We start from the raw sequence: 142,571 nt of genomic DNA, 5'->3' as shown, positions 1-142,571 counted from the left end.
ACCAACTGCTTGTGTACAGGGACAAGTCAATCAGACTCATAACATGGTCCAAGAGATGTGATCACAACAATCCCATTTAACCTACTTCCAGTACAATTATACAGCTAAACTTATTTCTAAAGTAGAGTTGGTTTTACCATTACAACATTTAAGTAAGAATATACCTTCTGTGAATCAATTTTGCAATTTGAAAAGTGCATTTATGAATCCAGATCATATGCATGCGCATTTGGCGGCTTGGCTTAATACAAATGAGACAAAATATTATTTGTGATATGGATGAACTCACCCTTTGCCATCTTCGATGTTGAGGACGTTGAACTCCGTGGTGTGCGGTACGAAGCGAATGCAGGACACATCCGATATCATCTTGAAGGCAGAGAGGATGTTATCCTTTCGGTCGGCTGTTGCGCGAGAGAAAAAAAAAAGTTATATTCTCTGCACTCTTATTGGTCAGAGACATTGAAGCAACAAAAACCCACCCAGCGCATCACTGATGGTGTACGGCATGATGGCGTCCGACCACACAGTCTGTACAGCGTTCCTGTCCTCCTGGAACTTAAGACGGACATCACTACTAGTTTCACACAACTCGGGTTTTAGTGCATTAATGCGAATTTTAAAAAAAAGTGCATTTCCCCTCATGCTGGAGATATTCCTAAATTCTCCATCTTACCAGAGTCAACATATCTCCCTCTTCGACATTTTGATTGTCTTCAAGTTCTACGACACAATGAAAAAAGTCACTGTTGAAAACAGTCGTTTCTAGAAGTAAATGTATTGTCGTTTATAGAAGTACATATATTTAACATATCAAGTCTACCTTCTGCACTGGTCTGCTGTTGCTCAAGCATTGAAGTCACCGTACCTGCAGAAATCGGAGAATTTTAAATCACATCCTTTATAAAATAAATATAACTTCAAGAAAATGTATATAAATGGCACCGACCTGCCTGAGGACCAGTCCCATTCTGGGTGTGATTTACAGAGACCATGTCAACTGAATGAAAAATATATATAATTCTGGTCATTTAAATCATTTTGTAATACATTTTGGCATGTAGGTTACATTGTGAGTAAAACATACAAGACTTGGCTGGCATCGTCACATTAAGCAGAGAAGTTACATTATCTGTTGAAAGAAAGTCAAATATGTATATATTAGTGTAGTAAATAAATGAATAAAGACCTCATCAGTCTAGCAAACACACACCTGTGGCCTCCTGGGTTGGATGAACAGGCACACCACCAACAGCTGCAAGGAGAGGAATTGATAATGATTATCAGATCATCACAGCTAAGCACAATACAGAGTTTGAAGGCTTCAGTTCTTACCAGTGACCATGCAGATGAAAACCAGAAACCACATAGTGAAGCAGGACCTCAACAAAGACAGGAGCAGTGCTCACTAAACGCCTCGGCCAAACCTTTATCTGGAGGAGACGTGATCCAGCGGGCTTGCTGAGCAGGTGTGATCACTTCACACTGATTATGAGACAGGTGTTTGTCGTTATACTCTTTCTTTCTGTTGTTGTGCTTCTATTCTCAGCTGAAGTCTTAATAGTTCGGTGTGCAACGTTAAACCGTCCATTAAAATAGGGCTTCATTTCGTTTCTCAAGGAGGTTTCAGTGCATGTGATGGGGGACAAAGTCCATCCATCCAGTTGTGTGAAAACTTGGATATTCAATTCAATTCAGTTTATTTCATATAGCCCAATATCACAAATTACGAATTTGCCTCATGGGGCTTTACAATCTGTACACATACGACATCCCTGTCCCAGGACCTCACAACAAAAACTCCCAAGAAATAGAAAAAAAACTTTTACAGGGAAAAAAGGGAAGAAACCTTCAGGAGAGCAACAGAGGAGGATCCCTCTCCAGGATGGACAGAAGCAATATACAGGACTGTCTCAGAAAATTAGAATATTGTGATGAAGTTCTTTATTTTCTGTAATGCAATTCAAAAAACAAAAATGTCATGCATTCTGGATACATTACAAATCAACTGAAATATTGCAAGCCTTTTATTCTTTTAATATTGCTGATTATGGCTTACAGCTTAAGAAAACTCAAATATCCTATCTCTAAATATTAGAATATCATGAAAAAGTATACTAGTAGGGTATTAAACAAATCACTTGAATTGTCTAATTAACTCGAAACACCTGCAAGGGTTTCCTGAGCCTTGACAAACACTCAGCTGTTATAAATCTTTTTTTTTACTTGGTCTGAGGAAATATTAAAATTTTATGAGATAGGATTTTAGAGTTTTCTTAAGCTGTAAGCCATAATCAGCAATATTAAAAGAATAAAAGGCTTGCAATATTTCAGTTGATTTGTAATGAATCCAGAATGCATGACATTTTTGTTTTTTTAATTGCATTACAGAAAATAAAGAACTTTATCACAATATTCTAATTTTCTGAGACAGTCCTGTATGTCATGTGCACAGAAGGAATCATTACAGAGTTACAACACATTCAATGAATATGACATAATTTATGAATAGTTCGGAGTCGACATGGACCACGATCCCGAAAAAATTAGAGGGGGTGGGGGGGGGGATATGAGCCCTCCTCAGTCTAAAGTAGACCGATGAAGGTAAAGCTTCCGCCACATCTGATTCAGCATCTTACAATTACACACTTTTGTAAACATTTATTGTTTTTAAATTTGGAATCCTCTTCAACTCTCATACCTACTTGACTTCGAAATTAACTTAAACAAATTGTTAATATCAATTGTCATAAACATAAATACATGACCAGTGTTTCAGAGCAGTGGGCTTCCTCCAGCCACTCTGGAGAAACTCAAACTTTGGAAGACTTTCTTTGGCATACTAGAACTGTGGAAGCCACATTTAGCTTTAAATAAATTGTGTAATAGTGTAATAATAATAAATACTTTTATTGCATTATTCTAATAATATGAACGTTTTTCACAGAATATTTAAACTATTTCCCGACTTCCCACCCAGAGAACACAGGTATAAAAATCATGTCTGAAACGCATATCACCTAATTAATTCCAAAGGTTTATACATTTATAAAAAAATATTCCACAAAAGAGGTGGGAAGAGGGGAAAAAATACCCGAGATAAACAGTAAATAATAAAAGTTGATCTTTAGGAGAATACATATTTAAAAACCAACAGAATTTTTAAGAGCACAACTGCATTATTTTCTATAAGATATTATTTTTTACTATCACCTGGCCTAAAATGTAGTGTTTTCCTTATCATAAATAAAGCCACTGTAAAGAGGCTGCAGAAAATGTTGCTCAAACTACCCAACTTTCAGTTGTCAATGAAATTGGAGAAAGAAACTGTATTGACATTTAAATAAGGATGGAGGCTCTTTCTTGAAGAATTAGGGTCTTATTTAATTTTAGTAATCATAAAACAAACTTAATTTCCCTATTAAACATCCATAAATCAAAAACTAGACAACTTGAACACCATGTTCACAAGTTTGCACCGACGAAGACGTCTTCATCTCCCGAGATGGAGCCGCTTCTCTCCAACGGGTGTGGCCCGGTGACTTCTGCAGAGCAGAAGACCAAAACAGTCACGTTCTTCAATGGCGACATCAAACAAATTCTGGAAGATGGCAAAGTGGTGAGCTGTGTGCCTTTGTTCCTTTCACACACGTTTACAGATGCTGTTCTATTTCCTCCATGGTTTTATTTTGTCTTTTGACCTGATCACCAAAGATGTGAAATGTCACGGGAAGATTAGTATAAACCCAATTGCACGACTCAGGAGACAGAACTGCAAATAATGATCTTTACTCAGAGTTCTGGCAGGAATAAAACAGGCAGAAATAGATTAACACAATATGGAACGATGGAGGGCTTGGTCGGAAAACACAAGACAATCTGGCAGAGGACAAGTGCAAGTGAAGTGACCCAAGGAGTGAGGGACTAATGAGGGAATGGGTTGCAGGTGAGACGGGCATTAGGGCCAGGGAGTGAATGTAATTAGGGACTGACTAGGTGGGAGTGATCATAGGCAGGTGAGAGCACAGATGAAGGGAGTTGGACTGACGAGGTGGGAAGCAGAATCTGGAATGACATGATAGTTAGTGAAACAGGTAGACAGAACGAAAACAACTAATTAAAAGGAAGGCATGGAGCTAAACCGTTGAAGAATCACCCCTCATGGGACGGCTCCTGACGTCCCAAAACAAATCGCCATGCCGGGTGGGCGGAGGGGATTTGGAGGAGGACGAATACTCCTCAGACATCTCCCCCCTCTTCTCTTTGGTGGGTGAGTTGTCCTCATCAGAAGCTGACTCCTCTCCGATGAGAAGACAGCGAACAAAGTCTGGCTTGGTAACCCCTGTGGGCACAGAGCCCTTGGAGGGCTGATCAGGGTGGCTGCGGTGAAACTCTCATGAGAGGGGGATCCGGGATATGTCGGGCCGGGACCCAGCATCTCTCCTCTGGGCCAGAGCCCTCCCAGTCAACCAAGTACTGTAGCCCTCTCCCACGAAGGCGAGAACGAAGCAGGCGGCGAACCACGTAGGTAAGACTGAATCTGAATGGTCTCATGGTGTCATGGTGTTTACCTCGATGAACAGCGGTGGCCACTCATCCCCCCTCTCGGATCCGGACCAAATGATAGGCGTTACACAGGTCTAGCTTGGTAAAGATGGTAGCCCCAAGCAGCAACTCAAAGGCAGAAGAGATGAGTGGGAGTGGGTAGTGTTCTTGGTGGTAATGTCATTGAGGCCCCTGTAGTCAATGTAAGGCCTAAGTGACGGATGATCCCAGCAGCTAGAGAGGAACTGATGTACGCCTCCATGGCCTCTCTCTCAGGTGCAGATAAGGAATACAGGCGGCCACTGGGTGGGATGGTGCCTGGTTGCAGGTTAATCGCCCAGTCGTAGGGCCGATGTGGCGGCAGAGATGAGGCCTTGACATTACTGAATACCTCCCGATAGTCATGGTATTCCGTAGGCACTCCTGACAGGTCCAATCTAGAGCTGGGGCAAACTGACTGCTGAGGTGCAGCAGCCTGTTTCAGGCAGATCAGGTGACAAGATGCACTCCAACCCAGGATGGCTCCTGTGGCCCAGTCAATGTGGGGGTTGTGGCGGCGGAGCCAGGGGTGCCCCAGGATTACTGGATGCTGGGGTGACCGCAGGATAAGAAACTGAATGGTCTCATGGTCTTTACCAGACAGGAGCATACAAACTGGCATTGTCTGGTGGGTCACTGTCCCCGGAAGGTGCCAGAGCGTTGGCCGGAACAGGACATGGCAACGGTACCTGCTCGATACCCAGCCGACGAACTACGACCTCGTCAATGAAGCTGTCGTCAGCACCAGAGTCAATTAATGTAGCGAGGGTCTTTAACCCATTCGCGAGCAGCAGCTGAGCGTTCTTTGGTTGGGACAGAGTCTTGTGGTTCGTCTCAGCAGTACCTCCCCTGCTACTGGTGAGCCACGCCTTTTATTGGAGACCAGGATATGAAGTGACCAGCCTGGCCACAGTACAGGCAAAGACCTCCCCGGCAACAATGCTCCCGCTCCTCCCGGGTGAGAATAGAGGGCCCTACTTCCATGGGTTCAACCTCCCCTTGTTGAGGGCCGGGGGTGATACTGGTAGCTGCTGGAGAAGCTTGACGCCGAGTGAAAACGCGTCGCTCCTGTCGCCTTGTCTGGATGCGTCTGTCCCCCTGGCGCAGTTCCGCCAGACCCCCACTTTGATCTGGACCCCTGGAGACCGCCCCCAACACCCTGCGAAGCTTCGCAGAAAACTGCAGGAACTAAGAGCAGGCTGGTGTCCGCCCCAGTCGCGCTCTGCCAGTCAAGTAGTTTATGGTGAAGGCTACCTTTGCCTCCTAGTTAGTGAGAAGACCAAAGGTCACAGAAAAGCGGTGAGCTGTGTGGCGGCCTTGGTTCCCTTTATGGTTGTATTTCGGTGCTGTATTTACCCGATAACAGATGTGTAGATTTTCTCCATTTGGATCAATCAGATGTATTACTAGCTCCTCCTACTGTCAGCCATCTGACAGGTTTATGTACAAGTGGGACAATGGTTGTTAGAAGCATTGCACGCTATCTGTCCATGTCCCTGAATGCATCATTTATCTATTCCGGTTGCCAAGCTTAGCAGCGAGCATGACTGTTTCCTCTCCCGTTTCGTCTTGCTCAGTGTGTCACATGTTTAGTGATTCCCCTGCCTCCTTTAGTGATAAGGATACATGTAACAAGTGTAGTTCATTTGCTAGGTTGGAGGCAGTTCTAAGTGGGTTAGATGCACGGCTCCGCACCATCGAAGCTCAGACAGCTACGCTAGTTAGCCCCGCCTCCCTCACTGGTGCGAAGCTAAGACGTAGCTTCTGCTAGCTGTTCCCGCAGTCGCTGCAGCCGGATCGCTGGATAACTGTTCGCAAGAGTAGACAGGATCTCGCTGTGCACCAGCCTCGGCCACTTCATGTTTCTAACCGGTTCTCCCCACTCAGCGACACACCCGCTGAGGAACACACTCTGGTTATCGCAGCTCCATAGTCAGGAACGTGAAGTTAGCGCCACGGTCCACAGTCGTGTGCCTCCCGGGGGCCAGAGTGGGCGACATCGAGGCCAGTTTAAAGCTGCTGGCTAAGGATAAGCGTAGATACAGTAAGATTGTAATACACGCCGGTTGCAATGACTCCCGACTACGCCGGTTGGAGGTCACTAAAATCAATGTGGAATCTGTGTGTGCTTATGCCAAGACCATGTCGGACAATATCGCTTTATATCTGATCCCCTCCCCAATTTAATGAATGATAAAATGTACAGCCGGATGTCATCATTCAACCGCTGGCTGTCGAGGTGGTGCCCAGCGGACGATGTGGGCTACGTAGATAACTGGAAGACTTTCTGGGAGAAACCTCATCTCATGAAGAAAGACTGTATTCATCACACTTTGGATGGAGCGGGTCTCATTTCTGCAAACATGACCAAGTTGATCAATGGACAGCCATATCTGTGACAACGCAGGGTTCATGTCAGAAAGCAGAAACAGAGTAGCCCCATGACCCTGTCACTCCTGTCACTCAGTGTCCCCCCATAGCACATCCCTCCCCGTCTCACCCAGTCCCCCCAGAGCTCCATAGAGACTGTGTCTGTCCCACGGCCACTTGAATTTAAATTAATTATATAAAAAATAAGCAAAAGAGGAGTCATCCAAAATAACCTCAGAAAAGTTAACACCACTAATTCAGCAGTGCAACACAACAGGAGAATTAAATGTGGACTCCTAAATATTAGATCTCTGTCATCTAAAGCTGTATTAGTAAATGATTTAATATCAGATAATCACATTGATTTATCTTGTGTTACTGAAACCTGGCTGAGTCATGAAGAATATGTCAGCCTAAATGAATCGACTCCACCAAGTCATATTAATACTCACATTCCTCGAGGCACCGGCCGAGCAGGTGGAGTAGCAGCCATCTTTGACTCGAGCCTATTAATAAATCCTAAACCTAAATTAAACTACAACTCATTTGAAAGCCTTGTTCTTAGTCTTTCACATCCAACCTGGAAAACATTACAAACAATTCTATGTGTGATACTGTACCGCCAGCAGGTCCATATTCAGAGTTTAAATCAGAATTTTCAGAGTTTATATCAAGTTTAGTTCTTAAAACTGATAAAGTTATTATTGTAGAAGATTTTAATATTCATGTGGATGTTGATAATGATTGCCTTAGTGGTGGATTCATCTCATTGTTGGACTCGATCGGCTTCTGTCAGAGAGTACAGAAACCCACTGACTGCTTTGGCCATACCCTTGATCTTGTTCTTACATATGGCGTTGACATTGAGCATTTGAAGGTCTTCCCACAAAATATCCTGTTCTGTCAGACCACACCCACATAGCAAACTGACTCTCCCCAAATCCGCCGTAGACTCCGGGAAGGCTCCGCAAAACGGGTCCGGATCGGCGGCTAAATGCACACCGCGCCGGATCCGGAACAGATGCGCGCTGCGTAATATTGGCGGATACGGGGCGGATCCGCCCCGTATCCGCCAATATTACGCAGATATTCATAAAATATTGACCCTTCCATAAAGCGGCTCATTTGGCCCAGATCAAGCTAACAAATATGCATCAATGCAACAACAACAAAATACAAACGTAAATAATGTCAAACAGTTTTTTATTTGAAAGGACAAAATTATATACACACACATTTAAAAAAGATATATTTTAAGTCTGTTCAGTGTGGGGGACGTCTACAGTAGCACGCCTCCTGGAGCTACCCCGGTCTGCTGCCAGGTTGAACCACCGAATGGCGTGCTTAAGAACCTGGTCGTCAGTGGACGCATGTGTTGAGTGATTCTTTCTGACAGCATCTGTAATCACACAAGCAGATACAAAATCACATGAATACTCAGTGCAACATAAATCAGACATGCAGTCTAAAATCTAGTGGCTGTCTGGCACTTAAAGTGTGCTATGCTAAATATAGTCAAGTCAAGTCAAGTCTTTTATTGTCAGATACACAGAATGACACAGGGTCAGACTGGGCACTGAAATTCTTAGGACAAGGCACCACACAACAACTATCAATAGCCGAACATAATATAACATGACATACACACTGTACAAGAACTCTGAACATAATACTAACATGTAATACACATAATAACTAAACTACAGACAAATGGGAGTAGCAGGTAGTGAAAGCAGGTAGTGCAATAGAAAGTGTAAGTGTAAGTACAAGGCTGAAAGTGACAGTGTATGTAAAGTGACGAGTGTAAAGTGTCGATCGTGTGTCAGTGTCCATTTAGCAGCCTGATGGCTCTCGGGAAGAAACTGTTCTCCAGTCTCTGTGTGCGAGACCGGATACTACGGTACCGCCTTCCAGAAGGCAGCGGGGTGAACAGGCTGAAGGCTGGATGATGGCAGTCCTTTAGGATCCTGCCAGTCTTCCTGAGGCATCGTGTACGGTATGTGTCCTGCAGGGCTGGGAGCTCCCTACCGATGATGAACTCTGCAGTCCTGACCACACTACATAGGGCCTTGCGGTCCTTGGCTGTGCAGCTCCCATACCACACTGTGATGCACCCAGTCAGGATGCTTTCTATTGTGCATCTGTAGAAATTGGTGAGGATGACTGAATCCATGCCAAACTTCTTCAGTCTCCTCAGGAAGAAGAGGCGCTTCCGGGCCGCTTTGACCACCTTGTCTGTGTGAGCAGACCAGGTGAGGTCGTTGCTGATGTTGACCCCGAGGAACCTGAAGCAGCTGACCATCTCCACTCCATAGAGCTAATATATCATATAACTATTATGTAAAGGTATAGTTGAGTAACATTCACCTAAATAGAGAATAAAGTTGCAATTCAAACATTTTATTTAGAAACATGGTTATTCGTAAGTTTGAACACAAAGACCTCCGGTGAAATCAAATTGTTTTCATTATATATGAGTTACTTACGAGGAGCAAAGTCTTGGACGTCATTAGATTGAAAGATTTTTCCATTAATCCTTTCCAATTTATGGACTTGCCAACATCATCAGTGAACATGCGTAGGATGTTCCACGTTGCACGTTTTACATCATGTCCTCCGATTGCTCCCAGGAGGAAATCTAAAATGGATAGAAAAGTACTATTAATATTTGATATTGTTTTAAAAACATTACCATCAAACAGGGTATTATCTAGTGTTAATGACATACAATAGATTTTAATGAGATTCTTAACCTGATTCTTGTGCCTTGTAGGTCATTTTGACCGAAATCAATATTACACCCTCCCCGCCTTAGGATTAATTTGACCCCATTCAATGTTTAATGTCGGTGTTCTTCGGTAGTCAACAAACAAACATAAAGTGCCTCACACTTAAACTTGGAAAACAATATTAATTCAAATAATTTTCTGGAGGTTTTAATTGCTGGCGTCAAATTGAACCCAAAGGGTAAAATATGTTAGTAAATATAAAGGTAACAGGAGGGTGAAACATTGAATCGGGTCAAAATGACCCAAAGGCGGGGAGGGTGTAATATTGATTCGGGTCAAAATGACCCTAAGGCAACACAAGGGTTAAAAAAACAACAACTCACCACTCTCCTTCATTATAGCGTTGGCTGGATCTTTGAGCTGTTGCTCGTAAAAAAGGGAAAAAGGTAACGATTAAGAGATTTTACATCAAATATGGAAACATCAAGTGTTATACAACTCCATTAATCCAATCGTAATGATCATATTCACTTGGATTCAATGTGACAGTGTGTATTGCATGTCTCGTATCCAATTTACCATCGTTAACATTGTAAAAAGTGAAATGATTAAAAAGGTTCAATTTGAATCCCATAGCCGTTTGAGTTGTTGCTCACCACAGCAGGCAATGGCGTCTGAACCACACCTCGCCCCTCGCCAGGTTGGTGTGTACCTGGCTTGTTCGCTGTCCTGCTGGTGATGAAGTCCGTGGTGGAGGAAGGGCAATAGTTGGAAGAGGGGCAAATATTATTTGTCATACTATAACATTGAATGACAGACACTTTATTTTATTAAGGTAAAAGAGTTCTAAAGAATAAAATGTATACACATTTACTCACACAGGCATTGGATTTCTCCTTTTAGGAATTGCCTCCTCTTCTGAATGGAGATCGGATGTGTCACAGGACATACTTTTTTAACCATCGCCTTGCCACCAAGTAATCATCTAAAAATTAAGTCAAAACACAATGAAAAAGTACAGAATTATGACCAGAACAATGTGATTAAAATGTTGTTTTCCCCCCCATATGTAACATAAGGTAAATTATTTTTTATATTTGTTTAATCTGCTAATTATTAGAATATTAATATAATTAGCATACCACATGATCTAATTATTCTTACATCATGTGTCTGCCAGTCAGGTTGAGGTTCTTCGGCACCTCGGACAGCCTTGTCCACCCTTTCGTCCCTCGGGTAATTTGGCCAAACGCAGAAACTACCACCGTACCAGCTTTGTGGCACGACTGCTACTGTAAAAAAATGTGTGCTTACCTGAATTGTAGAGATCGATCCTGATGAACACTTCTGTAAAACTGAGGATGACATTGCAAATTGTAAATTAAGTGTTGAGAATTCAATACATGGCGAATTAAATAAAAACAGGTTTGTGCTGGCCATCTTTATTAGCTCATGAGCAGCCTCCTCGTTTTAGCTCATGAGCTAGCACTCCTCGTTATTAGCTTGCGAGCTAGCGCCTCATTATTAGCTCATGAGCTAGCGCCTCGTTATTAGCTCATGAGCTAGCACTCGTTATTAGCTTGTGAGCTAGCGCTTCGTTATTAGCTCGCGAGCTAACGCTAGCTCCTCGTTATTGCCCAGCTTCCATCGCGCACCCTTGTATACTTAAGCTCCAACCTTGGGTGCGCTGAATTTTCAGTGGTTATAACTACTTGCTGCAGAAGATATAGCTAACCCTAACCGAGATAGTTCGAAAACTAGCCATAATTCGACAGTAGCAACACAATTCAACACTTACCTAAGTAGTACGTCTGGCGCGAAGAGCTGCAGGTTTGAAAATACCAGTTTGGAAAGTCGAGGCGCAGAAGTAGGAGGAGCACGATTTGGAACATCCGCCTGGGGCAAAGTTAACACCGCTGCGTGATCCAGATGCTGTTTGATCCGGATCCGGATGCGGGCGGATCCGGATCACATGAGCAAACCGAGTGCGACAGTAGGGCGGATCTAGCGACCTGAGGGCGGATCCGCCCCGGAATCGGCTGCTATCTGGGCAACCTCATAACTTTTGAGTTTATACTACCGGAGTATACACCGTTAGTCAAAAGTTTCTACACTAGACAGAAGTGCTTCCTTCTGCATTTGATTCAATACCACGTCTCAATATAACGGAGGACTCCTGGTCTAACTTGATTGATAATAATAATAATAATAATAATAATAATTTATTTAATATAGCGCTTCTCTAGACACTCGAAGTATTGTTGATAGTGCCACAGTCTCACTGAGAATGACACTGGACTCGATAGCCCCTCTGAAGAAGAAGATAGTGAGGCAGAGGAGGTTTGCTCCCTCATATAACCCTCAGACCTGAAAACTAAAGCAAAGATCACGAAGCTTGAAAGAATTGCACGGTGGCTCAGTGGTTAGCACTGTCGCCTCACAGCAAGAAGGCCCTGGGTTCGAATCCCGGTCGTTCCAGGTCCTTTCTGTGTGGAGTTTGCATGTTCTCCTCGTGTCTGCATGGGTTTACTCCGGGTACTCCGGTTAACCCCCACCATCATAAAGACATGCACCTGCAGCCTCACCCCGGTCGTATGGATGTGAATGAATGTTGGTGGTGGTCGGAGGGGCCGTAGGCGCTGATTGGCTGCCACGCTTCCATCAGTCTGCCCCAGGGCACCTGTGGCTACTGATGAAGCTTACCACCACTGGTATGACTACTGGACTCTGAAAGCGACTTCGTGTGACTTGAGAATTATTATTATATGGCATTATATTTCAACTAATCTGGAAGAATCCCGCTTAGTTTGGCGAGATAGTCTTAAAATATATAAGAAGGCCCTCCGTAATGCCAGAGCAGCCTCTTACGCATCAGTAATAGAGAAGAAAAAAAAGAACCCCAGGTTTCTCTTCAGCACTGTAGCCAGGCTGACAGTCACAGCTCTGTGGAGCTGTGCATTCCTATAGACCTCAGTGGTAATGACTTTATGAACTTCTTTAATGAAAAGATTCTATTAGAGGCAAGATTAATTATCTCTTGCCCTTAACCAGTGCCAATCTGTCCTCAAGTGGAATGGCCTTGGAAACCGTTGTATGCTTTGGTGTATATTTGGATGGCTTTTCTCCCATCAACCTTGACCAACTTTCAACGGTTTCTACTTCTAAACCGTCTACCTGTCTCTTGGACCCCATCCCGACGAGGCTGCTTAAAGACGTTCCGTCTTTAATTGGCAGCTCTCTATTAGATATTATTAATGTGTCTTTGCTAACAGGCCATGTACCACATTTCTTCAAAATAGCTGCAATTAAACCTCTCCTGAAGAAACCACCTCTGGATCCAGAGGTGTTGGCCAACTTCAGACCGATCTCTAACGTCCCCTTCCTCTCCAAGATCCTTGAGAAAGTGGTCGCAAATCAGTTATGTGATTTTCTACATCATAATAGTATAGAGGAGTTTGTCAGGATTTAGAAAACGCCATAGCACCGAGACAGCACTGGTGAAAATGACCTAATGGCATAAGATGAAGGACTCATCTCTGTACTCTTCTTGTTAGACCTTAGTGCTGCATTTGACACTTGACCATGACATCCTCTACAGAGACGTGATCAGTCGATTGGCATTTCAGGCACCGCACTAAGTTAGTTTAAATCCTATTTATCAGATCGATCAGTTTGTATTTGTAAACAATGAAGCCTCGATGACCACCAATGTTAGTCACGGAGTTCCTCAAGGTTCTGTGTTTGGACCAATTTTATTTACCTTATATATGCTTCCTTTGGGCAATATTATCAGGAAACTCCAAAAACTTTCATTTTTATGCAAATGTTACAAATTATATCTATCGATCAAAGCAGAGGAGTCCAACCAGCTCACTAAAATTCAAGCATGTCTTAAAGACATACAAACATGGATGACCTGCAACGTATTGATGTTAAACTTTGACAAAATTGAAGTAATTTTACTCGGCCCTGAGCACATCAGAGATCAATTATCTGGTGATGTGGTTCCTGTAGATGGCATTGCCCTGGCTTTAGCTCAGTGGCTTTAGCTCAGTTTGGGTGGCTTTAGCTCAGTGGGGTAAGAGGGCCGTCCTGCAACCGCAGGGTTGTGGGTTCGATCCCCGCTCTCCCCATTAGTTGCAAGTCGAAGTGTCCTTGAGCAAGGCACTGAACCCCCAGTTGCTTCCCGGGCGCTTCATCGCAGCCCACTGCTCCTTAATAACTAAGGATGGGTTAAATGCAGAGAACTAATTTCCCCTTGGGGATTAATAAAAGTGTATATTCTATCCAACACCACTAAAGAATCTCGGCGTTATCTTGGTTCGGGACTTGTCCTTTCACTCCCACGTGAAGCAAATCTCAAGGACTGCATTCTTTCATCTACATTATTTCAAAAATCAGGCAGATCTTCTCAAAAAGATGCAGAAAAATTGGTTCACGCGTTCGTTACTTCTAGACTGGATTACTGCAACTCCTTATTATCAGGCTGCTTTTCTAAGTCTCTTAGATCCCTCCAGTAGATCCAGAATGCTGCAACTTGTGTACTCGCTAAAACTAAGAAAAGAGATCACATTACTCCTGTACTAGCTTCTCTCCACTGGCTCCCTGTAAAATCAAGAATCACATTTAAAATTATTCTCCTCACCTACAAAGCCTTGATTGGGGATGCTCCATCATATCTTGAGGAGCTTGTAGTACCATATTGCCCCACTAGAGAGCTGCGCTCACTAAATGCGGGGTGAATTGTAGTTCCTAGAGTCTTAAGAAGTAGGATGGGAGCCAGAGCCTTCAGTTATCAAGCGCCTCTTGTTTGGAACCAGCTTCCACTTTCAGTCCAGGAGGCAGACAGTCACCTCATTTAAGAGTGGACTTAAGACTTTCCTCTTTGACAAAGCTTATAGTTAGGGCCAAATCAGGTTCACCTGGTCCAACCCTTTGATATGCTGCTATAGGCCAATACACTGCTGGGGGATGTTTTAGGATACACCGAGCACCTCACTCCTGTTTTCTCTCTACTTATTGATGAATTTTCATCTCTATTGCACATAACTAACTTTATGCCCTCTTTAAGTGATACTTTCTGCAGCCCTCGGGTCTACAGTCAGAGCTGAGACTCTCAAAGCTGCTTCTACATGCTCGGTTGAGCCGAGGAAAAAAGGAACATCTAACCAGATGACCCGAGGGGTCCAGATCATTTGTAATGTACAAATGTAAACAAATGCAAATTAATTTAGGCCCGAGACCATTTAGTAATTTTATAGGAGCGTCCAGAACCATCAGGTCTAGTGTGATGCAGTTAGTTCAGCAGCTACAGGTGGCTAGAAACAACAAACGAGGTAGATTATTTGCATTTTATTAAATCTCACAATGCAGGTCAGTAAATGAAGCTCATTGGGGTTACATCCGATCATCTGGAAGAAATAAAGTACTTTTAGCATTAACAGCATGAGAAAAAAATTACACACAAGTCCTAAAAGGAAGAGAATCTCTTGTATTGTTGGGACACTCCCGTCTACCATGACCGACACTATACAGAGCTATGAGTCGACAGTGGAGTGAAGAACTTACCACAGTGGTAGAGTTTGTTCAGTCTCTTGATGTCCAGATCGCTGAGATGTGTTCGCTGACCCATGTCCGACCCACTCTGCTTGGGCACCACAGTCTGACTCCCATCTTGACTGAAGAAATACCTGCAATAAAACCAACTTGCTGTTAAACATAGCCAAAGCAACTTGATCTATAATAATTATCCAAAAAGAATACAAGCCAAAAACATGATTATTGTATGTAGATGCCATGCATCATTAGAAGGGTCCAACTAAATGAGGCAATGACTTACGGCCCATAGTGCATGATGGAGTTGATGTCATACGGCAGGTTCTGAGTGTTTCCCTGTTGCACCTTGAAGTTTGATTCTTTCCCTTTAAAGCAGAAATGACCAATTCATTTAGTCTTGTTCAGTCACAATCATACAGTAGCTTTGTCCGAAGGTTTCATACCAATCTTCTACATTTCAATGCACATTTTCATAGTCTAAAGAACTGATTGTGAAGCCTTTAATAAAAATAAAGTGGATAAAATGCACACCCAGACAAATTACAAATTTGAGGACGCGTCCCACCTGGCACGATGCTCTCCCACTGCACCATGATGTGCTCGTCCCGGTCTTCGCGGGTGTGTTCGTGGTGCAGACCCAGAGCGTGAATGAGCTCATGGCAGAGGTTCCCCACTCTACACTTGCTGCTGTAATACAGCGGCTGTTCTCCTCCTTGACAACCGACGAAGGAGGCGCAGCTGGAGAGAGACAGAAGCCGGCGGGGCGAGAGACGAGTTACAGTACCACCAAAAAGCCTTCTTCAGGCGAGCACCACTATTGACATTAAACATCATCTTCTCACCAGCCATACGCCTCAATGTTTGTAGGATGTGATCTACCTGCTAATGTCCACTTCAACATAAGGGAGGAGAGTTTAATCTATGAAGTTCAGCAGCATCTTCCCATGAATAGTGTCCTCATTAGACACATTACAGTTAGTGGAACTATACTAGCATTCACTACTGAAGACCAACTGCTTGTGTACAGGGACAAGTCAATCAGACTCATAACATGGTCCAAGAGATGTGATCACACCAATTCCATTTAACCTACTTGCAGTACAATTATATTTCCAATTAAAAAAATACAGCTAAACTTATTTTTAAAGCAGAGTTGCTTTTACCATGACAACATGTAAGTGATGATATTCCCTCTGTGAATCAATTTTGCAATTTGAAAAGTGCATTTATGAATCCAGATCATTTTAAAAAGGGCATATGCATGCGCGTTTGGCAGCTTGGCTTAATACAATTGACAAAATATTCTTTGCGATATGGATGAACTCACCCTTTGCCATCTTCGATGTTGAGGACGTTGAACTCCGTGGTGTGCAGTACGAAGCGAATGCAGGAGACATCCGATATCATCTTGAAGGCAGCGAGGATGTTTTCCTTTCGGTCGGCTGTTGCGCGAGAGAAAAAAAAGTTATATTCTCTGCACTCTCATTGGTCAGATACGTTGAAGCAACAAAAACCCACCCAGCGCATCACTGATGGTGTACGGCATGATGGCGTCCGACCACACACTCTGTACAGCGTTCCTGTCCTCCTGGAACTTAAGATGGACATCACGACTAGTGTCACACAACTCGGGTTTTAGTGCATTAATGCGAATTTTAAAAAAAAGTGCATTTCCCCTCATGCTGGAGATATTCCTAAATTCTCCATCTTACCAGAGTCAACATATCTCCCTCTTCGACATTTTGATTGTCTTCAAGTTCTACGACACAATGAAAAACGTCACTGTTGAAAACAGTCGTTTCTAGAAGTAACTGTATTGTCGTTTGTAGAAGTAAATATATTTAACATATCAAGTCTACCTTCTGCACTGGTCTGCTGTTGCTCAAGCATTGAAGTCGCCGTACCTGCAGAAATCAGAGAATTTTAAATGACATCCTTTATAAAATAAATATAACTTCAAGAAAATGTATATAAATGTCACCGACCTGCCTGAGGACCAGTCCCATTCTGGGTGTGATTTACAGAGCCCATGTCAACTGAATGAAAAAATATATATAATCTGGTCATTTAAATCATTTTGTAATACATTTTGGCATGTAGGTTACATTGAGAGTAAAACATACAAAACTTGGCTGGCATCGTCACATTAAGCAGAGAAGTTACATTATCTGTTGAAAGAAAGTCAAATATTTATATATTAGTGTAGTAAATAAATGAATAAAGACCACATCAGTCTAGCAAACACACACCTGTGGCCTCCTGGGTTGGATGAACAGGCACACCACCAACAGCTGCAAGGAGAGGAATTGATAATGATTATCAGATCATCACAGCTAAGCACAATACAGAGTTTGAAGGCTTCAGTTCTTACCAGTGACCAAGCAGATGACAACCAGAAACCACATAGTGAAGCAGGACCTCAACAAAGACAGGAGCAGTGCACACTAAACGCCTCGGCCGAACCTTTATCTGGAGGAGACGTGATCCAGCGGGCTTGCTGAGCAGGTGTGATCACTTCACACTGATTATGAGACAGGTGTTTGTCGTGATACTCTTTCTTTCTGTTGTTGTGCTTATATTCTCAGCTGTTCAGGATTGATTCACAATTGGGCTAAAAACCGAAGTCAGTCCTGAAGTCTCAATAGTTCGGTGTGCAACGTTAATCCGTCCATTAAAACGTGGCTTCATCTCATTTTTCGAGGAGGTTGCTATATTGGTCCGTGTTACAGGCTGTTATATTGGTAAATTAACAGGCATTTTAGAGATGTGTTTGGCTCTCTGAAGCAGTTCCTGTCCAGCTAAAGACAGTACACAACATTTCACTCCTCACACATCCTGATTTCATTCAATTAAATTCTGTTTATTTTGGCTGCACTATCCCCAAGTTTTGATTGGCAACTTTGTTTGACATCTATTTCCTCTCAACCCATTATTATAAAATAAAAATATACTTTGACAGGTCTTGTGGAGCTGTTTTACTATGTTTTATGTTTTTTTTTAAATTAACGAATGTAAAGAAGGGCATTGGAAAAGAAAACATGTCCAGAGTCAAGAATGAATAAAGGATTAAACTCAGAGCAACTTAGAATTTAACTGAGAAGAAAACAGCTAAACATCCCAAACTGTTCTCCAGCTCGCCTTGAATAAGTGAAGCCGAGTGAGAGTTGTTGTAGTGGCCTATCATGGCCACAAGAGGGCGTCATGCGACACCTGAAGGCGCCATTCAGATGATTGTGTATTTCTGCCCCCGGTTGGTACAAGTTGGTAGGAAGCAGAATATTTCTCCCAAACTGAGGACTGACTCATGCACTCTACTAATTAAATTATAACTGAATGATATTGTTGTGTCGATGGTTACATAATTTTGCATTCAGGCAATACACACATAACTGGAAACGCAGCATACCTCTTCCCTTAAATGGGAAACACCTGAATTGACGCTTGGTCTCGTCATCAATAATGCTGCATTCAGGTGCCATGTTTTATAATAGAAAATGCCTCATCTTTAGATGGTGTAGTATAATTACATATAATTTATAACTATTTAAAGTGCCCATGTGATGGCCCCCAGATTATATGACTTAATGTCTTGCTCTTACTTGAAATAACATTTACTAATATATCAGAATTTTATACTATAAAGAGAAACAAAGTTATACTTGCGGTCCCTGAATCGCAGTGGCGGGCTGTGCATTTTCTACATCGGCCTATAATGCCGTCTAATGTAAGATATTAGTTCACCAGTGTTCCGGTGCGGGGCTTTTATTGCGAAGGAGGAGACAGAAAGAGAGGAGTTGTGGATTGTGAGTCGTATTCACATGACACTGCAACAAGTGAAATAAAATGTTACATGAAGCGCAAAACCTACAAGTACACGACTGCAGAGTGCAGATACACAAATACGCGCATGGCGGGATGCTGCGTCATTAATGGACAATGCTTGTAGTCCACACCACCGTAATAATCACAATGACAAGAACACAATTACAAGAACCAGTCACTTATATATAACAAAACAATCAGACAGAACTGTGGCACTAAAATGCCTCACACTCAATAGAATCAGAAATAACCATGGAGGGTTATAATTAGTGTTGTCACGAGATGTGCCGAGGCTTCGAAGCGTGTGTCGAGTAATGGAGGGGGCGTTTCCTCGAAGCGCGTATCGAGGCTTGCTTCATCTCTTTGTGTTTTTGCTCTCCTACAGACCAGGCTCCAAGAACCTCAAACCAGACGCCTTGTCCCGTCAGTTCCAGCCGGAGAGCTCCCCTCTTCATCCTGAAGGTATCCTCCATCCGGAGTGTGTTGTCGGTGCAGTAATCTGGGAGGTGGAGGACAGGGTAAAACGCTCCAACGCCGAACATCCTGCTCCCTTTGCTTGTCCGGTTAACCGGTTGTTTGTTCCTGCTCACCTCCGCCCGCAGGTGCTCCAGTGGGGTCACTCTTCTCGCCTTGCTTGCCATCCCGGGATCCGACGCACACTAGCAATGCTCAAGCAACGCTTGTGGTGGCCGTCCATGGAGGAGGACACCAAGGGATTTGTTGGTGCTTGCCAAGTCTGCGCTCAGCACAAGACCTCCCGCAAGGCTGCCTCTGGTCTCCTCCACCCTCTACCACTTCCGCATCGCCCATGGTCCCATATCGCATTGGATTTTGTAACCGGCCTACCCACCTCCAGTGGTAACACAGTTATTCTGACAGTCATTGATCGATTCTCCAAATCTGCCCGGCTTATCCCACTGACAAAATTGCCTACCGCCAAGGAAATGGGCGAGATTCTGTTACAGGAGGTGTTTCGTGTCCACGGTCTGCCCATAGATGTGGTCTCCGACCGTGGCCCACAATTCACCTCTCGCTTTTGGGCCGAGTTTTGCAGGCTACTGGGGGCCACAGTCAGCTTGTCGTCTGGGTACCATCCGCAATCTAATGGACAGGCGGAGCGCATGAACCAGGAGATGGAGACAGCGTTACGATGCCTCTCCTCCCGCAACCCGCAATCCTGGTCCAAGGAACTTCTGTGGGTCGAGTATGCCCACAACACCCTTCCCAGCTCAGCCACAGGGCTCTCGCCCTTCCAGTGTGCCCGTGGATATCAGCCCCCACTCTTCCCGGAGCAGGAACTCGAGGCCAGTGTTCCTTCTGTCCAGGCGTTTATCCAGCGGTGCCGACGCACTTGGAGGCAGGCCCGCTCCACGCTGATGCGCACTTCCGAGCGCTACAAACGGTCGGCCAACAGACGTCGCCTCCCTGCACCTCAGTATGCTCCAGGACAACGGGTCTGGCTGTCTACATGGGACCTTCCCCTCAGAGTGGAGTCCAAGAAACTGGCTCCTCGTTTCGTGGGCCCGTTTCCGGTGTCGCGGGTCATTAATCCTGCAGCCATCCGGCTGCGTCTACCACCAGCCATGAGAGTTCACCCCACCTTCCACGTCTCCAGGGTTAAACCTGTCGAGGAAAGCCCGCTTCACCCCGCCCCCAGACCCCCACCACCCCCCCAGCTCCTCGACGGGGATCCTATCTACACGGTCCGTCGCCTGCTCAAATCTCTGCGACGGGGTAGGGGACTTCAATACCTCGTGGATTGGGAGGGCTATGGGCTGGAGGAACGACAATGGGTCCCCACTCGCGACATTCTGGACCCCTCCCTGATCACTGCCTTCCACCGTGCTCATCCGGACCAGCCCAGTGGGACGTCAAGGGCCGTCCCTAGAAGGGGAGGTTCTGTCACAAATTCCCCACCTTCCTAGTTAAATTCATCCTGCTTACACGTTTAATTAACTCTCCTGTCATTCCAGATCCTGTCATCCTCACCTGATTGTCCCTCATTCCCTTCACCTGGTCCTCACGTCCTTCTCACCTGCAGCCCATCCCCTCGTTAGTCCCTCATTCCCTTCACCTGGTCCTCACGCCCTTCTCACCTGCAGCCCATCCCCTCATTAGTCCCTCACTATTTAGCTCCCTCACTTCCACTTGTCCTCTGCCAGATTGTCTTGTGTGTCAGCGCCAAACCTTCCAGCGTTATTAGAGTTTATTCCTGACCTGTCTGTTACGACCCTGTTTGCCTGTTAACCCGACTCAAGATTTTGCCTGCCCCTTTTTTGGATTTGTTGCCCTGTTGGACTGACTACCTGGTTTTGACCCTGCCTGAAACATACAGTAAACTGCCTCCTCCTGCATTCCTGTGTTTGTCGTGCTTTTGGGTTCCAGTACCTGTAACCCTTACACACTTAGTGTTAGTTAGTTTCCTTGAGACGCAGGGATGAAAGGAGGGAGTGATCTTCTTCCACAGGGATGCTGAATGATAATGAGTAATAATTAAAATGTTGTACAATGTTTGTTTACATAGAGGGTCAAAATAAAAGGGCTATTACATGGTTGTTTATACTATTGGATAAGTATAAAAGGAGGGATTGTTAAGTTGTAATAGTTTATTTTGATAACATCTGCAGAGGTCTTATGTTTTAAATTAATACATAGAGAAAGATATATTAGGGAGAATATTGTTATTAATGTATTATGAAGCATAGGGGTAATGTTTACTCTATGCAAATGTAAATGGCAAGAATTAATGTATGTTGCATGAGAGTGACTGTATGTTAGTATTATAGATTGACGAAGCCTGTTTTCCATCATCTGCGAAGTGCCCAGTTTCAGAATACTCTACAGCGTATTGCATCTATTCCGGTTGCCAAGCTTAGCAGCGAGCATGACTGTTTCCTCTCCCGTTCCCTCTTGCTCAGTGTGTCACATGTACAGGACTGTCTCAGAAAATTAGAATATTGTGATAAAGTTCTTTATTTTCTGTAATGCAATTAAAAAAACAAAAATGTCATGCATTCTGGATTCATTACAAATCAACTGAAATATTGCAAGCCTTTTATTCTTTTAATATTGCTGATTATGGCTTACAGCTTAAGAAAACTCTAAAATCCTATCTCATAAAATTTTAATATTTCCTCAGACCAAGTAAAAAAAAAGATTTATAACAGCTGAGTGTTTGTCAAGGCTCAGGAAACCCTTGCAGGTGTTTCGAGTTAATTAGACAATTCAAGTGATTTGTTTAATACCCTACTAGTATACTTTTTCATGATATTCTAATATTTAGAGATAGGATATTTGAGTTTTCTTAAGCTGTAAACCATAATCAGCAATAAATCAGAATAAAAGGCTTGCAATATTTCAGTTGATTTGTAATGAATCCAGAATGCATGACATTTTTGTTTTTTTAATTGCATTACAGAAAATAAAGAACTTCATCACAATATTCTAATTTTCTGAGACAGTCCTGTATAGTGATTCCCCTGCCTCCTTTAGTGATAAGGATACATGTAACAAGTGTAGTTCATTTGCTAGGTTGGAGGCAGTTCTAAGTGGGTTAGATGCACGGCTCCGCACCATCGAAGCTCAGACAGCTACGCTAGTTAGCCCCGCCCTCTCCCCTCACTGGTGCGAAGCTCATAGACGTAGCTTCTGCTAGCTGTTCCCCGGCAGTCGCCGCGCAGCCGGATCGCTGGATAACTGTTCGCAAGAGTAGACAGGATCTCGCTGTGCACCAGCCTCGGCCGCTTCACGTTTCTAACCGGTTCTCCCCACTCAGCGACACACCCGCTGAGGAACACACTCTGGTTATCGGGAGCTCCATAGTCAGGAACGTGAAGTTAGCGAAGATTGCGAAGGCAATGACTCCCGACTACGCCGGTTGGAGGTCACTAAAATCAATGTGGAATCTGTGTGTGCTTATGCCAAGACCATGTCGGACAATATCGCTTTCTCTGGTCCCCTCCCCAATTTAATGAATGACGAAATGTACAGCCGGATGTCATCATTCAACCGCTGGCTGTCGAGGTGGTGCCCAGCGGACAATGTGGGCTACGTAGATAACTGGAAGACTTTCTGGGAGAAAGCTCATCTCATGAAGAGAGACTGTATTCATCACACTTTGGATGGAGCGGGTCTCATTTCTGCAAACATGACCAAGTTGATCAACGGACTGCCATATCTGTGACAACGCAGGGTTCATGTCAGAAAGCAGAAACAGAGTAGCCCCATGACCCTGTCACTCCTGTCACCCAGTGTCCCCCCATAGCACATCCCTCCCCGTCTCACCCAGTCCCCCCAGAGCTCCATAGAGACTGTGTCTGTCCCACGGCCACTTGAACTTAAATTAATTATATAAAAAATAAGCAAAAGAGGAGTCATCCAAAATAACCTCATAAAAGTTACCACGAATTCAGCAGTGCAACACAACAGGAGAATTAAATGTGGACTCCTAAATATTAGATCTCTTTCATCTAAAGCTGTATTAGTAAATGATTTAATATCAGATAATCACATTGATTTATCTTGTCTGACTGAAACCTGGCTGAGTCATGAAGAATATGTCAGCCTAAATGAATCGACTCCAAGTCATATTAATACTCACATTCCTCGAGGCGTTCAACTAATCTGGAAGAATCCCGCTTAGATTGGCGAGATAGTCTTAAAATATATAAGAAGGCCCTCCGTAATGCCAGAGCAGCCTATTACTCATCAGTAATAGAGAAACATAAAACAACCCCAGGTTTCTCTTCAGCACTGTAGCCAGGCTGACAGAGAGTCACAGCTCTGTGGAGCCGAGTATTCCTATAGACCTCAGTGGTAATGACTTTATGAACTTCTTTAATGAAAAGATTGTAACTATTAGGGACAAGATTAATAATCTCTTGCCCTTAACCAGTGCCAATCTGTCCTCAAGTGGAATGGCCTTGGAAACCGCTGTATGCCCTGGTGTATATTTGGAGGGCTTTTCTCCCATCAACCTTGACCAACTTTCTTCACCGGTTTCTACTTCTAAACCGTCTACGTCTCTTGGACTCCATCCCGACAAGACTGCTTAAAGACGTTCTGTCTTTAATTGGCAGCTCTATTAGATATTGTGTCTTTGCTAACAGGCCTTGTACCACATTCCTTCAAAGTAGCTGTCATTAAACCTCTCCTGAAGAAGCCCACTCTGGATGCAGAGGTGTTGGCAATCTACAGACCGATCTCTAGCCTCCCCTTCCTCTCCAAGATCCTTGAGAAAGTGGTCGAAAACCAGTTGTGTGATTTTCTACATCATAAGTTTATTTGATGAGTTTGTCAGGATTTAGAAAACACAGCACTGAGACGGCACTGGTGAAAATTACAAATGACCTAATGGCATCAGATGAAGGACTCATCTCTGTACTGGTCTTGTTAGACCTTAGTGCTGCGTTCGACACTATTGACCATAACATCCTATTAGAGAGACTGGAGCAGTCGATTGGCATTTCAGGCACCGCACGAAGTTAGTTTAAATCCTATTTATCAGATCGATCCGTTTGTATTTGTAAACGATGACGCCTCGATGCCCACCAGCGTTAGTCACGGAGTTCCACAAGGTTCTGTGCTTGGGCCAATTTTATTTACCTTATATATATATATGCTTCCTTTGGGCAATATTATCAGGAAACACTCCATAAACTTTCATTGTTATGCAGATGATACTCAATTATATCTATTGATCAAACCAGCTCACTAAAATTCAAGCGTGTCTTAAAGACATAAAAAACATGGATGACCTGCAACTTATTGATGTTAAACTTTGACAAAACTGAAGTAATTTTACTCGGCCCTGAGCACCTCAGAGATCAATTATCTGGTGATGTGGTTTCTGTAGATGGCATTGCCCTGGCATCCAACACCACTGTAAAGAAGCGTGGCGTTATCTTGGATCGGAACTTGTCCTTTATCTTAAAAAGTACGATGGGAGCCAGAGCCTTCAGTTATCAAGCTCCTCTTTTTTGGAACCAGCTTCCACCTTCAGTCTGGGAGGCAGACACAGTCACCTCATTTAAGAGTGGACTCAAGACTTTCCTCTTTGACAGAGCGTAGTTAGGGCCGAATCAGGTTTGCCCTGGTCCGGCCCCTTGATATGCTGCTATAGGCCAATAGGCTGCTGGGGGACATTTTAGGATACACTGAGCACCTCACTCCTCTACTTATGGATGAATTTGCATCTCTATTGCACATTACAAACTTTGCTTTCTCCCTGAACTATTTTGACTTCAGTCCGATGGACCCTATGAGATGTCATAGATCCTGCCTGATGGATCATGGAATATTCCTACTACCAACTATTCATAGATTGTGTTAGTGCTTTATTTGTAAATGTTGAGAATATTTATACAATACAGCCCTGACATCACATGTAGGTATATTATTGCCAAAAACTAAATGTACAATAAACTTTTGCGACATGTTACATTTTGTGTAACAGTAAAATAGTTGAAGGACAAAGCATTTAAATTAATTGTAAACTGTAGGTAATGTTTTATGCCCTCTTTAAGTGACACATTCTGCAGCCCTTAGGTCTACAGTCAGAGCTGAGACTCTCAAAGCTGCTTCTACATGCTCGGTTGAGCCGAGAAAAAAAGTAACATCTCCCCAGATGACCCGAGGGGTCCTGATAATGTGTAACGTACAAATGTAAACAAACGCAATTTAATTTAGGCCCGAGACCATTTAGTAATTTTATAGGAGCGTCCAGAACCATCAGGTCTAGTGTGATGCAGTTAGTTCAGCAGCTACAGGTGGCGAGAAACAACAAGGCAGATTTCATGCATTTTATTAAATCTCACAATGCAGGTCAGTAAATTAAGCTCATTGGGGTTACATCCGATCATCTGGAAGAAATAAAGTACTTTTAGCATTAACAGCATGAGAAACAAAAAGAAAAATACAAGTCCTAAAAGGAAGAGAATCTCTTGTATTGTTGGGACACTCCCGTCTGCCATGACCGACACTAAACAGAGCTATGAGATGACAGTGGAGTGAAGAACTTACCACAGTGATAGAGTTTGTTTAGTCTCTTGATATCCAGATCGCTGAGGTGTGTTCGCTGACCCATGTCCGCCCCACTCTGCTTGGGCACCACAGTCTGACTCCCATCTTGACTGAAGAAATACCTGCAATAAAACCAACTTGCTGTTAAACATAGCCAAAGCAACTTGATCTATAATAATTATCCAAAAAGAATAAAAGCCAAAAACATGATTATTGTATGTAGATGACATGCATCATTAGAAGGGTCCAACTAAATGAGGCAATGACTTACGGCCCATAGTGCATTATGGAGTTGATGTCATACGGCAGGTTCAGAGTGTCGCCTGTTGCACCTTGAAGTTTGATTCTTTCCCTTTAAAGCAGAAATGACCAATTCATTTAGTCTTGTTCAGTCACAATCATACAGTAGCTTTGTCCAAAGGTTTCATACCAATCTTCTACATTTCAATGCACATTTTCATAGTCTAAAGAACTGATTGTGAAGCCTTTAATAAAAATAAACTGGATAAAATGCACACCCAGACAATTTACAAATTTGAGGACGCGTCCCACCTGGCACGATGTTCTCCCACTGCACCGTGATGTGCTCGTCCCGGTCCTCACGGGTGTGTTCGTGGTGCAGACCCAGAGCGTGAATGAGCTCATGGCAGAGGTTCCCCACTCTACACTTGCTGCTGTAATACAGCGGCTGGTCTCCTCCTTGACAACCGACGAAGGAGGCGCAGCTGGAGAGAGACAGAAGCCGGCGGGGCGAGAGACGAGTTACAGTACCAACAAAAAGCCTTCTTCAGGCGAGCACCACTATTGACATTAAACATCATCTTCTCACCAGCCATACGCCTCAATGTTTGTAGGATGTGATCTACCTGATAATGTCCACTTCAACATAAGGGAGGAGAGTTTAATCTATGAAGTTCAACAGCATCTTCCCATGAATTAGTGTCCTCATTAGACACATTACAGTTAGTGGAACTATACTAGCATTCACTACTGAAGACCAACTGCTTGTGTACAGGGACAAGTCAATCAGACTCATAACATGGTCCAAGAGATGTGATCACACCAATTCCATTTAACCTACTTGCAGTACAATTATATTTCCAATTTAAAAAATACAGCTAAACTTATTTTTAAAGCAGAGTTGCTTTTACCATGACAACATGTAAGTGATGATATTCCCTCTGTGAATCAATTTTGCAATTTGAAAAGTGCATTTATGAATCTAGATCATTTAAAAAAGGGCATATGCATGCGCATTTGGCAGCTTGGCTAAATACAATTGACAAAATATTCTTTGCGATATGGATGAACTCACCCTTTGCCATCTTCGATGTTGAGGACGTTGAACTCCGTGGTGTGCGGTACGAAGCGAATGCAGGAGACATCCGATATCATCTTGAAGGCAGCGAGGATGTTATCCTTTCGGTCGGCTGTTGCGCGAGAGAAAAAAAAGTTATATTCTCTGCACTCTCATTGGTCAGATACGTTGAAGCAACAAAAACCCACCCAGCGCATCACTGATGGTGTACGGCATGATGGCGTCCGACCACACAGTCTGTACAGCGTTCCTGTCCTCCTGGAACTTAAGACGGACATCACTACTAGTGTCACACAACTCCGGTTTTAGTGCGTTAATGAGAATAAAATCTCAAGTGCATTTCCCCTAATGCTGTTGATATTCCTAAAGTCTCCATCTTACCAGAGTCAACATATCTCCCTCTTCGACATTTTGATTGTCTTCAAGTTCTACGACACAATGAAAAAAGTCCCTGTTGAAAACAGTCGTTTCTAGAAGTAAATGTGTTGTCGTTTGTAGAAGTACATATATTTAACATATCAAGTCTACCTTCTGCACTGGTCTGCTGTTGCTCAAGCATTGAAGTCACCGTACCTGCAGAAATCAGAGAATTTTAAATCGCATCCTTTATAAAATAAATATAACTTAAAGAAAATGTATATAAATGGCACCGACCTGCCTGAGGACCAGTCCCATTCTGGGTGTGATTTACAGAGACCATGTCAACTGAATGAAAAAAATATATAATTCTGGTCATTTAAATCATTTTGTAATTAATGTTGGCATGTAGGTTACATTGTGAGTAAAACATACAAGACTTGGCTGGCATCGTCACATTAAGCAGAGAAGTTACATTATCTGTTGAAAGAAAGTCAAACATTTGTATATTAAGTGTACTAAATAAATGAATAAAGTGCACATCAGTCTAGCGAACACACACCTGTGGCCTCCTGGGTTGGATGAACAGGCACACCACCAACAGCTGCAAGGAGAGAGCATATGATAATGATTATCAGATCATCACAATACAGAGTTTGAAGGCTTCAGTTTCTTACCAGTGACCATGCAGATGAAAACCAGAAACCACATAGTGAAGCAGGACCTCAACAAAGACAGGAGCAGTGCTCACTAAACACCTCGGCCAAACCTTTATCTGGAGGAGACGTGATCAGCGGGCTTGCTGAGCAGGTGTGATCACTTCACACTGATTATGAGACAGGTGTTTGTCGTTATACTCTTTCTTTCTGTTGTTGTGCTTCTATTCTCAGCTGAAGTCTTGATAGTTCGGTGTGCAACGTTAAACCGTCCATTAAAATAGGGCTTCATCTCGTTTCTCAAGGAGGTTTCAGTGGATGTGATGGGGGACAAAGTCCATCCATCCAGTTGTGTGAAAACTTGGATATTCAATTCAATTCAGTTTATTTCATATAGCCCAATATCAAAAATTACGAATTTGCCTCATTGGGCTTTACAATCTGTACACATACGACATCCCTGTCCCAGGACCTCACAACAAAAACTCCCAAGAAATAGAAAAAAAACTTTTACAGGGAAAAAAGGGAAGAAACCTTCAGGAGAGCAACAGAGGAGGATCCCTCTCCAGGATGGACAGAAGCAATATATGTCATGTGCACAGAAGGAATCATTCCAGAGTTACAACACATTCAATGAATATGACAGAATTTATGAATAGTTCGGAGTCGACATGGACCACGATCCCGAAAAAAATAGAGGGGGGGGGGGGATATGAGCCCTCCTCAGTCTAAAGTAGACAGATGAAGGTAAAGCTTCCGCCACCTCTGATTCAGCATCTTACAATTACACACATTTGTAAACATTTATTGTTTTTAAATTTGTATTCCTCTTCAACTCTCATACCTACTTGACTTCGTAATTAACTTAAACAAATTGTTATTATCAATTGTCATAAACATAAATACATGACCAATGTTTCAGAGCAGTGGGCTCCCTCCAGCCACTCTGGAGAAACTCAAACTTTGGAAGACTTTCTTTGGCATACTAGAACTGTGGAAGCCACATTTAGCTTTAAATACATTGTGTAATAGTGTAATAATAATAAATACTTTTATAGCATTATTCTAATAATATGAGCGTTTTTCACAGAATATTTAAACTATTTCCCGACTTCTCACCCAGAGAACACAGGTATAAAAATCATGTCTGAAATGCATATCACCTAATTAATTCCAGAGGTTTATACATTTATAAAAAAATATTCCACAAAAGAGGTGGGAAGAGGGGGAAAAATACCCGAGATAACAGTAAATAATAAAAGTTGATATATAGGAGAATACATATTTAAAAACCAACAGAATTTTTAAGAGCACAACTGTATTATTTTCTATGAGATATTATTTTTTATTATCACCTGGCCTAACATGTAGTGTTTTCCTTATCATAAATAATGCTACTGTAAAGAGGCTGCAGAAAATGTTGCTCAAACTACCCAACTTTCAGTTGTCAATGAAATTGGAGAAAGAAACTGTATTGACATTTAAATAAGGATGGAGGCTCTTTCATTAGGAAATAGGGTCATATTTAATTTTAGAAATCATAAAACAAACTTAATTTCCCTATTAAAGATCCATAAATCAAAAACTAGACAACTTGAACACCATGTTCACAAGTTTGCACTGACGAAGCAGTCTTTATCTCCCGAGATGGAGCCTCTTCTCTCCAACGGGTGTGGCCCGGTGACTTTGACTGACGGTAAACGCAAAGTAACTTCTGCAGAGCAGAAGACCAAAACATCACGTTCTTCGATGGCAACATCAAACAAATTCTGGAAGATGGCAAAGTGGTGAGCTGTGTGCCGGCCTTTGTTCCTTTCACACACGTTTACAGACATTGTACTATTTCCTCCATGGTTTTATTTTGTCTTTTGACCTGATCACTCAAAGATGTGAATTGTCACGGGAAGATTAGTATCAGTGGCGTCCCTAGGCTAAAACATCCGGGGCTAAAGCCCTAAAGCTAAAGCTCCGGATGTTTTCTAATTAGTCCCGAATGTTAATTTTAAAAAAAAAGAAGGAAAAAAAAGATTTGGCACACAAGTGGTTAACACCTCCAGGTCGCACGTGACGTCATTCACCCAAAACAGCGGAGTCAGGCTGGCAGCAGGCGCACGTAACAGCACGCTGCTGTCTGAGAGTGTATCTATGTCTAAAAATTTCGCTGCTTCACTCATCTGCTTCACTCTTCTGGGCTAAGCCCCAGATGTATCAAAATCCTAGAGATGCCCCTGATTAGTATGAACCCAATACGATGAACGGTAAACGCAAAGTAACTTCTGCAGAGCAGAAGACCAAAACATCACGTTCTTCAATGGCGACATCAAACAAATTCTGGAAGATGGCAAAGTGGTGAGCTGTGTGCCGGCCTTTGTTCCTTTCACACACGTTTACAGACATTGTACTATTTCCTCCATGGTTTTATTTTGTCTTTTGACCTGATCACTCAAAGATGTGAATTATCACGGGAAGATTAGTATGAACCCAATAGCACGACTCAGGAGACAGAACTGCAAATAATGATCTTTACTTGTATTTCGGTGCTGTATTTACCCGATAACAGATGTGTAGATTTTCTACATTTGGATCAATCAGATGTATTACTAGCTCCTCCTACTGTCAGCCATCTGACAGGTTTATGTACAAGTGGGACAATGGTTGTTAGAAGCATTGCACGCTATCTGTCCATGTCCCTGAATGCATCATCTCTCTCTTCCGGTAAGCGTATTGCATCTATTCCAGTTGTCAAGCTTAGCAGCGAGCATGACTGTTTCCTCTCCCGTTCCCTCTTGCTCAGTGTGTCACATGTATAGTGATTCCCCTGCCTCCTTTAGTGATAAGGATACATGTAACAAGTGTAGTTCATTTGCTAGGTTGGAGGCAGTTCTAAGTGGGTTAGATGCACGGCTCCGCACCATCGAAGCTCAGACAGCTACGCTAGTTAGCCCCGCCCTCTCCCCTCACTGGTGCGAAGCTAATAGACGTAGCTTCTGCTAGCTGTTCCCCGGCAGTCGCTGCGCAGCCGGATCGCTGGATAAATGTTCGCAAGAGTAGACAGGATCTCGCTGTGCACCAGCCTCGGCCGCTTCACGTTTCTAACCGGTTCTCCCCACTCAGCGACACACCCGCTGAGGAACACACTCTGGTTATCGGGAGCTCCATAGTCAGGAACGTGAAGTTAGCGAAGCCACGGTCCACAGTCGTGTGCCTCCCGGGGGCCAGAGTGGGCGACATCGAGGCCAGTTTAAAGCTGCTGGCTAAGGATAAGCGTAGATACAGTAAGATTGTAATACACGCCGGTTGGAGGTCACTAAAATCAATGTGGAATCTGTGTGTGCTTATGCCAAGACCATGTCGGACAACATCGCTTTATCTGATCCCCTCCCCAATTTAATCAATGATGAAATGTACAGCCGGATGTCATCATTCAACCGCTGGCTGTCGAGGTGGTGCCCAGCGGACAATGTGGGCTACATAGATAACTGGAAGACTTTCTGGGAGAAACCTCATCTCATGAAGAGAGAGGCATTCATCCCACTTTGGATGGAGCGGGTCTCATTTCTGCAAACATGACCAAGTTGATCAACGGACTGCCATATCTGTGACAACGCAGGGTTCATGTCAGAAAGCAGAAACAGAGTAGCCCCATGACCCTGACCGTGTTTACATGCATTCGAATAACTGGCTTAGTCGGACTGAAATCGAATTATCCATTTCATGTAAACACCTTTGTTCGACTATGTGCGGTCCGACTACGATCCGATTAACACCCCTGGATAACTCGATCTGATCCGGTTGATAATTCGACTATCGCGGCATGTAACGGTGAATTGGATTAGGAACTGGACTTTGCGTCTTTGCGCATGCTTGAGATCCCGCCCTCCTCCCCTCCCTCCCATGTCGTGACCCGAAGTCGAAAGAGTCGAAAGAGACGATAATGTCACTATTAACATCATGCAAGAATAGTAGAGGGATGTAGCTTCGCCTTGCTCTCTGTTCGCCATCTTTCTCGAAATGTTGATGTTGTTGTTGTTGGTTGTTGTTGGTAGTGGTGAAGAGGTCAAGCGGAAATGGCTGTATCACCACGAGTTGTAATGAAAACAGCGCCACCTATCGTATCGGATATGACATGCTTTCGGCCAATGATTCGAATTACTCACTGCCATGTATATTGGGATAATAGCAGATCCCCCAAAAGAGAGCATAGTCCGACTAAAGATTCGAATTATACCATCATGTAAACGCACTGCCTGTCACCCCTGTCACCCAGTGCCCCCCCCCCCTCCCATAGCACATTCCTCCCCCGCCCCCTCTCACCCGTTCCCCCCAGAGGTCCATAGAGACTGTGTCGGTCCCACGGCCACTTGAACTTAAATTGATTATATCAAAAATAAGCAGAAGAGGAGTCATCCAAAATAACCTTATAAAAGTTAACACCACTAATTCAGCGGTGCAACACAACAGGAGAATTCAATGTGGACTCCTAAATATTAGATCTCTGTCATCTAAAGCTGTATTAGTACATGATTTAATATCAGATAATCACATTGATTTATGTTGTCTTACTGAGACCTGGCTGAGCCATGAAGAATATGTCAGCCTAAATCAATCGACTCCTCCAAGTCATATTAATACTCACCAGCCGCGGAGGTGGAGTAGCAGCCATCTTTGACTCGAGCCTATTAATAAATCCTAAACCTAAATTAAACTACAACTCATTTGAAAGCCTTGTTCTTAGTCTTTCACATCCAACCTGGAAAACATTACAGACAATTCTATTTGTGATACTGTACCGGCCAGCAGGTCCATATTCAGAGTTTAAATCTGAATTCTCAGAGTTTATATCAAGTTTAGTTCTTAAAACTGATTAAGTTATTATTGTAGGAGATTTTAATATTCATGTGGATGTTGATAATGATTGCCTTAGTGGTGCATTCATCTCATTGTTGGACTCGATCGGCTTCTGTCAGAGAGTACAGAAACCCACTCACTGCTTTGGCCATACCCTTGATCTTGTTCTTACATATGGCATTTGAAGGTCTTCCCACAGAATATCCTGTTCTGTCAGACCACAACCTCATAACTTTTGTGTTTATACTACCGGAGTGTACACCGTTAGTCAAAAGTTTCTCCACCAGATGTCTAACTGACAGTGCTGTAGCTAAATTTAAAGAAGTGATTCCTTAATATTCTCTTGCCCTTAACCAGTGCCAATCTGTCCTCAAGTGGAATGGCCTTGGAAACCGCTGTATGCCCTGGTGTATATTTGGATGGCTTTTCTCCCATCAACCGTTACCAATTATCTTCAACGATTTCTACTTCTAACACGTCTACCTGTCTCTTGGACCCCATCCCGACGAGGCTGCTGAAAGACGTTTTGCCTTTAATTGGCAGCTCTCTATTAGATATTATTAATGTGTCTTTGTTAACAGGCCACGTACCACATTCCTTCAAAGTAGCTGTTATTAAACCTCTCCTGAAGAAGCCCACTCTGGATCCAGAGGTGTTGGCTAACTACAGACCGATCTCTAACCTCCCTTTCCTCTCCAAGATCCTTGAGAATGTGGTCGCAAATCAGTTGTGCGACTTTCTACATCATAATAGTTTATTTGAGAAATTTCAATCAGGATTTAGAAAACACCACAGCAACGAGACAGCACTGGTGAAAATTACAAATGACCTCTTAATGGCAGCAGATAAAGGACTCCTCTCTGTCCTGGTCTTGTTAGACCTTAGTGCTGCATTCGACACCATTGACCATGACATCCTATGACAGAGACTGGAGCAGTCGATTGGCATTTCAGGCACGGCACTAATTTGGTTTAAGTCCTATTTATCAGATCGATCTCAATTTGTATTTGTAAACGATGAAGCCTCGATAACTACCAATGTTAATCACGGAGTTCCACAAGGTTCTGTGCTTGGACCAATTTAATTTACCTTATACATGCTTCCTTTGGGCAATATTATCAGGAAACACTCCATAAACTTTCATTGTTATGCAGATGATACTCAACTATATCTATCGATAAAACCAGAGGAGAGCAACCAACTCGGTAAAATTCAAGCATGTCTTAAAGACATTAAAACATGGATGACCTGCAACGTCTTGATGTTAAACTCAGACAAAACCGAAGTAATTTTAATCGGCCCTGAGCACCTCAGAGATCAATTATCTGGTGATGTGGTTTCTGTAGACGGCATTGCCCTGGCATCCAACACCACTGTAAAGAATCTTGGCGTTATCTTTGATCGGGTCTTGTCCTTTAACTCCCACGTAAAGCAAATCTCAAGGACTGCATTCTTTCATCTACGTAATATTGCAAAAATTAGGCACATCTTGTCTCAAAAAGATGCAGAAAAATTGGTTCACATGTTCGTTACTTCGAGACTAGATTACTGCAACTCCTTATTATCAGGCTGCTCTAATAAATCTCTTAGGTCCCTCCAGTTGATCCAGAATGCTGCAGCTCGTATTCTCACTAAAACTAAGAAAAGGGATCACATCACTCCTGCACTAGCTGCTCTGCACTGGCTCCCAGTAAAATCAAGAATCACTTTTAAAATTCTTCTCTTAACGTACAAAGCCTTTATTGGTGATGCACCATCATATCTCAAGGAGCTTGTAGTACCATATTGCCCCACTCGAGAGCTACGCTCACTAAATGCGGGACTACTTGTAGTTCCTAGAGTTTTAAAAAGTAGAATGGGAGCCAGAGCCTTTAGTTATCAAGCTCCTCTTCTATGGAACCAGCTTCCACCTTCAGTCCGGGAGGCAGACACAGTCACCTCGTTTAAGAGTCGACTTAAGACTTTCCTCTTTGACAGAGCTTATAGTTAGGGCTGAATCAGGTTCACCTGGTCCAGCCCCTTGATATGCTGCTATAGGCTTATAGCTGCCGGGGGACGTTTTAGGATGCACTGAGCACCTATCTCCTCTTTTTTCTCTCCTTAGGGATGAACAAATAAACAAATTGAATTGAATTGCATTTGATTCAATACGTCTCAATATAACGGAGGACTCCTGGTCTAACTTGATTGATCATCTTGTTGATAGTGCCACAGGCTCACTGAGTGACACTGGACTCGATAGCCCCTCTGAAGAAGAAGACAGTGAGGCAGAGGAGGTTTCTCCCTGGTATAACCCTCAGACCCGCAAACTAAAGCAAACATCATGAAAGCTTGAAAGCATATGGCATTCAACTAATCTGGAAGAATCCCACTTAGTTTGGCGAGATAGTCTTAAAATATATAAGAAGGCCCTCCGTAATGCCAGAGCAGCCTATTACTCATCAGTTAGAGAAAAATAAGAACAACCCCAGGTTTCTCTTTAGCACTGTAGCCAGGCTGACAGTCACAGCTCTGTGGAGCCGAGTATTCCTATAGACCTCAGTGGTAATGACTTTATGAACTTCTTTAATGAAGAGATTCTAACTATTAGAGGCAAGATTAATAATCTCTTGCCCTTAACCAGTGCCGATCTGTCCTCAAGTGGAGTGGCCTTGGAAACCGCTGTATGCCCTGGTGTATATTTGGATGGCTTTTCTCCCATCAACCTTGACCAACTTTCTTCACCGGTTTCTACTTCTAAACCGTCTACGTCTCTTGGACTCCATCCCGACAAGACTGCTTAAAGACATTCTGTCTTTAATTGGCAGCTCTATTAGATTTTAATGTGTCTTTGCTAACAGGCCTTGTACCACATTCCTTCAAAGTAGCTGTCATTAAACCTCTCCTGAAGAAGCCCACTCTGGATCCAGAGGTGTTGGCAATCTACAGACCGATCTCTAGCCTCCCCTTCCTCTCCAACATCCTTGAGAAAGTGGTCAAAAACCAGTCTTGTGATTTTCTACATCATAAGTTTATTTGAGGAGTTTGTCAGGATTTAGAAAAGACCACAGCACCGAGACAACACTGGTGAAAATTACAAATGACATCAGATGAAGGACTCATCTCTGTACTGGTCTTGTTAGACCTTAGTGCTGCGTTTTACTCGGCCCTGAGCACCTCAGAGATCAATTATCTGGTGATGTGGTTTCTGTAGATGGCATTGCCCTGGCATCCAACACCAATGTAAAGAAGCTCGGCGTTATCTTGGATCGGGACTTGTCCTTTATCTTAAAAAGTAGGATGGGAGCCAGAGCCTTCAGTTATCAAGCTCCTCTTTTTTGGAACCAGCTTCCACCTTCAGTCCGGGAGGCAGACAGTCACCTCATTTAAGTAGACTCAAGACTTTCCTCTTTGACAGAGCTTAGTTAGGGCCGAATCAGGTTTGCCCTGGTCCAGCCCCTTGATATGCTGCTATAGGCCAATAGGCTGCTGGGGGACATTTTAGGATACACTGAGCACCTCACACCTCTTTTCTCTACTTATGGATGAATTTGCATCTCTATTGCACATTACAAACTTTGCTTTCTCCCTGGAGTAATTTTGACTTCAGTCCGATGGACCCTATGAGACGTCATAGATCCTGCCTGATGGATCATCGAGGTCTGGATCGTGGAATATGCCGACTACCAACTATTCATAGATTGTGTTGTTAGTGCTTTATTTGTAAATGTTGAGAATATTTATACAATACAGCCCTGACCGAGACCATTTAGTAATTTTATAGGAGCGTCCAGAACCATCAGGTCTAGTGTGATGCAGTTAGTTCAGCAGCTACAGGTGGTGAGAAACAACAAGGCAGATTTTATGCATTTTATTAAATCTCACAATGCAGGTCAGTAAATGAAGCTCATTGGGGTTACATCCGATCATCTGGAAGAAAAAAAAAAAAAGTACTTTTAGCATTAACAGCATGAGAAAAAAAATATATATACAAGTCCTAAAAGGAAGAGAATCGCTTGTATTGTTGGCACACTCCCGTCTGCCATGACAGACACTAAACATAGTTATGAGACGACAGTGGAGTGAAGAACTTACCACAGTGATAGAGTTTGTTCAGTCTCTTGATGTCCAGATCGCTGAGGTGTGTTCGCTGACCCATGTCCGCCCCACTCTGCTTGGGCACCACAGTCTGACTCCCATCTTGACTGAAGAAATACCTGCAATAAAAACAACTTGCTGTTAAACATAGCCAAAGCAAACAGATTTATAATAATTATCCAAAAAGTCAAAAACATGATTATTGTATAGATGACATGCATCATTAGAAGGGTCCAACTAAATGAGGCAATGACTTACGGCCCATAGTGCATTATGGAGTTGATGTCATACGGCAGGTTCTGAGTGTTTCCCTGTTGCACCTTGAAGTTTGATTCTTTCCCTTTAAAGCAGAAATGACCAATTCATTTAGTCTTGTGCAGTCACAATCATACAGTAGCTTTGTCCAAAAGTTTCATACCAATCTTCTACATTTCAATGCACATTTTGTAAATGTACATTTTCATAGTCTAAAGAATTGATTGCGATGCCTTTAATAAAAATAAACTGGATAAAATGCACACCCAGTCAAATTACAAATTTGAGGACGCGTCCCACCTGGCACGATGCTCTCCCACTGCACCGTGATGTGCTCGTCCCGGTCCTCGCGGGTGTGTTCGTGGTGCAGACCCAGAGCGTGAATGAGCTCATGGCAGAGGTTCCCCACTCTACACTTGCTGCTGTAATACAGCGGCTGTTCTCCTCCTTGACAACCGACGAAGGAGGCGCAGCTGGAGAGAGACAGAAGCCGGCAGGGCGAGAGACGAGTTACAGTACCACCAAAAAGCCTTCTTCAGGCGAGCACCACTATTGACATTAAACATCTTCTCACCAAGCCATACACCTCAATGTTTGTAGGATGTGATCTACCTGCTAATGTCCACTTCAACATAAGGGAGGAGAGTTTAATCTATAAAGTTCAGCAGCATCTTCCCATGAATAGTGTCCTCATTAGACACAGTACAGTTAGTGGAACTATACTAGCATTTACTACTGAAGACCAACTGCTTGTGTATAGGGACAAGTCAATCAGACTCATAACATGGTCCAAGAGATGTGATCACAACAATCCCATTTAACCTACTTGCAGTACAATTATATTTCTAATTAAAAAAATACAGCTAAACTTATTTCCTAAAGCAGAGTTGGTTTTACCATTACAACATTTAAGTGATGATATTCCTTCTGTGATTCAATTTTGCAATTTGAAAAGGGCATTTAAGAATCCAGATCATTTTAAAAAGGGCATATGCATGCGCGTTAGACGGCTTGGCTTAATACAAATGAGACAAAATATTCTTTGCGATATGGATGAACTCACCCTTTGCCATCTTCGATGTTGAGGACGTTGAACTCCGCGGTGTGCGGTACGAAGCGAATGCAGGACACATCCGATATCATCTTGAAGGCAGCGAGGATGTTATCCTTTCGGTCGGCTGTTGCGAGAGAAGAAAAAAAAAAGTTATTCTCTGCGCTCTTATTGGTCAGAGACATTGAAGCAACAAAAACCCACCCAGCGCATCACTGATGGTGTACGGCATGATGGCGTCCGACCACACAGTCTGTACAGCGTTCCTGTCCTCCTGGAACTTAAGACGGACATCACTACTAGTTTCACACAACTCGGGTTTTAGTGCATTAATGCGAATTTAAAAAAAAAAGTGCTATTCCCCTCATGCTGGAGATATTCCTAAATTCTCCATCTTACCAGAGTCAACATATCTCCCTCTTCGACATTTTGATTGTCTTCAAGTTCTACGACACAATGAAAAACATCACTGTTAAAAACAGTCGTTTCTAGAAGTAAATGTATTGTCGTTTATAGAAGTAAATATATTTAACATATCAAGTCTACCTTCTGCACTGGTCTGCTGTTGCTCAAGCATTGAAGTCGCCGTACCTGCAGAAATCAGAGAATTTAAAATCACATCCTTTATAAAATAAATATAACTTAAAGAACATGTATATAAATGGCACCGACCTGCCTCAGGACCAGTCCCATTCTGGGTGTGATTTACAGAGACCATGCCAACTGAATGAAAAAAATATATAATTCTGGTCATTTAAATCATTTTGTAATACATTTTATCATGTAGGTTACATTGTAAGTAAAACATACAAGACTTGGCTGGCATCATCACATTAAGCAGAGAAGTTACATTATCTGTTGAAAGAAAGTCAAATATTTATATATTAGTGTAGTAAATAAATGAATAAAGACCACATCAGTCTAGCAAACACACACCTGTGGCCTCCTGGGTTGGATGAACAGGCACACCACCAACGGCTGCAAGGAGAGGAATTGATAATGATTATCAGATCATCACAGCTAAGCACAATACAGAGTTTGAAGGCTTCAGTTCTTACCAGTGACCAAGCAGATGAAAACCAGAAACCACATAGTGAAGCAGGACCTCAACAAAGACAGGAGCAGTGCTCACTAAACGCCTCGGCCGAACCTTTATCTGAAGGAGACGTGATCCAGCGGGCTTGCTGAGCAGGTGTGATCACTTCACACTGATTATGAGACAGGTGTTTGGCGTTATACTCTTTCTTTCTGTTGTTGTGCTTCTATTCTCAGCTGTTCAGGATTGATTCACAATTGGGCTAAAAACCAAAGTCAGTCCTGAAGTCTCAATAGTTCGGTGTGCAACGTTAATCCGTCCATTAAAACGTGGCTTCATCTCATTTTTCGAGGAGGTTGCTATATTGGTCCGTGTTACAGGCTGTTATATTGGTAAATTAACAGGCATTTTAGAGATGTGTTTAGCTCTCTGAAGCAGTTCCTGTCCAGCTAAAGACAGTACACAACATTTCACTCCTCACACATCCTGATTTCATTCAATTAAATTCTGTTTATTTTGGCTGCACTATCCCCAAGTTTTGATTGGCAACTTTGTTTGACATCTATTTCCTCTCAACCCATTATTATAAAATAAATATATACTTTGACAGGTCTTGTGGAGCTGTTTTACTATGTTTTATGTTTTTTTATTATTAACGAATGTAAAGAAGGGCATTGGAAAAGAAAACATGTCCAGAGTCAAGAATGAATAAAGGATTAAACTCAGAGCAACTCAGAATTTAACTGAGAAGAAAACAGCTAAACATCCAAAACTGTTCTCCAGCTCGCCTTGAATAAGTGAAGCCGAGTGAGAGTTGTTGTAGTGGCCTATCATGGCCACAAGAGGGCGTCATGCGACACCTGAAGGCGCCATTCAAATGATTGTGTATTTCTGCCCCCGGTTGGTACAAGTTGGTAGGAAGCAGAATATTTCTCCCAAACTGAGGACTGACTCATGCACTCTACTAATTAAATTAGAACTGAATGATATTGTTATGTCGATGGTTACATAATTTTGCATTCAGGCAATACACGCATAACTGGAAACGCAGCATACCTCTTCCCTTAAATGGGAAACACCTGAATTGACGCTTGGTCTCGTCATCAATAATGCTGCATTCAGGTGCCATGTTTTATAATAGAAAATGCCTCATCTTTAGATGGTGTAGTATCATTACATATCATTTATAACTATTTAAAGTGCCCATGTGATGGCCCCCAGATTATATGACTTAATGTCTTGCTCTTACTTGAAATAACATTGACTAATATATCAGAATTTTATACTATAAAGAGAAACAAAGTTATACTTGCGGTCCCTGAATCGCAGTGGCGGGCTGTGCATTTTCTAGTTCTAGTTTCTAGCAAGTCCGCTTCTCCTCCTTCCGCCATTCAAAGTTAAAAGCAAAAAACTAAAATGTTGGTGACTTCTTGACCCCCGCTGATCTATCTCCTTTTCCTCTCAGTTGAACTGCATGCGGGCCCACTAACCAATCACAGCGCAGGTTAATCTGACGCACTTTCATGAGCTTTGAGAAGGCCAGAAGACCTACAAAAATACACCCAGTAGGTCAAACTAACGATATGATTGGTTGAAGATTACTTGTCTTGGCCTGTGTGAAGGCCTGAGATGAGCTGCTCGTCTTCCATAGAGACTGTGGAGGTGAAATCTGATTGGATAAAAGCTGCCGTTAAATTAATAAAGTGGACTGGAAGCAGCCCTGCCAGATGGAAGCAGCAACAGAGGAAGACAATAGTGCAATAAGAAAATAAAAATTAAGAATAAATAAATATATATATATATAAATAAAATTATAAAATAGCTATAACTTTGTAATTATGTTTAGGCCTTCAGAGAAGGCTTAGAAGGCCCAGACGGTCCGCCGCTGCTGAATTGTACATCAAGAGTAAAGTATCGTCATGCAGGTGATTGAACTGCTAATCCTGTGATTAACAGACAACCTGCTCGGCCTTTCTAAGCCACAGCCACCAGCACCACTGTGAATAAAAGGGCACTTCCTTAAAGTTTGGAGATAGAGATGGAGCTTTATAATAAACCTTCCAACTATTTGCAGAGGCTGAAAAACCCTGACTTTTCCATCCCCCCCAAACACTGGACGCCTACATTTCCCTAAATGTACTTAGATCAACCGTGTGGTTGATTAGATCAGAGGTTTACAGAATGAGAGGCCGGCCTCCCAAACCTTTTGGCGGGTTATAGGAGGTCTAGTTTCTGTCCGATCTGTGGTGGAATCAGAATATTTGTCATTTTTGCTTCTGAAAATGACTTGGCCATTTGATTAGCCCTACTGTAATGTACGTTCATCATAAAAAAAAATTTAAAATAATTTTATTTGGTCATTAGGGCTGTGGTGGTTTGATATTGACAAGCTGTGAAGACATAATCAGTGTATTTGCTAACTTCTTTTGCGGGAAAGCTCCTCTCCAGAACCAGAGAGTACTTTCTCCAACTATTTGCTTCATATGTCTCTCTGTTATGAATTTCCAATTTAAAATTGACTTTCCAATGTAAATTGCACTGTACAAATCAAAAAGCTTAAAAGCAGATGTTTAGCACTATATACTAAATCCTAAGCAGTTACTTTTCATTTATTTTTATTTTAACAGTTCTTGGCCGATATTTACACATGCCATCCTCAAGTTAAAATGGTATTTAAATATGTGTTACTTGTACTTTTGCCCACAAACTGTAGCCTATAGCGCAAACCTAGTTCGCAATAAACGTGATTCTGATTCAGAGCACCAGTTTCACCCACAGACCTTGAAGGCGGCATCAGTCAGCATAGAGTCATGTGATGTCCTGTCATGTGGTGCATTCACTTCCTCCTGATTTGCTCCACGGCAGACAGATTGCCGTATCATGTCGTCGTAGGCTCCACAGACTGCTATCCGCCGCCTAAACATGTTATTTACGTATAAATCGAGTCGTTTCTCGCCGCTAAAGCTGGCCCTTTGGTTGGTGGCGTGTGTGGGATATTTGTCGGTCCGGTCCGGAGCGGAGGAGGACGGCAGCAGCCCGTGGTACCGGGACCTCTGCAGGTAACGTAGCTAACACTCACACACCTCCGACTGAAACACTGCAGCTAGAAACGAAACTAAATACGGCGAACGAGTCGTACCCGCTTTACCAAGCCGAGTTTAATTCAGAAAAGGGATCCGCGAGTGATTTATTCTGCTTATTGAAATTGTTCCCCGCGACCCCACGAAGCCAACGTCTCCCGTCAAACGAGGCTCGTAAAACAAACAGCTTCAGTTCCGCTACAACATCAACTTTTAATATCTTACATTTAGCGACCTCTTGCTGTGGCGTAAGATAGCCAACTTGCCCAAGAACAGCTGTCGTGTAGGTTAACAACAACAACAACAACGTGCTGCTTTATGTTTTAAACAGGCGACTTGAAGCTGAAGTAAATGAGCTCAGCACTCGCATCGTCTCGTGCCAAAGCAGCCAGCTAGCTTACACTGCTGAAAAGTACCTAGCTAACCTTAAGTGTTGCCGTTTGTTACAGTAACAGCATGAGGAACAAGAGAGAGAGAGAGAAGGAGAGAGAGACTCCAGGACGTGACGCCAGTCATGTCTCGGTGTCAGGACCTCGGGCTGTGGAGCTCCGCTCGGGCTGCTGCTGTTCAAATGTTGACACAGCACGACGGCTAACCAGTCATCTGTGACGTCAGCCTGCCTGGGTGTCATTTCCTTGTTTTGGTGGCAGACATGGCTCTCAAGAAAACAGCAGTTCAATGCTATTATCTCTATTTAATACTAATACCTATAGATTATTCACTCGGAGGCACTTGAGCTGCTTATTTATTTTATATTTTGTTTTCCTTTTTTTAAACTCGACACTCAAAACAAACAAGAGAAATTGTTCATGGGAAAACATTTTGTGAATTCGTTTAAGAGCAAAAAACTGGAGGAAATAATAAACAACAACAAATACTCAAAAGACGGATACACACAACGGCTCCAGCTTACAATTATTTGTGTTACCGATTCAGCAATGAATAGTTTTCTTTCCAAAATGTCAGTATTATTGGAAGTAATGGAGAACTTCAAAATGTCCTTAAACCCAAGGTGACGTCTTCAGATTGCTTGTTTGTTTTTACTTCGATCAGCTTTCTGAATCCTTAATATATTCCGTGTATAATAATATACACCAGACAAAGAAAAACAGCAAATCCACAGAACCCGGAACGAGATGATAATGTCATTTTTTCTTAAAAAATATAATCTATAGTTATATTATTATTTATAAACATGTTAAGACTAAAATCAAAAAGATAATGATGCAATACTCAGTCTTTAGACCGGCTTGATCCGATGCTGCAGGGCTGAGACCTAACGTGTGCCTGGTATAAGTGTGTGCATTGCCAATATGTTTTTCCTTCATTCTCCTTCACTTCATTTCTTGTATTCCCCGTGTTTCAGTTATAAATGGGAGGCTATTGACCAGGACAATAACGTGAGCTACACGCTAAAGCTCTGTGAGTCGTCGCCATCGACCAGCTGTGGCCCCGGCACCGCTGTCTGCGCCCGGAACCTCACCACCAAAGCAGACCAGTCGGTCGGTGAGTAAAACCCGCTGGCGGCGTACACTGGGACGCGGGGAGGGTTGCACAGTTGCAGGAGACGTCTTTTGCTGTCGGTGTGGTGGAGTCATGGCAGTGTCCTGGATCAATGGATAATAGATAAACATTAAAAGAAAGCTAAACATAGATATTTCTTCTCTTTTTCTGCGTATTGTGGCAGGCAATATTTTAATTTCGAGGGTGAAGGTGCACACGTTGTCAGCTTCGACATATTGGAGCCTGAGCCTTTGAGCTGCCTGTGATGACAGTGAATTTTGTGGCCCGGTCACTTACCAACACCCGCAAGCTTATGCATGATTCTCCATGCGGCAATAACAACAGATACCTGAAGAACAACGCAGAATTACAAACTCTAGAAAGCACACCGCGACACAAAAGGCCGACTACGTTGAGCAGAGACCGCAGATTGAGGGTCTCCAGGAAGAGCGTGCCACGCTTTGTTTTCAGTCAAGCCGTGGAAGGGAATAAAATACCTGCTGCATGAGGTGGGCTCTGTGGTGAGCATGTTGGACCTTTGCCTTTACGCTCCTTTAGACACACCGATATGCCTCAAAGCCACTTTATACTGCTCTGTTCAAATGTTTATGAGTAATAAAGGTGCACGTGAACTTGTGTTTGACTGTGATGTGTCCCATGTGACACTGCAGGAACACATCTACATCTCACGGGCTGTTGTGTTTATATATATATAGTTGTGGTGGTGTTTTGGTCACAGTTTGCACATTTTGGCCACGTTCATGCCATCTAGTCTGTTTCTCTGTGAAGTAGGATATTTGATTTGAATTATCTGGCTTAATAGAAAGAGGAAACATTTAACTAAAACACCTTTATTGTCATTGTACACATCCGGCGTGCTAATGTTGCTAGCATGAGGTCTGTAATCAGGAGTGTTAACTCACTGTAAAGTGTTCTAGTGTTAAAACTTTAATAGTTTTTCCTGATTGCTTAGAAGAAAGTAAATCGATAGTTTGTTGTTTCTATAAAATGTCCAAAAGTAATGAAACAATGCGTGTTGTTATTTTTGCGTAGGCCAAGCTGATGTCTGACCAACAGTCCAAAGGCCGAACATATTGAGTTCACAACTATACGTAACAAAGAAAAACATTCGATACTCACATCTGAGAACCTAGAACCATGAACATTTTAGTTTATTCTATTACCAACATATTTGCAGATTCATCTTTATTCTCCTTTTGGCAGGTTCTGTGTGACGCATGGTGTAACCTGAGTTATTGTAAGGTTAGTTGTAGGCACGTGTCTGATGTACTTCTCGGATAGGAAGCGCCACAAAGTTTCTTTACTTCGTGACTGTTGGCGTCATAAAGCATTCAATCATTAAATTCGTAATGCTGACATGAGCACTGAGGGGTTTTCTAAATGCGAAAAGTGATGATTTATCTCTTCCAGAGCTTTATCAGTACATTAGCAGAGCTAATATCTGCACTGATGACAACAATTCAGCATCACTGCTCGTCTGGCCCAAGCTACCCCGTCTCGGATGCTGAGATTTTAAATTGTATTTACCTGAACACATTTTTACACCATCCGTAACTTGGTAGCATGGTTGAACTAATTAGTATTATATTAATAATTGTACATATAAAATCAGTTAAATTTGTAATTAAGGATCTGGGCCAAATCTTCTAATGATTATTATTTTAATTGGCCTGTAATTTTAGTTGCAGTACTTCTACCCAGGGCCGGAGTGGGGCCACTTTTCAGCCCGGGAATTTCAGGCTCAAGACCAGCCCACTTTTTTCATGGTAGTGGAAATTGGATAAATGAAGCAACAGTTCAGCTCTTACTATCCTGTAGTTCTTTTATTAATACCATGGTCCAACAAATAATGTAACGGTTAAATACAACAATAATAATCCACTTAAGATGAGAAGTTAACAAAAAATATGCACAACATTAAAAAAGGCAGAAGGGCGTAGCAGGGGTGTCAGACTCAGATTAGGCAGTAGGCCAGATTTGTTGGAGTGAGACCTCATGGGGGCCGTCATGGTCATGGTCATCATTTTTCTGCATGAGTATTATATAGTGGTGATTTACTCCTTTACTACACCCACTTCTGAGCAAACAATGCATATTGGTTCACCAAGTACTGTCATATACTGCTCTTTCTTAGAATATATAACTTTAAATCATATAGTTTCCTCTGTTATCCTCTCTACCTGTCCCTGTCGTCATGGCCTCCTCATTTTCAGCAGGAGACTCTTATCTGCTGCTCCGAAGCTACAAAGAAAATTAAGTCATATTACTGCATACTTCAATATCAATAGTATATATCAATATTTGCATAATATTTGCAAAGTCTATGGATCGCCATATTTTGGGTGATATAAAAAGGCTAATATTTTAATTCAATTTAATATTTTGCTTGGGAATAGGTTGACAACGCTACAATGATATTAATCAAGGCTACAACGTTAGCCGAATAGTTATGTTGCTAATCATTAGGCCTTTGTCTCTCTTTACCAGTTGCCACTTGTGTTTATCCTCTTGAAAATAAATCTGTAAGCTTGGCACATTTGGCAGCATCCTCCTCCAATGCCTTTCTTTTTTTCAACCTGGCTTTTTCAGCCCCTCCTGCCCTCTTCCTCCCTGACGCGTATCGTTGCGGTCGGGCCGGCCCAGCTATCCGTAGCTGAGAGAACTTTTTGGAAAAGACAGCTAAGGACCGAACCAACTCTATTATTTGGGAGGGGTGAACTTCCTCGCACGGTAACCCATGCAGAGGCTGCGGTGTCAGAATGCGGAACATGTGTAGCCCACTTTAAGAGAAGATGAACTAACCTGACAAATGTCAACAAATAAAATTCTCGACCGGCCCAGAAGTGAAGCGGCCCACCGGGAACTCTCCCGATTCTCCCGATTACCCACCCCGGGCCTGCTTCTACCCGTTAGGTGGTGGTTAAATGGTGGTGTTTGCGTTGACATTGTGTGCCACTGGGGGCATGAGCTCCATCACCCCGTTCAGACCTGACCTCCAGTAACCAAACGGCCCTCCATCTAATCACACTGGTGTGAATGGATGAAACCTAATTTAAGGCCGTGGCTGGCGTGCCTCCCTGTAACCCAATTCTAATGTTATAATATTGGGGAAATTAGTCGAGCGGAATCAATTAGTTCATGAGTTAATTAATTGATTACGCTTTTATTTAATAACAATTAGGGATGAGAATTGATACGATTCCGATGCCTTATCGATTCCTGCTTATCGATTCGATTCCTTATCGATTCTTATTGGGCAAGGGGTGAAAAAAAGAGCACAAACGGGTTTATTTACATTAATTTTCTTTTATATAATTTTCTAGAATGCTGCACACACCATATACAGTATGTAGACATACACATTTACATTTTTTTAAATAACCAAAAACATTTATACATATTCCTCTTGAACTTAAAATAAAACTTACATAACTTAAATAAAATGTATTCTGTTTAATTTAAACATGTTCCTAGAAATTACAGTGCTCCTTCCTTTTTTAAAAGGGTATATGAACTGAGCTGCCAAAAATGAAACTAGCAGTGGCAAATACCAAGTGTGCAACCATCAATTGTATGGATCATCAACAATTCTTGTGCAGAAAAATAAGCATGTCTGCTTTCTCCGGGAGGATACGCGATCTCTCAGGACTTATTGTGTCTCCAGCCGTGGAGAACACTCTCTCAGATGGGCTGGAGGATGCCTGAACACAAAGATATGAGGAGGTGTACAAGGCGTGCTGTAGCCTGTGACCCAGACAGACGACCAGCCTCTGAACCGGTCTGACTCTGAACGTCATCAGCTAAATTGGATGGCAATGGAGATTATTTATATAGTGAAAGCTGGTTTACACAATGAAACAAATGGCACTAACAAAATCGCTGAATTTGCTGAGCTGACATAAAGCCACGTTAAGAGGGGAGGCAAACACTACCTCGCCTCAATGTAGGGGGCTGACAATGGAAGATTCTGGAGCTAAGCTAGCGTAGCTATATGCTAAGTTTAATAATGGATTAAAAATCGATATGCTCAGTTTAATAATGGGTTAACACGATAACGCGAACGTCTGCTGATAACACACGCCCTCCGATCATTAACACCGTTACGATCAAACATTTCTCAAAACTGGACTTTCAATCCAAACGTGAAGTGATCGATAATGGGACCAATGCCGGAGCTCAAATGTGTGCTTCAAACGAAGGGACAGAAGATAACGTGATCGACTCCACACAATAAAGGCAAATTGCATCACACAGTGAGTGGTTGTGATCACTTTGGAGGAGTTTACCTTGGACCGAAAGAGATGAAGCGCCGGCGTTAGCTGAGCTGCTGCATCGAACACATGACATTCCTGTCATTTAATTCCATGCTGTGTTCAAATGCTTCTTCATATTAGTTGTATTTCCTCCCTTCGACGAAATAGACTTTTTACACACGTTACAAGTGGCGTAGTTGTCATTTTGTCGTGTGAAATAGAGCCAAACTTTAGAACGCTTCTGCCTCGTTGCCATGTTTGCTGCAGTCTGAAGAAACTAAAAAAGTTTGCGCATGCGCAACGCCACAGAGGACCGTTAGCAGAACCGTTAAAGAATTTGGCTGACGATCCCAAACAATCGGTTCACTGGGAACCGGTTCTAAAACAGAACCGGTTCTCGATGCCCATCCCGAATAACAATGCAAAGTATTTGAATCCAACGTCTTAAATATGAGAAATCACTGCTTCTTTAGTTTTTTTTACATTAAATGTGCTATTCATTTGAATAGTGGAAAACAGACATATGATGACATCAACTTGTGTGGGGTGACTAATTACTAATCGATAATGCAAATAACTGTTAGTTGCTGTTAAAGAACTTAATAACCAAAATGTTTTCAGAGGACATTATGAAGTTCACAAACTTCATGTTTTCCTGTCTCTTTTAGAGCTGCAGTGCCGAGTCAAAAAGAACTCAAACCCGACTTCATGTTTCAACTGATCTGTCTTTATGATGTCTGTATTTGTTCTCCTCAGATGTCTCTTCTTCTTCTCTCTATCTCGGTTGTCACAATGGAACTGGCTTGCTCCCCTCGATAGCTTGAAATCCCTCTGGTTTGTTTATCGTTTCCTCACCAAACGGATTCATTCCACTTTGGGTCAGCGCCACAGATTCCCACACCTGGGTCACATGACCTCAACTCCCCGAGCAATGAGCCCCTTGAGGGAAGCGCCCCACAGTGTTTTAAAACCACAAATTAAAGGTTTGGTTTGCCCAGGGGACCAATGAGCTGCTTCCATTCTCAGAATCAGGTTTTATTGGCCAAGTAAGTTTGCACAAACAAGGAATTTGACTTGGTAAAGTGACTCTGTGTGCTTACACAAAATATACATTACAACACAATACAAAAACAAAACAAAACAGTGCAGTACAAAACAAACAGTGCGAAACAGTGCAACGGTCTAAGAAGTTTAAGAAAGTGACTTAAGAAAGTATATACACGGCGGAATGGCTATAGACAGTAGCTGTGAAACAGTAGTGCAATAACTCATTCATCAGCCGACACGTGTGATGCCCTCTGAGGGGTCTCTTTTTTTAGGAAACAAACTATTTAACGAGTGAATTAGGAGATGCAGAAATACAAAACGTATCTTTCTTCTTTTCTCCACTGTCCGTCCCTACTTCTCTCGGCTGCCCAACTGTCCTTTGCATGTGGTTTTAAATCTGAACCTGTGCTTTCCCAGTGGTCACGATCAGTGCTTTTATTGCAGAAACTGTAATTGTTACCACACAGTTTATGACCTACATCACTTAAACTTCCATAACTCATTGGGCAGAGCAGGATTTCACGTAGCTCGTTGTGTTTATAAGGAGTAAAGGTGAGAAGGCAAGCCACTGAGTCTGTCCGCTGGCGTGGAGAAACTTCAGACTCCGACGTTTCATCTAAATTGGTTTCAGAGAAGATATTGTCATGACAGTGAGCTCCTATCTAGTCGTAAAATAATCTGTCTTTTCCCCAATTAACGTCCATTTCACGTGGGTTTTAAATCTGCAACTGTCCCGATAATCAGAATCGGTGCTTTTGTTGCAGAAGTGGTGGCACAATCTCACAGTTCATGCTGAATAATCGCTCTCGACCATCTGCTCGTGTCGCACGAGCTCCAGTTCAGATCAAACTCCGAACTAAAGACGACTTGACTCGGGATTGCTGTGATTATTTTGGGCCGTTAATCAACTTCAGTTGCGTCACCGTCTCTGAGTTTTGCCCGTGACCTTTTCCAGAGACGACAGGCTGCCAGGCGGAGTTATTTCAGAGACCCGCGACAACGACTTGTCCTGCGCTCTGAGGTCGTGACCTTCCCCCGCTGACAAATCGTTGTCCAATAGCTCTCAGCGACTCTTTGTCTTCCGAGACTGCCGACACATGACGTTGTTTCGGGGTGTATTTTATTTATTGCCCAGCTTATTGTATGCAGACGTCCTCACCAGACTTTAGTTGTAGAAATATCACACGGGAAAAGTGAGACGATGACAAACAAGGAACAGTGTGTTTCGTCATGCCAGCTGATTTATCACATGACTCAGGAGAACATCACCGAGCATGAATCCTCTCAAACACAAAGAGACACCAATGTCATGCTTTTCTTTCTCTCTCTCTCTCTCTCTCTCACACATATACATATGTTTGCTTATGACTTTATTCCTGCTGACTTGACTCAGAAACCACACATGGTTGATTCTCACACTTTGACATTGAAGGGTTTTTCTGCTTCCCCAGTCAAAGTCTTTGGAGGAACACACTCTGCCCTCACATATATTGGGTTGAAAAGTCCTTGTGAAAAGTTTGTTTCAGTAAATAGTCCACCACAAAGTCCAATGTGATGTCTTCAAGTTTCTTGTGTCGTCATAGCAACAGTTCAAAAGAGCGAATCAATCAACTCTCACATGAGACAGCGGAAGGTCTCACATTGTCACGGTTAATCACCTCTCCATGTTACTTGACTGATGGGATTAATCTTTTGTTCTACTTAACCCTTGTGTTGCCTTAGGGTCATTTTGACCCGAATCAATATTACACCCTCCCCCCGCCTTAGGATTAATTTGACCCCATTCAATGTTTAATGTCGGTGTTCTTTCGGTAGTCAACAAACAAACATAAAGTGCCTCACACTTAAACTTGGAAAACAATATTAATTCTAATAATTTTTTGGAGGTTTTAATTGCTGGCGTCAAATTGAACCCAAAGGGTAAAATATGTTAGTAAATATAAAGGTAACAGGAGGGTGAAACATTGAATCGGGTCAAAATGACCCAAAGGCGGGGGGAGGGTGTAATATTGATTCGGGTCAAAATGACCCTAAGGCAACACAAGGGTTAAAATGTGCAGATTACATTTGTGAACTAATCAAGTCATTGTTTCAACGTTATCTCTAAATTGCAAAGACACTCCAGTAAAACCATGCGGTCTCTGCTCCTTATCATAATTCTGCCTAAGTATGCCTGATGATAACTACGTCAGTATTACAGAGCAAAGTATTCCTTCACCCTTTGTGATGGCAGTCCAGCCATATCAGTGGGCACACACAAGCACACAAGCACTTCAAAAGCTCCTGAAAGTTTCCCTCGGACTGACTCGTGCAAGTTCTAAAACTCACGAGAGCTTTCGTATTTCTTTGAAACGTTTAAAACTCAACGGAGACACTGAGATGCACACGAGGACTAGAATGAGGTCATCGATTAGACACGGGCCGATACACTTGCATAGCTCCTTACAATAGCAAATCTGTTGTCGTGCCTCTCAGAATCCAAATTGGTTTCTGTTCTGGCGATAAGTGACCTGCAGGAAGTAAGAAAACGGAGCTCATTGGCGTTTCTGCCAATCGGCGGCGCAGCGGAGACGCACGTGAGCTTTACGTGTGCTAACACATTTACAGACGTCCCAGTAGTTTCATCGGGCCGAACGGCTGTGAGTTTATTTAGCCGCCCCGCACGTTCTTTGCATGCAGCACTTTTCCCACTGCTGTCTGGTTCTGTCCCGACGATAAATTATGAGTCTGTACCGGCAGCCGAGTCGGGATATCTGTCCAGGGAGGTTCACGTCGTGCGCGGGTCAGTAGAGGTTGGTGGGTGAAGCCAGACTGTCTGCTTCAGTAACATACAGGGAAACATGATGCGTTTGTGCCTTTTTTTATTTTTATTATTCTTAAAATATCATTAGATAAATGTTATTATACAATTTTTATAGCAAAAGCAAGAACAGTTTGGTGCAGGAAGTCTCTGTGTAGTGCTACACAATCTGTGTGTGGTCATCTGCGAGAGTTAAAGCACACAACTAAAAGACAAGAGGTGTGGGGATGAAATGAAGCTACACACACATTCATGTATTTTGTCCGTCACCTCGCCGTCTTATTACATAAGTCAGTCTTTCCACCCTTTTTGTATTGCACTAATTGCAAAGAAAACATTTAACTAGAATGGGCACTCGGTAGAGCGCATACCTTCGCATATCACAAGATTGGGCATTGAATTATGAACATTTTGGCATTAGTTGCATGCCAATTGGATACAAATTGACCGTGCTACAAGAAGATTTGGACCTTTTCATGACCTTGACCTCTGACCCAATTGATCCCAAAATCTAATTAAATGGTCCCCGGATAATAACCAATCATCCCACCAAATTTCATGCGATTCGGTTTAATACTTTTTTAGTTATGCGAGTAACACGCATACAAATAAATGAATAAATAAATGCACGGCGATCAAAACATTACCTTCTGCATTTTCAATGCGAAGGTAATAAACAGTTAATTTGTGACATGTTTGGTTTTCTGACATCCATTGTCGAAACTCAAGGCCTAATGATCCGTAGTTGACTGACGGCTCGTCTTGTCTTTGAATGTGCAGGTGAGCTGTCGATGCAGACGCTGTCTGGCACGGTGCTGGATTACAACGGCACAGAAAAATGTCCGGGGAGCGGCAACAACATCCAGACCAGCATCAGCTTCCAGTGCGGGAAAACCATGGTGAGCCTCGCACTCACACCAGGAGGTGTTCAGCTTCTTTTATCGGGATTGATTTGTGCTTTTCCCGGAGTTGTGTTACCTGTACGGTAAATCTGCCCGGGGAAAGTGAAAGAGAAGCGCTCGCCCCTCGCTCGTTACCTCCTTCGAGTAGCCCTCAAGTGGTAATTATTTGTATTAATGTCATTGGATACACCGAATAAACCACATACAGGGAAACCAAATGGTTACGATCTGGCAGGAAAACAAGAACAACAAATACTAATAATTAAATTAAATTATTATTATCTCACATTTTGGGATGCAGCACTATGATGGACTCTATGACCCGATCAGAAATAAGGATGTCCTGGCCTGCATGTCATCATGTGTCATCAGGTTTCATCAATGGAAGTTTCAGCTCTTTTGAGTTTGACTGTTGATGCAGTTTATTGTCATCAGTGACGCTTTGATCATGCTACGAAGGGTCAAGATAATAAACTTGAGTATAAAGTTCCACCATCATCATGCACCGACATTGTTGTGCAATAATGAGGACATGTTGATGTGCTTTTCTGTTTTGTGTCAGTTTTTTGTATCAAGCACATTATAAAAAATGTCAGACGCCCAGCTGACTGCAGCGAAGAATAAAACCCCTCCGGGTGTTTTTGAGCATTCACTTTTCTTTCTCTTAGACTAATCTAAGAAAGCTACAATGACATTTATTGACGGATGCCAGAAGCAGCTTGTCACAAAAGGAAGAGAACCTGTGAGGCCAAATCACGTGAGACAGTGACAGTCGAAAAGAAGGAGTTCTCTGTGATAATAGTCCGCCCCAGCAGTTCATTGCTTTCGTTATCTTTTTGACACTGACGGACGTGATTTATATAATTCCTTAATCGACTTGGACAGTGTGACAAGGTGACTCCTTGTCTCTCATAAGATATTAATATTATGTGTTTGGCTTTATTTTAGCATGGCCCTTTTTATATATTTTTTTATAACAGAAAGACATATGTGTTTTCTTGAGGTCTCAAACGCATGAATAATGTCCTGCCCTCATAAATCATTTGTAAAGCCAAATATCCTAAATATTTTTTTACATTCATGTTTACTTGCTTGCAGTCTCCTTCACTTACACTGCTATGTAAAACTGTAATAAGTACCCTTTTAAATATATAACCTTTTAGTTTTGTAAGTAAACAATTGAATCGGGGAGCTTCAAATTCCCAGTTGTGTCATGAATAAGAATTTTGTAATCCAAACACACAAAACAAGACGTCACTAAACTAGTGTCACAAACGTGCAGAGTGACCAACCAGGAGTCAAAGACAATAAGCCGTAACGGGACAAGTTGCTGGTTTGAGTCTCAAGAACAGGGGCTGCTGGTAAAATGTGGATGAGGAGAAAAACACATCAACGTTTTCTTGCTGAAGTAACATTTCAAAGAAATCCTCCACAATCATTCCTTTTCTTCTTTTTTCATTCACAAAACAAGTCTTGTATGGCACACTGACGCATTTGTCCACTCAACCTTTCTCTTTGTTCCCCGGCGTGTTGTAATGCTGCTGCTGTTCACACTATATTGTGTGAGCCGCCATGAAACTCTCCGTCCTCCTCATGTCGTGGTGTGCTCGTGTGCTGCAGGGGACCCCGGAGTTCGTGGCCGTGTCCCAGTGTGTGCATTACTTCGAGTGGAGGACCTTCACCGCCTGCAGCAAAGACAAATTCAAGCCGCACAAAGAGGTACGTCGGTGGAATCACATGTCCTGACGTGTACGAGAGGGAGGAAACATGAGGGGTTTGAATGGAAATGAAGAGCTGCCCCCCCCCCCAGAGGACGTGTCACATGTCGCCACAACGAGGTCTTCAACGGTTGAAAGAATGTGTGAAATGAATTGAACTCGCTTTTTAAGAGACAATTAACTGTTGCGAAAGAGCAACAACCCCCCCCCCCCCCCACACACACACACACACACACACAAATGACTGTTATTATTTATAAGAATCCAAAATCATGAATCTGATGGAATAATTTGTAATTTGAAAGCTTGTTTAAAAAATGAAGCCCTCTAAAATTATTATTACTCTAAGTTATTACATGGACAGATTTATCACAGCTTAAGAGGGGATTTCTATTTCATGCGGGCACATTAATCACTTACACTTATTATTGTTATTATTATACTGTTGGATGCTACAGACCTGCAGTACAGAACCATGATGTCATTTTAACATCCGCTCAAAGATCTGATATGGCATTTCATATCTATTGTACGAGAGCGTCTTTTGATATTTGACATGACTTCCACCATGAACCCTGCGGCCTCCTCTGTGTGCAGGTGCCCTGCTACGCGTTCGACGCCGACGGTAAGAAGCACGACCTCGGCCCTCTGATCAAAGTGAACGATGGCTACCTGGTGGACGACGGCGACGACAGCGTCGACTTCTACATCAACATCTGCCGCAGTCTCAGTCAGTACCTGGGGGAGGGGGGAGGGGGGGGGAGGCCCACAGACAAATGCCTTTTTACACATCACTCTCTGTGTTAAGATTGAGGAAAATAAGACTTTAAAAATAAATAAATGTGGCACTTATTTTTTCATTTATAAAGACATATTTATGTGTAACGGTGCTTGTTTTACATTTCAAGCTTGACCATTCATTTATGAAAGAGCTCTTTTTTTGGCATTTTTATTAAACCATTTGCAGTAAAGCTACCGGATGATCAACACTGATAAAATGTTGAGATTGTTAAGCAAAGAAAGCCATTAAGATCTTAAGTTATGCTGTGATAAAAGTAATATCGGGCCTATGGGCCAGTAATTGAGCAACACTACTCGTAGCAATTGAGTGCTCCTATTACTTCCAAACTTCCCTTTTCTGCACCATTGTCTCATATCCTTCTGCTTCCTGTCTCAGACCGACCAGACAAATCGTGTCCAGAGGGCTCGGCCGCCTGTCTGGTCACAGCGCACGGCTCCTACAACATGGGCTCTCCGACCACACAGCTGGAGCTGTTATCCAACGACAGGTATCTTCTCGATGGGTGCTAATGTAGCACCCCTTAAATGTTATTTCATACCTCTTACTGATGTTGTTCAACGGTGTCCATTCCTTATTATTTGTGTTTCAGGTAGTTCATGTTTTGTGCACATGCTAACTGTGAAGGGAGGAAAGTGCTCGTTGTTCCGTTGGAAGAGAGCGCTGTCTCTTTAAGAGAGGGGCGTGTGTTAAGCAGGTCCGGGAAGCCGGCTGAGGAAAACAGTGCATGCTTGCTTTAACCGGGAATTTGTATTATAAATGTTGCTGAAAATGAAGAACAACGTTTTCTTGAAGAGTTCATGTTTAGGGTGCAACACTAACTCTCCGTCACGGTCATTGTCTGGACACGTCTTCTTTTCTTTTTCTATGAGTTTAGATATTTTTTTTTTAAACGTGTGATAGAGTTGGCGTCTAAATCACAGGCCCTGGGATCACTTATCTGTTCAAAGCGCTCCCAGAACCGATCCTGTAGGTTTGGGATCTGATCAGCCCGAATCCACATGCCCCGGTGGCCTGGCTCACATTGAGTTTGGATCTCTGAGGCGTAGACATCATGTCGGCACAATTCATACCAGGGTTTTTCCTGCATAGATAAAATTTGGGCGCGCGCCTAAGCCGTTTTCCCGAACGCCTATGACAAATCCCGAGCGCCTAAGGCAAAAAAAGTCCGTGATGGAAAAAAAAAAAAACTGTTCATCACGTGCATGTCAGCGAATATGTTCTCAATAGTATGTTTCAAGGAGGCTACAGCCGAACCCTCGTTCTGTTTTGATCAATAGTAATCAAGTTGATAAGCGTGCCTTCTTGTCTGATCAATACGCAGCTGTGAGGTGAATGGACAGAGCGGCCAGCTGCTGATCACTCACTCAACAACCCGACGTGCACGAATACACCTGGACTATTGTCAATAGGGATGCACCGATCTGATCGGCGCCGATCCATATCGGCCGATATTCCCATTATCGGTTTTGATCGGCGTTCTCAAAACGGCCGATCAAACTGGCTGATCAGATGACATAAAATCTGCGAGGACTATCAGACGTTTTAATCGCCGCGCACCGCAACGGAGACGATGCGCCCGGCGAGGGCCGCAGAGTGAGAGGTCCACGAGGGGATCCTCACCACCGAGCGGCGTCCCCCGAGTTGAATCACTGGGTCAACTCAGCCGACTCACATGTCTGCCCCTATAGACTGATGCTCACGGTAAACACATTCGATCGGGAGCGCGCGAGGATTTTGATAAAGTTAGCGGAAGGATTCACATGAAACAACATCCGTTTTTCAAAATAAGATTTCGACAAATCATACACTAAATAACATATACAAGGAAACAATGAACTGATTTTGTATCTTTAGAGATCGTTTCTGAGATTTAGCTTAAATTATGCAAACATTAAAACATTTTTACTGTACCAAGGAAGAGTTTATAAAAATAAGTCAGACTTTTGTATGTTAAAAAAAGTCCTGTATATAGAGTTCCAGGAAATGAATGATGCAGATGTGTTCCATACATATCTGAAATCCCCATCACTGGCAATCAATCAATTTTAATGTATCAATTAGGAAATTTTGCAAAGTAAAAGTCCTAAATGTTTAAAGAAATCGGTAATTTCTTTAATGTTTGAGGTGCTTTATATATGTATTTCCTCATAGTCCTAGGCAATAATGCTACACAATAAATAGAATGCTTCAATCAACACCGTGATCGGTATTATCGGATCGTCAGATACTGATTTCAGTGATCGGCACCAAAAAACCTGATCGGTGCATCACTAATTGTCAATCTATTAGCCTATCTATTTTAATCTAAAGTGGAAGCAAAATGATTTCCTCAAGCATTGCCTCCATTATTTATGTGAAAAAAAGAAGAAAAAAATACATGGATGTCTGCTAATTACGGTGATATGGAAACATAGACCGTGAAAAAATTAGGTTGGGAGCATCGAAGACCCATTTTGACCCTAGAAAAACCCTGACATCAGTACATATATGCATACACAACATGTGCATGCATATAACAGGTTTCCTGGTGGAAGTCACTTCTTGTCAGTGCCTTCGATCTCCATGGCCTTGTCCGTCACCATGGAAACAGTCACATGACATGTCTGTCCATGTCAGGAAGTTACTTGATTTGTAAAATAGTGTAACGTGGGACTTTTTAACCCGTGTGATTGTCGCTCAAGTGGGACGTAGAGATTTCTCTGAATGGGCCTCGCTCCTATTCACACCTGGGCCCATAAAAAATAAATATTACTGAATATTTAAAAGTGTGGCGGCTGGTGAAATTTTTTTTTTTGGGGGACGCAGTTGGGCGACGCGGTTTAAATAGCACTCAACAATGAGAAGAAAAGAGGTTTTGAGTAGAATATTGTAAAAAACAAAGCTTTATTTCAAGAACACAGCGTGCTCAACACGGTCCAATAACAACTATCAACACACTGTAACTTTGGGCATGAGGTTCAGAGCAGCTTTAAGAAACATTGGGTTGGGTTTCAGAGGTTTGCAAAATAAAAGAGTTTCACCCTCACATGAAAGAGGTTCAGAGCAGAATAGAGTCAGAAAGAGATCACATGTTACATTGGGTGACAGAGTAGACCCACTACTGTAAAGACAAGTAGCCTCCTCTCTTTAAAGTTGGCAAACTTCTCAATAACTCTCTGGTTAAAGTCAATCATGTCTGTAACCAGCCTGTTTCCATCATTCTTGAGGGAATGTGTCTGTTTTTCAGAACTTCTTTGTTGTGTTTTCGATGCCAGTTCGGTCTCCTTCTGCTGACTGTAAACAGGGTTAGCTTCATGCTGTTAGCTAGTTAGCTTCATGCTGTTAACTAGATAACTGCGGCAAGATTCGTGCTTTACACTTGTCTGAAGCTCTTTAGATCCCTCACCCCGTTGTAGTCCAGAGAGTTTCAGTCTCAGGACTTTGGAACAACAGACAGGAGAAACTAAACAGCATTACTCACTGAGCCTCCAGCTAACGGCTCCGGTTAGCAACCTGCTCCCGTAGCTCCGTGGAGCTCTCTGGGCTGAGGGAACGATACCGGTCTCTGATCTGCCGAATAGTCCAGTCACGTGAAAGCCAGAGCGCACATTTTTGTGCCCCAAGATTCACGTTTCATCCGCCAATGAGAAGTCGTCCTTGCCGAAACGACTGTGAAATGTTTGCTCGCTGCCGTACACACACGTTTGGCCGGTGTCCCGAAAATGGGGCGGGGCTTCTCTCCGTGAGGATGAGTGGCGATATATTATATTTTTTCACATTAACTTAAGTGGTTCTTGACAGGCTGACGGTCTCCCACACATATTTAGCGCATCAACGCGGTATATTTACTATTTAAATGATTTGGCATATAATGTTTTTTGACAGGATGTATTTTTTTTCTTCTTTCTATTTTTTTTCTTCTCAAAATTTTAAGAGGGGCTGCGCCCTAGCGCCCTCTATGGACGCACCGCCACTGTGTAGCAGACATCTTACCTGGTTCACCATCTCTCAAGGTGTTGTAACTATTTTATTAGTAATAATGTATATACATCTATTATATTCTTATTTAATAAGAATCTAAATATCTATATTATAGATATTTAGATATAATGTGTATTTATATATGTATTTATAGTCTTTATATATAAAGTATATACAGGCACGTGCACAGATAGAGCCCTAGTGGTGCTCAAGCACCAGCCCCTTTGCCCTGGGTGAGTAAAGTGCCCTTTTTGCTGGACAAATTTTTTTTTATTCATCCGTATTTAAGAATAAAAGTTACTCTTTCTGTCATCAAGTCCCCCCAAATGTGTTTTAATATCCGATGGGGCATTTATTTGAGTTCATGTGAGAATTTCGCCGAGACCCGCACCGCGGCGCTCACGAGCCCCCCCCCCGCCGCGCCCCTCCTTCCTCCTCCTCCTCCACTTCCTCCTCCAGGCAGGTCTCCTCGCGCCACCGAACGGCTGCACCTCCTTCTCCTCTGACCCGCAGCATCAGACACACAGGTCATGACGGTGTTTGTCCCCTGATGTTGTTTTGTGATAAATCAACCACAACATTAGCGCTGCTGAAAACATGACGTCACAACTGGTCCGACGGTTCCTAAAAAAATAAACAAACAAAAACTCCGTGATTTCAAAGCCTCGTCCAGCTGTTTACTGACGTTAGTTATGTTTAGAGAATAGAGAGAGGGAGAGAGAGAATTCAAGAGAGAGGGAGAAGAGAGAAAAGAGAGAGAGAGAGAGAGTTCTTATTCCGTTCTATTTAACGGGCTAGTCTAGGATTTGCGTGGCCAAATGTGGAGGCTCGCGGGCCTTAGTTTGAGGACCACTGCTCTTGGCTGTTGTCTATCAATATCGCTCATTTTGAAAATGACGTAAGAGGGCAATACGGATCCGTATCAGACCGGCGAGGAGGGCAATACGTGGCTGGCATGACGCCCATTAGCCAATCAGAATGCTTGTACTGTTGTTGCTATATAATAATTCATCTTTATTCATAAAGAAAATGTAAGCTAGCTGTCTGATGCTGCCAGAGGAGACGCAGGTCGAGGACAGCGTCATCAGTGTATTGATGCTAATGCTTCAATTCTGTTAGAATTTTTTTTTGGCATTGGGTGCCCTTTTTTTTGGTTTGAGCACCTGCCCCCCAAAATGTCTGTGCACGTGCCTGAGTATATATATATATAAATATGTATGTGTACATATATATGTATATATATGACCAGTGGAGAACCACTGCCCCAGACCAGTTGACTTTGTTAGTTGTGATTTTGGTCTGTACAAAACAAGATGAATCATACAAATAAACCGGTCATTCACAAAGAGTTATATTAATATTATTATGAAGTAGTATTAACTTCAGTGGCACTTGAATAGCACTTACTTATAGTATTACTTATGGTATTACTCATGGTTGTACTTATGGTAGTACTTATGGTATTTTTGTAGTTTGGCTTTCTTGAAGAAATGTTACTTTCTTGATTCTTGTTGTCCTTAGTTTGTACTCATGGTTGAATTCACTTATTGTGAGTCGCTTTGGATAAAAGCGTCTGATAAATGAAATATAATGAAGTCAATATTGCTCATAAACCGCTCTTAGTCTGGACTCTCCCCCGAGACCTGTGGACCAGGGTCTAATGCCCCGGACAACAGCTCCGAGGATCACTGAGCCTCTCAAACTCTTTCACCACGATAAGGTGGCGGTTTCGCGAAAGAGACCCCCCCCTCACCCCCGTCGCAGGCTTTGGTTCCCCCCGTCGCCGGCTCCAGTCCCCGGTGTTCTGTCGCCAGCTTTGGTTCCCCCCGTCGCCGGCTCCAGTCCCCGGTGTTCTGTCGCCAGCTTTGGTTCCCCCCGTCGCCGGCTCCAGTCCCGGTGCTCTGTCGCCAGCTTTGGTTCCCCGTCGCGGCTCCATTTCCCGGTGTTCTGTCGCCAGCTTTGGTTCCCCCCGTCGCCGGCTCCAGTCCCCGGTGTTCTGTCGCAGGCTTTGGTTCCCCCCGTCGCCGGCTCCAGTCCCCGGTGTTCTGTCGCAGGCTTTGGTTCCCCGTCGCGGCTCCAGTCCCCGGTGTTCTGTCGCCGGCTTTGGTTCCCCCCGTCGCCGGCTCCAGTCCCCGGTGTTCTGTCGCCAGCTTTGGTTCCCCCCGTCGCCGGCTCCAGTCCCCGGTGTTCTGTCGCAGGCTTTGGTTCCCCCCGTCGCCGGCTCCAGTCCCCGGTGTTCTGTCGCAGGCTTTGGTTCCCCCCGTCGCCGGCTCCAGTCCCCGGTGTTCTGTCGCAGGCTTTGGTTCCCCCCGTCGCCGGCTCCAGTCCCCGGTGTTCTGTCGCAGGCTTTGGTTCCCCCCGTCGCCGGCTCCAGTCCGCGGTGTTCTGTCGCCGCTTTGGTTCCCCGTCGCGGCTCCAGTCCCGGTGTTCTGTCGCCGCTTTGGTTCCCCGTCGCGGCTCCAGTCCCGCTGTCCTGTCGCAGGCTTTGGTTCGTCCCGTCGCCGGCTCCAGTCCCGGTGTTCTGTCGCAGGCTTTGGTTCCCCCCGTCGCCGGCTCCAGTCCCCGGTGTTCTGTCGCAGGCTTTGGTTCCCCCCGTCGCCGGCTCCAGTCCCCGGTGCTCCGTCGCCGGCTCCGGTCCCCCAGCCACGCCCTGATTGTTTCCACCTGTGTCTCGTTCCCCAGTGTATTTAGTCTGTGTCTTCCTGCTTGTTCTGGGTCTGATCGTTTTTGTTCCTGTCCCACCCACCAACCCACCCACTCTTTTTTTTTTTTTTTTTTTTTTTTTTTTTTTTTTGATGGGTATCATGATATCCCACCCACCCACCCACCCACCTACCTGTTGATGTTGACCTTGAGGACGTCTCTCACCTGGAGGACGTTCCTGAGAACGGACTTGAGGATTGCCCCCTCCTTAAGGATGTTCCTGAGGACGGCCCTCACCTGGAGGACATTCCTGAGGACGGCCTTGAGGAGGGTACTCACCTTGAAGTCAGTTCTCACCTTGAGGACCTCGGAGACAGCCCTGTGGTGGCAGGTATGGTATAGAAGATCTTTTTTTTTTTTTTTTTGGGATGGGTATCATGATATCCCACCCACCCACCCACCTACCTATTGATGTTGACCTTGAGGACGTCTCTCACCTGGAGGACGTTCCTGAGAACTGACTTGAGGATTGCCCCCTCCTTAAGGACGTTCCTGAGGACGGCCTTGAGGAGGGTACTCACCTTGAAGTCAGTTCTCACCTTGAGGACCTCGGAGACGGCCCTGTGGTGGCAGGTATACCTATTTTTTTCTTTTTGGAATGGGTATTTTTTCCAGCTCTGTGACTCTGTCCTGCATCTTGTTCTTCATTTTGTCCAGCTCTGTGACTCTGTCTTGCATCTTTCTCCCAAAGGTGCCGAGAGTCTTCTTCTTGAGCCAAAGGCAGAGGTCCTCCAGGTTCTTGCTTTGGTCCGTGAGCTGCTTGACTTCTGACTCGTGGGTCTGTTGAGACTGAGCCAGGACCTGCTTCTCCAGCTCCAACCGTGCTATCTCTTCGAGCTGCTCCTCCAATTTCTCTTCCACAGCTCTGCGTTCTGAGAGCAAGTTCTTGATGCTATTCTCCCAGCACTTTTCTCTCAGCTCGCTCTTCTGCTCAAGAGCGTTGAATTTGTCCTTCCAGACCTGGGTCTCAACTGTCTCAGTGAGACTGTCGATCGCCTCCTCCAGGATATTGCTTTGATCCGTGAGCTGCTTGACTTCTGACTCGTGGGTCTGTTGATACCGAGCCAGGACCTGCTTCTCCAGATCCAACTGTGTCTCGGCGAGCTGCTCCTCCAATTTCTCTTCCTTAGCTCTGTGTTCTGAGATCAAGTTCTTGATTTCTTTGTCCCAGAAGATTAGTCTCAGCTCGCTCTTCTGCTCAACAGCGTTGAATTTGTCTTTCCAGACCTGGGTCTCAACTGTCTCAGTGAGACTGTCGATCTCCTCCTCCAGGATCTTGCTTTGATCCGTGAGCTGCTCGACTTCTGACTCGTGGGTCTGTTGATACAGAGCCAGGACCTGCTTCTCCAGCTCCAAACGTGCTGTCTCTTCGAGCTGCTCCTCCAATTTCTCTTCCACAGCTCTGCATTCTGAGAGCAAGTTCTTGATGCTATTCTCCCAGCACTTTTCTCTCAGCTCGCTCTTCTGCTCAAGAGCGTTGAATTTGTCCTTCCAGACCTGGGTCTCAAGTTTCTGGGTGAGACTGTCTTCCAGTTGGCTCAGTTGCACCTGAGGCACCTGAGGCTCAACTTTCAGAGTTTCCAGGTCTTCGCTTTTCTCCTGCTCAGGGTCGTCGTTGCTCTCGATGAGCAGCTGGCTTTGGGTCTCAACAGTCTCAGTGAGACTGCTGATCTCCTCCTCCAGTGGAGGCTCAGCTGTCAGTGTCGCTGAACTCTTTTTTTCCATGTCTTCACTTGTCTCCTGCTCCAGCGCTTCAGTGGTCTGGCTTACCAGCTTGCTTTGATGTTTGTTCTCTTTCTGCAGCTCAATAATTTTCTTGTCCTTCTTCTGGAGCTGGTTCTTGAGATTATTGATTGTATCCTCATGACAAAAAATAATCCACTTCAGACTGGCTGTATGTGTCGGAGATCCTGGAATTTCCTTAGGTTGGCTTTGATGTTGACCTTGAGGACGTTCCTGAGAACAGACTTGAGGATTGACCCCACCTGGAGGACGTTCCTGAGGACGGCCTTGAGGAGGGTTCTCACCTTGAAGTCGGTTCTCACCTTGAGGACCTCTCTGAAGATGACCTTGGAGACGGCTCTGTGGTCGATCCTGAGGACGGAATTGTTGACCACCCTGTGCACGGCCTTGTTGATGTACTTGTTGACGGGCTTGAGGACGGCCAGCGCCGTTTCTTTGGGTATTTCCGCGATCCATTTAGTAGAGTGGAGAAGTGGATGTGTGTTGACGATCTCTGTGGTGCGTATATAATAAGACAGTGGTGGTTTATTAGTGACTGTGGCGCGCAGTAAAATACTTTGCTAGTCTTTGAATGGCTGGTTGTCAGTAATATCCTGCTGTGGAAGCTGTGGAAGCTGTAGAAGCTGTGAGAAAAAGTAATGCATCTGCTGCTATATATAGATTCTGGAGTGGCTTTAATCTGTGTCACACATGATGTCACACATGATGTCACACATGTGTTGTGACACAGATCAAAGCCGCTCCAGAACCTATTTGATGTTACAAAGGACAACTTTAAGGGGGCGGAGCATTGCATCAAATGACATCACACTTGATCACATGATGCTCTCCTGTGTGCGCGCATCACGGCTGAGGCGAGCCGAGAAGAGTTGTTGGGGGGGGGGGGGGGGGCTAGTGAGAGTGTGCTCATCTGTGTGCGCGCATCCCGGCTGAGCGATGCACGCGCCGGCATCGGAGTTCCGTCGACCCTGTATATAATAAATACTAACACATTTGTAAAATGTTTCCCCTGTTTGTCAACCTCATGGCTTATCGCCATGGAAACAGTTCATTTCCGCCGTCCACCACTGAAGAGATGACCACTATTTTAGATGTTGTGCAAGTCCCACAAACGTCGGACCATCAAGCCCTCGTGTCTGGGTTCATAATTTTAATATTATATAGAATATTATCCGTAGACAGCTTCTCCAGGAACTGCAAACGAACCCAGATGGCATCCAGTAAAAGACTACAAAACCCAGAGTGTGTGTGTGCAGGGTTTTTCCTGCATAGAGAAAATTTGGGCGCGCACCTAAGCCGTTTTCCCGAGCGCCTATGACATGGGGGAGACGAAAATTACAGTGGCGGGTGGAGATTTCACCCTGTTATAATAGTAGGGGAGACACTGGACTTGATAAGCATTTCTTCTTGTCTGATCAATACGCAACTGTGAGGTGCGCGAATAGACAGAGCGGCCAGCTGCTGATCACTCACTCAACAGCCCGACCTGCACGAATAGAAATAAATAGAAGAAATTTTTTTTTTGGAAGCACCGAAGACCCATTTTGACCCAGGAAAAACCCGGCATACATAGGTCTCCGTCCTCTTCTTCCAACATGGTAGGTCCTCGCTCTCTCTTGAGAGTAAAGGGAAGAGAGGGGGAACGTCGGGGGCCCGAGTCCCTTCTATTGGGAAGAATTGATGTAAGCATGTGTTTATCATCGAATCAGCAGAGCTTTGTCAGCAGCTATTCTTCAATAAAGCATGTCTTCTTGTACTGCAGGAAAGAAGAGTGAACAGCAACAAAAACAGGATACATTCATTGTAAAGAATACACAGGAAATGAAATATGACTACGCAATATATACACGCAAACATTTTAGGTTTCTAGAAGGGCGCATTCGATCATAAAAGTTGCGTTGTGAAGGCGCGTGTAACCCCGGCTTAAGACGTCTGTGGAGTAGACATTGGACTGAGACACTTTGAATGTTATTGAGTGAAACGCTGATTTAGTTTCTTGTCTCCTCTCAAGACTGAAGTTGCACTATGAAGTCGCTGCTGGTTCAACTCCGCCGGACTTCTGCAACAAGCACGATCCTGCCGTCACCATCACTTTCATCTGTCCGTCGAGCAGACACTCAGTAGGTCACACACACACACACACACACTATCCAAACTTTTGTCTACTTGATTTGTTTTAATCTGGTGCTCACACTTTTGATTCCGAGAGACGTTAAGAAACAATCTTCCTTCTTTCTTGATACCAATCCTAATACTTGTGTATTAGCTTTTCTGATACTGGTATCGGAGACAACTTTGCGGTTCCCGCTTTAATCGACGTGTCCTTTTGGTTTCCCAGGGCAGCACTCCTAAGATGACAGCGGGGTCGAACTGTCGCTACGAGGTGGAGTGGGTGACCGAATACGCATGTCACAGAGACTACCTGGAGAGCCACACCTGTAAAATGACCAGCAAGCAGCACGACATCTCCATAGACCTCACGCCTCTCACCTTGAGCTGTAAGTACTTCTTCCTCGACACCAGGGGTCCTAAACTAGCACCCCAGGGGCCCTAAACTAGCACCCCAGGGGCCAGAGACTGTCACCGAACCCCATAACAACTAAATATTTAATTCATTTAACTTATCGTAGTTTTTAATTATAAGATGCTCTAATCTCAGGTTTTTATACCGCAATTATAAAACGGATCGTTCTTGTCCTTGATTATGATCCGAGTGCGTCTCCAGGCCGGCTCACTGTGGGCCGACTGTATCTACGTCTCTCACACCTGACCGTGGCGAGTTGTGTCAGAGTATAAGAGAGGTAGTGCATAGCGGGAACAAAATAACAAGGATGCATTTGGATGCGATTACCATGGCAACGGGCAAAGTCTAAAGCATCCGGGTCGGTCTGACCGCGAAACAGAATTTGTGCTCGGTTCAGAGATGGATTTTCAAACATTCACCAAAATGGAGCAAAATTAGGCTCTAGTCAGTTTTTGGCACAGAAAAAAAAAAAGGGTAGATGTACCTCTGTGGTATCAGCTGTTCTGTTTTGTTTTTAAATGTGTTACTTGTGATTTTATGTGAATATTATGTTGTTATTTATTTTATAAAACACCAGTACATGTATATAATGACCCTTTATAAAAGCAATACGCCTCTTGCTTCATTGAACCTCTTGAGGGAGTGAGCAGCAGCCAACAGGCTGAACATTTTTAATCATCTTCTCTTCCACCTGGTTCTTATCAGTGGTTTCCACGCTAGAGACATGGAAGAGACAAACTGGAATCCCATCTTGCTGAACTCTGATCGATGGTTCCTCCTTTATTGTGTTCTCCACAATAACATATATAACCTGCAAGAATGATTGGCTCACAGGGACGCTGTTTTTATCCCAGTCAGTGGAAGTAGCTTCATGAGTAAACTGTACTGGCCTTCCTGGTTTTTTGTCAGCTCATAGTTAGAAATAGAAGAAAGAAAGAAGAAAAAAGTCCCACTCCGTCTCAGAGTTCATGCACGTGGTTTCTTATGTTTAAAGTCAGATACAGCTGAATTGAAGCTGATTGCTGTTAGTGTTGTTGCCCATATAATCAGATTTACTAGAAATGTGACAACACGGTCCATTGGTACTTACGATAAGACGATGATGATAATAATCAGTCACTGGACAAATATGTCAATTTACATTGCTGCTTTGTGTGTGTGTGTGTGTGTGTGTAGCTACAGAAGCCCCATACTACGCACACTCTGGGCCCAATGACGGGGTTGACAGCTACGTCTACTACCTGAACGTGTGTGGAGAGATCCCCACTAACGAATGTGGAGAACACCAGTTTGTATCGTCCTGCCAGGTGAAGAAGACCGGCGACGTGAAGAAGGTGGCTGGAAGATATCAGAACCAGACATTACGGTAATGTGTATGTGTGTGTGTGTGTGTGTCTGTCAGTCAGTCCGTCCACTGGTTGATGTTTCAAGTCAAGAGTTCGTTTGTATTTTCTGCTTGTCAGTCAGCTCTGATGCTCCTTTTTGATTTTGATGGTGCAATCAACTGAGAGGGAAACAAAAATCACGGTTTCACAAAGACTTTGTAGTAACAGAAGTGAGTTTTGCTTTAATACAAGGGAACAATGGAGAGCTTAGTTTGAATGTTGCAGTCGAGCAATAAATTGTATCCTGTAAAAACATCAGCGAGCAGGAATCGGGCTGCTTTGCTGATGTTGAAACCTGAAGCTGTGTTATTTATCGTGCCATTGTTCTGTCCTGTAAAACACCTTCACATTTCTTTAACCTGTTTGCCCGCTTGCCAAACCTTTCTGTTTGACTTGTTAACACAAAGTTCTTTGTTGAAGAATCACTTGTTATCTTGCAACGCAGGGTTTGAACAAAGAAATGCGGTTGCAGCAAAAAGACAAAAACAGGAGTGGATTCCTGCGATGCGTTGTTTTGAATATGCATCAAGAGGAACGCAGCAACAAAAACACTGAGCAAATAACAGCCGTAAATAATTCCAGCAACTTAAAATATGTTTGATCACCAAGCATTATGGATTTAAACACAGGGTCCGCAATCTATAACAATACCACAACTATAATGTGATAATAATAAGCATTATAACTAAAATCTTGCCAAAAATCTGGTTACTTAGTCCTTAAGTTCTTAATTAAATAAGTTTCATGTACACTATTTATTTCTAGCATCATATTGTAATACAGATTGATATCATGATATATAAAGACCTATATATTGTGATACAAGATGTTAGCCCTAACTTTACTCCAACCCTGCGTTTACCTTTCCAATGTTGATTAGTGTAATTCTGTCGTATAACGTACGCTCGTTCAAACTGAAATGTAAAAAGTCCACAGAAGCTACCGGCCACCACATCTTAATGCTGTAGCCTTTTATTTGTGAATTGTGTTTAAAAAAAGAAAAGAAAACCAGTCTGGGTCAGAAATGATCCACAGACATTACAGGTGTAACTTCTTAAACAGTGCCGGTACATTTTCTTTTAACCTCTCAACCCTGTTTTTATCTGCAGTTATTCAGATGGAGATCTGACTCTGATCTACCCAGATGGGGTCAGATGCTCCTCCGGCTTCCTGAGAATGACCATCATCAACTTTGAGTGCAGCAAGAATGCATGTAAGACAAGTTTCTCAAGAAGATTATTAGCACACAATCATCATTTTTTGTTGACATTATTTCTGGTGTATTTTGTTTATGTCTATAATACTCCAATGCTACTTCTGATCTGATGATATTTTGGCACCACCCTGAGGTCGTATAAAGGATTACATGGGGGCAGACAGCATTACATGTCATTTAGCTGACGCTTTTATCCAAAGCGACTTACAATCCTGTTGCATTCATACACTGTAGACGCAGCAACAGGGAGCAATGCAGGGTTAAGTGTCTTGCTCAAGGACACATCGACTAGGGCGGGGATTGAACCTCCAACCCCCTCTAAGACGTACTGCTATCATAAGATGGTTCTCCTATTATATATTATGTTCATTCTATTTGTCCTGTAAACAATGAACTTTGTCAGTGAAATTAGGAGGATTCATTTGATGAATTTCATCTTGTTTTTTTATTGTGTAACATTATACTGTCTGAGCCAAAGGAACACAACATTTATTATCTTGTGTTTACTATCTCTAGCTTTCTCCCTGTCCACATTTTACAGGTAAAACTAAAAAAATACAATGTCGTATAAGGAATACGACAATTTGTATTTTTTAGTTTTACAATTCAGAGTTTCTCAAAAAATCTGTCCCCCAAATCCTGGATTATAGTGCTTTACTGCCACCTTGAGTGATTTTAAGTGCTTTACTGCCACATTTTCAAACTGTACATTTGGTAAGGTGGCAGTAAAGCACCATTTATGAAAGATTGTCAGTCAGGTGGAATCTCGTCAAAACTCGCCCTTAACCCACGCTCTGCCTCACTTTCTGCAGCCAACGGTGGGCGAGGGAATCCCGTCTTTGCGGGGGAGACGGACTGCACTTATTACTTTGACTGGGAGACGGCCTTCGCCTGCGTCAAGGAGAAAGAGAATCTACTGTGTCGAGTCAGAGACGACAACAAACACTACGACCTTTCACCCCTCACAAGATACCCTGGTGAGAAGCAATTGGTTGTGGCCACAGCCACATCAATGTAGAACCTTTCCCGCTCCGCCCGTTGTTGCTGAAGCCTCACCTTTCCTCCGTGTCTCTCTGGGCTGCTTCAGGTTCAGATGCCGGTGGGAACTGGGAGGCGGTGGATGCTAAATCTCCAAAGCCGGACTCCCGTTTCTACCTGAATGTCTGTCACAAACTCATCCAGACGGGTGCAGCTGCCAACTGCCCTGTGAACGCCTCCATCTGTGCCGTGGGTAAGAGTCTATGCAAGGGGGGAGCATGACGGTGCTAGACAGACGTGGGGAGGCCGAGGAGTTGTACACACGTTGCCAAAGTCATGAAAGTTCCCGGCATAGTTGTAGCCTTAGTTTATTGATTGTTCCCCTCCCTCCCTCAGATAAGACACTCGGGGCCATCAGCCTGGGCAGCTTCCTCTCATCTCCCCAGAAGACAAATATAGGAAACGACATCCGACTGGTGTATACCGATGGAAGCTTCTGCATCAATAAAAAGACGAGGATCCAAACTATCCTGACCCTCAAGTGCAAACCGGGTAGGCTGAACAAAGAGAGGCGTGGTCATCAAGACATATTTATCTTTAATTTGTTTGATGTGTGTTTCTCCCTAATTGATGTCTAATTGTCTCCACCTTCCCCTTTTCTCCTTCTCACCCTCCTTGCAGGAGATCTGGAGAGCGCTCCCGTCCTTCGTAGTGTTTCCTCTGATGGATGCGTGTACGAGTTGGAGTGGTACACTGCCACCGCCTGCGTCCTCTCCAAGACTCAGGGAGACGACTGCAAAGTGGAGGATCCTCAGGCTGGTATGAGCGTTTGATCGCCGCGGTAACCGACTGATCAATATTTCCCTTGCGCCAGAAAAACCCAGCAGGGGAGGAAAGGCGAGAAAGAAGCAATTATGATTAATACGTTTTAGCTCAAAACCTCTACCGTGATCCGTCGTGTTTTGAGCATCCAATCCTAATTTTTTTTAATCTGCTGTGAGTTTTCCTCCAGCCGAGTCATCCCTTTCTGAAATCATGAGAGGGCTTCGACTTCAGGCTGCAACTTTTACTTTCTAAACTAATCAATTGACAGCTTCACAAATGAGGATGAGGAATTGCCCCGAACAATTGGATCGCAACTCGTTTACTGGATAAATACCCCCAAAAAATGTGGTCCCCATTAATCACCATGACAAAAAAACATGGGAAAATAAGGTCCAAGCGGAAAAATAACTTTTAACTGGACGTATAATCCAACCAACATTCCAAATATATTTTACGAGTGTATAAAATGTAGAAAAGTATCAAATCCTCTAATTTGTGAAGCTGTCCGTCAGTCTATTTTTAAATTGGTTCTAGAGTTACGCTTTCATGAAACATTCAGTCTTTGAGGGAAAACAAGCAGAAGCTCTAATAGACACGTATTTAAGAAGTGACCCGACTCTTCAAGAGGAAACAAGTACGGCAGCAAGATTATGGCCACAATGATAATCCCAAGGATTTGTTCATCAATATTGAGATCACGGTTATTTACCACGATGGATGTTTGGACTCCACTCTCATGCTCCTCTAACTGGCCTGCGTTGCTCCACAGGGTTCTCCTTCGACTTGTCGCCTCTCTCCAAAGCCGCCGGTGGCTTCTACAACCTCACCAGCGGCAACTACGACTACTACATCAACGTCTGTGGTGCCGTCAAGGCGGCCAGCTGTCCCGAGAAGGCCGGCACGTGCCAGGTCGAAAAGAGGTACGGCATGGGCACGCAAGCAGGAAGCACTCATTCACACACTGCTGGAGTTCTCCACAACCACATAGTTGACAATATGATCTTTTATTCTACTTTTTCTTTCCACCACATCAGTGCTTGGAGTCTTGGGGAAGCGAACTCCCGCCTGTCGTACTACGATGGCCTGATCCAGCTCACCTACAGTAACGGCTCCCAGTACAACAACAAAGAACACACTCTCAGATCCTCGCTCATCTCTTTCCTCTGTGACCCGGAAGCTGGAGCTGGTTATCCCGAATTCCAGGTAAAACTTTCTCTCCACGTTGCTGATGGACTACATTTGTTTATTTATGGTATTTGGTTAGCCTCTGTGTGACTTGTACTTTTAATCTTAATTTTCTGCATCCAGGTTGAGGACAGTTACACGTATAACTTCCGCTGGTATACATCCTACGCATGTCCTGAAAGGCCTCACGAGTGTCTGGTGACAGATCCCACCACTCTGGAGCAGTACGACTTATCCAGGTAATGCACGCATACATATTGTGTTAATTCCCCGAGCAACCAAGATACACAAAACGACATACACATTACTGCATTGGCGTACTTTACCACATTGTAGGTAGAAAATAAATCTGCAGCTGGGGAGGGAGTAATTAATAAGAGAACTCATAACACTATGTTGTTTTCTTCTGAATAGGCCCAACGGTAGTTTATCTTCAAAGCTGCAATATTACGATAATATTGTGATTTATGGGCTAAGTATTTCTTTATTAGTATATTTTGAGTAGATCTTCCACCTCGAGCATAACACATGGCAAGTGGTGGCTTTTGGTGTAATGAGCTTGATCCTATCGAGGAAAGTTAAGCAAAGTGGTTCCATGACACTAACTCCATAAACTTTTTTTTTTTTTTAAATCATCATCATGTATGATTCTATAACACTCTCATAAATGTCATTTTTCTCTCTCATAAATGTACCACATTTCCGGGTATTATCCCCACTTCCCTCCATAATCATTAATTTTGTTTAACCTACGATGGCCTTAATATGGTGTAGTACAAAACCCACTTGTTCAAATATTGACACAATCAAGATAAAAAAAGAACAAACAGAAAGAGAATCATATTTTGTCCCCTTCTTCTGCCTCCAGCTTGTCACGCTCTTCCTCCACTAGCAACTGGCAGGTCATGGATTTGTCTGACTCCATGAACCTGAAGAAGTACTACATCAACATATGTCGGCCTATCAACGCTGTACCGGGCTGCGACCGCCATGCGTCCATCTGCCAGATGAAGTACATCTCCGAGCAGGTCTGTGAAGTCCAGAAACAGAATTTTAACTTTTTTTTAAACTATGAAAATATCCCGTAATGCACCTTTTCTAAAACGGCAACATTCATAAACGCATGTGATAGCCGGTCAAAGATACAAAACACCAGGAATTAGATTCAGGAGCCGTTTCCTTCTCTCTGTCTTCAGGGCTCCCCGAAGGAGGCCGTGTCCGTCAGCAACATGGGTATTTCCAAGCGAGGGCCGATCATCGAGGCGCAGGACCGGCTGCTGCTGGAGTTCACAGACGGCTCGGCCTGCGTGTCGGACGGCCTGACGCTCACGCACACCACGCGCATCCACCTGGTCTGCTCCAGAGGAACGGTGGTGAGTCGCCGCTGTTCATCCAGCGGAGCGCTTGCTTGTTGACGCTCGGCGTCTGAGGTGTGGCTCTGTTTGTGTTCCGCAGTCAATGGGCCCGAGGTTCCTGATTTACCAGAACTGCACTGCCAACTTCATGTGGGAGACCAGGGCGGCCTGCGCTATTAAAACCACCACGAACACCGTGAGTCCAGCTGCGTTACAACATCCTCTCATCCCGTGTTTCGCTTGTGTAGGCATGCGGATGAGACGACAATATGGAAAGATGTGACGCTGGGAAATGTATATAATTACAATATTTGGAAATGGTGTCTTTGTGTCTCAGAACTGTGCCGTGGTGGATCCCAACACTGGCTTTGAGTTCAACCTTCAGCTTTTGGCTTCTAAGACTGGATACACGACAAAAGCGAATGGCAAAGAATTCCGGGTAAGATAGTTTGAGTCATGACACTTTGCGAAACATAAATAATGCATCTCTCATGCATTGTTTCGATGTATTAGTGTGATGTAGCTGAAGTGTGGGAGCTGTTTATACACATAGCTTTTTATATGGCTCTGGTATCACATGTGTTGTGGCCAGTCATGCTCCCAACAGTATGGGATTTTATTGTATTATCTTATTTATATAAACTGGGTGTTTAATAAAGCTTTACATTTTTTTTAAAACACTGCAACCAACAATTATTACAATGAGGGATTCATCTTTTCATATTTTCATATGTCTATATCATATTTGAGAGTAGTGAACCATCACCAACCAATACAAATAATTAAATATTGACATTTCAGCTTTTTCCTTGAAGAACAAGAATTTATCAATTGTCAAAATAGCTTATTTTCTGTTTCTGCTCTTAAATTATACCGTCACACTGCGGTTCAGCAGTAAATACCATGTCCCGTGTCCCGTCAAAACGCAATGAATTCTTCAAAAGGTTCCTAGTCTCTGGGAGAAGTTCCTGCAGTAGAAAAAGAGGCTTTGCATGCATCACTCCAATCTTTCCCTTTTCTTTTTTCCCATAGTGTTTTAAAAGCATCATGATACTTTTGTCTCTGAAATATAAGGCCAGCACCCCCTTCAAAATACGACAGAAGTGTAACCCTTCCTCCTCAACACCCTGTAGGTGAACATCTGCGCTGACGTGGCAGAGTGCGGAGCGGGCATGGCCGGCTGTGAGCTGGATGAGGGGCATCCGCTGAGCCCGGTCGGGGTGGAGAAGACCCTCCAGTACTCCACCGATGGCCTGCTCACACTAACGTACAAGGGGAACCTGGACGAGCCCACGGGTATTGAATCACATTGACCCAAAGTCTCATGTTTCAACATGCAGTAGTTCACTTCAGCTGTGGCGACATTGCGTAATCCTGTATTTACAGCTGTGTGACTTCAAACATTGAAGATGTTTAAAGATGAAACATTTTCTTAACTCTGCACTTTTTTTCCCCTCTATCTACATTTCCCTTCTGCATCAGCGACTCGGGACACCTTCACCATCAATTTTGTGTGTAATATGACCGCTCAACCCGGCTCCTTAAAACTGCTGCGAGAGGACCTGAGTTCTTCTGCGACCCACGTGGTGCACAACGCCTTCTTTGAGTTCTCCACTGCGCTGGCCTGCATCCCTGCTCCAGTTGACTGCCAGATCATTGGTACGGACACACACACACACACACACACACACACACAGAATATTAAACCATTTAAGAATTGTCAAACTACTTATCCTTTTCTTGTGTGTGTAAAACTACTTTTCTGTTGCCTCTAGATTCCCATGGTCATCAGTATGACCTCAGGCACTTGATCCGGGACAGGGAGGACAGCCCCTGGATCGCCATAGATACAGGTGCTGTGAAATCCCGCAGCTTTTACATCAACGTCTGCAAACCTCTCCCTCCAGTGAGTGGCTGTCCAGGTCAGTACGCTCCTTCATGTTCCCCCACCTGATCCGCTGACATGCACACACACTAAATAAGAGATATTAACTGGCTTTTGATGGGATCTGCAACACCTAATTATATATCAATTGCGTCTTTGATGCACGATGTGCCAACTCTGACAAGAGACCTTTCTGACTAGAAAACGTGAAGGAACAATCCAAATGTGTCCAGAGTGACATCAGCTGTTGCCTAGGAACATAATTCGGGAGAAACGGTCTATAACGGAATATTTCATCCCACCAGTCAGAGACAATCAAAAATAAATCCTTTATTTATTTACAACTGAAGCTTGAGAATGATGTGATAAAATATGATTCTAATAATAGCTCTATACTTTTCAAAGATCAGTGTGCTTTAAAAAAAGAGTAACTGATTTAAACAAGGACAAATGGACAGTAACAAGACAGTAGATGCTAAAATATGAAAATGAAAAGAAAAACCTCACCTGTAGTGCTAATATTTTGCAATGTCTCTTGTTCTATGAAACTGCTCACTACGAGGTCTGTGAATTACAGTCTGCCAGTTAAATACCGGTACATTATTTTGTTCTCTCCAGTCGGTCCTTTGGGTGCCTGTGGCATGATTGATGGGAAGAAATACAACCTGGGATACGTCCAGTCGAGCCCCCAGGCGGCGGAGGACGGCTCCATCAGCATCGTGTACCAGAACGGAGACCTGTGCGGCGCCGCTTCCCGCTACTCCACACGCATCATCTTCCAGTGCGATAACAACCCGGTGAGTGAGATAACAGCGTAAGCAACAAGAACATGTAGAATGCGCATATGGACTTTTAGTGTAGGGAAAGGGGAGTCTGTTACATATATGAGTTAGCTATTTGGATATTCCACGGGAACAAAATGTCTTAGTGTGTGTGTGTCTTTTATTTTTAAGGGCTCCCCCATGTTTGACCGTAAAGATGGTTGTGAATACGTCTTCATCTGGAGGACCTCGGAGGCCTGCCCCATCAGGAAGTCTCAAGGTGTGTGTGTGTGTGTCAAAGTGGTGAGAATTGTGGATATCAACGTTTTAAGATTAAAACTGCTGTTATTTTGGTATGTGTGCAGATAGCGCTGCTGTTTTAAATGTTTGTAATTGTGGTCGATACAAGGACAACATTCACCGCTAATGTTGATTAAACTGTGATGGCGGACAAACGAGAGTCTGTGCCTCCGTGGTCACCATCCAACATGTGTCCTCCCAGGTGATAACTGCCAGGTGCGTGACCTCAAGAGTGGCTACCTGTTAGATCTGAGCTCTCTGAAGGGTCAAGATTACCCCATCAGCAGCGATAAGTACGTCTACCACCTGTCGGTCTGCGGGGGGCTCAAGAAAGGGATCTGCACCCACAAGGACACGGGCCTCGAAACCGTCTCCTCCTGCCAAGTGCAAGGGGACAACCACAAGATTGCAGGTATTGCAAAAAAACTTGAATATTCTTGGTATTTAATGTTGTATTGTGTGTAGTAATGTGCGTCATTATTATTGTGTGTGCAGGAATGACATCCCAGGTTCTAAGCTACGTGGGAAATCAGCTCATCCTGAACTACACTAATGGAGAGGCCTGTCACAAGATATACCAGAGATCCACTGAGATCTACTTCTCCTGCCACCCTGACAGGCATCCTGTGAGTGTCACACACAAAGACAGAAGACCAGCTGATCCCACAGATGTTATTGGCCTTTAAATAATAATAAAGATTCCCTGCAGATTATTTCTGTTTCCTAAGGTCTAAAGAGTCGAGGCCTTCACATAAGGGGTTTGTGATCAATAATCGGCACGTAAATGCAAAATTCTTGCGTGCAATATTATATGTCGAGGGCTTTTATTGTGAAAGGTAAGGTGGATGGAAGGAGTGCATCGGCTCTGCCCTGCCTTTGTCATGGTTGACAGTAGTAATAACGTTTTTTATCGTGGGCCTCTGTGTTGTTTCATTATTAGAGGTGCAACTCAACCTGTTTCACACGACGTGATAGTTATTTATTTCTTCTCAATTATTTTGGTTATATTATTATATTTTTTAAATGTCTGCAGTGGCTGTTCATTTAACGTTTCTCTACTTCCTGAACAGAAATGTAACTCAGCTCTGTCACGCTGTAGTAACTCCTTGTGTGTCGTGTCGATTCCTTAAGGGAACACCAGAGTTCATCAAGGAGACTCCAGACTGCACCTACCTGTTCAGCTGGCCCACCGCTCTGGCCTGCGTCCCAGTCAAGACCTCCAGCTGCTCCTACAAGTAACACTCCTCCTATGCTCCCTTTATTTATTCCTCCTCCTGTGTTCATGCACACTCCTCATACCGGTGTTTCTTTTTAAATGTTGGCTAATTGGTGAGGTCGCATTTTTGCCAAAGAGCTCAACCAAGATTAATCATGTAATGGTACAAGTGATACAACAAAGTTAGGCCACTTGATTTGTTACCGTGAATACATGTGTGCAAAATACAATTAAGGTTATTTGGAAAATCTGTCTCTGGTGTCAGAGCAGACTTCATAATTAAACCTAATTTTGCTATATGGGCGATTTATTGATTCATTAATAGTGAGTTGTGTGTTCTACTGATACGATGCTTCTTTTAGAAATGTGGAAATAACTACACTATACAAATTTGAGTGGACTAATTAAATATCTTGCTTTTTGTGCATTTCTGAACACATTTTGTTTCCCCATTTTTGCAAAGATGTGTCAACGTCCGTCCTCCAGCAAAGTTTTCAAGTATACCTCTAATGGATAGGAAGAAAGAAATGGAACAAAAAAGGGACACGTGTCTTATGGTGCCCTTTTAAAATACATAATTCATAGGTTTGATTTGTTTGGAGGTTAGGGTAGTTTTCCTTGAGGTCTTTATCTGCACCAAGCATCAGTTACCGTAAAAACGCTTGTATCTGAACAGACATGCATAACGACCAACTTCAAAACAGCTCAGACGTCTGGACAGACCTCAGACACATAAGACAATGAAAGTTCACCCTCTGCTTGTGTGCTCTGTGCTCAGTGATGATCAGGGACTCTCCTACGACCTCTCCCCTCTGGCTCTGGACTCTCGAAACTGGGAGGTGGAGGCCTCTACGGACGACACGAAGAACCGCTACTACATCAACGTCTGCAGGGCGCTCGTGCCGCAAGGAGGTCAGCATGCACGCTCGTGTTCTTTCTATTCAGTGAGACTGTAGCGTCCAGCTCTGGTTAGGTCAGAGGTCAAGTTCCAAGAGAGCGTTTTGAGACCGAACGTCTCGCTCCGAGTTGACTATGTGCTCACCTTGCGACAGGTACGTGGAAGTGTCCCTCCAATGCTGCGTCCTGCTTGAAGGCCGGAGAGGACTATGTGAATTTGGGGCAGGTGGAGTCTGGTCCTACGTGGGACAGAAAGGTCCTGAAGCTGCAGTACACCAGCGGTCAGGCGTGTCCCGATGGGAGCCGCAACAAGAGCAGCGTCATCCGCTTCAAATGTGACAAAGACAAAGTGGTGAGGAGACGTTTACAGGAAGATGCAAACAACCGGTTCCATTTCCTGTCGGTGGGGTTTGTGTGTGACACTGTACACACAAGTTGGACACATAGTCCATCGGGAGAATGAAACAAATGACACCTCGGTTGTGATAGATGCTCTCTACTGTGAAAACATTTGTTTTGGGATTAATATGTGCAAGAAAGTCCATTTTTGAAGGAGAATTACTTTCTGATAGTTCAGGAACATTTGGACAAAGTTCCCGACCATCGGGTACAACACATACATAGCAGAGGAGAATCAATTTCACCAGGCGATTATAGTAATGACGGATATTAAAGTAAAGATATAAATGGCAAAATGAGTATGTTCCTATATTCCATCCAGGACTCCCGGCCTACTCTGATCTCCGCCATTGAGGACTGTGTGTACACCTTCCTCTGGTTAACGGCCGCGGCCTGCCCTCTCAGCAGCACCCAACACGACAACTGCAGGGTCACCAACCCCGCTACAGGTCAGACAACAGTACCTCGTAGTGTATATAGGCATACCTGTCACCAGTATGTACTTAGCATATTACTATGTTATTGTCTCTTTGCAATAAAAATGGGAAAAACATCGTGCTGAAATGCAAAAAGGACAGAATTGCATAACGACCCACTTCTCTGGAAAACCTTTTACCCCAGTATTTGTTTTAATAGACTGAATTTTCTTAAACTGCATATTATTTACATCTCTATCAACCCTCCTCTCCCTTAGGTCATTTGTTTGATCTCAACGCCCTGACAAAGGAAGGAGGTTACACCATGTACGATCATCAGGATCACAGGAAGATGTTCCGCATGAACATCTGTGGGAACATCTCCAACTCCGGATGCGGCTCTGATACTGGTACGTACATCCACCCAGTGACGGTGTCTTCAAGTCATCTTTTAGAATAAACAAAAGTGAGAAATATCGTCACAAAAGTCTTGGTGCCGGGACGCGAGAGACTCGCAAAGCCTGCAGACAAACGTCTCTTCAGTCCCTCAGAGGCTCAAAGGTCATAAAGGTCACAGCATCTTCAGTGTGTCACTTTTGGAGGCAATCAGATCCGACTTTGACCAGTCGGAGATGGTTTCACATAACTGGTGTTCACTGGTTGGTCCAGCTTTCAGCATAATTCATTTTCACTATGGGTTATTTAATAGGTTGTTTATTAGACTTTAAAGGCAGAGTGCTGCATTTTAAATGTGGGATATACTGTAGCGCAAAGGGATGTTATTTTCTGAACTCAACTTTACCAACTTAGTCATGACACCCACTTTACTGAAAACTATTTAAGAAAATGTTGTCTAAGTAGTTTGTAAAAGCACCGATAGACAACCTTACAATATCGTCACAATATTGATATATATCAATGTTTTTGTTACAAATATTGCGATATTTGATTTTCAAACAAAGTACAGACTCTAACAACGACATCTTCAGCCTAAACAGGTTAGAGAAGTTACATAAAACACCAGAGCTACCGATCTGTGCGAAAAATCCTGTTCTTTCCTTTTGGTAATTTCCTCCAAAAGCTGTGCACATTCCAAGAAATGATTTTTTCTTTGAACAAATCAAATTTCTTAAAAGTAAATAGAGAGAGATGGATTCTCTAAGAACTCATTCACTACTCCCTGGTTACTCTTCAGTCCTACACAGACGTCAGTGTGGTTTATGTTACACCGAGGACATGCGTCATCACTGTTTTGTGCCACAGTTGAGTGTTTAAAAGAGTCCTGACGTTCCAGTGCTTCTTGAATAATTGACTTCTCTTTTACCCGGGGGCTGCATTATTTTTTGCACATTAAACTTGAAGCCAAAGCTGCACAATAGGTCTGAATTTGTAATTGGAATTACGGGAATAGAAATGTTCCCCCTGCACCGAAATACACAGTTCTAGACAATTATGTGATGTGTATGCACATTTTTTGTAAAATAAAGTAACGGCAATAGTTGATGAGAAAATTGCAAAAATGTGAAGAGCTGAATTTTTTACACATCTGAGATACTCTGCTGACTGTATAAAATGACTTGCTCATTAGCTCATGGTCAAACCCTCCACCAAATATCAGAAACACGTGTACTTACAAACATAAACAATGTCTTTTAAATGTCTTATGAGATCCAGGAAAGAACCTAATAGTTTTAAATACTTTTGTATTTCTGAAGTTACTGTAAAATATATCTATCTGCATATTGTGTTGCAGCTGTGTGTATTAAGGACACCACGACCGTGGTGAGCGGCGGTCAGGTGAGCAGGAAGCTCTCGTACAAGGACCAGGTTCTGGAGCTGACGTATGGCGGCGGGGGTCCGTGTCCAGCAAACCCCGCCCTCAAACACAACGCCGTCATCCACTTCATCTGCAGGTAGCAGCTCCTCCCCTCCGGGTCTCTAGTTTATTTTATAATTCATTACTGATGATGGATTGATTTTATTCACCAATCATCAGATACAAGAAACACAAGTAGAAGGATGACATGTTAAAGCACGAGGAAGAGGAGAAGCAGAGAGCATCGATAATCCTCGGTTATTTTAATATGTATTCAGCAATCGTTTCACATTCAAACTCCACAAAAGCATTCCTCTTGAAAAGAAAACAAGGACAGCTAACATCACAGTTTCATTGGAAATGTCACAAGAAATCTGAAACCCTGTGCGTATAAAAATAATTAGATCAGAGAGAGCTAAGAGCCCCCGACGAGCTCTTCTGTAAATATTCAGTTGAACATGTTATTCTTTTGTTTAAAGAGTTTAAACTGTTTTAAACAGCATATATTTAATCTTTTAGTTGATTCCCAATATGGCACTTTAAAGACATTTAAAGTTCACTTGATGTGTGTTATCACCCGTTAGGGGCATGTTTGAATGTCATCAATTATTATATATATATATATATATATATTAGGGCTGTCAATCGATTAAAAAAAAGTAACTAATTAATCGCACATTTTTAAATTAATCGCGCTTAAAAGTGTTTTCCTTCTTTTTAAAGACAAAACTTCACACAGAGCTGTGTTTTCAAAGAGGCTCCTACCTATAAAGTGCCAGTGAGGTATTTAATATTGTGGATGATAAATTGTTTCTTCAGTGAAACATCAGATTAGTAAAAAAAAAAGAAGTATATTGAGACCCATTGGTCCTGTCATCTTTAACATTGAACAGCAGCAGAACCAGTGGCCTTGGTAACTGACTGACATTCAAATATGTCACGTTAACCCTCTGGAGGCTGGGGGCATTTTATACATTTTACAAAATAAATTAAATTCACCATTTAAAGTCTTTTGCATGTGACACACCCCCACGTGTTATACATCAAACATTCCAGAACAATCTCAGCTCTGTAATGAGGCTCATTGTCCTCGCGCCGTGTCCTCTGGTTCACTGACTGACAGGCTGCTAAATGAGCCTTACCTGTGAGGTGGGAGGTCCTTTGTGATTTACTGAGTGTTCATTGGTTGTTTTTTCCCCGAAATGTTGACAGACAAACGAATTGACAAATCACGTTGAAGGTTTCGTGTGACGAGTTCTTTCCGCGCCGCGTCACCCGACACGTCCCCTCCGTTCCTCTGTGTATCAGAGGGGGAGACGGGAGGAAGGAGGAGCAGGAGGAAACCCGACTGATTCATCCACGAGTTAAACTGATTTCTGCTCCTTATTTTCGCGGAGAAATAATTGTTTTAAAAGCGGAAACAGTGTCAAACCGTACTGCCGCGGTTTTAAAAAAAAAAAAAAATTGCGTTAAAATATTTTAGTGCGTTAACGCGGCCAAATTAATCGCATAGATTAACGCGTTAACGCTGACAGCTCTAATATATATATATATATATATATAAAATGGAGTTAAGTTTAAATGTTAGGTAAAATATATAGTGGATTTTTCTTTCCAAACCTTGTTGTCATGTTAGCAGAGCCATGTTGAATGTTTACGTGTGTTTGTACAGGCCACCCAACATGGGCTCAGCCCCGCCAGAGCCGGTTCTCATTGATACCGACACGGAGACCTGCACCCACTTCTTCTCCTTCCACACACCGCTGGTCTGCGAACAGCCAGTAAGTCTGTTTTGTTTACTTGTGAGCGTGCCAAGTCAGACAGGGACTCTCAGTACGCTCGGCCTGTTTCTTAAAGTAACTCAAATTCAAATGTTGGGAACCCTTTGGAGATTCAGGTTTTCCCCATCCGAAGACTAACTGACAATTAATGTGATCATGCGGGTGATCCAAATCAAATGTATGGGAAGTTATTAATGGCACACAACCTGATCCCAGCATGTGTTTGTATGTGTGTGCTGTGATAAAATCATTACCTTTAAAAAAACATCAACTGAGAACAGGCTGTGTTTATGACATAAGAACAAATGGGGGAAAAAAAGCTTTTGCCAGGATAATCTTTAGATTTTTCCCAGTAATTTTTTAGTTTTATAATCTGTGGTTGGAAAACGGCATTGTGGCAGGAACAATTGTTCTCATGTTTGTGGTTGTAATACCCATTTCAGCCTCATAAAACAGAAATGCATCACTGCCCCATGCTCTAAATAGGACCAAGAGCTCGGCGTCCATTTAAAATACATTTCCAGCCGATAGAAAGACACTACAGTCATGTTATACAACTTGCTAACACACAACATGTGTACCGTTTTTGTTTTGAGTGCATAAAGAAATTAAACTCATCTGAAAGAAAACATGAATGCTTTAAGTCCTGTTTATAACACGGGGTAGTGGTGCCTCTTGTGGTGAAAATTAGTATTACAGCAACACTCACTTTTAAAATGTTCCTCATAAAAATTATAAAAATCAGTTCACCTGCCCTAACTTTTTTCTCCACTTGCTCTACCAGATGAAACAAGTAGCAGTAACTTAGAAACTAATTTCTTTATTTTTTTTAGATCAGACCGTACCAGACTACTTTTCTTTTCTCACTCTCCTCTCAGGGCTACAGCACATTTTCGTAACAGCAAATCATTATAAAAATAACATGGAGCATTCCTTTGTAAATTAGCACCGAGTTGGCCATTTCACACGGCAAATCGAATTTTCGTTGAGTGTAGTCTGCAAGTAAACGACAATCAGCTTCTCAAGGATTATCAGAGGAGGCAGCAATGCGGCATTGAATGATGTGACGCTGGAGGAATGTTTTGGGTTGTGCCCGACGCACTTGTTCCAGAAGACTTCTCAAAACTCTTGAGGATCAAAAGAAGAAAATCATGAAAAGAATTTTCAACAACCACTATTTAAAATATAATGATTTACTTTGTCTTTCTCAGACCAGAAGACTATTACTGCGACACCACAACGATGTACCGCTGGCATTTATTCCTTTTTTTTATACCATTTTCAGGTAAAGTGCTCGGTCCGGAGCGGCTCTGCTCTCATAGACCTGACTCCTCTCATCCACATCAGTGGATACTACACAGCAACAGGTCAGTGGTCCACGGTGTCCTCATGTTCTCAATCTAAATGTGGCACATTAAGCATCATAGGCCAGCGAGGATGATCATCCGTGTGCATCATTTAGGGGACGAAACATTCATGGGAAAATATTCTGTTTCCACATTTCTGTTTGAATCCTCTTTGTTGTGTCCCTTCAGACGAGGCCCTGGAACAAAGTGACGAATCTCCAGACTTCTACATCAACATCTGCCAGCCTCTGAACCCCATCCCCGGAGTCACCTGCCCCGCTGGAGCCGCCGTCTGCACAGACCCTGCCAACGGGCCGCCTGTGGTAACACACGAGCAAACACAACCACGGACGCACACGTTCTCTTTCACGCGTGTTTTTTTTTATATACAAGCGAGATAAAGGACTATTCACCTTGAGCTCACTGGCATGTGGTTTGATGCCTTTTCTTATGAAAACCAGAGCACTGATGACTATCAAAGGTTGGCAGCTCTTGATGACAACAGGCACATTCATTATAAAGGCTGGTTCTCAGTTCCAGCTGTTTATTCCCAATGCATAGTATGCGCTGCTGTTTGTACTCAAAAGGAATGTTGTAAATATATATTTGGGGACTCAAAATGCACCATGGTCTCTTTTTTTGTGCCACATAAAATAAACAAAAATACATTCTCAATAAATATGTAAAAACAAGATCCTAAACAAATTAATATTTTACATTTGGATAAAGGATAAAAGGAAAGGGGGAATATTCAGAGAAAACTGTACGAGAACATATCTATATATTTTTAACTACATTGCTTCTCTTTGCGAGGTGAGATGAACCTCATCATACACAGATGCCCCCATTTGCCATGTATTGTGCGTGAGGTGGATGACCTAAAGAAATGATGCGTTGCAATCTTTGCAGTTTATTACCACGGATTTAGCAATATTTTGATGTATTTTGGCCTTTATATGATTACGCAAACAAATTGTCATAATAGAAAACAAAACACACAAAAATTCTCCCAATGAAAAAGCAGAAAGCATACATGGTAGTGTAAAGATTTGTGTAGTAGCTGCTCATTATGTACACATTTTATGTTATTGAATTTTTACATTTCGATAACAAAGTAAAGCAGTCAAACGTAAAGGAAACGTCTACACAAGTGTAACAATATTACATACGTATATATAATGATGATAATAGTATCAAATCTCAGTCTTGCATCTGTTACATCATTCCTAAAGTATCCTAACAAGCAATACGTGACCCAGTTAGAGCCGTTTAATATCGAAGGCCAATAATGCTGGAACCACAACTGGGGTTTAAACTGCTTCGTTATTATTCGTTATTCGTTATTTATGTTCTGTCATTTTTTTGTATGATGATGATTCTCTCTGTCCCGTCTCTCTCTCCCCGTCACCTTCAATAACGTTGCCTCCGCCTCTTTCTCTCTGACACTCTCTTTTTCTGTCTCTTGAAGGACATTGGGCGGACCACCAGCGGCCCTGAGATCAACCGCGCTACAGGGGACGTGTCCATCACCTACAACAGCTCCACCAAGTGTGCGGCCGATCCTGCACAGAACTACACCTCGACCATCATCTTCACCTGCCAGAGAGGCCTGCAGCTGGTCAGTCAGCCCTTTGATGTCCTCTCATGACAAGAAGACTCAAAGTCTGGACTCGAACATGCGGCGTTTACCTTACTTCTCTGGGGATTTTTTTTTAAACTGGCCTTTTTTTATTTCTTCATCCAGGGTGCTCCAAAAATGCTGAGGCTGCAGGAATGTGTCTATCTGTTTGAGTGGGCGACCCCGTTGGTGTGTTCAGACGCCACACACACTAACACCAGCGGTTGCCAGCTAACCGACTCCCAGCTCCAGTTCACCTTTGAACTGTCCAGCCTCTCTGGTGAAGTCCAGGTGAGCTCCGAAGGCTCGTTGTCTGTCCCCCAAAGTCACATTTGACATGAGGTGCACATGAATAATCCCGCCATCTTGTTCAATGAATTCTCGTTTTATCTGGGGAGTTAAAGGTGGAATGTTCAATACATTTTTCCTACGGTCGCTCAGAACGGCCAAACCAAACACCGGCTCCCAGCGAGAGCCGTTGGATCTGCACGGACCCCAAACCCAACACGCTGTCCCAGTTTTAAACGCTGTGGTGAAGCTAACTCTCTGCACCTCAGGTACCAGCGAGCTCCGGCGTCTACCACATCAACGTCTGCGGCTCCGTGGCCGAGTCGGCCTGTAAGAACGGAGCGGTTTGCCGGGTGTCCGGTTCTGGTGCTGACCAATTCGCCTCATCGTATGGCATCAGCAAGGCCATGACGATGGACTACAAGCATGACGAGGACGCCGTGCTGATGCAGTACGGTGGGGGAGATCCCTGCCCACCAGGTACGCTCACCTTGTTTTTGACCCCCCTCGCAGAAGTCTTCGGATCTATATTTAAAAAGCTTCACTCCTATAATCTGCTGATATTTTTAGGTCAGTAGAGATAATACCAGAGCAGTGGACTCAAAACTAACAGGAGCAAAATGGAGCATAATACTTAGATATGATCCTAATTATCGTGAGGATAAAGGTGGTTGATGTGTATGTTTGTGCATTTCAGGGACACATGATGGCGACGTGTGCGTGTTCCCCTTCACTCTCATGAAGAAGTCGTACACGGCGTGCACCAAAGATGGACGCACAGATGGCGGGTTGTGGTGCGCCACCACTGACGACTACGACCGGGACAAGAAGTGGGGATTCTGCAACGCAGGTAACGGAGAGGAACACACACAGAGGAGAAGTGATGACCTCAGAGCGGTCTCTTCGAACTCCCGTTATTACTCCGACTGTTACTCATGTTTTGGAAAGTTGAGTTTGGAAGTTCAAAATTCAAAAAGTAGAGATGGTGAAAGATCTAATTAACATAAACGACTAATCATTCTCACTGTTTCAAAGTACCGGTGTATATTCATTACACTGTGTTCAAACCTTCCAGAATGCCTCTCTCTCTCTCTCTCTCTCTCTCTCTCTCTCTCTCTCTCTCTCTCTCTCTCTCAGCCTCTGCTAAGCGCCAGTCCTCCATATTGTTTACCTGCGACCAGTCCATAGGCCGTGGTTCTCCAGAGCTGCTCTCGGAGACGGAGGGTTGTTCGGCCACCTTTCAGTGGCGCACCAGCGCCGTGTGTCCCCCGATGAAGATGGAGTGTAAGCTGGTCAGCCAGCATCAAACCTTTGACCTCCGGACCCTGTCCTCCCTCACTGAGGCGTGGAAGTTTAGCCACCGAGGGGATTCGTAAGTCTGGCTTTTCTCAACGCCTCCTTCTAATGCCACGTGAAGATCCCAAAATACGTAATTCAAAAAGCTTTTCATTGTGTGCTGTGTTGCTCATGGTCTTCTTGAGGATTTGATCTGTTATTATATTGGGCATGACTGCTCCACCTTTAGTTGCAGAGCTGAGGCGACTGCATGTTTGTTGCACCTAAATATAAATGAAACTAGAACGGGCACTCGGTAGAGCGCATACCTTCGCCGCAGCCACTTTTTTGGTACTTGGCATGAGTGTGGGGAGCTTGATGTCATGTGAACATTTTGGCATTAGTTGCATGCCAATTGGATACAAATTGAACGCACTATGGTAAAAAGAAGATTTTGACTTTTTCATGACCTTGACCTTTGACCTGATCGATCCCAAAATCTAATCAAATGGTCCCCGGATAATAACCAATCATCCCACCAAATTTCATGCGATTCGGTTTAATACTTTTTGAGTTATGCGAATAACACACAAACACACACACATACAAATAAATACACAGCGATCAAAACATAACCTTCCGCAGAATGCGACGGTAATGATTACAAATATTTTAGCATCAATAATGTCCCCTGCTTCACAATAGAGGCTATAAACAAAATAAATCGTGAAGCCTGCATATGGGTGCAACTAAGTGGTGAACATATCTGCAAGGCCACTAAATCACTGGAGTCCTGACTTCATTTAAATACGACTCTTTCCTGTTTTTATGCCCCCAGGTACTTCATCAACCTGTGTCAGGGTATCCACGGTGGATTGCCGGGTTGTCCAGATGGAGCAACCGTGTGCCGGCGCACGGCAGCGGGAGTGACCCAGACCCTGGGCCGAGTTTATACCCAGAAAATGAGCTATGTTGGTGGGTAATGGAGTGATGTACGTTTCAGTGTGCTTCATGAAGGAGGATTGACATATGTATGCCTATCACCATGCTGTTGCTTGTAGAATAACATAAAAAAGGCTTTTCATATTTACCTCCTGTTCGACAACTCTGAATGAAACAGAAATCAGTGCACGCTTTGAGGTAAAGAGAGCCACCCTCACAGCTGTGATTTGATTACGTGCGTTATAAAAGTTCACGATCGCAGTTCCCAAACTACTTTCCGCAGATAAAAAGATTACCGTCAGTTACTCAGCGGGAGAAGACGTCTGCGGTAACGGCGTGCACGCCAGGACGGTGCTCCAGCTGAGCTGCGGCGCCACTGTGGGACGCCCGGCACTCATCAGGTAACACACACGTCATTACGCCTCTCATTTTAGCCCCACAAGCAAGAAATTAGATTTGTCGGGGGGAAAAAGATATTAAATTCTAATATGAAATTAATGAAGCGTGGCAGAAAAGATTTATGGTTTTACATGTTACAAGTCTGCGTAATTCACTCGGGTATCATTGTGAGGTCTTAACTAATAAGACCTACTTGTTCTGTCAGTCAGAGATATCTGAACTTTTTTTTCTCTTTCTCTTTTTAAAGCATAATCTCAGCACACTGCCAAACATTTATTAGCATCATGAGAGCATTTTGTTGTCTGCAATCAATATAAAGGCTTCATCCTGATGGATTGTCTTTCTTTACCTCTCCTAATTGTGTAAAAGTGTCTTTTGAGCAGTAACCCCATGTTTAGATTAATACAAAATCAGTTTATATTATATATATGTTTTAAAAGGTTAACACAATATAACCGGCTTTGACTACTTCTTTAATGTTGAATTTGCACATCTTTATATATATATATATATATACATATATATATATGTATATATATATATATATATATATATATATGTATATACGTATATATGTATATATGTATATACATATATGTATATACATATATATGTATGTATATATGTTTGTAAGTATGTATATATATATATATTATGTGTGTATATACATACATACATATATTTTGGTTTTAAATGGGTGAAAACCATCTTGTTCTGTTTCTGCCTGAACAGCATTGACGAGGCGTCATGTGAGTTTGTGATTGGCTGGGAGACTCGGTCGGCGTGTGCTGTGATGCAGCAAGAGGTGGAGATGGTGAACGGGACGATACAGATTCCCAACACCGGAGCCAGCCTGAGTCTCGGAAAGCTTTATTTCAGGTAACGCGAGCACACGCACCGCCTGCATCCAAATCCTGCTCCAAAAGATCTCCCTTTGGTGCATAAAGGAGTTGGAGGACATGTCATCTTCTACCCGTGGACTTCTGTTTCGCCTTTTTTCGCCCCCTTGATCTCAGCCACCATCAGGCGTCTGGAGACATCCGTCCCAACGGCGACCGCTACATCTACCACATCCAGTTGTCGGGCATCACCAACAACTCCCTGCAAACCTGTCTCGGTGCCAACATCTGCCAGGTCAAACTCAACGGGCCCTACAGACGCCGGATTGGCTCTTCCAGCAAGGCCAAGTACTACGTGAAAGGTAAGTTCTTGCCACGTTTCGTGAAATCAGCGAAAATGAATTCTATGTCTCCCCTGTGTTTACTTAATAAAGTGGTTGAATCGCAGCTATCGATGGATTGGTGTGTTTATTTTGGTCAAACCGTAAGTCTCATTTTCAACAACGGATTGCCATGACATTAATCACAGACACGGTTTCCTGAAAATAAATAAACGACGAGCAGAAGTTGTCATATCGTAAAAACTGGTTGACTCTCCCTAAGGGCTCGATCACACCAGACGCGCCTCTCAAAAACGGGCTTTCCTTCCTGTTTTTCCCGACGAGAACCTCATATTAGTGGTATTTAATGACGAGGGGCTTTATAATTCTAAATCTAAACACGACTCAAACTGACTCCTGCTCGGTCGGAAGTGAAACTGAAATCGCTCGCCATGGAGACACAATTTGCGGAATAGATGGTGGTGTTCGCCGTACTCTTTCCTTTCTTTTTTTTAAATATCTTGAAGCCTAAATCAACGGTTGGTTGCGCACGCAGGTCCGCTCCACAGGCGCACCGCGCTGTTCTGCCCGGCGCGTTTTTGCCAAGGCGTTTTTGGTGCGGCTGCGCTTTTAAAAGTCGCGTCTGGTGTGATTGTGCCCCAACACGTCAACATCACAATCACTCATGTCAACAACGCCTCTGCTTTCCCATCAGGAGGAAACCTGGACGTGATGGTGCCCTCCGAGTCGGCGTGTGGGCGGGAGAAGACCAAGAAGGTGTCGTCCACCATCATGTTCTACTGTAACCCCTCGGCAGGCATCGGCATCCCCGAGTTCATGCTGGAGACGGATGAATGCCAGTATCTGTTTGTGTGGCACACGGACGCCGTGTGTGGTCTCATGTGAGCAACGGTTTCTTTTTTTTCCATTGGAAAAATGTTTTTTTTACTCCAGGAGAAGAAGGGAAAGAAGAAGCAAATGTGTTTAGACGTCTTCCTTCTTGATTTCGTTGCAGAACTGTTGACACCGACGACGGCGCCAGCGTCGCTGCCAGCGTCGCTCCCGCCGTCTCCGGGCGGCGCCAGGCGGTGGGCGTGATGCTGAGTCTCCTGCTGCTGGTTCTGTCTGTCTGTCTGCTCGGGCTCTTGCTCCGCAAGAAAGAGAGGAGGTGAAGACCGCCGGCATCCAACGGAAGCAGGAGAGCTGAAAGATTTAGAGAACGTTCTTTTAATTTCTCGTGAATGCGTGTTTGTCTTGGACAGAGAGCTGGTGATCCAGAAGGTCGCTGGCTGCTGCAGGAGAGGAAACCAAGTCTCCTATAAATATTCCAAGGTAGGTTGACTCTGACGCCAGTGTGGACGCACTTCCTCAGCCACTGCTTGGTTCAATGGAATTTGTTTCTTTAAAAAAAATGCTGCATCTAAAAAAAAAAATGCTTCTCTCAATTCATCCAAGATCGTGGAAATATACGAGAACGTTTCTCTCCAGAGTTTTTTTGAGTGATAGTGTCTTATTTAATTGTGTGTGTGTGTGTGTATTTAGGTCGACATGGACGAAGAAGCGGGTGAAGAGGAGATGGAGTGGCTGATGGAGGAGCTCGAAGCGCCCCCCGCGTCCACCTCCTCGTCCTCCCACCGAGGGAGGAGTAACCACGGCAACGGTCACATCAGGACCGGCCTGCGTTCGTTCTCGCTGGACGAGCAGGACGACGACGACGACAGCGAGGAAGAGGTGCTGAGCGTCCCGGGGGTGCGGGTGCTCAAGTCCTCCGGAATGTCCCGGCACTCTGCGGCCCATCGCGGCCCCTTCCTCCAGGTGTGTACCGTCCCAACATCTGTCCAGGCGTTTGTTTGTTTTTCTGCCGCTCCAAACCTCACAGACGTCCTTCGTTTCAGGAGGAGAGCGACGAGGACCTGGTGGGCCTCCTGGACGAGTCGGACAGGAAGAGGAAGAGCGGCAAACCTCGCTCCTCAGGGCTTAATAACAACACGACGGCCAACAGGAAGCGGGACGAGGACGACAGCGACGAGGACCTCCTCAGGGTGTGATGTCACTTACCACAACCAGGCTGAACTCCTCTTTCTCAGTGAATGTCTCCATAACAGCAGCAACAGATACCAACAACATTTTGGGAGCAGAAACCTTCCCTCTCTTTTGGAATTATTTTTTTATTGTTTTTTAATTTTTTTTCTTGGGTTGCAGCTTTACTTCAGACTCGCTCCAGTCCTCCATCTACAGAATGCCAGTGTTGGCACATGGTTTCTTATTTATTGATTGCTGATTATTTAAAGTGTTCTGCGGGCTGTTTTTTGACCTGCACCCTATTTTCCGTCATAATTCTGAAATGAATTAATAAGGTACTTCACTGTAGCCTCTTCAATCTGCCACATTTATCAAATATAGACTCTAAAAACCAACCAGAGGCCGACATGGCGGCTCTGCCATGTCACATGGAAATTCAATATCTTCCTTTCTTAAGTTTTTGGAAATGAAGTCGTTGCCATCGGTTTAGCACTTTATTGCACCATTGATTAAGTTTATTAAGAATAATATTTTGCAGCGAATGAAAAAGAAAATCTTTCGCTACCTATTTGCAGTTGATTTTTTTTATTTTTTATGTCCAGGTGTTTATTTGATAACCGTGGGGAGATGTACAGTGAAGTAGCTCGAGTGAAACCATTTAGCCGATTTTCTGAGGAAAACGACGGCGATCAAAGAAAAGAGGAGAGAGAGAAAAGCAGGGAAACTGTTTTTTATCCTGAATGTGGGCGAAGAAGGCGTCGGCTTGCGTCGTTTGTCGTGGGAATGAAGACACCTCGTCTCTTCTGGCTGCCGACGTCTTCTCTTTCAGCGCGACACCTTCCTGATGGGGACCTTATTCATGCTTTTTCATTGAGGAATCAGGTCCGGCGACAGATTAATTTCGTTTTTTTGTCTTGTTTTGATCAGAGACATTGTACATAGAGGATCACGTTCTGAAGTATGGATGCTTTGTTGGTCTGTGTGTCCGTTATCTTCACCGGTAAGTTGCTCACGCGTCTGATTTTATGATTATTTAAATGCTCGTCTGAGCTGATTTGTATGAATCTCTGTTCTGTGGGAAGTGGAGACGGCCTTAAGTGTGAATGGATGGGCGACGAGGACGGAGGTTTGAAAGAGATGTTAGTTTAGGCTTGTGCTGGTTTTTGAAGCCCCCCCCCCCCCCCCCCGCTAAAGCCATATTGTAGGAAGTTGGGATTTCTTTTTCCCACGTTCGTTATTCGGGTTTGTGATCGCGGATGTCGCCGCGGCAAAAGGGAAGTTTAACCCTCTTTAAGCCAAAGGCGCGTGACGATGGGACGAAGGAGACGGGAAGCATTTCAGTATCACGAATGCCGGCAGTCTATTTACATTTAAGGTATTTCCTGCTTAATAATGAAACGGTGTTTTAACAAAGTATATCAGTAGTGATGGAGATCTCGTATATCAGACTGACTGCATGGTGCGAGTCATCCCCCACAGTGTCCCGTGTGCACGCTCTTCTCTTTGGGCCCAAAGTCGAAACCAATCAAACTCTGGTTGCTGAGACGAAACATGGAGGATTTGTCTGAGCTCTTTGTGTTGATTCTCCTTCTCCGCTGTAAAGAAGTGTTTTCTAAGGCTGCAACAAACGATTATTTTCCTTTTACTGATCATAAATGTCGGAAAAGTGCCCATCACAAGTCATCCTGGTGCAAGGTGATGCCTTCACAGGTCTCCAGACTGAACATCAGTCTCAAACCCAAGGATGTCGAGAAAAGCAACCAATCATCAGAGGGCTTGGCATTGTATTTGAATAACATAACTTACATGTTTATAGATCAACCCAGTGATTAGTTGACTGAAGACGGCATCATCCTTGTTCTTTTCAGAGTTCAATCAGTTCAAGTTTAATCTTGACCTGTGAAATAGTGATTAAACAAACAAAAAAACTCAACTTAAGGTCCACTTACTCGCTTCTTTTTTTTTTATACGGCATTTCCTTAGTTAACTGGGAAGTTAAGCCCACTGGGAAGTCCAATGGGAAGTCCACTGTTAAGCCCACTGGGCCACTATATGTGACTTAAAGCTCTGGACCGGGTCGATCGTTGGCCTTGAGTTCAGAGTTTTCTTGTCCAGTTCTGCCGTCTGAACTGATTTTGTTAAATGTTCTTCAGCTCCTCAAATGTGATTTTCTCTGTTTTGTTTCTTTGTAAACAAACGTGTTTGGGTTGGTTAAAACAAGAAGTTTGGAAACATCAACTTTGGTTCTGGCACATTTCTCCTTTCATTTAACCTTTTCTCGACTAACACTTCATTCATGAATCAATAATGACATTCTAATGGAAATAATCGTTCGTTGCAGACCGTCCATCTTCCTTCATCAGCATTTATGTCATGGGACGTTTTGGGGAATCTCCTTTGGGTGTTTTGTTCCCAGCTGGCCAAATTAAGTGAATGAACTCCTCACTAATCCCACCCCGGGAGAGCCTCGTGATTTATTCACAGCTTTGTAATGATTTGCAATCACAAACGGTGCATTTGACATCGGCTATGACTATTTATTACCTTTGTGACCGCACCAATGGGATAAGTCAGTAAATTCACTTTTGGCTCCTCTCAGTATTCAATCCACAGAAACTAAAGTGATTAACTGAAGTATTGTATCAATCAATAAAGGAAGGGTCCCCTTTCAGGGTATTTCTAATGCTTTGTACACGAGATTTGTTCAAACACATTTTTGTAAGATGCCAAACATGAAATGACAAAAGGATTTGACACATCTTGAAATTAGAAACGTCAGTAATTAGTATGGATGAGTTTAACGTGCTGTAATAACAATGAAGTCGAGAGCATCCCTTTGTTCCGGGCCCTTTGCTTTGGGTCTCCCCTGTTCATCATCTGGGACTTTTTACAAGCCATGTTTAAAGGAAGGTGGAGAAGAAGTGAAGCTGTGTTCACACCCCCCCCCCCCCCCCCCAAAGTCAGCCAAGTCATATGTTAATGTGTGATTGTCTTTGGAGAACCATATGATTTAAGACCGTTCAGACATGAAGGCGCTTCACTCCAAGTGAAATCCAGCTTTTAGAGCATAAAGAGCGATGTGAGATTTCCAAAGAACAATTACATCACAGAGGAAGTGTCACGAATCCATATTTATTAAAGTACGACTTGGAAGTCAACTCCGGCCCGTCGTTGGCACACCGGACGGACTTTTATTAAAATGTAATTGTCGACATTCGTACAGCACGTAAACCTCAGTTGTTAACTCCCTGAACTCCATCTACCTGTGTTTGGCTCTTCGTGGTCCACTCGTCCTCGGGAGGCGTCGTAGAACTCCTCTGTCTGTGAAGTCTTTATTCCCATCGCTGCATCACGTCTGTTTATGCTGTATTTATCAACCACAGCTGGCGTCTGCATGAAGCTGTCCTGACCCTGAACATATGAACATATGAATGGACATTCTTGTGCTTCTTTTCTTTTTCTTTTTGTGCGTCTCCACTCAGGCAGAGAAGTGCTTTGAGGTTACGTGAAATTAATTCGGCGTCTGCGCTCGAGGTCGAGAGTTAAATTGAGGAGCAGTCTGACTTTAAAAAGAGCACAATGGACTTTCTGTGATGATTCGGTCCCGTCGGAGGTCATCACTACATTTGAGTTGGTGTAAGTTATGTTGTCCGATATGGGGGTTTTTTCAGCTCTTTGCCCATTTCTTATTTAAAAACAACATTGATGTAAAGAAAACAAACATTGTATTATTTGAATAAATAAGATCCGCTGTTTATCGCTGCTGTGGTTCGATCACGCACTCTGGGACGAACAAGAGGACTGCGTCATCTGAGACTCGTACTCGTTTAGAAGGATTTTAGACTCACTTTTTAATTACTTGAGACTAACCTGGACTCATCTTAATGACTTGAGACGTCCAGATTTGATTTTCTGGATTTAAGATTTGATTTGGAGTCGTCTCATAGACTCGACTTTGACCTGGTTCGAAGGAACCTAGACCTGACCTGGACTCCTTTGGATTAACTAGGCTTGACTTGGACTAGTCCGTAGTGACTAGTGACTTTTATCTGTTTCCATGGACCCTAGACTTGGATTGGACTTGTCTCAAGGAACCTTGGACTCCAACTTGTTTTGAAGAACTCTAGACTTGTCTGGGAACATGTGGGAGAACTTGAGGTTTGACCAGCACTCTTCCTCCTGGATTCTTCTCAAGTCACTTTTAACTCAACTTTGACCAGGACTACTTTGTGATGCTCTTGCGACTTCAACTTGTCTCTGAGGACTCGTGACTTGTCTTGGACTCATCTTGGAGAACTAAACTTGAGTTTACAGCATTGTGAACATACAGCTGAAAAAGTCCTTTGTCTCAAACGCACACACACACACACACACACAAGGTAAGGAGGTAGTAGGTCTCTAGGCCTAAATATAATATTTAGTAGAGATGCCTTTCAAGCCAAATGTTGCTCTGATTATACACAGTTATTGCAGATGAAATGTTTACCTTTAGATTTTCACGTATTGTTGTTGTGTATTGTATTCAGTCAATCACTGCAATACAATACAACATTATTCCATATAATATTTAAAAAAACAAAGACTGAAAAGGTATAGGTAGAAGCAAGAAATGCTTATATATTCCTATCCTAAATTATCAGAAAATAACAGAAAATATAAAATTATATATAAATACGTTTCAATCACAATTATAAACCTAAAACTTACAAACATCTCTCAAATCATATTTACACTCATGTAGTGAAAACAAACTGTACACAGTCTGGCAGTGACTTTGCTTTAGCTCTGTACATTATCTGCATTTTTTAATGAACCAAATCATTACATTTCTTAACATGTGATCTGTAAAACAATGGGTTTGTGTGCTCATAGTAGCCGACATTATTCATGATGCGTATCGCACGTTTTTGTAACACAACTTGAATTAAAAAAGGTTTTATAGGTCGACTTTCACACAATAAGATAGATATGGAAGTATAAGTGAGCAATAGATTATGTACAAAGCCTTAGAAGTTAGTACATCTTTACATGTATACAGTATTGCTATTGACTTGGAAATGTTACCATTTATATATTCAGTATGTTGTCTCCATGTTACTTTATGATGGATAATGACCCCGAGGATTTTGTCTCAAAAACTCTTTCAATTTTATCATCACAGAATTTTAACTCAATATCCCCCTCTAATTCCATTTCCAAATACCATCAATTTAGTTTTCTTTATGTTAAGTGATAATATATTAACATCAAACCAAGACAATTCTAGCTCCTTTTCAATAACAAACAAAAGGTCCTTCAATTGTTTTCCTGAACAAAAAAACAAATACGATTAATTACAAATATTACAAATATCATTAATTAAGTAATTGTGATTGGTCCAATACATAAAAAGTATTGGACCAATCACTGATCCCTGTGGTACTCCACAGCAAACTTTCCTAAATCCTGACACCGTGTCATTGACTTGCAAACACTGCTGTCTATTTTCAAAGTAGCTTGTCTTAATAGTCTTGAGACTTGACTTTGACTTGTTGAATGACATCAAATGTGTCTTTGACTTGTCTAGAGTCTCAATTTATGTAATTGTTCTGAAATTTGTCTAATTTACTCAACCCTTTCCACAAAAGATTCAAGCCTTAAAGACGGCTCTGACCTTCACAGAGGCGTCTTACCCCCCCTTTGCACGGTGACTTGAACACCACCCTCTTCCTGGCTCCACAGCTGCCGAGGCCACAAGCCAGATGTCCGGTCTTCATGTGAGACAGACAAAACATTTAAATGTTGACTGATTTAATAATATAACTGCATGCGTTACGTGCTTGACAGGCTGCACAGGCAGGTCCATGTTAGTGAATCCCTGGGTCGACCGTTTACACACCTGGTCTGACGTCCGTCTCTTGACCTTTTGCTCCCGCTCGTCCTTTTTTAAAGATCCATAGGACCGACGTGGTCACTCTGCAGCGGGCGCCTCAGCGTTCACAACGTCCTGACTTGTAGACGCGGAGACACAGATAGAAATCGGGCTTCTGTCGGATTTTAGAGAGAAAAAAAGAAAACTTTTGCAGCCATGACCACTTTTGACGACCTCTTGGAAGAGGCCGGAAACTTCGGCCGCTTTCAGAAGCGCATCTTCGCCATGATGTGCATGGTGTCCATGCCCTGGGCCGGCGTGTACGTCGGCACCGTCTTCCAGGGTTTCACCCCGGATCACTGGTGCCGGGACCCCGCGGTGGAGGAGAGGAGGCAGGCGTGCGGCTGGAGCCTGGCGGAGAGTCGCAGGCTGACGGTGCCTCTGGTCAACGGCTCCGGGCAGAGCAGCTGCGAGCAGTACGAGGTGGACTGGAACGCCACGGAGCTCACCTGCGACACGCAGGAACTGGACCTCGGCCAAACTCCCACAGGGGCCTGCAAAGATGGCTGGGAGTACGACTATAAGGGCAGGCAATCCTTCGTCACAGAGGTAAATAAACAATGTTGTCTTTTTGTCTTTCTCACCCTTTTTTTTTAGCAAAAGTACAATGAAATCCCTGTGAGGAATGTGTGCAGTTGTTGCTACTTCAGAGTGACGGTCAATACAATAGGCCTATTGATGGATGCCATGTCTATGCATGAGTCGGAAGGGGATGAGCTCAGCTTCGCATGAATAGTGGAAGTCTGCCTCAGTCTGAAGTGGAAAAAACTGATTAGACTCCATGTTTTATATTGTTTGAGTAATACAGAATCAACAGTTCATCTTTCAGGGCGAGTCGCATGCTCTCTGAAATCATGTCCTTGTAGAAGAAATTAGGAGGAGAAAAAAATTTCTAGTTTACCCTCATTACCTTCGCATTGAAAATGCGGAAGGTAATGTTTTGATCGCAATTAATTTATTTGTTTGTATGCGTGTTACTCGCATAACACAAAGTATTAAACCGAATCGCATGAAATTTGGTGGGATGATTGGTTATTATCCGGGGACCATTTGATTAGATTGTGGGATCAATTGGGTCAAAGGTCAAGGTCAAGGTCATGAACAGGTCAAAATCTTTTTACCATAGCAGTCAATTTCTATCCAATTGGCATGCAACTAATGCCAAAATTTTCATAATTCAATGCCCAATCTTGTGATATGCGAAGGTATGCGCTCTACCGAGTGCCCGTTCTAGTTTAAAGTTGTTTTCAGGGCGTATGTGAAGAGATCACCACGTGTTATGATTGACCTGGTCTGTGTTGTCCCAGTTTGACGGCCCGTTTGAGTTTAACTACGGCCCGCAAGACTGCCTGCAAATCAGTATAGCTTGGTAAGAAAAAATAAAACTGACGGACACGCCTCTTTTATACATTGAGACATCTAACCCAGAGCCATTGAGTTTCACTGTTGCCTCAACCAAACCTGTAAGGTTGCATCTTTATGTTACGCACCCGTGTTGGTTGCCGTAACCCACTCCTCACTTGCGCTCTGGTCTGGCTGACCACTGAAACACCTGCGCTAGCTGACGCTACCATTAAGCTGCAAAATGTCTCTCTCAAAGCCGAAGCGTCGGGAAGTTGACTGTGAAAACCGCCAATTCCAAAGTGAATGGACTGAAAAGTATTTATTTACTTTGCCAGCCGTAATGAGCAACAAACCAATGTGTTTATTGTGCAGCGAATCCATTGCTGTGATGAAAGAATATAATGTGAAGAGGCACTACAAATCATGGCTCATTTTCGAACAGTTTTCCCGAGGGCTCTGATGAACGGAGGAGGAAAGTAAACGGACTGTTAGCATGTTTTCAACGAGGGCAGTGTATCCTTAGTCGCTTTTGCACGGAACAAGAGAGCCATGATAGCATCTCTACGCGTAGCCTGGACACTAGCCAGACAGAAGAGGCCCTTTACCGAGTCGGAGACTGTTAAAGACTGCATGCTTGCAGTTATTGATGAAATGATTGTTGACGAAAAAGTGAAGGCAAGCGTCACTTAGTCAATGAAAAAAGTGCCTCTCTCGGACACATCAACTCTCCGAAGACTGGAGCTACTGGCAACGGATGTCGAAGGGAAGCTTTTGGAAAACCTTCGAAAAGCAGAGTTTACGTCTATCGCTGTGGATGAATCGACTGACTGTACCGACATGGCCCAGCTGTGCATATATGTGAGGTTTTATGATGGAGTGCGCGTTCGGGAGGAACTACTGGGGCTCGTTCCGCTGGAGGGACACACTACAGGTGAAGTGATTTTTCAAAAGATTGTCACCTTTTTTAATGAGCATGAACTGGATTTACAAAAAGTCTGCTTGTTGGTTACGGATGGAGCTCCTGCTATGACCAGTAGAGTGAAAGGGCTTGTGGCCAGGTTGGCAGCCGTAGCCCCGCATATGCAGTTTTTACACTGCATCATTCATCAGGCTGTACTGTGCGCAAAGCTCAGCGGCGATCTGAAGAACAACATGGACACTGTTATGAACATTGTGAATTTCATCCGCTCAACCTCCAGCCTTCAACATCGCCTCTTCCGTAAGTTGCTTGCTGACGCATCTGCAGAGCACACTGACTTGCTGGTTCATCGTGATGTCAGGTGGCTCAGCAAAGGAAAGGTTTTGGAACGTTTCTGTGAACTCCGTCAGGAGATTTTGTCTTTCCTTCGCACGTGTAAACACAAACGGGCAGCACACTTCTTGGAGCGCATGTTGGATGAACAGTTTATGGCAGAAGTCCACTTTCTTTGTGACATTTTTGAACACTTTGAATCTGGAAGTTCAGGGTTCGGGAAAAGTCTATCGCTGATTTGGTTGAGAGGCTGTGCGCCTTCAAAACAAAGTTAACGATTTTCACGTCAGACCTAATGTCAGGAAGGTTGCTGCACTTCTCACAACTCTGTGCATTCATGAGTGCAGCACCTGGGGCACACGTAACGCCAGTCATGACAAACTTTATGAGAAATCTGACTGATAACTTCACTGAGAGATTCCAAGGCTTCAGTATTCCTATTGAGGTACTGCAGTTTGCTCGTGACCCATTCTCCATCAAACCTGAGGCAGACTTCTGTGTAAAAGCAAAAGAGGTAATGTCTTGCATTGATGAGAGCCTTCTTCAGATGGAAATGGTTGATGTCCAGTCCTAATTTGCTTTAATGGCAGCAGATAAAGGACTCCTCTCTGTCCTGGTCTTGTTAGACCTTAGTGCTGCATTCGACACCATTGACCATGACATCCTGTTACAGAGACTGGAGCAGTCGATTGGCATTTCAGGCACGGCACTAATTTGGTTTAAATCCTATTTATCAGATCGATCTCAGTTTGTATTTGTAAACGATGACGCCTCGATAACCACCAACGTTAATCACGGAGTTCCACAAGGTTCTGTGCTTGGACCAATTTTATTTACCTTATACATGCTTCCTTTGGGCAATATTATCAGGAAACACTCCATAAACTTTCATTGTTATGCAGATGACACTCAACTATATTTATCGATAAAACCAGAGGAGAGCAACCAACTCTGTAAAATTCAAGCATGTCTTAAAGACATAAAAACATGGATGACCTGCAACTTCTTGATGTTAAACTCAGACAAAACCGAAGTAATTTTAATCGGCCCTGAGCACCTCAGAGATCAATTATCTGGTGATGTGGATTCTGTAGACGGCATTGCCCTGGCATCCAACACCACTGTAAAGAATCTTGGCGTTATCTTTGATCGGGACTTGTCCTTTAACTCCCACGTAAAGCAAATCTCAAGGACTGCATTCTTTCATCTACGTAATATTTCAAGGCACATCTTGTCTCAAAAGATGCAGAAAAATTGGTTCACGCGTTCGTTACTTCGAGACTGGATTACTGCAACTCCTTATTATCAGGCTGCTCTAATAAGTCTCTTAGGTCCCTCCAGTTGATCCAGAATGCTGCAGCTCGTGTTCTCACTAAAACTAAGAAAAGAGATCACATCACTCCTGCACTAGCTGCTCTGCACTGGCTCCCAGTAAAATCAAGAATCACTTTTAAAATTCTTCTCTTAACCTACAAAGCCTTGATTGGTGATGCTCCATCATATCTTAAGGAGCTTGTCGTACCATATTGCCCCACTAGAGAGCTACGCTCACTAAATGCGGGACTACTTGTAGTTCCTAGAGTCTTAAAAAGTAGAATGGGAGCCAGAGCCTTTAGTTATCAAGCTCCTCTTTTATGGAACCAGCTTCCAATTTCAGTCCGGGAGGCAGACACAGTCACCTCGTTTAAGAGTAGACTTAAGACCTTCCTCTTTGACAGAGCTTATAGTTAGGGCTGAATCAGGTTTGCCCTGGTCCAGCCCCTTGATATGCTGCTATAGGCTTATAGCTGCGGGGACGTTTTAGGATGCACTGAGTACCTATCTCCTCTTTTTCTCTCCTTAAGGATGAATTTTCATCTCTCAATCACACGTTACTAACTCTGCTTTCTCCCGGAAGTCCTTTTGACTTTACGTCTCATGGGGTCATCGGACCCTATGAGACGGCATAGATCTATCTGCCTGATGGATCGTCTGGGTCGTGGAATTCCTGCTCATGACTACGCCACTGTCCTGTTGAGACTCCGCCCTCCTCCTCCCCACCGCCATCTGCCTGATGGATCGTGGAGGTCTCCATCGTGGAATATGCCTACTATGAACTATTCATACACTCTGTCATATTCATTGAATGTATTTTAACTCTAAATCTGTCCTTCTGTACACATTACATCTATTGCATCTGTCCATCCTAGGAGAGGGATCCTCCTCTGTTGCTCTCCTCCAGGTTTCTTCCCTTTTTTTCCCCCTGAAGGGTTATTTGGGAGTTTTTCCTGGTCCGATGTGAGGTTTTGGGGCAGGGATGTCTATGTGTACAGATTGTAAAGCACTCCGAGACAAATTTGTAATTTGTGAAATTGGGCTATACAAATAAACTGAATTGAATTGAATTGAATTGAATTGAATTGCTGTCTGAGGGTGCAGTGAATTTTTAGTGTAACCATGTTAGCCAATACCAGTACCCCACAATCAGGAAAGTGGCGCTACTAATACTAACAATGTTTGGATCCACCTACACATGTGAGTCTAGCTTTTCTCACATGAATGCAATCAAAACAAGGGCACGTTGCTCCATGACCAATGAAAAGCTACACGAGTGTCTCAGGGTTGCCCTTACTACTTATGAGCCAACCTATGTTGAAATTGCCAAATCAAGGCAATGCAATTTTTCTCACTGAGTCAAACAGGCTCAAAACCACATAGGTCTGATAATTAAGGTAGTTGTGTAGTAGTAAAATACCCTGACTGAGGCATGTGATGCTATCAAACTGAAAATGCAATACAAATCTGTTTTATGGTTCAGCAGGCTCCCTTTTGGTTTGTCTGGAGTTTTAGTTTTTACCTTTAACAAATATGGACATGAACCTGCTATAGGCACCTTTTTTTTGGCTTGTTTGTGATATCACGAGTCGGCCCATTTTTTGTTTATCTGGTGGATGCTGTTTTACCAGAATTATCTGGCTATTTGTGTTTATGGATATGAACCTGCAAAGCACCTTATTTCTGCTTGGAAATGTTGTTGAAGGCTTATTTACTATTGTGATGGATACTGTTTCAAGATGTTCAGTTTACATTATGCATTTTGGGATATGGACCTGCTGTAACTACCTAATTTCTGCTTGGAATTGTTTTTGATAACAGGCTCATTTATTGTTAATCTGATATCTGAATACTATTATACTATTTTCAAATTGTTTTCTACATTTGTGGATATGGACATGTCAGAAAAACAGTCTCATTTTTTGTTTATGTTTTTTATGTAACTTTTGCACTTCTGTATCAAAGCTTGATAGCCTTCCTGTGTTTTGGAATGGAATTACAGTCTGTAACTGATTATATAAAGTGGAAGAAAAGAGATGCGTGTGTGACTGTTTACCTGTGGAAATATACATTACTGTTTTTCATTTTTAGCCATTATTTGATCAATATTCTGTGCGGCCCTCACACCCCCCTTGATTTTCTTATTCGGCCCACTTGCTACTGAAGTTGAATAGCCCTGCCCTACATCCTCTTCCTGTCCTACTACTGGTGAGAAACACGCGCTCGGCTTTTATTGCGTGCCTTAACCAAGAAGTTAAAATCGTAGGAAGATTTTTTTGAAAAGAGAAAATAAACAAAGACAGAATTCTTTTTTTCAAGATCAAATAAGTTGTCATAAAAAGTGTTTTTGTATTTGCAGGTTCATCCCAGAATCTCCAAGATGGCTTCTCTCGCAGAACAAAAAGTCCGAAGCGGTGGAGATCACGGAGGCCAAAGCCAAAGAGAACAAGATGACCTTGTCCAAGAACATCGAGGTAGATGGAACGCATCATAAGACTGAGTCCACTCCACTGAAGCACTTCCACACAATCTAAATCCATAAATCTGTTCAAATAAATTTTAGGATGAGACTCACTTTGTTTCTGAAATATGTGTCTTACACTGCGCCGTTTAACTATTTAGTACAATCTCCTTTTTTACAATTTTTTAGTTCTGGTTTATTAGTTTTTGTAAATTGTTTATCTAATTTGCACTCACCACTAGATGTCGCCACAACCTTCACACGAGACCTTTAAATTGCTGAAGATCTGTGAAATGCAAATGACTTTTACACTTTTTTACGCACAGTTGCATTTAATACATTGCACAAAAGTTTAATTCTGAATTATTTAATATGTAATTTAAAAAAAATAGGATAATAAATAGTCAAACTCGCTAAATATCGTTAATTTTCAAACGAATCGTTAGAAAATGTATAACTATTCGTAAAATATATGAAACAAATCTATCTGTGAAATGCAAAAGCATTTTCTATGTTGCAGTTGTTCCCAGCAGGGTCTAAGAAGCTTTACACATTGTGTAGTGTTTAAAATGTAATATTACAGGAAGACAGTTGATCTTTCATATCAGCAGCATAAATATTTCATCATGTAATGTTGATCCTGCAGAATCTGACGGCTGAAAACGCGAGCACCGTCACTGCCTCCTTCATGGACCTGATTAGAACTCCAAAAATGAAGAAACACACTTTAATGCTCAGCTTCAACTGGTGAGTGTTATTTTAAGTTCACAAGCATTTCACTTTTTAATTTTTTTTCCAAACACTGGTCACCTCACATAATATTGATCAGGAACTTTAAAAGATTCTTCAACTCTCCGTACGTTTGTGCCCTCGTGTCTCGTCCAGGTTCACCAGTGCCGTGGTCTACCAGGGTCTGATCATGAGGCTGGGCATTCTGGGAGGAAACGTCTACATCGACTTCCTCATCTCCCCCCGTGGTGGAGTTCCCCGCCGCCTTCCTCATCCTCTTCACCATCGAACGCGTGGGCAGGCGCCTTCCCTTCTCCTCCGCCAACATCGTAGCCGGAGCCGCCTGCTTCATCACCGCCTTCATCCTTGAACGTGAGTCTCGACCGGTGGAGGTTGGCCCAACGAGACGTTCGGATGCCACGAGATATTTACGCTCCTCATTTTGTGCATTCGTGAAAATGATGTAAACAAAACGTGTGTAAATATCATCAACGTTTGCTTTGCTCATTTTCTGCATTTATCCGAAATCCAATAGAGGAATCCCATTGCCTTTTGGTCGCGGGTACCATGGCGACGCTGACTTTGTGGTCGGTCTACAAAGACAGAGGGTAACTTTGCTGCACTCTCTGAAAACTCGAGCAGCTTTCTTGTGTGTCATGAGTCCGTTGCGGCCTCTCGAGGCTGCTCAGCAAACACCGTTTATCCCGTTCAACAGAACACCCAAAAGGGAAAATGCATCTCTTGATTGTCAGAAGAGCCACCTGACGGGATCCGATCCATCTGCTGCTTGTGGTTTTTCCTGTAGGAACCTGGGCGTGTCGGTCTGCTCCACCCTGTGTGACGTCGGAGGCATCGTCGCTCCCTTCCTGCTCGACCGACTCGCGGTCATCTGGATGGAGCTGCCGCTCATCATCTTCGGTGGGTTTGATCTTATTCTGGAACATTTCATAGATATTTGACCAAAGGCGGCTACAATAGACGAAAGATGTTGGTATTTAATATGTAATGCATTTTGGTATTGCATCTCTCTCATCAAACTTTCTGATACTGTCGGTGTCAGTGGCACATTTTATTGTCCAACCAGACGGATATTGACAGTTTCTTTAACAAATAAATAATGTGTTGCGCAGGGTCTCTGGCTTTCGTGGCCGGTGGTTTGGTGCTGCTGCTTCCTGAGACCAGAGGGGTGCCGCTGCCCGAGACCATCAACGACATCGAGTTCCCAGAACGGTGAGTGTGCACTGCTGACTTCATGAGCGTCTTATAGACATTTTGCAGTTTCTCATGTTGAAGAGGCCGTTGCGTTCTTCTCGGTCATACGATATTGAGAAAGGCTTATTGTAATTTCCCACAGCCTAATGTGACTTCTGCAATTGTATTGTGTTGTTGAAAAATCAAGAAAGTATGTATTCTTTAAGAAAATCCACTTTTGATTTTGGAAAAGTGTTTTCTGAGCTGAAAAAGAAAATGAATGATTAATGACAACAAAACAGTTGCCAAGTAACTTTCTGTTGCATCTGTGTATATGATGTCATTCTGTATGTGTGTTCAGAGTGAAGGAGAATGATGCACTGAAGAAACAGCAGACGGACAACTTGCTGCCCTACGTGTCAACCAACAAAGAACCAACAACTGTTTAATCTGTTTAAAAGTATTTATTTATTCTACGTTCATCCTTTGAAAGTTACCCAGTGGCACTTTAACCTCAAAACACTTTGACTTCCAGGTTAGTACATTTCCTGCAACCATGGTCCCATGGAGCGTGTGCGTGTGTGTGTGTGGGTGTGGTTCTGTATCGTGGAGATAATACACTAGATTTTACATTGTGTTGAATTTCATATTCCATGGGATTGCAGATTGAAATGAGTTAATATCTTAATCTAGCACAACGTCTCTTCTCTCTCTTGAGATTAATGTATTTGTGTACATGATCCAAAATGTAAATAGTTAATTAACTCAACTTGAGTCAACATACTGCTGAAAAAAAGTCCTTTCTGTCTCAAACACACACAAGGTAAGGAGGTAGTAGGTCTGTAGTTCACATATGATATTGAGTAAAGACGCCTTTCAAGCCAGATTCCATCTGATCCTCACCAGACTGTCTGATTCAGAGTGTTATTGCAGTTCAAATCAAATGTTTACTTTTAGGATTTTCCCTTCACATTATTTATTCAAGTGTGTGTGTGTGTGTGTGTCAAAGAGGATATCTTTTTAAGGCTGTGATACAAGTAAGATAGTGTTGTGTTTTCAAGAATCTTCGAGTGCAGAACCGAGAAAGAATGTCTGGACAGTGCCAAATTATATTAAAAGGTGTTTAATTGAAAATATTACCAATGGTCAATAACGGTTGCGATACAGAGTATAACTCAGCTGAGGGAGCATGAATCACTGCGTCCACAGACCGCCAAAGCAGTTAACTGTCTAACAGAAGTCAAGCTCACTAAATCTAATCCTCAACTGAGGGCTTCTCACAGGATCAACGGCCTACATGCAGCTAACCTGCCGTCATCCAAAAGGTCAAACGCTTTGTCTCTCTGGTCAACATCTGTTTTTATACCTCCCGGGCGTCCCGGCCCCAGGGGAGTTATTCACTTCTCATTGGTTAACCTGTCTATGTAAAACATAAGTCCTAATTCACTCATTGGCTGAGCTGTCTGTCTGTTGGTAGATTTGCATATCCACATGATGTCATCACTCCGGCCACCATTTGCCCTCTGACATGTGGCCCACTGCATGAAATGGGGTCTCCTCCAGGGGCTCCCTAGGGGTCCTGTCTTCATGCCGGGGGAAGGGGATCCCTTGCTGTCACTGATCTGTTTCTTGGCACAGAGATTCATCTTTACCAGTGTGTAATGCATTAAACAATAATCCAGACATTTACCAAACAATATTGGAAATTATTAAACAATAACACACATTCTATAACAACATATATGAAGTTATGGTATATTAGTAAATCCTAATTTACATATTGCTTTAGTAAATTGTCTAATTCAAAAATAGCCTTTGTAATTAGTTTGAGGTTGAGTAACATTATTATTAGACAAGATTTAGTCATGAGCACACGCCCTCACAAGGCAAGGGAAGTATTTTTGTCCAGCACATTTCAACAACAAGGCAAATCAAAGTGCTTCTCATAAAAGCATCAAAACATAATGCAAAAGAAACGAGATTTAAAAACAATGAAGAACATTCATTAAAACATTAAAAACAGTCAAAAGGCAAGAAGCAGAAAGCAGCCTGACGATGGTTTACTTAATCTGTAATGCAGAAGGCATTGTGCTGTACTCACAGATTACAGATGTAGCAGGCAGCAGTATGTTATTTTCACAGAAGTCCGTTTCCTTCAGGATGCCGTCTCCCTCGGTACCTGCATCACGCCGCCACACATTTATCCAGCTTCAGAATATCTGGTGCATCCCTTCATTCGACTAGAGTGACCGCATGGTGGACGTACGCCTGCGCCAAGCAGCCAAGTGGCAGTTTACGTCCATGTTAGTCCAAAATGTCATCCGCCATAATTTGATTTTATTAGACTTATTATGAAGTTGTCACAGTTAGCAAATTAATTCTTGAGTTAAGGCCCAAAAACAGCGTGTCTTGAGAGGTCACAGTGACCTTTGCCTGGCTGACAATGGTTTACTTAATCTGTGATGCAGAAGGCAGTGTGCTGCACTCACAGATTGAGTATGGAGCAGGCTGCACGGTAGTATGTTAGTTTGAACACTCAGTGTGTGCTTACAGTTGAGTAGGGAGAGCGGGGTAATGTGAGACACCGGGTAATGTGAGACACTATCTAGGCAAAGGAACCCATTTGTGGTCATGTGACCATTATGTTTTCAAGCCCCTCCCATTCCCCCCTTGCCATGAAAAAGAAGTGGATGCTGTGTTAAGAATGTTTTTTCACAAATTCGTTTTTTGCATGTAAAAGTAAATGTTCTTGCTGTGAACTAAATCAACTTTTGTGTCAAAACAAATTGATTTCGGTAGAAAACCATATCATACATGTCGATGAACCTCTAACACAGGGATTCCCAAAGTGTGGTGCGCGCACCCCTGGGGGTGCGCGAGCTGCCTCTAGGGGGTGCGCGAGATGAAAAATGTAATGGTGGTCTAATGGTGTAATAATTAATTTTAAACATTCTCAGGGCTCTCAAGTGTCATTTCGGTCTTAACTCACGCACTCCCGCCACACATCGTATTTCTTACGCTGAAAAAAACTCGGCTATTTAATGTTTGAATGCAGGGGTGCTCAATACGTCGATCGTGGTCGCCGCAGAGCTCCGAGCAAAGGAAAAAGTCACTCGCACCCCCCCCCCCCCTCCCCCCTCAACAACTCTTCTCGGCTCGATGCCGGCGCGCACACTCTCACTAGCACCCCCCCCCCTCCCCCCGTCAACAACTCTTGCATTCTGTTGCGTTTTTTTTTAAGGTGTGCATGGGGGATTGGGGGTGCGTGAACCCGGTCGGGATGTAGAAGGGGGTGCGTGGTCTAAAAAGTTTGGGAACCCCTGCTCTAACATATACAACCATGTGATTGATGCTAGCTGAAGATTAGCCTGAATGGCTAAGATATGTTGTTTTTTTCTAAAATAGTGGCTGTGGGGTAAAGTGAGACACATGTTATGGGGTAAAGTGAGACAGTTTACCCCAAGTTAAGTTTAGTCTTAAACATATTTGAGTGGAATATTACATTAATTATGTTGTATTTGTAATATCATAAACATAGAGTAGATGGTGTAGAAAAGCCATCATGCCAAGAAACTACACCAGGAAGACAACATGGGGCCAACCACCCCTTGCAGAGATGGAGAGTGCAGCCGCTGAGGTCATGCAAGGACAGAAGTCCTTAAGAAAAGCTGGAAGGGATAGAAATATTGACAAGACAACCCTCAAAAGATTTATAAAGAAAAATAGAAAGGGGAAGTAAAATCAGTATCCTGGGGTGCAGTAGCTGAGGCAAAGAGAATATTTACACACTCAAAGAAATGACTCATTGGATGAACTCAATTAAATTTTTGGCAGGTTTTCCATCCAATAATTATATGCAACTCCAACTCGAATTTAGCACATCAGTGCAATAAAATGTAATGAAGTTAGAACAACTCATTTGTATCAAATACATCTAAAATAAAATAACGATATTCATTAAATTAAATAAATTTGTGTTTGTCCAACTCAAAATATAAACTAACTAACTAACAAAATATGCAAACTCCACACAGAAGGAAGGCCCAGAGTGGGAATTGAACCCACAGACCTCTGGCTTTGAGGCGACAGTGCTAGCCACTACACCACCGTACAGCCCTGAAAGTGTCTTCACCTTGTAAACAACTGATTTTCAGAAGGCGCATGCGCAAAGGGTAGTCCTCAATGAAACACATTTTTTTGGAGTTGATATGCACACCATCTAACCTAAATAAATCTAATAACTGAAAGTATTCATACATATTGTGTTACACCCATTAAATATAAATATCTATTTTTGTAATTGATTTATTTATATGTATCAAACAATATTTAAATGTGTCACCTCGAAGAAGGGCTTGAATCGTTTTTGTGAGTGTAACCTAAATAAATTTAATAAATGAAAGTATTCATACATTTTGTGTTACACCCATTCAATATAAATATCTTCGTTTTGTAATTGATTTATTTAAATGTATCAAACAATATTTAAATGTCACCTCTAAGAAGGGCTTGAATCGTTTTTTTGAGTGCAGATGAGATGAGGAGGAGCAAACACTTGAAACAACTAGCTGACCAGTTCCATGGCCTTGCTCCAGTTAATTGCCGTGAACTGGCATATGAGTTCTAATCTAACTGGTTCTATCTGTCATTTGATTGTTAATTAAAACATTTTGCATTATATTTTGTTGTATAGGATTTTGTTCGGAGTTACTTTCAAGTGTTTAAATAAATGTGCTTAATTGATCTTAATCTCCATGATTCTATTACTAGTCCGATATTAGTTCTGGAATGTGTGGCTGTCAGGATTGTAACTATTACAACATGTGTTGTTATGGTAGTTTTAAAATGGAAAAAGTAAGTGGATCACTTTACCCCCTTGACTTCTCAGGTCTGTCTCACTTTACCCCAGCTTAGGGGTAAAGTGAGACACAAGACCACTTTTTTGAAACAATCATATTTTCACTGCCCTTTGTCCAAAAGACATTCTGATAACGTACATTGCTAGGTAACATCCTGAATTAATGGGAAATGTGTACGTTTTACTGATATATCATTTAAGCTCGCCTAGAGGGGAGCAAATGTAAAAAGTGTCTCACAGTACCCCGCTCTCCCCCTAATTCTGGTCGCACACTTGAAGCTTACTATGAGTGTTTGTTGTGGCTCTTAAACAGTTAAAGTTTCCCCGATGGTTGTGCAAGTCCCCTGTTTTTCTCAGTACAGCTCCACTAAACAGTTACACAGGGCTCTCAAGTTTTGAAGACAGGCAAGAGTGACATTCCCCCCCCTCCTCGGATATTAGTCAGTCGCCCATTTCTTTTTTTGGATTGGCTGACAAGTGGCTCCTCAAAAGCAGAACTCCAGGGGAGCGCTTGATTCCACCACGGTGAGGGCAGCGCGGCCAGCTCATGTTGGCGCGCTGCGGCACATTAAAACATTAAATAGCCGAGAGTTTTTTTCAGCGTGAGAAATACGATGCGTGGCGGGAGTGCGTGACTTAAGACCGAAATGCGTGAGTCTCACGCTCAACGCGTGACACTTGAGATCCCTGGTTACATGTGTTCCACTCGACTGCAGTCTCCACAGGGCATGTTGGACTTCAGCTGTGGATTCGAGCCGAGGAGGGGTGTAAAGTCTGGAAAACAGTAAACAGACTTTTTTTCATCCAGTGTTTGCCGAGCGACCGTCGGCGTCACTTGTTTTGATATCTTCAGCACAGAGAACGCGCAACGCCGCAGCAATGGCGACCTTTGATGACCTGCTGGAGGAGGCCGGGGCTTTCGGACGCTGCCAGCGGCGCGTCTTCGCCCTGCTGTGTCTGGTGTCGTTACCTTTTGCGGGCGTGTACGTCGGCACCGTCTTCCAGGGTTTCACCCCGGATCACTGGTGCCGGGACCCCGCGGTGGCGGAGAGAAGGCAGGCGTGCGGCTGGAGCCTGGCGGAGAGTCGCAGGCTGACGGTGCCTCTGGTCAACGGCTCCGGGGTGCCGCGGCTGAGCAGCTGCGAGCAGTACGAGGTGGACTGGAACGCCACGGAGCTCACCTGCGACACGCAGGAACTGGACCTCAGTGAGGTCCCAGTTACCGAGTGCAAGGTGAGACCCCTGAGGTTGATCTCAATCTGTTGGATTATTTGGTTCTGCAGCTCATATAAAGTTTTCCTGTGCTTTAGTGGATGGTTTGTTGAGACAACATCTCACTTACTAAATATATACAAATCAGGAAACTGTTCAGTTACAACGGTGAGCATGATTACAGATTACTGATTCAATTGAAGAGATTGTAACTTTTTTGATAGTGGGCCATAAAAAGACAAATATAACAAGTCACGGGCCAAAAAGTAACACATTTGTGTTTCTAAACCAGAAAAACATAATTCTCTTCTCAGGTATACTCCTGTATCTTTTACAGGGCAAATAGTTGGTTTTCGCAAATGATAAATGATTAAAATGAATTTAATACTCTCATAAAATAAGATTTTAAATATATAATAGAATAAAAATGTTACATGTAAAGTACTAATATTGGTTTCTGTTCATGGTCTAAGGGCCGTCTTAAAATATTTCCATTCTAGTTCATTGAGGAAAATCCCTGCAGGCCATTGAACAGGCAGCAGCAGGAGGGGTTTGTAAACAGTGGACAGAGATTCTATTATATGTACTGTACAGTGAAGAGGCTCAGGGTTTTGTTTCTTTAAAATGTAGCTCTACACCCTAAATTTATGTTCAAATTAATTAATTAATTAACTTATCTGTGGTAAATGTGATGTATTGTTTTTATGTTTTAAGAACGGCTGGGAGTATCAGTATGAAGGCAGGAAGTCCCTTGTCACAGAGGTGAGATGAGAAATGATTTCAATCAACAACGAAAACCCACGAATCACAATGAATAATAAAATTGCGCACATTATGCAGGTCAAATCCCAGTTTGTGAATTACAAAGTTCATCCTTTAATATTTAATTGTACAGACACAAAGACATCTTGTACAAATGCATGTAACCCTCTTCCCTTTGGTCCCAGTTTAACCTGGTGTGTTCAGATGGATGGTTTGTGGACATGAACCAGTCCACTCTCAATTTGGGCTTCCTTTTTGGCAGCTTTGCTTTTGGTTTCTTTGCTGACAGGTAAGGCTTTGCATTATTCTCATCACCACCTATAGTTTCTCATATTGGCCACAGTGACATGTTCATCAGTGGTAATCATAGCTGACCATCAGGTGGGTCTAGATTCATACCTAACAGACCTGTATGTGTCTCATAAGAAGGGCACATTTACTGTAAATGAGGTGATTGGTTGCCTCTATCACATGCAACTTTCTTTTTTTTCTTTTTTCACACTACTTTTTCCATAAATATATTTTCTTCTTGTCAGCCCTCTTTAGCATTAACACAATGTGCTCTTTTTGTTTCATATGTCAAAGCTGTCCGTAATATTTACGACCTAGTCCAACACAAAATGTGACGCATGATCTTCTGACGTTAACATTACAGCTTTTCAATCATGCACACTGGCCGATTTTAAGATTTCTGGCTATTTTGCTTCCATAATATTTCTTCTTTCGGACTACTGCATATATGTGTTTGTGTATTTCTCCTCAATTCACCAAAATTCACCAACGGTTAATGGCTCAGTTGCATAATTTCAGAAAACTTGGTGTTCTTACTGTAAGTAATCGACTGGGGGAGTTACCTGGCGACGTCTATTCGTTAAATGTTTCACCTTGTAGTGGCCATTTGTCCAAATAACTCAAATAAAACTATAAATCAAATTGCCACTGACGCACAGTGTTTTTTTTTTAGTTGATGCAGCCAAAAGAAAGTAATGTCCATTTCCGTATGTTATTATTCTTATAATTTATTTACTAAACAAACAAAAGGAACAAACAAAATGTTGACACTGCCTCTCGTGTGCTGGTAAAAAACCATCGGCCACCCCGGTGCTTGCTGGTCCTGAAACTACCCACACCTACACATAACCACATGTGCCCAGTGTTACCCAATCAGTGAACCAATCCTAAAACTAAATATATTCAAACAGCAATCACAATGTATTAAACTAAACTAAAATTATCATAAGAAAAAAGCTCTTCTAACATATCAAAATATATCCCAAATAAGCAATGAATAATCAATATTACTTTACAATAAAACTAAACACAAATGTCTAAATAAATATCTCCAACACACCCTATTATGTTCAATCAAGCTTCTTTTATTTTGAAAGGAATCCTTGCCTCCTGTCTTTCTCTCTGCAGGTTTGGCAGGAAGATCAGTATAATAATCTCCAGCCTCCTGAACGCCATCGCAGGCATCGCTGTGGCTTTGGCTCCAACCTACGTCTCCATCCTGGTGCTGAGGGCCGTCGTTGGCTTCGCAGCCAAAGGAGGCTGGATGTCCTCCTACGTGCTGCGTAATGACCTCTTTCAATGTCATGTCTGCTAGTCGCCTTAAGAATAGCCGTCCATTAACCACGTCTGTCCATGTGTGACACGGACAGCGTGAGGTTTGACTTGTGCTGCTAGAATTCCTCATAGTCCTTTAGAGAGGTTAGGAAATCATTCATTAAGTTTGGTTTCGGTGAAATTAGTCGAGTTTTAATTTGTTTCCCGTCTCCCCGTCAGTCACAGAGATAGTCGGAGTGGAGTACAGACGGACGGTGGGCATTCTGTTCCAGATGTTCTTCAGCGTCGGCGTCCTCATCCTCCCCCTGCTGGCCTACTTCATCACCGACTGGCGCTGGCTGCAGGTTGTCATCACCGCCCCCTACATCCTCTTCCTGTCCTACTACTGGTGAAGAACACCCCCATTGTCTCCAGAAGCACGTTGCAGTCGTAGTTATGTCCCTCACACACTTTAAGGAAGCGCACGGGCTTCAGTTTTTTTGGGTGTGTTTTTTCCTCATATGTATTACGATGAAACTAATCACCTTGCGCACTGTGTTCTTTAATTCAGTTTCAATTCAGTTTATTTGTAAAGCCCAATTTCAAAAATTACAAATTAGTCTCGGAGTGCTTTACAATCTGTACACATAGACATCCCTGCCCCAAAACCTCACATCGGACCAGGAAAAACTCCCAAATAACCCTTCAGGGGGAAAAAAAGGGAAGAAACCTTCAGGAGAGAACAGAGGAGGATCCCTCTCCAGGATGGACAGGTGCAATAGATGTCATGTGTACAGAAGGACAGATTTAGAGTTCAAATACATTCAATGAATATGACAGAGTGTATGAATAGTTCATAGTAGGCATATTCCACGATGGAGACCTCCACGATCCATCAGGCAGATGGCGGTGGGGAGGAGGAGTGGGCGGAGTCTCAACAGGACAGTGGTGTAGTCGGTAGCAGGAATTCCACGACCCAGACCTCGATAATCCATCAGGCAGATAGGATCTATGCCGTCTCATAGGGTCCGATGACCCCATGAGACGTGAAGTCACAAGGACTCCGGGGAGAAAGCAGAGTTAGTAACGTGTGATGGAGAGATGAAAATTCATCCCTAAGGAGAGAAAAGAGGAGATAGGTGCTCAGTGCGTCCTAAAACGTCCCCCGGCAGCTATAAGCCTATAGCAGCATATCAAGGGGCTGGACCAGGTGAACCTGATTCAGCCCTAACTATAAGCTCTGTCAAAGAGGAAAGTCTTAAGTCGACTTTTAAACGAGGTGACTGTGTCTGCCTCCCGGACTGAAATTGGAAGCTGGTTCCATAAAAGAGGAGCTTGATAACTAAAGGCTCTGGCTCCCATTCTACTTTTTAAGACTCTAGGAACTACAAGTAGTCCTGCATTTGGTGAGCGTAGCTCTCTAGTGGGGCAATATGGTACTACAAGCTCCTTAAGATATGATGGTGCATCACCAATCAAGGCTTTGTAAGAGAAGAATTTTAAAAGTGATTCTTGATTTTATGGGAGCCAGTGCAGAGCAGCTAGTGCAGGAGTGATGTGATCTCTTTTCTTAGTTTTAGTGAGAACATGAGCTGCAGCATTCTGGATCAACTGGAGGGACCTAAGAGACTTATTAGAGCAGCCTGCTAATAAGGAGTTGCAGTAATCCAGTCTCGAAGTAACGAACGCGTGAACCAATTTTTCTGCATCTTTTTGAGACAAGATGTGCCTGATTTTTGAAATATTACGTAGATGAAAGAATGCAGTCCTTGAGATTTGCTTTACGTGGGAGTTAAAGGACAAGTCCCGATCAAAGATAACGCCAAGATTCTTTACAGTGGTGTTGGATGCTAGGGCAATGCCGTCTACAGAAACCACATCACCAGATAATTGATCTCTGAGGTGCTCAGGGCCGAGTAAAATTACTTCGGTTTTGTCTGAGTTTAACATCAAGAAGTTGCAGGTCATCCATGTTTTTATGTCTTGAAGACATGCTTGAATTTTACTTAGTTGGTTGGTTTCCTCTGGTTTTATCGATAGATATAGTTGAGTATCATCTGCATAACAATGAAAGTTTATGGAGTGTTTCCTGATAATATTGCCCAAAGGAAGCATGTATAAGGTAAATAAAATTGGTCCAAGCACAGAACCTTGTGGAACTCCGTGACTAATGTTGGTGGTTATCGAGGCGTCATCGTTTACAAATACAAACTGAGATCGATCTGATAAATAGGATTTAAACCAACTTAGTGCCGTGCCTGAAATGCCAATCGACTGCTCCAGTCTCTGTAACAGGATGTCATGGTCAATGGTGTCGAATGCAGCACTAAGGTCTAACAAGACCAGGACAGAGAGGAGTCCTTTATCTGCTGCCATTAAGAGGTCATTTGTAATTTTCACCAGTGCTGTCTCGGTGCTGTGGTGTTTTCTAAATCCTGATTGAAATTTCTCAAATAAACTATTATGATGTAGAAAGTCGCACAACTGATTTGCGACCACTTTCTCAAGGATCTTGGAGAGGAAGGGGAGGTTAGAGATCGGTCTGTAGTTAGCCAACACCTCTGGATCCAGAGTGGGCTTCTTCAGGAGAGGTTTAATGACAGCTACTTTGAAGGAATGTGGTACGTGGCCTGTTAGCAGAGACACATTGATAATATCTAATAGAGAGCTGCCAATTAAAGGCAAAACGTCTTTAAGCGGTCTTGTAGGGATGGGGTCCAAGAGACAGGTAGATGTGTTAGAAGTAGAAACCGTAGAAGATAATTGGTCACGGTTGATGGTAGAAAAGCCCTCCAAATATACACCAGGGCATACAGCGGTTTCCAAGGCCATTCCACTTGAGGACAGATTGGCACTGGTTAAGGGCAAGAGATTATTAATCTTGTCCCTAATAGTTAAAATCTTTTCATTAAAGAAGTTCATAAAGTCATTACCACTAAGGTTTATAGGAATGCTCGGCTCCACAGAGCTGTGACTCTCTGTCAGCCTGGCTACAGTGCTGAAGAGAAACCTGGGGTTGTTCTTATTTTTCTCTATAACTGATGAGTAATAGGCTGCTCTGGCATTACGGAGGGCCTTCTTATATGTTTTAAGACTATCTCGCCAAACTAAGCGGGATTCTTCCAGAGTAGTTGAACGCCATATGCTTTCAAGCTTTCGTGACGTTTGCTTCAGTTTGCGGGTCTGGGGGTTATACCAGGGAGCAAACCTCTTCCTCACTGTCTTCTTCTTCAGAGGGGCTATCGAGTCCAGTGTCACTCAGTGAGCCTGTGGCACTGTCAACAAGATGATCAATCTGGGACGGACTAAAGTTAGACCAGGAGTCCTCTGTTATATTGAGAAGTGGTATCGAATCAAATGCAGAAGGAATCGCTTCTTTAAATTTAGCTACAGCACTATCAGTTAGACATCTAGTGTAGAAACTTTTGACTAACGGAGTACACTACGGAAGTATAAATTCAAAAGTTATGAGGTTGTGGTCTGACAGAACAGGATTCTGTGGGAAGACCTTCAAATGCTCAATGTCAACGCCATAAGTAAGAACAAGATCAAGCGTGTGGCCAAAGCTGTGAGTGGGTTTCTGTACTCTCTGGCAGAAGCCAATCGAGTCCAACAATGAGATGAATGCAGCACTAAGGCAATCATTATCAACATCCACATGGATATTAAAATCTCCTACAATAATAACTTTATCAGTTTTAAGAACCAAACTTGATATAAATTCTGAAAATTCAGATATAAACTCTGAATATGGACCTGGTGGCCGGTACAGAATCACAAATAGAATTGGCTGTAGTGTTTTCCAGGTTGGATGTGAAAGACTAAGAACAAGGCTTTCAAATGAGGTGTAGTGTAATTTTGGTTTAGGATTAATTAATAGGCTCGATTCAAAGATGGCTGCTACTCCACCTCCTCGACCGGTGCCTCGAGGAATGTGAGTATTAATATGACTTGGAGGAGTCGATTCATTTAGGCAGACATATTCTTCATGGCTCAGCCAGGTTTCAGTTAGACAACATAAATCAATGTGATTATCTGATATTAAATCATTTAGTAACACAGCTTTAGATGACAGATCTAATATTTAGGAGACCACATTTAATAGTCCTGTTTTGTTGCACTGCTTTATGCGAGCTCCACCCTTGAGAGACGTTCTTTGATACTCCACACCTGCTCCTGAAAAAGATTAAAATCTTAACCATGGTTTCCAATGTCAGAGATAACTGCTCAAGTGTCCGCCAGTCACAGCGTCCGGCGCATTAGACTCAGAAAGTTTGTCCGTTACAAGCAGGCGTGTTGGTGATTTATGTATCCGTCCAATATGGTCGTGTCTCAGGTTCATCCCGGAGTCTCCGAGGTGGCTCGTCTGTCAGAACAAGTCTTCCAAAGCGCTGGAGATCACTGAAGCGATGGCCAAGGAGAACAAGAGGAAACTCAAGAACTTTGTGGTGAATTGATACCTCTCGAATCTCCAGAAAGGAAAACACGAATACTTGTACTTCCTCAGTAACCTGATGTCACAACGACATCACGATTACCCGTTTCAGACGCTGACGGATGTGGAGGGTGACTCCTCCTCCGCCTCTCTGCTGGACCTGGTCAGAACTCCAAACATGAGGAAACACACTTTCATCCTCATGTTCAACTGGTGAGATTCAAACCACAGAGATGTGTGTTTGGCTCAAAATGCGCCACGGACATCGAATCTGCATCTCTTTCAGGTTCACCACCGCGGTGGTTTATCAAGGCCTCATCCTGCGGGTGGGGATAACAGGAGGAAACATCTACGTCGACTTCCTCATCTCCGCCCTGGTGGAGTTCCCCGCCGCCTTCCTCATCCTCTTCACCATCGAACGCGTGGGCAGGCGCCTTCCCTTCTCCTCCGCCAACATCGTAGCCGGAGCCGCCTGCCTCGTCACCGCCTTCATCCCTGACCGTGATTTTATATTCTTTGTCGGAAGAAGGAAAAGATCTCTAATAAATAAAAAGAAACGGTTGAGTTTAAACTTTGTAATTATGCACACGGTTCTGTGAATGCTCTTCTGTCCCTGCAGACTTGATCTGGTTGAAGACGGCGGTGGCCTGCATCGGTCGGCTGGGCATCACCATGGCCTTCGAGATGGTGGTGTTCGTGAACACCGAGCTCTACCCGACGTACATCAGGTGAGGTCACACCGACCCGCTCCACCGACGCAGCCGCTCGGGAATCGAACACCTTCTCACTCCCAGCATGTCGTCAAAGTGTCAGCTTTGGAGGTTTCCGGGGAAAAGGCGCGTCGAGATTTCGCTCCTTTCAAAATACTCTTCCAACGTTAGCTCAGGTTTTAGGTTTACTACAAAACTACTTGGTCAGGCTGAGGAAAGGATTGTGGTTTGTGGTTCAAAATAAGTATGTTTGGGGTTAGAATGAGTGTGTTTGTGGTTATAATAAGTGTGTTTGGGGTTAAAAAAGGTGTGTTTGTGGTTAAAAAAGGTATGTTTGTGGTTAGAATAAGTGTGTTTGTGGTTATAATAAGTGTGTTTGTGCTTATAATAAGTGTGTTTGTGGTTAGAATAAGTATGTTTGTGGTTAAAAAAGGTATGTTTGTTGTTAGAATAAGTGTTTGTGGTTATAATAAGTGTGTTTGTGGTTAGAATAAGTGTGTTTGTGGTTAGAATAAGTGTGTTTGTGGTTAGAATAAGTGTGTTTGTGGTTAGAATAAGTGTGTTTGTGGTTAGAATAAGTATGTTTGTGGTTAGAATAAGTGTGTTTGTGGTTAGAATAAGTATGTTTGTGGTTAAAAAAGGTATGTTTGTTGTTAGAATAAGTGTGTTTGTGGTTATAATAAGTGTGTTTGTGGTTAGAATAAGTATGTTTGTGGTTAAAAAAGGTATGTTTGTTGTTAGAATAAGTGTGTTTGTGGTTAGAATAAGTGTGTTTGTGGTTAGAATAAGTGTGTTTGTGGTTAGAATAAGTATGTTTGTGGTTAAAAAAGGTATGTTTGTTGTTAGAATAAGTGTGTTTGTGGTTAGAATAAGTGTGTTTGTTGTTAGAATAAGTGTGTTTGTGGTTAGAATAAGTATGTTTGTGGTTAAAAAAGGTATGTTTGTTGTTAGAATAAGTGTGTTTGTGGTTAGAATAAGTATGTTTGTTGTTAGAATAAGTGTGTTTGTGGTTAGAATAAGTATGTTTGTGGTTAGAATAAGTATGTTTGTGGTTAGAATAAGTGTGTTTGTGGTTAGAATAAATATGTTTGTGGTTAGAATAAGTGTTTGTGGTTAGAATAAGTATGTTTGTGGTTAGAATAAGTGTGTTTGTGGTTAGAATAAGTGTGTTTGTGGTTAGAATAAGTGTTTGTGGTTAGAATAAGTGTGTTTGTGGTTAGAATAAGTGTGTTTGTGGTTAGAATAAGTGTTTGTGGTTAGAATAAGTGTGTTTGTGGTTAGAATAAGTGTGTTTGTGGTTAGAATAAGTGTTTGTGGTTAGAATAAGTGTGTTTGTGGTTAGAATAAGTGTGTTTGTGGTTAGAATAAGTGTGTTTGTGGTTAGAATAAGTGTGTTTGTGGTTAGAATAAGTATATTTGTGGTTAAAAAAGGTATGTTTGTGGTTAGAATAAGTGTTTGTGGTTACAACATTGACACAACAGCGGGGGTGGGGGAAAGTCCTGTGTTTGTTTGACCTGTTCAACCTCCCACTACAACCACCCTACGTACACTGTCTCACTCTGTACACTGTCTCACTCTGTACACTGTCTCACTCTGTACACTGTCTCACTCTTTACACTGTCTCACTCTTTACACTGTCTCACTCTTTACACTGTCTCACTCTTTACACTCTCACTCTTTACACTGTCTCACTCTTTACACTGTCTCACTCTGTACACTGTCTCACTCTTTACACTGTCTCACTCTGTACACTGTCTCACTCTTTACACTGTCTCACTCTTTACACTGTCTCACTCTTTACACTCTCACTCTTTACACTGTCTCACTCTGTACACTGTCTCACTCTTTACACTGTCTCACTCTGTACACTGTCTCACTCTTTACACTGTCTCACTCTGTACACTGTCTCACTCTGTACACTGTCTCACTCTTTACACTGTCTCACTCTTTACACTGTCTCACTCTTTACACTCTCACTCTTTACACTGTCTCACTCTGTACACTGTCTCACTCTTTACACTGTCTCACTCTGTACACTGTCTCACTCTGTACACTGTCTCACTCTCTCACTCTGTACACTGTCTCACTCTTTACACTGTCTCACTCTTTACACTGTCTCACTCTTTACACTGTCTCACTCTTTACACTGTCTCACTCTGTACACTGTCTCACTCTGTACACTGTCTCACTCTGTACACTGTCTCACTCTTTACACTGTCTCACTCTGTACACTGTCTCACTCTGTACACTGTCTCACTCTTTACACTGTCTCACTCTTTACACTGTCTCACTCTTTACACTGTCTCACTCTTTACACTGTCTCACTCTGTACACTGTCTCACTCTTTACACTGTCTCACTCTGTACACTGTCTCACTCTTTACACTGTCTCACTTTACACTGTCTCACTCTTACACTGTCTCACTCTTTACACTGTCTCACTCTGTACACTGTCTCACTCTGTACACTGTCTCACTCTGTACACTGTCTCACTCTTTACACTGTCTCACTCTTTACACTGTCTCACTCTTTACACTGTCTCACTCTGTACACTGTCTCACTCTTTACACTGTCTCACTCTTTACACTGTCTCACTCTGTACACTGTCTCACTCTTTACACTGTCTCACTCTTTACACTGTCTCACTCTTTACACTCTCACTCTTTACACTGTCTCACTCTTTACACTGTCTCACTCTGTACACTGTCTCACTCTTTACACTGTCTCACTCTGTACACTGTCTCACTCTGTACACTGTCTCACTCTTTACACTGTCTCACTCTTTACACTGTCTCACTCTTTACACTGTCTCACTCTTTACACTGTCTCACTCTGTACACTGTCTCACTCTTTACACTGTCTCACTCTTTACACTGTCTCACTCTTTACACTGTCTCACTCTGTACACTGTCTCACTCTTTACACTGTCTCACTCTGTACACTGTCTCACTCTTTACACTGTCTCACTCTGTACACTGTCTCACTCTTTACACTGTCTCACTCTGTACACTGTCTCACTCTTTACACTGTCTCACTCTTTACACTGTCTCACTCTGTACACTGTCTCACTCTGTACACTGTCTCACTCTTTACACTGTCTCACTCTGTACATTGTCTCACTCTTTACACTGTCTCACTCTGTACACTGTCTCACTCTGTACACTGTCTCACTCTTTACACTGTCTCACTCTGTACATTGTCTCACTCTTTACACTGTCTCACTCTTTACACTGTCTCACTCTGTACACTGTCTCACTCTTTACACTGTCTCACTCTGTACACTGTCTCACTCTGTACACTGTCTCACTCTTTACACTGTCTCACTCTGTACACTGTCTCACTCTTTACACTGTCTCACTCTGTACACTGTCTCACTCTGTACACTGTCTCACTCTTTACACTGTCTCACTCTGTACACTGTCTCACTCTTTACACTGTCTCACTCTGTACACTGTCTCACTCTGTACACTGTCTCACTCTGTACACTGTCTCACTCTGTACACTGTCTCACTCTTTACACTGTCTCACTCTGTACACTGTCTCACTCTGTACACTGTCTCACTCTGTACACTGTCTCACTCTGTACACTGTCTCACTCTGTACACTGTCTCACTCTTTACACTGTCTCACTCTTCACACTGTCTCACTCTTTACACTCTCACTCTGTACACTGTCTCACTCTGTACACTGTCTCACTCTTTACACTGTCTCACTCTTTACACTGTCTCACTCTTTACACTGTCTCACTCTTGACACTGTCTCACTCTGTACACTGTCTCACTCTGTACACTGTCTCACTCTGTACACTGTCTCACTCTGTACACTGTCTCACTCTGTACACTGTCTCACTCTCTTTACACTGTCTCACTCTTTACACTGTCTCACTCTGTACATTGTCTCACTCTCTTTACACTGTCTCACTCTTTACACTGTCTCACTCTTGACACTGTCTCACTCTGTACACTCTCACTCTTTACACTGTCTCACTCTGTACACTGTCTCACTCTTTACACTGTCTCACTCTCTTTACACTGTCTCACTCTGTACATTGTCTCACTCTGTACATTGTCTCACTCTTTACACTGTCTCACTCTCTTTACACTGTCTCACTCTGTACACTGTCTCACTCTGTACATTGTCTCACTCTGTACATTGTCTCACTCTTTACACTGTCTCACTCTCTTTACACTGTCTCACTCTGTACACTGTCTCACTCTTTACACTGTCTCACTCTGTACACTGTCTCACTCTGTACACTGTCTCACTCTTCACACTGTCTCACTCTTCACACTGTCTCACTCTGTACATTGTCTCACTCTCTACACTGTCTCAGGTGCTCTGAAAGATAATAGTACTCTAATACTATGTGGGTTTAAATTAGATTAGATATTCCTTTATTAGTCCCACAGTGGGGAAATTTCAGAATCACAGCAGCGGGTGCAAATTAGAGCATTAATACAAATAAAAGATAAAAATAAAACATAAAACACAATAACAACACTAAATACTAATACTAAATATGGAAACAAAATATGACCAAAGTGAATTTCCAGCAGGTTGCAGTCGGTATCAGATGACATTGACAGGTTGCTGGATTCTACAGTGTAAATACTAAATGTTGGTTAAATTGGATTCACTACCTCCAGGAACCTGGGCGTGTCGGTCTGCTCCACCCTGTGTGACGTCGGCGGCATCGTCTCTCCCTTCCTGCTCTACCGACTGTCGGCCATCTGGCTGGAGCTGCCGCTCATCATCTTCGGTGGGTTGGGATACCGCTGTAGACGTCAGAGGACGTGCATATGTAATGTGACCCGTGCTTTGGTAGCCGTGTATAGTCTCATATATCTAACGCTGGTCAGGTAATCAATGGCTCCAGGGCATTATTAATTTAAATATGTAAATATAGCTAATAGGTCAGTTTGTTAGACGTCCTTGTGATGGTTGAGCAATTCTAATTTCTCATTCTTATAACAAAAAACTTGTTCGCGAAATTTATGAAGCAATATGGCCAAAAGATAGAAGATAAAGAAATGGACCGTAGAAAAGTAAGAAAAACGTTTTCCAGAGTGAGGAAGAGAAGAAAAGAAGAGAGAATCTTTTTGTTTCTCTGCTGCATCTTGAGAGAAATTCTGAAGCGTCATAAACACAATTAACTTAATATCTTTGTGGAACTTGATTATTTTTGCTCAAAGCATCTCAGAAAGGCAGCCGTTGTATAGCTAAACCTCCTAAAGGAAAAACTTAGGTGCTACCTGAATCACATTTAAAATTCTAATTGAGAGTTTCCAGCAACATGATTTTCAGGTGAACCATGATGTCATCAGGTTCAGACGTGAATACTTGGAGGTGCAAACAGGCTTAAATGATCACATGTGTATACAGGCGTGGTCGCGCTCATAGCTGGGGTTTTGGTGTTGTTCCTGCCTGAAACCAGAGGACTTCCTCTCCCTGAGACCATTGACGATGTCGAGTTTCCTAGCAGGTGAGAAATCTCTCCCAACACTCCCAGAAGACATCACATCGAGAGCGTTGGATCCTTAAATGTGACGCCATTGGACCCTCTCATTAATTTGAAGTGGCTCTTATGTCAACGGTAGTGACATACATAGACATACATCTGAATGCAATACATCACTGTGGCAGCGGGGGGTGTTTAGGCTCGGCTGCAGAGTGGGTGGGTGGGTGGGGGGGGAGGAATTGGTAATCAGCCACAAGCTGAGGACAACCTCTGTGTGTGTGTGTGTGTGTGTGTGTGTCCATAAAGGAGCAGTAGGGACTGAGGAGCGAGGGTGGAGAGCAAAGACACAGACGTTCTGGAAATAATAAAATATATTACCAAATATCCGTCTGATTGCTGATCCTTTGGTGCTTAGGAGGGGGGGGGGGGGGGCAATATGTTGCAATCATATTAGCTGATGAACAAATACTGTATCACTTTAAAACTGCACATTACATTTTCCTTATTTACTTTATACTAATGGAAACCTTGTTGGTTAAAATGTCCATTTAATAAAGTAGCTGATGCTTAATTTATGAGTGAAATTGCAAAATGCTTACATTTCAATTAATGGCACCAATAAGTGTGAGAACAATTATCTGAATGTAATATACTCTTATCGATGCAGTGATTGTTTTCTGTTTCCACTCAATAACGTTTGTGTTTTTGTTCCCAGGAAAAAAGAGGATGTGGTGGTGTAAAGCAGAGCTCGACTGCATGTATCGACTCAACATATATAAACTTGGGAGGACAAAAACACTGGATGCAAGTTTGTAAGAATGGTACTCAAGCGCTTTATTATCTGCAGGTGCATCAGCTTATATAGACCGTGGTCACATGACACGCACACCTGAAATGTATAAACTATAATTGGGAGCACAATCAGTCTCAATTAACACCCCCACTTGATCACACATTATTGACAACCAGGCACGTGCACAGATAGAGCCCTAGTGGTGCTCAAGCACCAGCCCCTTTTGCCCTGGATGAAAAGAGTGCCCTTTTTGGTCGAGACACTTTTTTTTTATTCATCCGTATTTAAGAATAAAAGTTACTCTCTGTCATAAACTCCCCCCAAATGTGATTTGATATCCGACGGGGCATTTATCTGAGTTCTTGTCAGAATTTCACCCCGACATGCTCCGCGGCGCTCACGAGAGCCCCCTCCCCCCGCCCCTCCCTCCTCCTCCTCCACTTAGTGCTCGCGCAGTGCTCCTCGCGCCACCAAACGGGTGCACCTCCTTCTCCTCTGACCCACAGCATCAGACACACAGGTCATGACGGTGTTTGTCCCCTGACGTTGTTTTGTGATAAATCAACATTAGCGCTGCTGAAAACATGATGTCACAACTGGTCCGACGTTTCCTAAAAAAAATTAAAAACAAAAACTCAGAAATCCATGATTTCAAAGCTTTGTCCAGCTGTTTACTGATGTCATGTTTGAGTGAGAGAGAGAGAGAATATTTTTTGTGTTGTATAAATGCTGTTTAGACAATTTTGAAAGTATGTTTATAAATGTCACGAGAATTCACAGCCAGAAAATAGGAGCTAAACTATTCTAACAATGCTAGCTCTCGGTGTCATGCTATCCTTGTGCCTCATTGTTTTATGTGTTATGTATCTCTTTGTTTTGTCTGTTCCTGTCTTACAACAATCAATCTTGTCGAAAACGGACAACACGGTTCAGCTAATAGTTTTAATTTACAGTAAAGTAACAACACAAGTGATCCAAACTATAGTTTCTCCTCATCACTTTCAATAACACATTTTCGCTGCTTCTGAATTTCCTCTTGTCTGTTGATGTCTATCAATATCTCTCATTTTGAAAATGAGGTCAGAGGGCAATACGGATCTGTATCAGACCAGCGAGGAGGGCAATACGTGGCTGGCATGACGGACCATTATCCAATCAGAACACTTGTACTGTTGTTGCCATATAATAATTCATCTTTATTCATAAAGAAAATGTAAGATAGCTGTCTGATGCTGCCCAGAGGAAATGAAGGTCGAGGACAGCATCATCAGTGTATTGCTGCTTATGCTTCAACTCTGTCCGAAAAAATTTTTTGGCAATGGGTGCCCTTTTTTTAGGTTTGAGCACCTGCCCCCCAACATGTCTGTGCACGTGCCTGTTGACAACCATAAATCATACAAACAAAACCAAACAAGACAAACAAACATGGAAGCCAACTGCAATTAACTGGCCATACCCCAAACAGGAACATGGAAAAAGTAAGTAGCTTTGCTTTAGTAGCTGGTTTTGTCATTAAGTCAGCTACCATCTGGTCTGTTGGGCAATACTTCAAACATACTTTACAGTCATTAACAGTCGATCTCACAAAATGGTATTTTATATCAATGTGCTTACATCGCTGTCTGCTGACTGGATTCTTGGCTAATGCAATTGTACCTTGGTTATCTTCAAAAATCGTAGGTACGTCGTACAGACAGTCATCAAGATGTTCAAGCAGTTGAGATAAGTACAGACCCTCTTGTGTGGTGGCGGCCAACGCCATGTACTCTGCCTCACAGGTTGGAAGTGCTACAGTTGGCTGCTTCTTGGTCTTCCAGGAAATCATCGGACCGTTCTCACTCAGACCAACACAATAACCAGTTGTACTGCGTCGGTCAGTTGCATCACCTGCCCAATCTGCATCACTGTAAGCAAACAACCTCAGCCCATCACATTTTCTGTTGCACAACTTTTTGTCATCTGTGCCCTTCAAGTATTTCAGTACATGCTAAACAGTTGTCCACTGCTCTTGGCTGTACCGCTGTTGACCACGCTGACAGTCTCTTATCTTGTGACCTCTCTGGCCACAACGGAAACACACAATGCCCTCGCTCTCGGTGCTGGGGCAGCTCTTCTTGTCGTCGGCCTCAGCTGTGCGCATACTTTCAGTGCTCTCATAACTGCGCAACTTAGTCTTGAACTCCGCAAAAGAGTCATCACTTTGAGTGACAAAAATGGAAAAAGGCTTAAATGATTCTGGCAGCCCCTTCAAAATCATTGCAACCAATAGTCCATCGCTTAAGATCTCTCCAGCATTACGCAGTGCTGTGATTGAAGTCTCGGCGCGTATGACATAATCAATCACACTCTCACTACTCGTCTTTTGCAAAGAAGTCAGTTCTGTATACAGGCATACAATGCGGGGCTTACCCTTGCCTGCATAATAGTCGCGCAAAATCCTGAGCGCTCCACGCCCGTCATCCGCTGCCTCTCGCATGACCAGAGACAAACTTTTGTCATCAAGGAATTGGATTAGTTCCGCGTATGCTTCCTCGTTCTTCGCCGCATCCTCAGCCAGTGCGTTTTCTTCCGCGCCATCGGCGGGCCGATTTAAAATGGTGTCCTTCAATTTCTGCAACCGCAGATGGCCCAAAAACTTAGTCTCCCACAGTTCATGGTTCTTTTCGTCTCCGTCAAACACGAGACGAGACCAACGTGAAGTCGTACGTTCGCTCATGGTGCTGGCACTCCAATCCGTGAGACACGCGTTCAAACGTGCATACAAACAAATGTCTCTCTGTGGCTACTCACAAACGTCTGGGCCCATAACCTGTTAAGCAGAGCTTGATGTATCGACTCAACATATATAAACTTGGGAGGACAAAACCACTGGATGCAAGTTTGTAAGTATGGTACTCAAGCGCTTTATTATCTGCAGGTGCATCAGCTTATATAGACCGTGGTCACATGACACGCACACCTGAAATGTAAAAACAATAATTGGGAGCACAATCAGTCTCAATTAACAGGTGGAGAGCTAACAAATGATGAAGATACCTTTAAAAACAGAGCTGACCAACAACAAGGAAGCAACAACTGTGTGAGTGTGTGTGTGTGGACTTATTTACTGTAATACAACAAAACTAAGAAGGTTTTTTTAATAAACATGTCCTATCAATCATGACTTCTCGATTTCCTTTGCTTTCAATTTTATTGTTCAACTCAAAGCTTTACATCCCAACCGCAGGAACACGATCATCTGATTCCATCGCAGAAACACCTGGTAGCATCGGATAACACCAGACTACCTTCACTCGGATCAGAGCGGCTCTCCCAGCTTAAAGTATCTTCAAAAAGCCCAATAATCGGTCCCTTTCTGACTCGTCCTCATTAATTGGCTTTGATGGTTCTGTCGATCCAGTCGACAAACTTGGAGACTCGAGCGTAGACGCCGGGCTTCATGGCGTTGGCGCATCCCAGGCCCCATGATGTCACCCCCTGCAGGATGTACCGGTTTTGGGTGTGGCACACCAGAGGGCCGCCGCTGTCACCCTGCAGGGAGAACAGATAATCAACAGTTATTAAAATGTGTATCACATCTTCTACGGATGATTGGTAGAAAGGTACATTTTGGAAGTTCTCCCTCTGGAAAAGTCGAGCCACGACAATTCAATTCAATTCAGTTTATTTGTATAGCCCAATTTCACAAATTACAAATTTGTCTCGGAGTGCTTTACAATCTGTACACATAGACATCCCTGCCCCAAAACCTCACATCGGACCAGGAAAAACTCCCAAATAACCCTTCAGGGGGAAAAAAAGGGAAGAAACCTTCAGGAGAGAACAGGAGGATCCCTCTCCAGGATGGACAGATGCAATAGATGTAATGTGTACAGAAGGACAGATTTAGAGTTAAAATACATTCAATGAATGTGACAGTGTATGAATAGTTCATAGTAGGCATATTCCACGATGGAGACCTCCACGATCCATCAGGCAGATGGCGGTGGGGAGGAATGTCAAGGGATTTGTCAAAATATGGAAAGCACTCTTGGACATGGCGGACCCCTCCAGGCTGGACTTTACCCTGCCAGATTAAAAACACTGGTACCGATGCTGACTTGATTTGATGATGTAACCTTAAATATGTACTTATGTTGGACTGGTGATGTGCGAATGTGTTATTTGCTGTGGTTTTTCTAATTATTTTGTATCTTTTTTTGTCTGTTTCTTGTTGTTCATTACCCTTTTATGTATCCTTTTCCTTTTTATTGTATCCTTAAAGTCCTGTCTTGTTCATTTGTTAAATAAGAATTAAAATATAAATTAAAAAAAGGTGTATCCACCAACCGATCGAGATGGGTTTGATATTTACAAACGATTCAAAATATACATCCAAAATTCGTCATTCTTTATTAGCTTAGCTGCCAATTCCACCAGTACAGACTGGCCTCTCTAGCCCAGTTTCCCTCATCGAGTCTGTCCCTTACTCCCGTACCTGGCAGCTGTCGGTTCCTCCCTCGATGTTACCGGCACACATCTCGTGGTCTTTGACTCGGCCGTTCAGGTACGACGGACGATTGCAGATCTTGTTCTCGATCACAGGGAACCCCGTTTCCTTCAGGATGCCATCTCCCCCGGTACCTGCATCACGCCGCCACACATTTATCCAGCTTCAGAATATCTGGTGCATCTCTTCATTCAACGAGAGTTACTGCAAAAAAACTCGTTTGAGTAGTCACAGTGACCGTGGACCTTTCTCATTAGTCCATCCTGGCAAGTGGAAGTTTATGCCAAATTTGATCCCGAAGTATAAAAAGCAACACAAGTTAAATATGTCGGGCTTGTATATGAGATCATTTCTGATTATGTGACTGCCACCTTTCTACAGTACAGCATTGATACAGACCTGACAGCAGTCCTGACCTTAAATATTCTGTAGAGTGACCTCTTCGTCACGGAAGGCTTTAACTTGATCTTTACTCTTATTTATTCTTAGACTTATACTCATAAATACATAAGTTTTACATATTCTTAACATAATGCATAACAAAGTCTTTATCCTCATATAACCCTTTGAAGAAGTGAGAACTAACCAAACTCTCCTCGCTTTTAAAGATGCAACACAAGTTAAATATGTTAACACTCTTGAACCCTCAATGATATAGCACACACACACGCACACAGTGTTACGTACCTTGAGTTTCACCCCATCCGGTGACGTAACACTCGGTTCCACTGGAAACAATGAAGTCCTTCTCTGGAAGGCAGACTTGCAGGACTTTGTCGTTGATGAGCGCCGGGCTGAAAGCACAGAGCAACGACTCAGATCTGCTACGTCAACATAGCAACAGCACCGTGTACGAGTAATGCATTCATTATTCTAATACTTTTTGGTGGGTTGCGATTTACCAATATAGACGAGCTGACATTTGAAAAAAATATATTATATTGATATGTTAAGAATTCACATGTGATATTATTGTGTGAATAATATTAATACCTCCATAATATACAATCTACAGTTATGGTTACATACTATCACCACCTCTCTTCACACGGATTCTTTAAGTGTAATAAATGTGTGTAATAAATGCACTTTGTTAAGTAAAAGAGAAATTCGACCTGTAGTATTACTATCATTTTTTCTTCTTCTGTCGAATGTTCAATAGATATGGGTAAAATATCGCTAACATATGGGATTTACAAGTTAAATATTTTGCCTTTTAACTGTCGTGGGGGAGAATTATGAAATGGAAATACTCAACGTAGCTCAAAAGTCACTCCGTTGCTTTTCCACCACCGCGTGGCAACAGTGAGTAAGGAACGGACGCTCGTGAAGCTCAACGCGTGTTGGCGCTCGCAGGCGGATCAGACTCACCTCTCCAGTTTGAGCAGAGCGATGTCGGCCCCGTTGGGACCCAGGATCAGTTTGTTCAGGTTCCTCTCTTGCTTGGACGGCTCGTTGGCTCTCTCTGTGTAAACACCCAGCAGCACCTTGTAGGCTGCAGGCCGCTTGGACCTGCAGGACGCGGCACATGTATACATATGCTATAGTTATCCAGTGGTTGTGTTATCGAAGGAATTGGTCTGGAGATGCGTTTTTAACTGACCTTTCCAGGCAGTGCGCCGCAGTCAGGACCCACTCCGGGTGAACCAGCGTTGCTCCACAGAAGTGAATCCCCGAGCTGGTAGAAAGAAACTCAGAATGAATTTCAGTGGGACAAAAGAGAGGGATATACGACTTTTTTGATTCTTTTTAAATACTATTTCAATAATCAAATCCCTCTCTCAAGGGGGATTACAAAACACACACCAACATTTCAAGAAAAATTAAGAATAAAGAATACAAAATACTCTAACATGCCAGCCGGAGACCACTGCTAATGTAAGGTTTCTCTAGTCCCTCTAAAAAATAAATCCAGGAAATATGATTTTCTTCACACGTGGTGTGTGTTCATCTCAATGATGTTCAATACCATTTTTCACATTTTATTCATTCCCAGGCAGTATTGTAACGACATGCGTTTCTACCCACACGGGAGGGGGGAATGAGTACAGAGGTGAATTTCATCGTGGATGGGGCAGAGGTGAGTAATGGAATATAAAAAAGGAGCTAATGAAATACCCCATTAAAGGTAAACACATCTTAAATACAGGACGAGACATGACGCGCTATCCCTTTGAGCTGCATTCACAAGTCTACATTTGAGTTGTAACAGTTGAATTACATTTTTTCTCTTGAGAAAAACACATTCCTGCTTTAGCATCATTTTAACTGGGTTCAATGAATTTGCTTATTGTGGCACGTGAGAGGGTCATGCTCTGAATTAAAATCAATTAAGATTTTCCAATATCTAAATACCAGTCGCATTATGAAACCCGTGGTTATTGTTCGTGCCTCCTATACATTCGCATACATTCCGGTTACAGAGGTTAACATTAATTTCTTCAAAAGGAAACGTTTTAAAATGATTTACCGCACTTTTAAATGTATTTCAAGAATCCTCAAAGACTCTTCAAACTAGTTTAAAGATTCTCGGGTCTATTTCCCAAGTTGTGACAGTCTGGAGTGTTTCAAACATAAATGGTGAATTATCTTTAACAGAAAATAAAAATGCTTCCTGACGTGACCCCACGTGTGTTGACACATGTCGTACATCCCTTGGAATCCTACTTCAGTCTTATTCTACTCACCTGGTCCGGAGGCTGATCTGCCAGGGCCACGAGTAAGGTTTAGACACGCAGCCGCCCACAATCCGCCCAAAGCAGCGCCTTGGTTTGATGACCGGCGTTCCACATTTAAATCCGGCTGCAAAACGAAGTTCAGTCAAGAATTTATATGTTTGAATTGGTATCATTTAAAAAGATAACGTTTAAAGCCATTGGGAAAAGGTTTGACCTGAGGGGTTTTGATTTATAATTTGAAAAAGATAAATTAAAAGTGTATCCTCTTGACATGTGGCCTTATTAGCACGCATGAATCAACTATACATTTTCTAAGTTGAATCAGCTTTCATCGATTTAAGTTTTTCAGACTTGGAGCTGAGTAACTTCTGAATTACGGCTGCAATCAATGTTTATTTCCATTTTCTGTTCATGTGTAATCAGATTATTTACTTGATTTAAAAAGTATTAAAAGATATATTTGTAGAAATTTCTCAAGGACAAAGGTGATTGTCCTCAGATTTTTTAAATTTGATCCAAAACCGAAATAGATTGTATTACTATTTGAAATAGCTGGGCTTCAGGTAAGGCCCGCCTCCTGTTCTTGTTGCTTGGCAACCAGGGCGTTTTTAGTAGATAACTAAATACCCCTTTGTTGTTTAGTTTAGTCTAAAAACCTGCAAATACTTGTCTTTGCACATGACATGTAAACTATTATTATAAACGATTAGCATGTTCGCTTTATAGTATGTGAACATTTTAGCATTTTCAGAATGATAACATTTACATGACATGGACCTAATTAAGATGGAAAATTGCCAACATGTAGGCGTTAGTGATTTGTTAGAATACTAACGCTCGTATCCAGTACAAGTGAATATTTTGACCTTTTGGTGGCAATAAATGACAAGTCAATGGAAATCAATGTAATGACATAATGGAGAGATTATATATCTCATATGCATTATATAAGGTTCTCCAGGAAGTGCTGGAAAGCATTGCCCGGGAGAAACCCAGCATCGGATAAGTGGAAGATGATGGATACCGACTCTTCGCGTTCACATACCACAGTCAGGTATCTGGCAGTAGTCCCATTTCTTGTTCCTGTCAGTGGTGTAGCACCACGGCCCGTTCACATCTCCATCTGGGTTTCTGCATTCCTGACGGTGTCACACAACGACAGAATCTTTGAACTAGAAACTACAGTTATTACCACCGTTTAACATTAGAAGCGCCAACGAGCAACAGGGCAAAACCTCTTTCTTGTACTGCAGCGGGGTCTGACAGTCTGCCCCACGCAGTACTGGTTCTGGTTCTCGCATGCCTCTCTTCCCGCCACTGGGCCCAGCAGTACGGCCTGGGCCTCCAGCAGCATGATGTCAGTCTTGACTCATGGCGGGTATCAGCGGAGTGATGAGGTGAAGTTCTGCTCCTGGGAAAAGCTGCTGGCAGGAGCAGAACTCTCCACCTCCCATCGGATCTAACTGCAGGTCCGAGGTGACTCTAAGCCGGATCTGGATCTGTCCACGGTGGGCTGGTTGCTGCCGGAGGCCCGGCTGAAGCCTGAGCTGAAGGACTTTCTGTTGAACCGGCTGGATTTCATCCGTTTTGCCAGAATCTGACACGTTGGCACTATTGACGACCATTAAGAATAACTACATAGAAAAAGCCAATCTTCTAGCTCAGGGGTCACCAACCTTTCTGAAACCGAGAGCTACTTCAAGGGTACAAAATAATCCGAATGACTACTTGTTTGATATAAACTTCCCGAATAACACATTTGCATCAATCACACCACACAACATCCATGTGGTTTGATGAAACCTGAAGCTTTTATAACTACGGTCTTTTGATTGTTCTGAACAACATTCTGATTATGAACATAGATTGTGCCGAAAACCCGTACAGTAATACTGAGAGATTACAAGAATAATTGGTCCTCCGCACTGACTCAGTGTTCGGGCCCTATTATAAATAAGCAGAGTGGTTATGTTTAGGCAGTTTTTTTTTAAAGCCCTGGATATCCTGTTCGAGACAGAATTTCAGGGTCATAGTGATATTTTATGCTCGTTTGGACTCGATCACTGAGATAAAGATGAATTAAATCAATGTCAAATATACCATTCAATGGAAAGAAATATTGCACTCATTAACAACTAATGACATTCTGTAACTACCTGGACTTACTGTTCACTCCGTGCATCATTCACTTTGAGCTAAACTCATTGGAAGTCTTCACTGCGAAAGTTGACGATTGAAAAGTTTTCACACAGCTCACTTACATTGCCCTCCAGACCCCTAGTCGGGTGAGACTGTGGGGTGAAGCTGGTGTGTTGGTGAGGGCTCTGAGCACTCCAGGCCTGGCAGGTCACACCCAGAATGGTGATGGTGGTTGGACCCCGGTATGTATGTCCATTTCCAGCTTTACAGTCTAACACAGCAAAATGCACAATGTGTGGGTAAAAATAGATTAAAACGAGCGAATAAAAATCGGGCAAATGACCAGTTAAAAAGTTAAAGAATGTACCAGTGTGCGATGGGCCCTCGGTGGCAGTTCCTGGTTCCTGGGGATCCATAGGTCTGGGTGTGGGTTTACCAGCCGGAGGATTAGTGGAGCATTTTTCCAAGTTGCAGTACTCCCAGCGGACACCGGGGTCTGTCGTGTAACACCAGGGAGCTTTGTCTCCGTCAGGATTCCTGCACAGATTCCTCCTGAGGTCCCTGTTGAAAGAGAAAACCTGGAACTTCACGTCAGCAGGAACCAGTATCCTACAGGTTTAATATTTTACTCCTAGCATCAAACCTGAAAGGGATCAACTAATCTCTGTTGCCTGGTTCGTATTATACACAATATTGGCAATGTCACCAGGGGGCAGGATTTCCCTTAGACTTCAGTAGCTAAAGGAATACGTCCTGAACCCTAGAAGTCCTAGAAGTGAGTGAGTCTCTTCCTCTTCTCTCAACTAAAAGTCAAGGGGTCAAGCTTTTTGTTCAGATGCCTCAAACAATCAAGGAGTTGTAGAAGTTTTAAAGTTTTGCTCTACGAAATAAAATACATCAGTAAATAATCATCAACTGTGAAGTGGCTAAATACCGAACCAGATGGAGATCTTTGAAAACGTTTTCTTCCCTGAATTTGACTTGTTATCAGGTTGAGACTCATTTGCCTAAAATGGTCAGACCTACTGAATTTGGAAATAAGGGTAATGTATTATTTGTTAAGATACAGAATGTATTATTAGTCTCTATTCGCTGCTCACGCTGTGGGGAAGTTCCGTGGAATTTTTCTGTGGTTGTGAGGAGTCATGGCGCTCCAGCTCTGACATCTTTTCCCACTGATGGTCTCTGACGTCACACCGCGGTAACTTGTCCCGTCCCCGTCGTAACAGTCCTCCTCCTGCGGGGGGATCACCGGCTCATCTGCAACCAGACCCACCGCTTCATGAACGCTCTCTTGTATTGGAATTGGATAAGACATCAAGTGAAGTTATTAAACTCAAAGCTTTGCTAGTCCTTTGTCCTCTTTGCAGACTTTCTTAAAAGTGCACATTACAGGACACTAAGGATCATGTATATGACATGTTACCATCTAACTGCTCAGATGTTCTCAACGTTCTGAATCAAGTGCAGCTGTTCCTGAAGTTCACGTCCTCGTCTTTCATACCTGGCCCGGCTGCGTTCCCACAGCTCGGCACCCTGCAGTACTCCCAGCGTGTCTCGGGGTCCGTGGTGTAACACCAGGGCTTCCTCTCGTTGTCGGGGTTACGACAGTGGTTGCTATCCAGGCCTCTATAAACAACCGATGGTAATAATGATGAACACAGAGAAAACACAAAGATAAAAGCAGCATGCCAAAGGTCCCTTTTTTATGAATGATGATGTTCCCGTTGCAGAGCTCTTACTTGCAGGGGTAGTTGTCCGGCGAGCGGTTGTGTTTTTGTGGCGTCTGCGCCGACCAGCTCTGGCACGTTTTGCCAGATTCCGTCACATTGATGGTCCCTCGGTACGCTCCACCTTCCCCGGTGGCACAGATCACGTCCGGGACGATGGTCGGGGGCTCGGACGCTGAGCAGAGAAGATGAGCTGGACCGGTTACAACTCACAGGAGCAGCAGGGTTTTACTAAATGGTTACCATAACAACGACACAGAATTAAAATAACCTGTATTGCATTTACATTTTGTGGAATAACGATATTACGACAAAATATAAACATTCGATTTTTCCCCTTTAATGTGATATATTCTGTTCCTGCAGGTGTCTTGCTCACAGGTACCACGGCAGATTAAGGGCTGAGTGTACATACAGTTCTTAAAAGCTGCAGTTCTATTGTAAATATACTTCAGCATGCGTTTCAGCCGTCACAAGGGTGAAATATAGCAGAAGTAAAGGAAACATACTGCACAGGAGGACTTACTGCAGCGTGGTATGGAGCAGAAGTCCCATCGCTTGGAGGGGCTGGTGGTGAAGCACCACGGTTTGGGTTCTCCATCCGGGTTTCTGCAGTAGTTCTCCTCTAGATACTTCTCTGGAAGACTAGAGGAAGCGTCAATGGAAAGATAGCATCCATCTTTCGGACAAAGAAAAGCAAAGTGCATTGAGCTTGTGAGATGTGCAGGTCGGGGTCCTACATGGTGGGGCTGTAGCCGTGGTTCTGAGGTTTCTGGGAGTCCCAGCGCTGGCAGGTGAAGCCGCCTTCTGTCGTGACGATTTTGCCTCTGTAGTCCTCGCCGCTGCAGTGCATACACTCCTCTGTACGGGAGCACCGACACATCACACGACACACTGTTTTACACTCCTGTCGAAACCTTTTCGAGGTGAGTGCCCACAGTGCATTTTACACGACAGAATAATGTTGACATGTAAATTCGATGGTTGACCGTGAAATAGCGGGAGAATGGGTTAATATCACACACACACAAGCAAACAAAAGACACAAAATAAATGAATGTTACCAGTGCAGCTGGTAACATTGCAGTGTTCCCAGCGGGTGTTGGAGTCGGTGGTGTAACACCAGGGTCCCCCCTTGTCTGCATCAGGGTTTCTGCAGAAGTTGGACTCCAGGTCTGCTCGTGGGTGGTCAGCCGGTGTGAAGCTGCAGAGGACACATTGAGGAAATATAGAAAAAGATCCATAAGGGGCTATAATAAAAGGATGTGATGTGTAAAGTAACAGGATGATACGTGAATACTTACTTAGGCCTGTGTGGGTATTTTGCTGCCCATCTCTGACACGTCGTTCTTGTTTTTGTTTTGGTCTTTGTTCCTCTGTAATCTGTTCCTAATCCATTTACACACTCCAGGAGGTATCCTAGACCAAACAAAAAAACAATATACAGCAACGGACACGATCAAGCTTGTACGGAAGAGTATTAGTGCGACGCATGAGGGAAAAGAATGAGAATTTCTATTTATTTAGCATGACTAGAATTATGTCAAAAGGTGAATAATAAGGACAAACCTTTGGTATAACTGCCAGGAATATGAGAAAAACTGATTTATTTTGAAAATGAAATGGAAATTTTACAAATAAGGTTGACGTGTTGATTTTTGAGACAAAATCAAACTAGTGGTGTTAGCACACATCCTGAAATTATGAGTTTCCCTTATGCCGGACCAAAATACTCCTCCGTAGCATTCACTGTCCAATGAGCAGCAGGGTAGAATAACCTACTGCTTTGTGTGTTTGTTTGTCGTGTTCAATGTCTCTTTCCTGTGTTTGCACACCCTGTCCAAACATCGCTGCTCATACGACTCAACATTGACCACAACGTAATGGGGACTAAATATCTTGTGGAATCTAAACTCGAGCAGCACGTGTCAAAATTCATAGGAAACAAAGACCGGATATTGTAATAAAATCAAAAAAAGCCATGGTTACTTCTACTAATAAAAAGACAACAGGACATACTTTTTTTTTCATATAACACTGCGCTATTTCTTCGCAGCATCATCTCTGATTTTGAGTTGGCTGCTGCTATCCAACACTCTTGGTCCTTTTCAATATACATGAACGACCTGTGGAAACACAGCAGGGGGTCAGGTCGGGATGCCGAGCCTCAAAGTGTGATTCTAAGTTAAAGCTTTGATTCTTAAGTGTGACCGTACCTGCACGTGAAGGATGTTTCAGCGTCACATTTGACGGCACACTCGGGCACAGTGTCCGTTGAGAACTGTTTTCTCTGCAGCGAGAGGATCCAAGCTCCATCAGTTTTAGTGTAGCCGTCCACCTCAGCACCTCGAACTGAAATGAAAGGCGAACAGATTAACCATACAACTGTCAGGAATGTCATCTGAGCTCACGTTTGGTTTCAGGTTTCATTTACGAAGGTAAATCAGAAACTATGTAAAACCACACAAATATAATCACACGGTAAATACACAAACATATATATGTTTATAGTATGGAAGAAATAATTCATCTAATTAATTATCCTTGTTTAGTGATCTGTTTACCCGATCAGAGTAGATGTTACTCACAGGGTGTTTCACCCGACAAAGGAAAAGTTAGTCTATTTTCACCCGCCTTAGAATGTTGCATTATGGGTGGTATCTGCACATGAATGATGTTCATTCATGTTACCGGCGACTGCAGCTAACCGCCCACCTGTCTTTTATTTGTAAGCCAAGGCCTTTGTACAGTTTTAAAATCCAGCCCATTTACCATTTAACATTGAGTAACCGTGAGAAATGTTGTCATCTAATTTGCAAATGTCCTGGAAAAACCAGCGTTCACTAAATTACTAATATTGTGACTATTTGGGTAGGAAAACACTGAATTACAGGATGTGTTGCTGTGAGGTACGGTATCGTTACTGATCTCTCACAGCAACTTACACATCCACCACTATCTAGTTTTATCATTTCATTCTAATCTATACATTTGTAATAAATAAAAAAAGGTTTGGATTCGGTTTCTATGATAGATATTTGATCACGTTCAGGCCCAATCTCTAAAATCAGTTTAAAGGGTTGTGACCTTTGAATTGTGCAAGAGGACTCAGTGAAACACATTTCTGCTTCAGACTGTTCAAGCAGAGAAATGTGACATTTGGGAGTTATGTTGTTAGTTTGACGTTTGGTCCAACGGCCTCGTTAGAAACACGAAACAGAATATGAGTCTAAAATAAAAAATGTGAGTACAATATTTTTTTTAATTAACAGCCTATGGCAATAGTTTGGACGTTTAAGCTGAGCTCTCCGTTGGCTTCATACGTGAATGTAATCCGCCAGTAAACGGAGTAGAAGATGTAAAGGTTGAGATGCAGTCTGGGTTTTCTTGAGTATTATTGTCCGTTTTACTTGTATTTTTGTTTTCCTGCATCAAATCATGATAGAAACATTATTTATTGCTATTCAAAGATGACAATATATATCTTACCCGTGCAGATCAGGGCCCCCAGGAGGAAAGCTAGCTTGTACAGGTCCATGGTGAGGCCCTTATACTATCTCGGAGGTATCTCATGGTATGTTATTTGGCTCTTTTTAGCATGTCGGTAAGATAAACACGACTGCCTGATCATTCGTCAATCATTGGCCAAACAAGGAGCAAAGAGCAGCAGGTCAAAAACCTTGTTTATGGGAGATATTGGAACATGAAATGTAATATTGTTTCTTCCCTTCCGTCATTTGTTACATAGATGGAAGATTTTCAAATGGACCGTCCCTCCAACTTACTCCTTGTTTAGTTATGATACAACATCAGTTGGAGAGGCCTCTCGAGCAAATGTGCTGCCACAAGACATTTTTGGGGACTGCTTATGAGCTCTAACCTCTTTTTTTGCTTCTTATCTATAAGATTATTTATCTTCATCACTGCACTGGTATTCAAGTCCGTTCTGAGGACGCGTATATGTCTTGTGTGGCGTTTAAACTGTTCAATCAATTATATGGTTGTATATTCTCTGATGGTAAAGTGTGTGTGTGTCTCCTGGTGAATACTATGCGATCTAGTTCAAATTAGATCAATATGTAGAGTTAATCTTCAGCTAAAAAGGGACCAATGTCCTCAACTGCAAACATGTGATTACAAAACAGCGGACTTTCAGTGTGATTCAGGGATGAGTAGGGGGAGAGCGGGGTAATGTGGGACATCGGGTAATGTGAGACACCCCCTGTATCTAGGCAAAGGAACCCATTTGTGGTAATGTGAGAATTATGTTTTCAAGCCCCTCCCGTTCCCCCCTTGCCATGAAAAAGAAGTGGGTGCTGGTGCTGTGTTAAGTATGTTTTTTCACAAAAATTAGTTTTTTGCATGTAAAAGTAAATTTTCCTGCTGTGAACTAAATCAACTTTTGTGTCAAAACAAATTGATTTAGGTAGAAAACCATATATCATACATGTCGATGAACCTCTAACATATACAACCATGTGATTGATGCGAGCTGAAGATTAGCCTGAATGGCTAAGATATGTTGTTTTTTCTAAAATAGTGGCTGTGGGGTAAAGTGAGACACATGTTATGGGGTAAAGTGAGACAGTTTACCCCAAGTTAAGTTTAGTCTTAAAGATATTTGAGTGTAATATTACATTTATTATGTTGCATTTGTAATATCATAAACATTGTAGAAAAGCCATCATGCCAAGAAACTACACTAGGAAGACAACATGGGGCCAAACACCCCTTGCAGAGATGGAGAGTGCAGCCGCTGAGGTCATGCAAGGACATGCACTACCATTCAAAAGTTTGGGGTCACTTAGAAATGTCTTTATTTTTCAAAGAAAAGCACTGTTATTTCAATAAAGATAACATTAATCAAAAATACACACTATACATTGTTGATGTGGTAAATGACTATTCTAGGTGGAAACGTCTGGTTTCTAATGAAATGTCTCCAGAGGTGTATAGAGGCCCATTTCCATCAACGATCACTCCAGTGTTCTAATGGTACATTTGCTAATCGCCTTAGAAGACTAATATCTGATTAGAAAACCCTTGTGACATTATGTTAGCACAGCTGAAAACAGTTATTCTGGTGATATAAGCTATACAACTGGCTGTCCTTACTACTTCAAATATTAATCATTATTTCTAACCTTGTCAATGTCTTGACTATATGTTCTATGAGATGTTCAATTCATTTATAAATAAAAGTGAGTTTTCATGGAAGACACGAAATTGTCTGGATGACCCCAAACTTTTGAACGGTAGTGTAAGTCCTTAAGAAAAGCTGGAAGGGATAGAAATATTGACAAGACAACCCTCGAAAGATTTATCAAGAAAAATAGAAAGGGGAAGTAAAATCAGTATCCT

At 43.0% G+C, this 142,571-nt stretch overlaps 7 protein-coding genes, 1 long non-coding RNA gene and 2 pseudogenes across 13 annotated transcripts in view; 4 read left to right on the top strand and 6 right to left on the bottom strand.

The window, feature by feature from the left end:
* LOC130202955 (zinc metalloproteinase nas-4-like) overlaps positions 1–995 on the bottom strand; it is a 2,013-nt gene extending 1,018 nt beyond the window's left edge. Inside the window, exons 1-5 of the mRNA XM_056428851.1 lie at positions 950–995; positions 824–868; positions 677–723; positions 483–558; positions 290–404 (exon numbers count right to left, since the gene is read on the bottom strand). Coding sequence (XP_056284826.1) covers positions 290–404; positions 483–558; positions 677–723; positions 824–868; positions 950–995 — 329 coding nt within the window. The remainder of the gene's footprint in view (positions 1–289; positions 405–482; positions 559–676; positions 724–823; positions 869–949) is intronic.
* The window catches only part of LOC130203038 (serine/arginine repetitive matrix protein 2-like), a 132,298-nt gene extending 127,155 nt beyond the window's left edge, over positions 1–5,143 (top strand). The window contains exons 9-10 of the mRNA XM_056428934.1: positions 3,488–3,619; positions 5,063–5,143. Of these exons, the coding sequence (XP_056284909.1) occupies positions 3,488–3,619; positions 5,063–5,143 (213 nt within the window). The remainder of the gene's footprint in view (positions 1–3,487; positions 3,620–5,062) is intronic.
* A 5,436-nt stretch (positions 5,144–10,579) lies between these two features.
* On the bottom strand, positions 10,580–11,655 carry LOC130203052 (uncharacterized). The gene is made up of 3 exons (XR_008833428.1): positions 11,482–11,655; positions 10,848–11,038; positions 10,580–10,668 (listed from the first exon to the last, which is right to left on the bottom strand). It is a non-coding gene; the product is annotated as an uncharacterized LOC130203052 (long non-coding RNA).
* A 3,555-nt stretch (positions 11,656–15,210) lies between these two features.
* On the bottom strand, positions 15,211–17,132 carry LOC130203037 (zinc metalloproteinase nas-4-like). The gene is made up of 7 exons (XM_056428933.1): positions 17,099–17,132; positions 16,952–16,998; positions 16,758–16,833; positions 16,567–16,681; positions 15,805–15,977; positions 15,523–15,604; positions 15,211–15,373 (listed from the first exon to the last, which is right to left on the bottom strand). The coding sequence occupies exons 1-7, from the start codon at positions 17,127–17,129 to the stop codon at positions 15,211–15,213; spliced, it is 687 nt and encodes a 228-aa protein (XP_056284908.1). The 5' UTR covers positions 17,130–17,132.
* Positions 17,133–26,040: 8,908 nt separating this feature from the next.
* LOC130203036 (zinc metalloproteinase nas-4-like) lies at positions 26,041–27,958 on the bottom strand (annotated as a pseudogene).
* A 9,137-nt stretch (positions 27,959–37,095) lies between these two features.
* On the bottom strand, positions 37,096–43,261 carry LOC130202301 (zinc metalloproteinase nas-4-like). 4 transcript variants are annotated; one of them, XM_056427723.1, is made up of 12 exons: positions 43,185–43,261; positions 39,580–39,621; positions 39,454–39,498; positions 39,316–39,366; positions 39,190–39,234; positions 39,043–39,089; positions 38,848–38,923; positions 38,656–38,770; positions 37,893–38,065; positions 37,596–37,677; positions 37,335–37,456; positions 37,096–37,169 (listed from the first exon to the last, which is right to left on the bottom strand). In XM_056427723.1, exons 3-12 carry the CDS (start codon positions 39,470–39,472, stop codon positions 37,156–37,158), a joined length of 744 nt encoding a protein of 247 aa, XP_056283698.1. In that variant the 5' UTR covers positions 39,473–39,498; positions 39,580–39,621; positions 43,185–43,261; the 3' UTR covers positions 37,096–37,155. The 4 variants fall into 4 exon arrangements, with proteins under 4 accessions (XP_056283698.1, XP_056283696.1, XP_056283697.1 ...); XM_056427721.1 differs by lacking the exon at positions 43,185–43,261 and adding an exon at positions 39,702–41,406; XM_056427722.1 differs by lacking the exons at positions 39,454–39,498; positions 43,185–43,261 and adding an exon at positions 39,702–41,406.
* Positions 41,574–95,954, top strand: igf2r (insulin-like growth factor 2 receptor). Its single transcript, XM_056427720.1, has 51 exons — positions 41,574–42,738; positions 44,126–44,265; positions 53,164–53,282; positions 54,906–55,004; positions 55,601–55,733; positions 56,181–56,292; positions 66,223–66,331; positions 66,550–66,709; positions 67,912–68,101; positions 69,230–69,333; positions 70,149–70,313; positions 70,424–70,567; positions 70,711–70,866; positions 70,996–71,133; positions 71,909–72,059; positions 72,174–72,342; positions 72,448–72,563; positions 73,193–73,352; positions 73,521–73,697; positions 73,780–73,875; positions 74,017–74,118; positions 74,813–74,975; positions 75,162–75,338; positions 75,455–75,601; positions 76,183–76,361; positions 76,518–76,605; positions 76,828–77,037; positions 77,121–77,251; positions 77,757–77,860; positions 78,620–78,753; positions 78,894–79,090; positions 79,460–79,586; positions 79,832–79,963; positions 81,307–81,466; positions 83,042–83,150; positions 84,436–84,517; positions 84,686–84,819; positions 85,965–86,114; positions 86,241–86,405; positions 86,672–86,882; positions 87,100–87,252; positions 87,540–87,774; positions 88,516–88,652; positions 88,903–89,020; positions 89,751–89,897; positions 90,035–90,219; positions 90,893–91,079; positions 91,193–91,345; positions 91,440–91,509; positions 91,720–91,992; positions 92,073–95,954. The coding sequence occupies exons 1-51, from the start codon at positions 42,602–42,604 to the stop codon at positions 92,223–92,225; spliced, it is 7,488 nt and encodes a 2,495-aa protein (XP_056283695.1). The 5' UTR covers positions 41,574–42,601; the 3' UTR covers positions 92,226–95,954.
* A 2,312-nt stretch (positions 95,955–98,266) lies between these two features.
* LOC130203034 (solute carrier family 22 member 2-like) lies at positions 98,267–108,023 on the top strand (annotated as a pseudogene).
* Positions 108,024–110,930: 2,907 nt separating this feature from the next.
* Positions 110,931–129,337, top strand: slc22a2 (solute carrier family 22 member 2). 2 transcript variants are annotated; one of them, XM_056427647.1, is made up of 12 exons: positions 110,931–112,492; positions 113,186–113,233; positions 113,419–113,522; positions 114,653–114,807; positions 115,019–115,187; positions 119,115–119,226; positions 119,326–119,426; positions 119,500–119,714; positions 119,833–119,941; positions 124,570–124,682; positions 125,306–125,405; positions 125,688–125,767. In XM_056427647.1, exons 1-12 carry the CDS (start codon positions 112,139–112,141, stop codon positions 125,701–125,703), a joined length of 1,596 nt encoding a protein of 531 aa, XP_056283622.1. In that variant the 5' UTR covers positions 110,931–112,138; the 3' UTR covers positions 125,704–125,767. The 2 variants fall into 2 exon arrangements, with proteins under 2 accessions (XP_056283622.1, XP_056283621.1); XM_056427646.1 differs by lacking the exon at positions 125,688–125,767 and adding an exon at positions 126,097–129,337 and having other exon boundaries at positions 111,622–112,492.
* plg (plasminogen) lies at positions 129,062–140,799 on the bottom strand. Of its 2 annotated transcripts, XM_056427644.1 has the most exons (19): positions 140,700–140,799; positions 139,427–139,562; positions 139,230–139,336; positions 138,515–138,629; positions 138,275–138,414; positions 137,951–138,071; positions 137,737–137,855; positions 137,223–137,385; positions 136,985–137,109; positions 136,581–136,740; positions 135,848–136,041; positions 135,603–135,751; positions 134,387–134,480; positions 133,351–133,465; positions 132,267–132,341; positions 132,035–132,175; positions 131,351–131,457; positions 130,652–130,797; positions 129,062–129,705 (listed from the first exon to the last, which is right to left on the bottom strand). In XM_056427644.1, the coding sequence occupies exons 1-19, from the start codon at positions 140,746–140,748 to the stop codon at positions 129,544–129,546; spliced, it is 2,418 nt and encodes an 805-aa protein (XP_056283619.1). In that variant the 5' UTR covers positions 140,749–140,799; the 3' UTR covers positions 129,062–129,543. The 2 variants fall into 2 exon arrangements, with proteins under 2 accessions (XP_056283619.1, XP_056283620.1); XM_056427645.1 differs by lacking the exon at positions 139,230–139,336.
* Between the last annotated feature and the right edge of the window lie 1,772 nt (positions 140,800–142,571).

This window comes from Pseudoliparis swirei, chromosome 12 (assembly GCF_029220125.1).
Source record: "Pseudoliparis swirei isolate HS2019 ecotype Mariana Trench chromosome 12, NWPU_hadal_v1, whole genome shotgun sequence".
Classification (NCBI taxonomy): Eukaryota; Metazoa; Chordata; class Actinopteri; order Perciformes; family Liparidae; genus Pseudoliparis; species Pseudoliparis swirei.
This window is presented reverse-complemented; position numbering and strand designations above follow the sequence as displayed.

Excerpts from the sequence above, each read along its gene's own strand:
- LOC130203037 (XM_056428933.1), bottom strand. The coding sequence starts at position 17,129 with ATGCTTGAGCAACAGCAGACCAGTGCAGAAG. Across the intron at positions 15,978-16,566 it reads AACATCGAAGATGGCAAAGG|CTGCGCCTCCTTCGTCGGTT; the intron begins GTGAGTTCATCC and ends GTCTCTCTCCAG. Across the intron at positions 15,374-15,522 it reads TCCATCATGCACTATGGGCC|GTATTTCTTCAGTCAAGATG; the intron begins GTAAGTCATTGC and ends GTTTTATTGCAG.
- plg (XM_056427644.1), bottom strand. The coding sequence starts at position 140,748 with ATGGACCTGTACAAGCTAGCTTTCCTCCTGGGGGCCCTGATCTGCACG. Across the intron at positions 137,110-137,222 it reads CCGGACAACTACCCCTGCAA|AGGCCTGGATAGCAACCACT; the intron begins GTAAGAGCTCTG and ends GGTTGTTTATAG. Across the intron at positions 129,706-130,651 it reads GAGGAACCGACAGCTGCCAG|GGTGACAGCGGCGGCCCTCT; the intron begins GTACGGGAGTAA and ends TTCTCCCTGCAG.
- LOC130202301 (XM_056427721.1), bottom strand. The coding sequence starts at position 39,735 with ATGTGGTTTCTGGTTTTCATCTGCTTGGTCACTG. Across the intron at positions 38,771-38,847 it reads CACCATCAGTGATGCGCTGG|CCGACCGAAAGGATAACATC; the intron begins GTGGGTTTTTGT and ends CTCTCGCAACAG. Across the intron at positions 38,066-38,655 it reads AACATCGAAGATGGCAAAGG|CTGCGCCTCCTTCGTCGGTT; the intron begins GTGAGTTCATCC and ends GTCTCTCTCCAG.
- igf2r (XM_056427720.1), top strand. The coding sequence starts at position 42,602 with ATGTTATTTACGTATAAATCGAGTCGTTTCTCGCCGCTAAAGCTGGCC. Across the intron at positions 78,754-78,893 it reads GGCGCTCGTGCCGCAAGGAG|GTACGTGGAAGTGTCCCTCC; the intron begins GTCAGCATGCAC and ends ACCTTGCGACAG. Across the intron at positions 91,510-91,719 it reads TCTCCTATAAATATTCCAAG|GTCGACATGGACGAAGAAGC; the intron begins GTAGGTTGACTC and ends GTGTGTATTTAG.
- slc22a2 (XM_056427646.1), top strand. The coding sequence starts at position 112,139 with ATGGCGACCTTTGATGACCTGCTGGAGGAGGCCGGGGCTTTCGGACGC. Across the intron at positions 112,493-113,185 it reads TCCCAGTTACCGAGTGCAAG|AACGGCTGGGAGTATCAGTA; the intron begins GTGAGACCCCTG and ends TTATGTTTTAAG. Across the intron at positions 125,406-126,096 it reads GATGTCGAGTTTCCTAGCAG|GAAAAAAGAGGATGTGGTGG; the intron begins GTGAGAAATCTC and ends TTTTGTTCCCAG.